We start from the raw sequence: 142,832 nt of genomic DNA, 5'->3' as shown, positions 1-142,832 counted from the left end.
ATGTTTTTGCCAAGATTTTAAAAGACATTAGCCCTTAATTGGGCAGTAGGTTAGAGCCTGGCATCAAGATGGTTAGGCGGGACTTAGGCGGATGAGACGGATTTATATAAATTTATTATACATCATATAAATAAGTGTATGTTTATACTTAAAATACATAATTTTATTAGAATACATAAACTAGAAAATAAAATATAAAATGACATATAGATTATAAAATCCTAAAACTTTAACCAAAAGTATGAGGTGATCCTTGCTATATGCAATTCTATATATTACCGTAGGTGATAGGGTTCTTTCATTCTTAAGCAGCACCATCATTTGTCTGACCAAAAAAAGCAGCACCATCATTTACCGAAAAAGAAAGAAAATTTAAGCAGTACTATCACATGCTTTACACTTCACGACAAAGGGAAATAAAGAATTTGAGAATATAAACTTATACTAAATTTCTCTTTTTCTCAAAGACTTCATACTAAAATTTCTGAAGCAAAGAAATACGAAAATGCAAACACACAAGGAAAATGGAAAAGATAAAATTTCGACTAGAGATTTTCTCCTTTTAACATCAAAACACTTATACTAATTTTTTTTTAATACAGACTATATTATCTACACTTTTATTATTTATGTGTTAAAACTTAAAAGAAAAAGATATGAAAATATTTCATTCTATGGATCATTAATCAAATGTTAACCACATAGTAAAACATTAAAGCATTAATGAAAGAAACATTTACAGCAAGAAGATTGCATGCATGCTGTAAGTTTGTCTTCTTTATATTAGCTTCAACTGGACCTGTCGCGTACCTAAAGGCGAGTCTCAATCAATGGACTTGCAACTTTTTATTTTTAACCTTATCCCGTGTTACTGTGAGTATGAGATGTACCAAATTCTTCAACCTTCTTTGGTTACTCTAGGGCAAGATTTATTCTCATGAGCTTCGAATTAATTGTTTCAGATAATCTGTTATTGTTGATTGCAAATGAGGAAGGTATGCAACTGGTGCGAAAAAATTGTAATCTAGTTATTGTGGTAGCATTGGTTGATAAGTTCTCACCAATTCGGGATGTCACCTTATTTACAACATTAAAAGTTATTATTATCCAAGACGAATTTTTATATTTTGAAAATGTTGCGTTATTATTTGGGCCTAGAATATGGGATTTGGGCCGAGAGGAAATAAACCAAGAAGTGAATCTCGGCTCAATCTCGGCCCAATAATAAATATTTAGTCCTTGTGACTTTCTCAGCTCGGAAATGGAATGCTAACGATTTGACTGAATCCAAGTGGAATGGGATTGTTAAAGGGTCAGATTGTGATAATGGTTTGGACGAGTCCTAATTGAGTTAGAATTGTTAAAGGATTAGAATGGGTTTTGATAAAAATCGAATTTTTCCAAGAATCAAAACCTGTGGTTGATCAAATAAGGAATGAATTAGGCGCCTAAGGGGACTAGGTTCAGAGTCTTAGTCCAAGTCGAAGTGGCTGAAATCTGACGGAGATAGAGTTTCGATAGAAAAGGGGGGTGAGATAATGTTAAAAATATTCAGGTCCAGCAGCCTTTACATCTCATCCAAGGTTTCTATCTTCAATGGTGATTGACACGTGGCCTAGGTTGGTGTTAGGCCTGTTCTTGGAGCCTTGTGTCATAAAATTGTTAGTTTACCCATGTGCTCATGTCGGTCGGAAAGTTCTCTATGTTATTTAGTCAAACTTGACTGGTGAGTGGTCGGCTATAGCGCTTGGAAATGCTCCTTTCTAATTCCATTGGACATTGGACTTCTTTTCCTTTTTTGGGCCTTGATCTTTCTTGGACTTTTCTAAGTCTTTTTCTTGGCCTATACTATTTTGAGGGGTGGAAAAATGTCCCAGCTTTAACAATGACCTCCCTCCAATTAAGAGATTATATACCCTTAAAGCAGTTGTAGCAAGTAAAACTAAAGTCAATGCAACAAGAAAATATACATGATAAACCCTTTCTCCACAATCTTCTTCACGAAAGTAATAATCCCATGTAATTGAGAAAATATTTAATTTAAAAAAAAAATTGAGAAAGATAAAGTTAAACTAACATTCGAACTCAAAATGTGAAACAAATAAACAACTTAGTATTTAACTTATCAAAACATCCATCTAATTCCACAAGTTGCTCATCCATGACATAAATAAATTACTCCACAGGAAAATGATGGTGGTTAGTCTTTGTTGGTACATTACGTCTTGACCTCCCTCCAATTATGTATGTCTCATCCATTTTAGGAACCGCAACAAGTCTCTTTGGATTTCCTTTGACATGTGTAAAGTTTCTGCAACTTATAATCCTACAGTACACGTTTCATTTTCTTATATGTATACGTAAAAAAAAAAAAAAAAAAAAAAAGAGGATAGATGTGATGCACATGATGAAATGTATGGGGGAATTCACTACCAATGTCTTTACTTAAGGCATAGCTTTGAGAGTAGGACACAAGAGAACCAGGGAATGTGTGGATGCAAATTTCCACCTTCTTCTTCTTGGACAAAATTGTACCTACAAAATAATTAGCATCTTTGGTCAAGGGCAAGAGCCTCATGCGCCCACGATGAATTTGGGAGGGGGGGGCTTTGGCTGAAGAACCTCTGATACCAAAGTTAGAATTTGAGGGAAAAGTGTTTAGAGAATTTGGAAAATTTTGCAAGAGTGTTGAACTTAGGTTTTTGGAGAAAGGGGTGGTATTTATAGGGGTGTGGCCGGCCCTTTTGGGAGAGATGGGAACTGACCACTTTAGTGGTTTTTTGGGTGTAATTTACAATTAATTAGCTAATTAATAAATTAATTGAGTGATAAATAAATAAATAAGCTAATTAATATAATTTACAAGAAATAATTTGGGAGTTACCTTGTTAGGGAGATTTGATGAGGATGGATGAAATAGGTTTTGAATAAATACCTATTTTGATCACTTTTGACCTTGATTGTCTGTTGCTTGTGCGTAGAAGCTTCGGTGTGCCTCGAGGGTAATTTTGTTTTTTTGTTTACCCTAGAATCCACGTGTCGCCTCCATATTTTTCTCGATTATTTTTGGCTCCACAATTGCCCCCACACCTGTTGGGCTGCTTGCAGGAAATGGCAGCAGGTGTAGAGATCTTCAACTTTGATGCAGATTTCCACTTGGACTTGGAATTAGATTCTTCTAGGAAAGGGAAATAAATCGCCTCTAAAGCCTATTTAGGCCTACCTTAAGTAGGGGATTAAATCAACTTCAGAGGGCAATTATTTAGGCCTACAAGAAAGAGAGAAAGCTAAAGGATATTTGTTCCTCCTCCCTTAGCACTCTTTTTTGCTTGCTCGTGCAAATAATCGTCTTTCGTTGATTTCTTTGTCTTCTCCGCGCCGCAACGATGTAAGAAAAACTTAATTTTCCTTGTCTTCTTCTTGGGTGGTGCGGCACGTCGGTTGGCAGGGGCCAAGAGTCAGCTTGGCATGGGCCAAAGAGGAGGTGTGGCAGGGGCCATGGTTTGGGCTGCCACGTCTGGGCTGCTTACCAAAAATGAGGAAACTGTTTGAGTTTGATTTCTTAACTGTCGTAGATGGAGCAGTTAAGGATGGAGCTGCCAAGATCGAAGCTGCTGAAGATGAAGTGTTGAATGAGCGAACTGTTGGGTGCAAAGTGGCTGCTGCCCCCTGACCATTTGTTGCTTAGTTAGTTTTCAAGCATTTGATCTTTTTAGCTATGTGGCCTTCTTGCACTGGAGAGCTTACCCAGATGGGTGTCAGGGAATTAGTTTACCCTATCGCACTAGAGATCAATTAGTATAGCCTTTTGCACTGAAGAGCAATTAGTTTACCCTCTTGCACTGAAGAGCTTACCCATATCGGTGTCGAGGAATTGGTTTACCTTCTCGCACTGGAGAGTAATTAGTTTATCCTCTCGCACTGAAGAACATACCCAGATAGGGGTTTGAGCAGTTGTCGTAGACAACAATTGAGCCAGGCTTATGAATAACTTTTTGAATCTCCATTGAGAATAAAGAAATGAATCAACTGTGATGGAAGGTAGAAACTGCATAACAAACTGGATAATCTTCGGCTTGTGAGGCTTTGTTCGTCAAGTTGCTTGAGACTTCAAACTTATTTGGAGAAGCCCTAACGGGGTTCAAGGGTGATGGAGACTTCCCCTACTTGTGCAGGCCATATTGTTGACCTGTCAAGATACTCATCGCATCGGCCCTCATTTGTCAGTTTCTCAAGGTACTGCTTCCTCTTTAGGCAGCCGTTGGTAGTGTGGCTTGGCCCTTAATGGAATGCGTAATACTTTGTATGATCCAGCCTGGTAAGATCGCCTTTCATGGGTGGTGGCAGTTTGAACCAAGGTTTGTTCTTGAGCTTGCGGAGAATTTGGCCGATTGGAACTATGAACTTGGTGAATGTTTTGGGCGCTGAGTATTCTCTGGTTGGGGAACGTTCTATGCGCTTCTTTTCCAACTCGTTTTTGTTAGACTGGTTTGCCTCGTCCCATAATGTGTGCTTTTTTGCCAAAGCATACGAAACTACTAGGGTTTGTTCTTCTCCCATGATTAGTTTTTTGAATAAAGGGTGTTCGGTGGGAAGCCCATTTCTGAATGCTGTCGTTGCAGCCAACAACCTTAGCCTTCTCCGTTTTAAACCTCTTGACATAGTCACGAATTGTCTCCCAATGGTCTTTTACGATGCTAAAGAGATGGTTGGATGTCATTTTGATTGAACGGTTAGACGAATACTTCTTAGTGAAAACTAAGGAAAGTTCGTTGAAATTCTGGATCGATTGTGGCAGTAGGGTGTGAAACGAGTCTTGCGCTTCGCCTTATAGAGTTGTGGCAAAAATTTTGCACATAAGCGCGTCGTCATTCCTGAAGAGGATCATGGTACTGCAATAATGCTTAAAATGTTGAGACGGATCTTCGTCTCCCTTGTACGGAGTGAAGTGAGGCATAGTGAACCCGTAAGGTGGATCTGTTCGCTCGATCGCATCCATGAATGGTGACATGCTTATGTTGGTCATGTATCGTCGAAGTGCATTGTCAGTAGCCTCGTTGTGCTAGAAATTGCGCAATCATTCAGTCAGGAGCCTGTCAACTTCTTCTTGAATTTGCCTCTATTGAGGTAGTGGAACTTTTGGCTGCGCCCGGTCATGACCTAGTCATGACCTATTGGTCTAGGCCGCTCTTCCCTATGCTCTACTTTTCTATGCCATGGTTGTGGTGCATGTGGCACGTTCATGGTAAGCGAGCGGGTTGTTTTACAAGCTGTCGGTTGAACTTAAACGGGATTGAGTGACTGTTTTTCTCTATTCGTTATGCTGCCTACTTCGATGTGAGGTGGAGAATACTCTTTGTGAGCCTAGTTATGAATGAACATTTTGCCTGGAAGGTTGTCCATGTTGATAATCAGAGTATGGCCTTAACCGTGAACGTATGCTCGTCCGTGAGGTTGATTGAGAGTGCACACTCATCCGTGCGTTAAGACGAGGGTATACGCTATCCCGAGGACTTAGGTGGGAGCATAAACTACTAGAACACTTAGATTATGGCTAGTTGAGGGGCTGCTTACTAGGACACTATTGGAGAGGTTCATCATCTGTCTTTGTCATGCTTCGGGACACCTCGTCTAGGGTACATTGCATTTCGGTGCGCTACAAAAGATGATTCACCAAGGTCGTCTGTTGTGCGAGGGCGCTTGTCAATTCTATGATTTGTCGAGACAAGTGTGGTTCTCTATTTGGGTTGGAAGAGCTTAGAAGGAATGTGTCTCCTTAAGCAGTGGAAGTGTGGTAGACTCCGAGCGCGAGATTTGAGTTGGGAAATGTCAAATCCTCAGAGAAATGTTGTGAAAATACACCTGGTTCAATCATAGGTCCAGAAATTTGAAGCCAGGACGGTTGAACTAATCTTAGACCAATTTGGGCAGCTTGGAAGGCCACGGGAGTAAGTTGGGTCGTGGGAGTAGGCTGCTCGGCGTGTGGCGCATGTGGGTGCAAGGCTAAGGCTCAGCTTGGCAACATGTTGGGTTCGTGTCAGGCTTGAGTGGCTTGGGTCGTCTCGCCTTGGGCTTGGGCTCATGTGGGTTTGAATGGCACGACTTAAGCCATGGTTGTGGTGCCGTGAGCCTTGCCGAGGATGGTTGTCGTGGTGGCCATCGTGGTGCCCTGTAGGGGTGGTACCGCTCCACTTATCGTTGTGTTGAACTTTGTAGATCTCCGTGGTCTTAATCCTCGAATGTTGGAATTTATGTTCGTTGAATCTCTTGCCATTGTACTTTTCTTTTACGTTTTATCAAAGAAATTTTAGAAAAAAAATCCAAGAATAAGAAGGTACGAAAAATCTACAAATGAACAAGAAAACGAAAAACCTTGAATGTGAGAGTCTTCTACGAGCATTTGATTAAGACTCTCAATGGAAGCACCAATTTGCGGATGCAAATTTTCACCTTTTTCTTCTTGGACAAATTACACCTACAAAACAATTAACACCTTTGGTCAATGCCAAGAGCCTCATGCACCCACGATGATTGGGGGGGACTTTGGCCGAAGAACCTCCGATGAATTTGAGCGAAAAGTGTTTAGAGAATTTGGAGAATTTTGCAAGAGTGTTGAACTTAGGATTTTGGAGAAAATAGGGTGGTATGGTGTGGCCAACCCTTTTGGGAGAGATGGGAACCGGCCACTTTAGTGGTTTTTTGGGTGTAATTTACAATTAATTAGCTAATTAATAAATTAATTAATTAGCTTATTAATATAATTTAGGAGAAATAATTTGGGAGTTACCTTGTGAGGGAGATTTGATGAGGATGGATGGAATAGGTTTTGAATAAATACCTATTTTGATCACTTTTGACATTGATTATCCACTGCTTGTGTGCAGTGGCGAAGCCAGGAATTGGTTGGGGGAGGGCCGAAGTTAAAAGAATGCAAGGTTCAAAAGAATAGCAACAACAAAATCCTTTTATATAGTAATGTCTTCCATAATTTATCAATACAAACAAATTACAATTGTTGCCGACGAGGTTTCATATCATGAAAACGCTGCATAATAGGCTCATTATCAATATCTCCCAATGTAAACAAGCATGTTATCACTCAACCATTGATCTCCCATTTTGTTACGCAATGGTGTTTTCACAATCTTCATAGCAGAAAAAGCTCTATCCACCAAAGTGGTTGCAACCAATAACACCAAAGCCAATGTAAGAAGCTTATACACTAACATATAGCTTGCACACCTCCCGGTCTTCACCAACTCCTTTGCAAGATCACCAATTCCTCTCATTGATGAAAACTCACTATGCATCTTCATATTGTGAATGCAATTGTCAAGTTGAATTGGAATATTCATGAGGTCCATACAATCAAAATCTTGAGGATAAAGTTAAGCTAGACAAACAATTTTTGTTTTGTCAAAATATGCAAAAAATTTCACCATATTCAAACATGCCATACAAAGAAGCAATTCGGTGTTTACCTTATTGAAGCGATCATTCAATTCCTTTAATTGTGTATCAAGGACTTGAAAATAGAGGTCCACATGATAGTAATGGAAGTTTGTGAGTCTTGGAGCTTTACGCCTTGATTTTCAGGGTACAAAACGCAAATCCTCCATGTTAGGAACGACAATATCATGATCTTGACAAAACTTTTGTACATCATCAAGCAAGTCCGCAAAGTCATTATCTCTCAAGGATTGTAGTCTTTGCTTGCATACTTCCACTAATGTCATCGCATTCACAATATCTTGATCTTTCTTTTGTAATGCTTGTGATAACTCATTTGTAATTCCCAATATGAGTCTCATAAAAAAAAGGTGAAACACAAAATCAAAAGTTTGTATGTCGTGGAATAACTTACTTCACCGAAATTGTCTTGGTTGGTATCATCCTTAATCCATTCAAGCACCTCCACCAAGGCTTCAAACATGACAATAAGACTAACTATAGTACCATAATGTGAGTTCCAATGTGTATCACAAGGACGGATGAGACTAATTAATGTCTTGATTTAACCCTCTACTTGTTTCAAGATCACCAATATCAAGAGCTTTCTTAATTTGTTCTAGTTGTTTCTCTCTAAATGCATCACAACGCTTACACGATGATCCAATAGTATTGACCAAAATACTAGCATTGTTGAAGAAAATGGCGACACTCTCAATTCCCTTTGCAACGACTACAAGAGTTACTTGAAGTTGGTGTGCAAAACAATGAACATAAAATGCTTGAGGATACTTGTTCAAAATCTTTGCTTTAAGGCCATTTAGTTCTCCTTTCATATTACTAGCTCCATTGTAGCCTTGTCCCCATAACTTGGACATACTCAAATTTGTTAAAGCAAATAATCTCTCAATGGCCTTTTCAAGCGAGCTACTAGTTGTAGAGGAGACATGTTGAACACCCAAAAACCTTTCAATTACTTCTCCTTCCTTGTTCACATAATGCAATACCATCACCATTTGCTCTTTAGTTGAAGAATCACATGATCCATCAACCAAAAGAGAAAAAAAATGTATCTTCCATAGCTTTAGTAATTGCACCAATAGTTTCAATGGCACAAGCACGGACAGGATCTTTTTGAATATCGGAAGAAGTATACTTGAGAATCTTGGGAGCATTCTCAAACACAACCTTCCTAATTTTATCATTATGATCGGCAAGAAATTGCATAAGCTCCAAATAATTACCCTTGTTGCTTGATTTGAATGATTCATCATGGCCATGAAAAGGCAAACCTTGTTGCAAGTTGCAACAACCAACTTGTGCAATCAACTGCGCCGCGCAATAAAGTGTGATAATTAATGCGAGCTTCATCGGTTTGCTTAATCATAAATGTTTCAATATGTTGCTTTTGTGTCATCAAATCTATAGCTTGTTGTAAAGCTTTATTATGAAGACTTCCAACACCTCCCTCATGCTCTCAAAAATTTTCAAGTCTTTTCCTCCAATTTGTATACCCAATCTCAATGAAGACATCACTTCTGGCATTTCCCTTTTTATCAAAATCACACTTGAATGGATAGCAATAACGACAAAATGCAGCATCTTTTACTATACTATACTCCAACCACTTAAAATGATCAAATCAACAGGTGACAAAACATCAATTGTTGCTAACTTTTCTGGGCATGATGTGGTCTTTAGGTTGACAAGGATTATTTTGGAGATAGTGTCGACGAATTGCTTCACGATAATTAGGTGGATAATAAGCATTCGACGTCTATGTCCAAGGTCTGTAGGAAGATTAGCCAGTATTTCATCCAACTCAGTGACCTCACTTTGTTGGAAACTACTCGGAATACTCAAAGAATGAATATTTGGAATATTCAAAGGATGACTACTCGGAATATTCGAAGAAGGACTAGCCAGAATATTTGAAGGAGATTTAAGCACTGTTTCTTATAGTATCGTTCGATTATGTAATTGTATATGGAAAAGAAAAAAAAGTCCTAAGACTCTTAATCTTAGAGTAAACTATACTATAGTCAATATGAGTACTAGCTAATTAAACCAACAATTCAATTAATCAATACCAATATTCATATAAATGATTTAATACACAAAAATTCAATTCATAAATTAATATCAATAATCAATAATTCAATTTTTACTCTAGACAATAATTTCATTGATCAATAATCACTCATAGGATTCAATTTTAGTGTATTACTCTATGACTCTATATTAATTAACTAAAATTTAGTATTAATTAATTTGGGTTAGGGATAATATAAATTAGAAAGTTAAAAAAAATACCTAAAATTGAGAGAGAAGTGGAAAACCAACCAACAGTTGGCTGCTACAAGCTGGCTCGGCTTGAAGGATAAATAAGGGACAATGGAACGGGACGGAGTCGGGAGGAGGGCGTTGAAATGTGAAAACTGCTGCTGGGATTTAGGGGGGCACGCATGGGTCTTCTGATTGGTTTTAAAAAAGGGGATTGGTTTCAAAAAGTGAAGGCTCATTTGAATAATGGAAGGTACAGGGATAGTGGTCCCCTTTAATTTTTTTATATTTTTTTAATCAATTAAACGAAACGGCGTCGTCTGATTAAGGAGGTATTTTTTTTTAATACAAAATGAAATGGCATTGTTTCATTTAAGGGATTTGAAAAAAAAAATAACATAAGCTGCTGGTGTGTAGCAACAGAAACTCAAGCAGAAACCCAGAAACTGATCTGCAATGTAGGTGCAACCATTAATTCCGACGAGACAAGAAGGGCGGAGGCACACTCCAGAGCTTAATTTCCAGCCCAGTCCCTCTGTAGCTTTGCCACTGCTTGCGCGTAGAAGCTTTGGTGTGCCTCGAGGGTAATTTTGTTTTTTTATACCATAGAATCCATGTGTCGCCTCCATATTTTTCTCGATTATTTTTTGCTCCACCGAATAAACTGGTGGTTGAATTATTGCCTATTGAGGAACATGTGAACTTTTTTTTTTAAGTTCTTTTATTTTCTTTGAAAAAAATTAATATTTTTGTATCAATGATTCTTGCTCTAGAATACGGTCGAGAGTTCTTCTAAGAAGCTGCTCGTATATATGATCATTTTAGTAGATTATCGTAAACTCACACACAATCATCAATTTAGCAAAACTACTATATATGATATTTTAGTAGATTGTCGTAAATTCATATACAATAATCATTTTAGCAATAAACTACTATATATGAAGTCCTCTTCTATTGAAGCATCTTTGAGGGACACTTTGTGAGGCTCACTCCATAATTTTTTCTTATTGATCCAAATCAATTATATTTTAATTTATCATTCATAGATCATATTTGTAAAACATAGACAAATTCAAAATTATAGACATCAAATTTTGGAAAAGAAAATAGACTAAGGGGTACTTCAAAGAAACACTAAAATGACTATGGTTTCTGATTTAGATGATTTTTTGTAAAAGAAATATTTGAAAGAAAACCTAAAAGATTTAATGTGGAGTTGCCCTGCCATTTATTACTACGGTCTAATGGTATTCTTCTTCACTTCTAAGTGGGAGGTCTAAGGTTCGATTTTCATCAAAGACGAATTCGAATCACATTATTGCTAACCTATTGTAAGACTAAGCTCACCCTCACCTCCCTTCGTATAGATAATATTTTTTGTTATAAAAAAATTAGAGTTGGCCCTATAGTGTGTTTCTCAAATAAATTCCAAATCAAATTGAGACAAAATAATCAAGAAAAAGGGAAATGGGAAGAAACTATAAAAGAGAGGATTCCGAAACCCCTATATATGCTCTTACAAGTTTGAAACACAATTGTAGTCTTTTTCTTCTGCCTTTTTCTATTTACTTAGACGGACAGCAAATTATAAACCACCACAAATGCTTTTGAAATCCTTCACACGTGCCCCCGTGGACGTGACGTCATGGGTTTGAATACGACCCAGGTGCGCAGGGCGAGGTAAATAAATTATTGGGAGATTTTCGATGCGGTCCTTAGTTATGAATTTTCTTTGATTGAAACCTTGTTGATTTTTAATTTTTGATTGAGGTTCCTGAAATAAATGTGATAATTTATTTCTATGTACATTATTATATGACACACCCCGACCGAGATGAGGGTGACGTAGCCATGTGCACAGTGCGGAAGCAATTAAGATAAGAAATATACGAATATTTAAAAAAAAAACGAAACTACTAGAGTGCACTAGAGAACAAGAAGTGTTAGGAGTAACTTACAAAAGTAAATACTCCTAATCAGAGCATAATAAGTCTAGGTGCAGTCCAGTAGGACAAGTATTAGTTATACAGTACCAGGAATGTCCTACTATTATTTAGATATGTCAGAACCGCAGAAATCCTCAAGGCCACCGACAACAAGCTTACCTAAAACCTGGAGGGGCGCAAAACAGGAAACGTGAGTGGGCAAAAACAAATGTTTTACAAAACCCTTTCATTTATCAACATATCTAACCCCTCGTTGTAAAACATGTATAATTTTTCCCAGAATCAAGATATATGCGTATACATAAATATATATGTAATTATATCAATTCAAATCATGCTTCACATAATCATATTCATATGTATGTCATGCCAAGATATAATAGAGTAAGCAGTTCAGGAAAGAATAATTTCATATAAATATAACATGTTAGCCGGAACCCTGTGGTAGTCTGTACGACTGAATTCATAGCTCGAAAGTCAATCTAGCCGGAGTCACTACAATGACCTATACAACATTATACTGCACAAGAGTCGGAACCAAATGAAAAGGTCTGTACGACAATAATGGGTGTAATATAATCATGCTCAATACTACTCACACTTAATAGCTGGGCGATAAATCGCTAGTCACCTACGAGTCCGAACCACCTAAGATAGTCTCTGCGACAAGACTGTGCACCTAAATTGGATCCAATTAGAGCATATGGTGCGGGATGTGACATTATATATAGGCCTGTGCCATATCTCTGGCTAAATCACAATCACCTTAGGTGCAGTTTTATGAGCTCAATGTTATTCAATCACATATCACATCATCGATGATTTAAATAACCAAACATAACTTACCTGAGCGTCCACAGCACCATAATTATATATAATGCATCATATACCAATTCATATACGAAATATAAATTCATATATATGGCATTTAAGGCATCCTTTCATTTAAACACATATTTATGGGGAAATATCAAGTATATAAATATATACTGAAAACCAAAACCCCATTCACTGGTATGTTGAAGGGTCGTAGCCCCCGAGTCGTCCTTGAACATGCTCGTCCTCGGGATAAGTCTCACCTATATGCTAATTAACTATAAAAACATTATTTGAAGCACTTAGGCAAAACTAGCTAATAACTACTCATACAATGCTCAATTTTGGTATTTGAATAAACCACAGTGACCTACAAAACCTCAGGATCATTCCCAAATTTTTAGAATATTTTTCTGACCCCTCGAGTGCCTCCACGCGCCGGCGAGTGCACGGCAAGACGCGGGGCCACACGCAGGGAATCCTGACGGATTCTCTAACTGTCGTTAGGAATATTCCATGGAATATTCCGTTAAAATCCAACGATAACTGTTAAAGATGACTGACGGCGCTAGCATATTCCGTCAACCTTGATGGAAGATACTCCTTTCTTCTTCGGCGAGTCGCTAGTCGCCGACAACATCGCCGGTTTCTGGGTAAAACTTTAAAACGCTTATTCTTCTTCGTTTCTTCACCATTTTCCACAAAATTGGTACCAAAATGAAGCTAATAACATGTAGAATCACGTTATATAAGTTTCAAGGCTTAACTTTTACTATATTTTCCCCAAGAAAGCTCGATGGTTCGGCTTACCTAGATACACGTCGATCTCAGCCCTTCAACATCCATTTCCTTCCAACGAAATACCTCAAGACTCGTGAGGACCTCTTTAAGCTTTCTATAAGCTTCAAATTCCCAGAAAAACAATATTTCTTGTATGCATGAATAGTGACAAAATCGGTGGTTCATGGCTCGACGTGAAATCGGAGGATTCCTTACCTATAAATGGTACCAATCAATTCGTCTGAGCTCTACGAACACAATGACGTGAAATCGGAGGGTTTTGGGTGTCGTCCGTACAAGAGAGAAGAGAGAGAGAGAGTGAGTTTGAGAGAGAGAGAGAGCACGGGAAGAAAGAGAGAGGATGTGTGTTGTGTGTGTGTTCCACGTGGTCACCACCCAACCAAGGAAATAACATCTAAGTCTCCAAAATAAGTAACACACCCTAAAATTTCAACATCTAAAGATAAAACCGTCATTTTACATCACCGATAATAATTATTCGGGACGGGTTATGACAATTTCCCCACCTTATAAAATTTCGTCCTCGAAATTATATACAACCACTACATCCACTAATAATCATAAAACAAGTGTGTGGATACATTTCCCATAATGCGCACCTCAAATGATGCCATACCAATACTTGAATGATAACTATTGTTGTAGGCGAACTCCATCAAATCCAAACAATCATGTCAACTATCTCCAAACTGCAGCACTGAAGATCTCAACATATCTTCTAATGTCTGAATAGTCCTCTCAGATTGTCCATCTGTCTAAGGATGATATGCCGTACTATAAAGTAATCTCGTACCAAGAGCTTCCTGAAATGCTACCTAGCACTTGGAAATAAATCTAAGATCCCGATCTGAGATAATATTAACTGGAACACCATGATACTTCACAATCTGTGATATGAACAACTTAGCTAATCAGCTTAATGAATACTTTTCTCTCAGTGGAACAAAATGTGCTGATTTAGTAAGTCGATCAACTATCACCCAAATGCCGTCAAAACCATTCTGTGTACGAGGAAGCTTGTACACAAAATCCATAGTAATATTTTCCCATTTCCACTGTGGAATGGGAAGTGGCTGCATATACCCAAATGGCTTATTCCTTTCAGCTTTAACCTGTTGGTAAATGGCACACCTACTCACATATTCATCAATTTCTCTTTTCATACCTAGCCAATAATAAAATGGTCTAATGGTATGATACATCTTAGTGCCTCCTGGATGCATCACATATGCCGAAATATATGCTTCATCCAAAATTTCTTTCTTTAACTCTGCATTATTCGGCACATACATTCTGCTTTCCTGCATAAGCATACCATCAATTTCTTGAATCCCAAAATCTTTCTTTTTGCCTTGATTCCTTGCTTGAATTATTTCCTGGGTCTCCTTATGATTCATCTAAGCCTCAAGCACACGATCAATTAAAATTGGCCTAACTTAAAAATTAGCAAGCAAGGCTTCTTCACGATCTTCCACTCCCAACTCCACTCTAGTGGACCTCAAATCCATTAGGTGAGGAACATGGCGATCATAGATGGCATTAAGTCTAGCTGGAGTCTTCCTACTAAATGCATCCGCCATGGCATTTGCACGACCAGGATGGTACTCATTCGTGCAATCATAGTCACTACGTAACTCAATCCACCTCCGTTGCCGAAGATTAAGATATCTCTGAGTAAACAGATATTGAAGGCTCTTAAGATCTGTGAAGATCTTACATTTCTCGCCATAAAGATAATGTCTCCAAATCTTCAAAGCGAAGATGATAGCTACTGACTCCAAATCATGAGTAGGGTAATTCTTTTCATGAGGTTTCAACTGTCTCGAAGCATAAGCAATTACCTTACCATGTTGCATCAATACACAACCTAAACCATTCAAAGAAGCATCACTATAATCTTCAAAATTTCCGCTATCATTTGGGCGTGTTAGAACAGGGGTATAAGTGAGATAATACTTCAATTGCTGAAAACTTTGCTCACAATTATTATCCCACTTAAACTTAACATCCTTTCGAGTTAACCTTGTCAATGGCAAAACAATCTTTGAAAAATCCTTAACGAACCGTCTATAATAGCCAACTAGGACAAGAAAACTCCGTATCTCAGTAACAATTCGAGGTTGCTCCCAATTAACAGCTGCCACTTTATGAGAATCCACTTGAATGCCTTGAGCAGAAATGACATGTCCAAAAAATGCTACTTGATTCAACCATAATTCACATTTACTAAATTTGGCATATAACTGGTGTTCTCTCAAACTGCTTAACACCAATTTTAGATGTCTAGCATGCTCAGCCTTAGACTTAGAGTACACCAGAATATCGTCAATGAAGACAATAACAAACCTATCCAAATATGGCTGGAATACTCGATTCATCAAATCCATAAAAGCTGTTGGTGCATTAGTTAACCCGTATGGCATCACAAGAAACTTGTAATGACCATATCGAGTCCTGAATACGGTTTTAGGGACATCTTCATTTTTAATCTTCAATTGGTAGTAACCCGACCTCAACTCAATCTTAGAAAATACAAAGGCACCTCTGAGTTGATCAAACAAATCATCTATACGAGGTAACGGATAACGGTTCTTAATGGTTACCCGATTCAATTGTCTATAATCAATGCACAACCTCAAAGTTCCGTCTTTCTTCCTCACAAATAAGACTGGAGCTCCCCAAGATGAAGTACTAGGTTGAATAAAACCTTTATCCACTAATTCTTGTAACTGAACTTTCAATTCCCTTAATTCAGCAGGAGCCATTCTATAAGGAGTCAAAGATATAGGATTCGTAACTGGAAGCAAATCAATAACAAACTCCACATCCTTATTTGGCGGCAACCCAGGTAAATCCTCAGGGAATACATCCGGAAAATATTTGACCACACGTACATCCTCCACATTACTAGGAGCATCATTATTCAATACCACATGAGCCAAATATCCCTGACAACCTTTCGACAACAATCTTTTGGCTTTCATGGCAGAAATAACACCATGCATCACCCCACTAGGCTCTCCTACAAATGTAACTTCAGGTAATCTAGGACAATGAAACGTGACTGTCTTTCCATAACAATCTATCTTGGCATGATTATAATGCAACCAATCAGTGCCCAAAATCATATCAAAATCCATAATATCCAATGGCATAAGATTAGCTAGCATAACAACATCCTCTACTATCACTAGACATCTTGGATATACTCGGTCCACAAAACATCTATCCCCTCTAGGCATAGAAAACTTTAAATCATATCCTAGAGGTGTAGGATGGGGTTGTGTTACTTGAGCAAATGTATGAGAAATAACAGAATGTGTAGCACCATAATCAATCAATACTCTAGCAAAATGACCAAGAATATTTAACGTACCCATGATTAAATCAGGATTGTTTTGAGCATCTTGCAGTAACATGTTATGAATACGTCCCTGATTCTGCTGTCGTCCACCACGACCTCTGTTAGCATGAACACCATGTCCCTATCTCGGCTAACCAAATTGCCATGAAGATCATGTAGTGCCAGCAGTAATCTCAACCTGCTGAGACTGTCCCCCTTGGTACCACTGTGATCCACTGGTTTAACGTGGCTGATACGACATAGAACCTTCTTGATACTGTGGATCCTGAGAATACTGATGCTTCTTTGAAGTATATGGAGTGACATTGCCTTGATAATGATAGGCACCTCCACGACCAGTCTGGGCATAACCACTAGATTCTGAAGCTTGCTGGGTTGGTACATGTGGTGGGAAAGAAGACTGCTGGGGTCTCTGCTAATTCTGAAGGCATTAAGTAGCCCTATGACCCATCTGTCCACAAGTGTAGCATCCATCGCTGCCTCTCCTACACTCCCCAAAATGCCTATTATTACACATGCGACATAAAAGAGCACCTGAACCACCAAAGTCTCTCTGTCTCTAAAATCTAGGGCCTCTAGTAAATCTACCACCTCTCATCTGCATATTAGAACTCAATCCTCCGATAAAAGAACTGGAATTGCCATTGTTTCTCTTAAAATTTTGGGTCTTACGAGGTCCCTGAGATGCTTGCCCTTTTCCCTTATCATCTCGCCTCTGATTCCCATTCTTTCCTTCCTCATCCTCACTTTCACTGGGCATGTTCTATGAGTCCTCAATCCGCAGGAAAATCTCATAAAACTTCTGGTAAGTGACACAGGAAGTCGATGTCGTTATAGAACGCCATTTCTTCTTAGTACCCAACCTGAAGCGACAAAACATCTAAACCAGATTAGCATCAACTTACAGAACATAACGCGACAAATCAGTGAACAACCTATAATACTTATTAGCTTGCATCTTTCTTTGCTTCAGATGAGTAAACTCTTGTTTCTTACGATCAATGTACTCAGGAGGAATGAACCTTTTTCGAAATAACTCTTTAAACACTCCCCAGTCCACAATCTCCGCTGGGGTCAATTAGTAAGACTCTTGTCTCCACCAGGATGCAGGCTGCTCTCCCAAAAACTAGGTAGTTGTCTCGACCCACCTATCAGGAGGAAGATTCCCCTGACTCTGCATCACAAGAAAGGTCTTCTCGATATGATGAAGCCATTTTTCCGTTCCCACATGACCTTCATTTCCTATGAAGTGATTCAGCTTCAGATTATACATAGTCTTAAGATATGTCCTTTGAGGACGACGGAATGCAGACTGAATGGCAGTAACTATAGCTTCCCCTAACTGAGCAATATCGGGGAAACTAGGCTCTGCTGAGTGACGGGGCTCTCTACGAGGCAGCATAGTTCTGACAAAAGACATCATAAGGATTATAATATTATAGAACTATACAACAATGCTAAACCTAGGCTCTGGTACCAAACTGACACACCTCAACCAAGATCAAGGCATGCTGGCCGTCACATGAGGGTGACATAGCCATGTGCACAGTGCAGAAGCAATTAAGATAAGAAATATACGAATATTTTAAAAAATGAAACTACTAGAGTGGACTAGAGAACAGGAAGTGTTAGGAGTCAATTACAAAAGTAAATACTCCTAATCAGAGCATAATAACTCTAGGAGCAGTCCAGTAGGACAAGTACTAGTTATACAGTACCAGGAATGTCCTACTATTATTTAGATATGTCAGAACCGCTGAAATCCTCAAGGCCACCAACAACAAGCTTACCTAAAACCCAAAGGGGCCTAAACAGGAAACGTGAGTGGGTAAAAACAAATGTTTTACAAAACCCTTTCATTTATCAACATATCTAATCCCTCATTGTAAAACATGTATAATTTTTCCCAGAATCAAGATATATGTGTATACATAAATATATATGTAATTATATCAATTCAAATCATACTTCACATAATCATATTCATATGTATGCCATGCCAAGATGAAGGAAGATTTGTGAAAAACATGTTCATTTAAGCAACATCTATAAGCATGCAATTAACAATTAAAGGTGGAATCATGCTTGCATGCACTTAAAAACAAAACATTAACCATGAAATTCAAAGCCTAGTAGATTGGTGAACCAAGACTCAACTCAAATCAAAGTGAGTTGAGAAATTATACCTTTGTAGATTTCTCTTTGCATAAGCAAAGGCTAATCACCCAAAGAGAGGGCTTTCATTCCTTACATCTTAGATTTGTGGATTTGGATGGATGAAAAGGTTCTCCAAGTTCCCAAAATTGAGAACCTCTAAGTCTCCACACCAAGGTAAGATTGATGAAGAAATGAGTGACCTTGGAGGAGAAAGATTACTAGCTAATCCCTCCAAGGGGGCCGACCTCTTTAGAGAGAAAGGGAGAGACATGTTCTCTCCAATTTTCTCCAAAAGAAACCCTTTATGAATTTTGGCTATAAAGTTCTTTATATAGTCACTTCTTTAAGTGACCTAAAGAACCAAAAACCCTAATTCATATCAAATGGCCGGCCACAAAAGGGATTTGGGCTTTTGGGCCCTTGTGAATCTTTATTCATTAAATTGTCATACAACTTAAGTCAATGGGCTTGACGTTTGAAGCCCATTGGGCCTTAAGGTCCAAAACTATCCCGAGGTCTTTAACGAACTTGTTCGTTTGATTAATTAACATATTAATTAATCCTTGCCATAAACAATAAAACCATTTAATTATTCTTACTTATCTCCATTGTTTCTTCAATCTCCACCTTACACGGTGTACGATCCATTAGGTTCCTTTCAGCGAGGCAGTGGGCGATTAAAACCATTTCAAATCGATTGTGAATTGAAACTTACTTTCAATTCTCCCTTTAGTGATTATACACGTTTAGGGCTTCCACAAACCATGAGTGACACCTAGCAGCATATCATGGTTACCCAAGCTAATCAGAAGAGGTGGAGAACCTATTCAGTTTAGGATTACAAATGCAATACGGTCTTTCTCTAATACAATACTCTTGACCACATTGTTTGGTTTGATAGTTTATTCATGTCTACTATCTAATGTGATTCGTGTGCTTATATGATTACCTTGAATGTGATTTGGAACGACTTCCTAAATCTCATTCATACTCTGGCCAGAGATTCTTAATCATATCATAGAGTATTCTCCCTCAAACAGTTTGAAGGTTAGAGATCCCTTGTTGCGCATTCACTTGCCTCCATGGCTAAGTGGCTTAACCCCAACTATGCCGTGGACACCCTCCTTTTGGAGTGACTTTTGACATAATCAAAGATCAAGGACTTAACCACAAGACAACTATGATGCCTCAGGTCAAATGACTACTTTGCATTATCCCAACCATGAGTTCTCATGTGACATGAATATGAGAACTCTTCGTTGATCGTGTTCAATGAACTCATTCTCTATTGAGCACCTACGTACTTGTCTTGATGTCACACACACCAATGACTCGAGACTAGTCACTCTCCCTGAGAGAAGACACAGCACGTACTGATCTTAACGGACTGTCAATGCCCAATTGGCAATCGTATGATCAGGAACGTTTAGGATATGTATACGAAAGAATGGTCTCATGAATCTAACTTCTTTAGATTGCATTCTCCCAATCACATATTCCTTGGACTTATCGTTTAAGCATATAACATTTATATGAGATGGCTTAAAACAATAATCTTTGCCCTTTATATTTAAACTACATTAGTTTAACTTGTGAAATGTTCGTAAAGTATCATCATATGATTGGTTTTAGGGCACATTTCCAACACAAGATATAACAGAGCAAGCAGCTCAAGTAAGAATAATTTCATATAAATATACCATGTTAGCTGGAACCCTTGTGGTAGTCTGTACGGCCGAATTCATAGCTCGAAAGTCAATCTAGCCGGAGTCACTACAATGACCTATACGGCATTATACTACACAAGAGTTGGAACCAAATGAAAAGGTCTGTACGACAATAATGGGTGTAATATAATATAAATTGCTAGTCACATACGAGTTAGAACCACCTAAGATGGTCTATACGACTAGACTGTGGACTTAAATTGGATCCAATCTGAGCATATGGTGCGGGAGTTGACATTATATACAGGCCTGTGCCATATCTTTGGCTAAATCACAATCACCCTAGGTGCAGTTTTATGAGCTCAATGTTATTCAATCACATATCACATCATCGATGATTTACATAACCAAACATAACTTACATGAGCTTACCTGAGCGTCCACAGCACTACAATTATATATAATGCATCATATACCAATTCATATACGAAATATAAATTAATATGCATGGCATTTAAGGCATACTTTCATTTAAAAACATATTTCTGGGAAAATATCAAGTATATAAATATATACTGAAAACCAAAAGCCACTCACTGGTATGTTGAAAGGTCGTAGCCCCCGAGTCACCCTTGAACACGCTCGTCCTCGGGATAAGTCTCACCTATATGTGAATTAACTATAAAAATGTTATTTAAAGCACATAGGCAAAACTAGCTAATAACTTTTCATACAATGCTCAATTTTGGTATTTGAATATACCACAGTGACCTACACAACCTTAGGATCATTCCCAAATTTTTAGAATATTTTTCTGACCTCTCACGCGCCGGTGAGTGCACGGCAACACGCGCGACCACGCGCAGGGAATTTTGACGGATTCTCTAACTGCCGTTTGGAATATTCCATGGAATATTTCGTTAAAACCTAATGATAACTGTTAAAGATGACTGACGACGCTAACATATTCCGTCAACCTTGACGGAAGATACTCTTTTCTTTTCCAGCGAGTCGCCGGTTTCTGGGTAAAACTTTAAAACGCTTATTCTCCTTCATTTCTTCACCATTTTCCACAAAATTGGTACCAAAATGAAGCTAATAACATGTAGAATCACGTTATATAAGTTTCAAGGCTTAACTTTTACTAGATTTTCTCCAAGAAAGCTTGATAGTTTGGCTTACCTAGATACACGTTGATCTCAGCCCTCCGACGTCCATTTCCTTCCAATGAAATACCCTGAGACTCATGAGGACCTCCTTAAGCTTCCTATACGCTTCAAATTCCTTGAAAAACAATATTTAATGTATGCATGAACAGTAACAAAATCGTTGGTTCATGGTTCGATGTGAAATCATAAGATTCCTTACTTATAAATGGTACCAATCAATTCGTCTGAGCTTAACGAACACAATGGTCTACTTCAGCCCCTTGATCTGTCATGTTTCAAATGGTTTTGGGTGTTGTCCGTACAAGAGAGAAGAGAGAGAAAGTGAGTTTGAGAGAGAGAGAGAGCACGGGAAGGAAGAAAGAAGATGTGTGTTGTGTGTGCCACCCAACCAAGGAAATAACATCTAAGTCTCCAAAATAAGTCACACACCCTAAAATTTCAACATCAAAAGGTAAAATCGTCATTTTACATCACCGATAATAATAATTCAGGACGGGTTATGACAATCTCCCTACCCTATAAAATTTCATCCTCGAAATTATATACAGCCATTACATCCACTAATAATCATAAAACAAGCGTGGATACATCTCTCTTATCCGATCCTTTGTTTCCTATTTAGCTTCTTCCACTGAATGATTTCTCCGTAACAATTTCACCAAACGCACTGTCTATTCCTTAGCTCCTTATCCTTCCAATCCAGTAGAGTCACTGGTTCCTCATCATAAGTCAAATCCGAATTAATTTCCAAAGGTTGAGGAGGAATCACATGTGAAGGATCTGAAACATAATGTCGAAGCATCGAAACATGAAACGCATCGTGTACCTTGGACAACTTTGAAGGCAACTCAAGCCTGTAAGCAACCTCACCAACGCGTTCGGTGATCATATATGGTCCAATGTACCTAGGACTCAACTTTCCTTTCTTTCCAAATCGTACAACACCTTTCTAAGGTGACAGCTTCAGAAATTCCCAATCACCTACATTATACTTCCAATCAGTGGCATGCTTGTCCGCTAAGTTCTTTTGTCGATCCTGGGCTGCTTTCAGGTTAGACTTAATTACCTGAACATTTTGAGTAGTCTCGTCTACAATCTAAGGGCCCACAAAAACTCTTTCCCCAACCTCTGACCAACATAGAGGCGTACGACAAGATTTCCCATAAAGCGCCTCAAATGGTGCCATACCAATACTTGAATGATAACGATCATGTCAACTATCTCCAAACTGCAGCACTGAAGATCTCAACATATCTTCTAATGTCTGAATAGTCCTCTCAGATTGTCCATCTATCTAAGGATGATATGCTGTACTATAAAGTAATCTCATACCAAGATCTTCCTGAAATGCTACCCAGAACTTGGAAGTAAATCTAGGATCTCGATCCGAGATAATATTAACTGGAACGCCATGATACTTCACAATCTATGATATGAACAACTTAGCTAATCAGCTTAATGAATACTTTTCTTTCACTAGAGTAAAATGTGCTGACTTAATAAGCCGGTCAACTATCACCCAACTACCGTCATAACCATTCTATGTACGAGGAACCTTGTACACAAAATCGATAGTAATATTTTCCCATTTCCACTGTGGAACGGGAAATGGCTGCATCAACCCAAACAGTTTCTTCCTTTCAGCTTTAACCTGTTGGCAAATGGCACACTTACTCACATATTCAGCAATTTCTCTTTTCATACCCGGCCAATAATAAAATGGTCTAATGGTGTGATACATCTTAGTGCCTCTTGGATGTATCGCATATGTCGAAATATGTGTTTCATCCAAAATTTTTTTCTTTAACTCTGCATTATTCAGCACATACATTCTGCTTTCCTGCATAATCATACCATCAATTTCTCAAATCCTGAAATCTTTCTTTTTGCCTTGATTCCTTGCTTTAATTATTTCTAGGGTCTCTTCATCATTCATCTGAGCTTCAAGCACACAATCAATTAAAATTGGCCTAACTTGAAAATTAGCAAGCAAGGATTCTTCTCGATCTTCCACTCCCAACTCCACTCCAGTGGACCTCAAATCCGCTAGGAAAGGAACATGACAATCATAGATGGCATTAAGTCTAGCTGGAGTCTTCCTACTAAGTGCATCCGCGACGACATTTGCATGACCAGGATAATACTCAATCGTGCAATCATAGTCACTAAGTAACTCAATGCACCTCCGCTGCCGAAAATTAAGATATCTCTGAATAAAGAAATACTGAAGACTTTTATGATCTGTGAAGATCTTACATTTCTCGTCATTAAGATAATGTCTCCAAATCTTCAAAATGAAGATGATAGCTGTTAACTCCAAATCATAAGTAGGCTAATTCTTTTCATGACGTTTCAATTGTCTCGATGCATAAGCAATTAGCCAACCATATTGCATCAATACACAACCCAAACCATTCAAAGAAGCATCACTATAATTCCGCTATCATCTGGGAGTGTTAGAACAGGTGCATGAGTGAGATAATACTTCAATTACTGAAAACTTTGCTCACAATTATTATCCCACTCAAACTTAACATTCTTTCGAGTCAACCTTGTCAATTGAAAAGAAATCTCTGAAAAACTCCGTACCTCGGTGACAAGTCGAGGTTTTTCCCAATTCTCCACAGCTGCCACTTTCTGAGAATCCACTTGAATGCCTTGAGCAAAAATAACATGTCCTAAAAATACCACTCGATTCAACCAAAATTCACATTTGCTAAATGTGGAATATAACTGGTGTTCCCTCAAACTGCTCAACACCAATTTCATATGTCTAGCATGCTCAGCTTTAAACTTAGAGTATACCAGAATATCGTCAATGAAGACAATAACAAGCCTCTCCAAATATGGCTGGAATACTAGATTCATCAAATCCATAAAAGCTGTTGGTGTATTAGTTAACCCGAATGGCATCACAAGAAACTTGTAATGACCATATCGAGTCCTGAATGCGGTTTTAGGGATATCTTCATTTTTAATCTGCAATTGGTAGTAACCCGACCTCAAGTCAATCTTAGAAAATACACAGGCACCTCTGAGTTGATCAAACAAATCATCTATACGAGGTAACGGATAATGGTTCTTAATGGTAACCCGATTCAATTGCCTGTAATCAACGCACAACCTCAAAGTTCCGTCTTTCTTCCTCACAAATAAGACTGGAGCTCCCCAAGGTGAAGTACTAGGCTGAGTAATCTTTATCCACTAATTCTTGCAACTGAACTTTCAATTCCCTTAATTCAGCAGGAGCCATTATATAAGGAGTAAAAGATATAGGATTCCTACCTAGAAGCAAATAAATAACAAACTCCACATCTCTATTTGGCGACAACCTAGGTAAATCCTCAAGGAATACATCCAGAAAATATCTGACCACACGTACATCCTCCACACTGCTAGGAGCATCATCATTCAACACCACATGAGCCAAATATCCCAGAAAACCTTTCGACAACAATCTTTTGGCTCTTATGGCTGAAATAACACCATGCCTCACTCCACTAGGCTCTCCTACAAATGTAACTTCAGGTAATCCAGGATAAGGAAACATGACTGTCTTTCTATAATAATCTATCTTGGCATGATTATAGTGCAACCAATCAGTGCCCAAAATCACTTAAAAATCCATAATATCCAAGGGCATAAGATTAGCTGGCATAACAACATCCTCTACTATCACTGGACATCATGGATATACTCGGTCCATAAAACATCTATCCCCTCTCGGCATAGAAAACTCTAAATCATATCCTAGAGGTGTAGGATGAGGTTGTGTTACTTGAGCAAATGTATGAGAAACAACAAAATGCGTAACACCATAATCAATCAATACTCTAGCAAAAGGACCAAGAATATTTAACGTACCCATGATTAAATCAGGATTGTTCTGAGCATCTTGCAGTGACATATTATGAATACGTCCCTGATTCTGCTGTCGTCCACCACGACCTCTGTTAGCATGAACACCACATCACTGTCTCGGCTGACCAGACTACCTCGTTAATCCTGTATTGCCAGCAGTAATCTCAACCTGCTGAGACTGTCCCCCCTTAGTACCACTGTGATCCACTGGCTGAACGTGGCTGATACGACATGGAACCTTCTTGATACTGAAAGTCCTGAGAGTACATATGCTGCCCTGAAGTATATGGAGTGGCATCACCCTGATAATAATAGGCACATCCATGACCATTCTGGGCATAACCACTACATCCTGAAACTTGCTGGGTCAGTACAAGTGGTGGGAAAGAAGACTGCCGGGGTCTCTGCTGATTCTGAGGGCATTAAGCAGCCTATGACCTATCTGTCCACAAGTGTAGCATCCACCGCTGCCTCTCCTACACTCCCCAAAATGCCTATTATTACACCTACGGGATAAATGAGCACCTGAACCACCAAATTCCCTCTGTCTCTAAAATCTAGGGCCTCCAGTAAATCTACCAACTCTCATCCGCATATTAGAACTCAATCCTTCGCTAGAAGAACTGGAACTGCCACCGCTTCTCTTAATATTTTGGGTCTTACGAGGTCCTTGAGATGCTTGCCCTTTTCCCTTATCATCTCGCCTCTGATTCTCATTCTTTTCTTCCTCATCCTCACATTCACTAGGCATGTTCTCTGAGTCCTCAATCCGTAGTAAAATCTCATAAAACTCTTGGTAAGTGACACAGGAAGTCGATGCCACTATACAACACCATTTCTTTTTAGTACCCAACTTGAAGCGACGAAGTATCTCAACCGGATTAGCAGCAACTTCCGGATCATAACTCGACAAATTAGTGAACATCCTATAATACTCATTAGCTGACATTTTGCCTAGCTTTAGATGAGTAAACTCTTGTTTCTTACGATCAATGCATTCAGGATGAATGAACCTTTTTCGAAACAACTCTTTAAACACTCCCCAGTCTGCAATCTCCGCTGGGGTCAACTGGTAAGACTCCTGTCTCCACTAGGATGTAGGCTGCTCTCCCAAAAACCAGGTAGTCATCTCGACCCACCTATTAGGAGGAAGATTCCCTTGACTCTGCATCACAAGAAAGGTTTTCTCGATATGATTAAGCCATTTTTCCGCTCCCTCATAACCTTCATTTCCTATGACGTGATTTAGCTTCAGATTATACACATTCTTAAGAGGTATCCTTTGAGGAAGACGAAATGCAGACTTAATGGCAGTAACTATAGCTTCCCCTAACAGAGAAATATCGGGGAAACTAGGCTCTGCTGAGTGACGGGGCTTTCTACGAGGCAACATAGTTCTGACAAAAGACATCACAAGAATTATAATATTCTAGAACTATACAAGATTGCTAAACCTAGGCTCTAATACTAAACTGACACACCCCGAGCAAGATCAAGGCATGATGGCCGTCACATAAGGGTGACGTAGCCATATGCACAGTGCAAAAACAATTAAGATAAGAAATATACGAATATTAAAAAAAATGAAACTACTAGAGTGCACTAGAGAACAAGAAGTGTTAGGAGTCAATTACAAAAGTAAATACTCCTAATCAGAGCATAATAAGTCTAGGTGCAGTCCAGTAGGATAAGTACTAGTTATACAGTACCAGGAATGGCCTACTATTATTTAGATATGTCAAAACCGTCGAAATCCTCAAGGCCACCGATAACAAACTTACCTAAAACTTGGAGGGGCGTAAAACATGAAACGTGAGTGGACAAAAACAAATGTTTTACGAAACCCTTTCATTTATCAACATATCTAACCCTTCGCTGTAAAACATGTATAATTTTTCCCAGAATCAAGATATATGCGTATTCATAAATATATATGTAATTATATCAATTCAAATTATGCTTCACATAATCATATTCATATGTATGCCATGCCAAGATATAACAGAGTAAGCAGTTCAGGAAAGAATAATTTCATATAAATATAACATGTTAGCTGGAACCCCTGTGGTAGTTTGTACGACTGAATTCATAGCTCGAAAGTCAATCTAGCTGGAGTCACTACAATGACCTATACGACATTATACTGCATAAGAGTCAGAACCAAATGAAAAGGTCTGTACACCAATAATGGGTGTAATATAATCATGCTCAATACTATTCACACATAATAGCTGGACTATAAATCGCTAGTCACCTATGAGTCGGAACCACCTAAAATGGTCTATGCGACAAGACTGTGCACCTAAATTGGATCCAATCTGAGCATATGGTGCGGGAGGTGACATTATATACTGGCATGTGCCATATCTTTGGCTAAATCACAATCACCCTAGGTGCAGTTTTATGAGCTCAACGTTATTCAATCACATATCACATCATCGATGATTTACATAACCAAACATAACTTACCTGAGCTTACCTGAGCATCCACAGCACCACAATTATATATAATGCATCATATACCAATTCATATACGAAATATAAATTAATATGCATGGCATTTAAGGCATACTTTCATTTAAACACATATTTCTGGGAAAATATCAAGTATATAAATATATACTGAAAACCAAAAGCCTACTCACTGGTATGTCGAAGGGTCATAGCCCCCGAGTCACCCTTGAACACGCTCATCCTCGAGATAAGTCTCACCTATATGCCAATTAACTATAAAATCGTTATTTAAAGCACATAGGCAAAACTAGCTAATAACTTCTTATACAATGCTCAATTTTGGTATTTGAATATACCACAGTGACCTACACAACCTCAGGATCATTCCTAAATTTTTAGGATATTTTATGACCCCTCACGCGCCGGCGAGTGCACGGCAACACATGCGGCCACGCGCAGGGAATCCTGACGGATTCTCTAACTGCCGTTAGGAATATTCCATGGAATATTCCATTAAAATCCAACAGAAACTATTAAAGATGACTCACGGCGCTAGCATATTTCGTCAACCTTGACGGAAGATACTCCTTTCTTCTCCGGCGACTTTGCCGGTTTGTGGGTAAAACTTTAAAACGCTTATTCTCCTTCGTTTCTTCACCATTTTCCACAAAATTGGTACCAAAATGAAGCTAATAACATGTAGAATCACGTTATATAAGTTTCAAGGCTTAACTTTTACTAAATTTTCCTTGAGAAAGCTCGATAGTTCGACTTACCTAGATACACGTCGATCTCAGCCCTCTGACGTCCATTTCCTGCCAACGAAATACCCCGAGCCTCGTGAGGACCTCCTTAAGCTTCCTATAAGCTTCAAATTCCATGAAAAACAATATTTCACGTATGCATGAACAATGACAAAATCAGTGGTTCATGGTTCGACTTGAAATCGGAGGATTCCTTACTTATAAATGGTACCAATCGATTTGTCTGAGCTTCAGAACACAATGGTGTGCTTCAGTCCTTCGATCTGTCACGTTTCAAAGGGTTTTGGGTGTCGTCCGTACAAGAAAGAAGAGAGAGAGAGCACGGGAAGGAAGAGAGAGGATGTGTGTTGTATGTGTGCTCCATGTGGTCACCACCCAACCAAGGAAATACCATCTAAGTCTCTAAAATAAGTCACACACACTAAAATTTCAACATCCAAGGATAAAACCGTCATTTTACATCACCGATAATAATAATTCGGGACGGACTGTGACACTATATTTTTTAAATTAAAAATTAGAAATTTTAGTTGTTTATATAAATGACATTTTAAATAAAAAACTATGATTTGTGGGATTAAAAATATTAAAATATAAATATACTATAGTGTGTGTGTGTGTGTGTGTATATAAACATGGGTACATTCATCAAAATTAACCAAAAAAATTATCGTATCAAAACATGGGTACTTTTTTCAAAATCAATAAAAAGAAAGATATTAGGCTTAATAACATTAGAAAATTTCTTCAATTAAACTTGACATGGATACATTTTAAAATCAAAGAAAAAAGAATGTATCCATATAAGTTTAAAAATGGATTAGAATAAAATTGAATAGAATTTATATAAAAAAGTGGTACATTTTACATATAACAAATTGGTATATTTAAGAATGAGTACATTTTAAGATTAAAAAGTTTTACATGAATGGGTACATACAATTAGCATGGGTACATTTAACAAAACAAAAAGTACAAATAAAAAAACATGTATGGGTACAAATACAAATAAACTTTAAAAAATATGGGCACAAAAATAAATTAATATACGGGTACAAATTAAAACTAAAAAGAAAATTGGTACAAATTAAAAAAGAACTACATTTAAAAACTAAAATTAAAAATATATGATAAAGAATTTAGTCATAAATATAAATATACTAATTGTAACATTTTTAATATTAAATGAATATATTTAGAAATAAAAAATATTTTATTATTGGAATAATTTATGATGTTATTAATATCCAATGACCTTGATAAAAAATTGAAAATGAATAAAATTTTAATAAATGAAGTAACAAAAGAAAGGATTAGAACCTAATTTCGCCTAAATCATTTAGCAATCTATTGTTCTATGATTGATCCTCTCTCTTGCTGCTGCTGCTGAACGGGTGGTCGTTTTGGCAGAAGTGCTGCAGCTTTGCCCTCTCACATGTTACGGGCAGATCGGGCAGGGAGAAGAGAGAGAGAGAAGAGTAGTGAAGTGATGACAACCTTACCTCCTTGTTGCCCTGATCATTCATGGCCGTCCCATCGTTGTCTGCCTGGCTTTCGAGGCGGGGGCCTGCTCTTACTAATAAGAGGAAATAAATCTCTCTTGCCTCAACTCTCAACCAAAACCGTTTTTTTTTTATAAAACTCAACCAAAGCTATTTTTAATACCAATATGTGAAAGATTTTGTACAAGTTGGTTGCATTAGTAGGTAACCAACTCATACACAAAAAGAATCACCAAAACCTTCAATCTAAACTTTTAAGTTTTAGAAACTCTACGGAAAGTTTTGTAGTTTAGTTGATTAAGACAATTCATCGCTAATATACGAGGTTTCACATTCAATTCTTTTACTCTTTGTCTTCACTTATATCAAAAAACCAAAAATTGTCTACGTTACTTGGACACTCTGGTTTAGGTCATTCTCAAGATGAGATAAACTATTATTATCATTATATTAAACTTTTTTCTTTAGCAAATATCACTAAGCCTTCATTAGATAGGGAAACTAAACTTGAAATTGAGACGAATTTTATAAATTGACATGCAGAAATTTGTTTAGATTCAAAATAGTTGTCATTTAAGAATTCTTATGAGTGTGAATTAAAAAAAAAAAAGCCAACCATTTCTAAATTCCACCACTATTAATGCTACCATTGTTGCTGCAATCATCACTACCACTCTCACAAGTCACGACCTTCACTGTTGCAATCACCACTACCACTCTCACGAAGAATTATGAAAAAATGTTTGAAGTTCCGGAAAAAGAAGAATTAAAACTGGAAAATATTGGGTTCAATCAATATAGTGACAAAAAAGACACCAAGAAATATTCTGGTGTCAGAATTAAGCTTCCAAAACTATATTTTAAATTTTGTAATAAAATCAAACTTTTCGTTTGTCATCCGATTAATGTCATTTATTTCCCTAAAGTGACACACCCCAACCGGAGTCGAGGCATGTTGGCCGTCACCCAAAGGTGATGTAACCAAAGTGTGAATGATGTAAAAAATGTGGATACATTAAAACCGAAACTAGAACTTATTTAAACTACTAAAGTGAGTGCACAATAGTGGGTAGAACCCATAGAATACAAATGTCCAAAGAATAACAAATAGTGCAGTCGAAACTAGAAAAGTACTTAGTACACAATTGGAAACAGTTCCTACATTAAATACAGATATGTCAAAATCGTCAGGTGATCCTCGTGTACCACAGAGTAGGTCAGCTATCTAGCACCTGGAGGGGCGAAAAACAGAAGGGTGAGTGGGCACAAAAATAAAAAATTATAAAATCCTTTTATTTTCTGAACATACTAATCCCTTGCTGTAAAACATGTATAGTTTCCAAAAAACATACTATGTATAGGTATGAAATCAAATGGGAAATCAACAGTAAATCAGGTAGTATGCTACACCACAATATCTCAACAGTAATATAAATAAAATCAGGTGTTTAATTAATCTATACTAGCACGCAAGTCGGAGTCACCTAATGCAACCTGTACGACTGGCCTGCTCATCAATCTATGCTAGCACATGAGTCGGAGTCACCTAATGCGACTTGTATGATAAGACTTGGTGTAATAATATACGCTTTAGTGGTACGATCACGTGAAGACTGGCGATAATCACGGTCACCTACGAGTCGGAGTTGCGTAATACGATCTATACGACAGGACTGACACCTACTTGGATGCAAGGCAAATTTGCGATGCGAGAGGTGAACATACACGTGAAGGACTGGCCTTGGCCCGGGGCGAGCACTAACACTGGGGAGCAGCAATGATGAGCAGACTAAATGAATATATGCATGCCATAGTGATTCAATAATTCCAATCACCAATATAAACTTACCTGAACTTACCGGCTCATTCTGTAGGATTATTTAGCATTTAACCATAGTACAACATTAATGAGCAGGTAATATGTATATGCCATGACAATAGATAATTCACAACCACACACACATATATATATATATAGACACACACACTAAAACAAAATGGCCACTCACGGATATGTCGATTGATCATAGCCTCATAGCCTCGCTTGTCCACATATATATATATACTAAAACAAAATGGCCACTCACTGATATGTCGATGGATCATAGCCTCATAGCCTCGCTTGTCCTCATACATCCTCAGATAAGTCTTCCCTATATGTGAAACAACTAATAATAATTACTTAATTAACACATATACGAAAAAGCTAAGAAAAACTCCCCATAGCTTGCTTAAACAGAAGGTTTGAATATACGAAAATGTTCAACTCAAAGTCACGGATCCGCACATGTCAACCACTCGCCGGCCAAAGGCCGGACGTGCCCTCACACGCCACCCAACCCACAGTCACACATGTGGCCAAGCGTCTGGCAAAGACTGACAAAAGACAAGGAATACTTTATCAAAGTTGACGGAATATTCTGTTAAATAGTAACAGAACCTAACGTCGTTACCTAACACCATTAGAATATTTCGTCAACTTTGATGAAATATTCTTCTTTTTCTCTGGTGATCCTCGCCGTCCGCCGCCACTATCTATTTTCGCCGGATTCTAGAAAAAGTGGCCGGTTTCTGGAAAATTTTCAAACTCACATAACTTCTTCATTTCTTAACCATTTTTTACCAACTTTATATGGAAATGAAGCTTTTAAGGCGAAGAACAAGATAATACCTTTCAAAGGACCAAAAATGGACGGAAAATGGCCTAACAAAGCCTCACAAGTCTAAGCCTAAAACTCGACTCCTTGAAATCGTGCTTCTCGACGTTGTCTTTACTCTAAACTTAGCCTAGGGATTCCAGGGAGTTGTGTGGATGCTCCCACAACCTTCAAAACATTGTAACTCGACCGAGTCGGAGCTTCCGAGTTGGCGAGTCAAAACTCAGCTACTTCAAGATCGGTTTGTACGATTGGGTTCGTGAGGATGAGATGATCATGATGGTGATATTTTTAAGTTTGATCTGTGAGTGTTTGATGAAGGTCCTTATAGTTGCAAAGAAGAGGGAGGTACAGGTGAGGGAGAGAAGAAGAAGATGAGAGAGAGAGAATGACAACTTTTCTGATTGGTGGAAAAGTGAGGGAAGTTGTTTGGTTGGGTGAGAGAATTGAGGAGTGAAAATTGATTGGTGAGGGAGATGGGTACACTGGACCAATTTTAAAAAGGAAAAGTGATAAGGTTTTTCAAATTTTGGCACAGTAAATTGTACAAAAAAACACTGATAAATTCAACACACGTGTGCACCACTCCATCCGTTGTTAATGTACTTTAACGTAGCGTAACTTTTTTGTTACTGACTCGGGTGGAGATAATTTAAAGTTGCATAATCACGTCCACGTCACTTTGCCAACAAGGGCATAGATATCAATTTACACACTCGGGGAGAAATTACATAGAAAATTAAGGTCTGGTTGTCACAACCTACCCCCTTAAGAAAATTTCATCCTCGAAATTTCAATACTACTAGAAATCAATCAACGAACAAACATGTGTACAATTCTCGTATGCGCTGCTCTGTCTCCTAAGTAGCTTCCTCAACTGAGTGGTTCCTCCACATGACTTTCACCATACGAATGATCTTATTTCTGAGAACTTTGTCTTTCCAGTCAAGAATCATCACTAAAACCTCGTCATACGTCAAATCTGAATTAATCTCTAACGGCTGAGGAGGAATCACATGTGATGGATCATAGACGTATCTCTGTAGCATCGACATGTGGAAAACATTATGCACCCTTGATAACTCTAAAGGTAGATCAAGTGGGTAAGTAACTTCACCAACTCGCTCGATTATATAGTGTAGCCCGATGTAACGAGGGCTTAGCTTCCCTTTCTTCCTGAATCGTACAACGTCTTTGCACGGTGATAGCTTTAAGAATACCCAGTCTCCAAACTTGTATACCTTATAGGTCGAATGTCCGTCGGCTATACTCTTTTGTCGATCTTGTGCTGCTTTTAGGTTAGCCTTTATCACCTGAACATTCTATGTCGTCTCATCCATGATCTCAAGGCCCACCAAAACTCTTTTGTCAACTTCGGACCAACACAGTGGAGTACGACATGGTTTCCCATACAACGCCTTAAAAGGCGACATACCAATGCTGGAATAGAAGCTGTTATTGTAGGCTAATTCTATCAATGGCAAGCGTTTGTGCCATGCGTCTCCAAATTGCAGGACTGAAGATCTTAGCATATCCTTCAGTGTCTGGATCTGCCTATCGGTTTGAGAGTGATAGGCGATGCTGTAGAGTAATCTTGATCCTAGAGCTTCTTGGAAAGCCACCCATAATTTCGAAGTAAATCTAGGGTCTAGATCATAAATGATACTAACTGGAACACCATGATACTTGACGATTTTAGAGATGAAAAGTTATGTGAACCGAATCAACGAGTAGTTCTCCCGAACAGGTAAGAAGTGTGCTAACTTGGTAAGCCGATCTACAATCACCTAGATACCGTCATAGCCATTTCACGTGCGAGGCAGCTTGTACTTCTCCATTGTGATATCTTCCCATTTCCACTAAGGTACCGGAAGTGGCTATAGTAACCCAAATGGTTTCTTTCTGTCAACATTAACCTACTGACAAACTAAACAATGACTCACATACTCTACAATTTCTCTTTTCATTCCAGGCCAATAGTAGAAAGGTCGGATGGCATGATACATCTTGGTATTCCCGGGATGCATTGCATAAGCTGAAATATGCGCTTCATCGAGAATTTCTTTCTTCAGTTCTTCTACATTCGGCACATACATCTGATCACCTTGCATCAACATTTTAATTTGTGAACTCAAATCGGCTTTCCTTTTTTTCTTTTTATTTCTATCATGTTTTTGTTGGATTTAAATAAAATACAAAATCAACTCCAAAAATCCGAAAAGTTTGTGTGAGTGTGCCTCTATGTGTCTAGTATCTGCATATAAAATTTTGTTGAATTTAGATATGTGTAAGTCAGCCTAATAATTAGTTTTCGGTGGCTGGTCCGTATGAACAACAGCCCAGTTTTTGTGATATTTTAAGTAGTTAGGTTTCAATCTTCTGCCAGACAGACCCTTATTTTCATATACTACAATTGACAAATCTTAGGGTTAATAAGGAAAATCAACAGGACATTTATGTGCTACTTTGTCGTGCTTTTAATCCTATCATACTTCAATTGTGCTTAACTATGAAAAAGTTGGGCCTCACACTGCGAAGACTTAAACTTCTAAAAAAAATGGCAAATTGTAAAATTTATCACTATACTAGAGCAGAAGATCCTGACTTCAAATTCATGCAACCATAACGTCACAAATTTATGTAGTCTCTCGTGTTGATCCATGTCCCAAATGACTTGTGAATTTTGTTTTTTGTTACAATGACTTAAGCTTTTGTTTTCAGTTTCATTGGCTTTGTTTTCTCTCTTTCTGGTTATATTGAATTATGCTATTGAGAACAATGGTAAACAATGTCTATCAACTTATTACCAATTTTAATCAATGTACATAGGTTTGTAATGATACTAGTAAACAACAAAACACCAATTGCATTAAGCATGATAGACACTGGTAGTGAATGAGTTTCTTGTCTCAAAGCAAAGCAATTAAACAAAGGATCAAAGACAAGTTATCTTCAGTTTGGGATACCTAGATAGTGAAACTTTCACAAAGATGGCACCAATTATTATCCCTTCCTGCAGCTCCATGTTGTCCTCATAATGTTGCAACTACTACCCGAACATGGCCGTAAGTGTGGATGCAAATTTTCGCCATCTTCTTCTTTGACGAAAATGCACCTTGCAAAATAATAACACCTAAGATTAAGGCCAAAAGCCTCATGTGCCCACAATGAATGGGGGGGGTCTTTGGCCAAAGAATCCCTGATGCCAAAGTTAGAATTCTAAAAGAATGTGTTTAAGAGTTTGTGGGTAGCAAATGACTTAACATTTTAGTGGGATAATAGAGCTATTTATAGGGGAGTGGCCAGCCATATATGGTGTAATTGGAGAATAATTGCAAGATGTTATGTAAAATAATATCTTGCAATTAACATGGTAATTAATCCCAAATTAAATAGGATTTTAGGAGTTACCTTTTGAATAAGGAGTTGATGAGGAGTGATGAGAGGGATTTGAATAAATACCATTTTGATTATCTTTGACTCTTCCTTGATCGAGTCGTTATCGTCCGTTGTATGCGCATAGGAATCCCGGTATGTCTGGAGGGTAACTTTGTCCTTTTTACCCAAAATTCCACGTGTCACCTCCATAATTTTCTTGATAATATTTCACTCCACAAATGCCCCACATCTGCTGGGTTACTCGCAAGAAAGGGCACCAAGTGTAGAGATCTTCAACTTTGATGCAGATTCCCACTTAGACTTAGAATTAGATTCTTCTAGGAAAGGGAAATAAATCACCTCCAAAACCTATTTAAGTCTACCTTAAGTAGGGGAGGGAAATTATTTATCCCTACAAGAAAGAGAGAAAACTAGAGGATATTTGTTCCCTCTCCCTTGGCATTCTTTTTCGCTTGCCAGTGCAAAAAATCGTCTTTCGTTGATTTCTTTGTCTTCTCCACACCATACCAAGGTAAGAAAAACTTAATTTTCTTTGTCTTATTCTTGGGTGGTGTTGCCGCGGGGTAATCGTCGAGGTAGTGTGGCATGTCGGCTGGCATAGGCCAAAAGTCAGCTTAGCATGGGCCGAGGAGTTGGTGTGGATGGGGCCATGGCTTGGGTTACTTAGCTTGGCTGGACCCAAAGGTTGGCTCAGTATGGGACGAGGAAGTGGCGTAGCATTTTGCCACGGTTTGGGCTGCCACATCTGTGCTGCTTGCCAAGAAAGAGAAAACTGCTTGAGTTTAATTTCTCAGCTACTGTTGGTCTAGGCTGCTCATCTTTATGATCGGTTCATCTATGTTGCGGCTACGGTGCATATGGTACGTTATTAGCAGGCGAGTGGGTTACTAGTAAGCTGTCGATTAAACTTGAGCCGGATTGAGTGACTGCTTCTCTCCATCTATTATGCTACATACTCTGATGTAAGGTGAATGATGCTCATTGCGGGTCTAGCCGCAATTGAAAACTTCATCTGGAAAGTTGTCCATGTTGATATTGGAGTGTGGTCCTAACCGTGAATGTATGCTCGTCCATGGGCTTACCTGGGAGTACACGTTCTTTCGCGCACTAAGATGAGAGTACACGTTATCTCGGGGGCCCAGACAGGAGTGTATATTGCCAGAACGCTCGATTCGTGGTTGGTCAAGAGGTTGCTTGCTGGGATGTTGCTGGAGAGGTTCATCGTCTACCCTTATCCTGCTTTAGGACACCTTGTTTAGGGCATCCTGCATCTCAGTGCACTGCAAAAGTTGATTCACCAAGGTCATTTGCTACGTAAGGGCGCTTGTTAACTTTATGACTTGTCGAGACAAGTGATGTTCGTAAGTTGGGATGGAAGAGCTTTGACGATATGTGTCTCCTTGAGTAATGGAAGTGCAATGGACTCCAAGTGAGTGATTTAAGTTAAGATGTGTCAAATCTGTAGAAATTATGGGTGAAAATACCTTAAATTCAATCATTGATCCAGAAATATGAAGGTGGGATTGTTGAACTACCCTTGGACTGGTTGGGATCATTAGGTGGATTGCAATAGTAGGTTGGGCCACGAAAGTAAACCGAGCCATATACAGGGTGCGCGGGCACAGTGCGATCTAGCCTGCTTAGCATTAGGACGAGGGTGTATTGGGTTTGCGTTGGCCTTGGGCCATGAATGTTAGGTAACTCCATTTGCCACAGTTGTAGCTGCTTAAGCCATGCTTTAGGCCTCAACTGCTATGGCAGCGCCGTGGGTCTACTGGTTATAAGCTACCTCATGCTGTGTTGGTTGCCTTGTGGCAAGGGTCTGGGCTCGTTTTTGCAAAGTGGCAGCTGTTGTTGCTTCGTGGCCTTGCTGCCATTGAGCTATCCTACTCCCCACTGTTATGGTGATTGCGTGGCTATCGTGGTGGTGGTACTCCATAGTGGCAAAGTCACTCATTTTGCAGTCGTGTTAAGCCTCATGGATCGTCGTGGTAAGGCTACATCACAATCTCCATCAAATTCGAGGAATAAGAACATGTGAAAATTGACAAATGAACGAGAAATGAGAAACTTTGAATGCGAGAGTCTTCTTTACGCATGTGAATCAATCTCTCAATGAAAGCACTAATTTATGGATGTAAATTTCCGCCATCTTCTTTTTTGACGAAAATGCACCTACAAAATAATAACACTTAAGATTAAGGCCAAAAGTTAGAATTTTGAAAAGAATGTGCTTAGGAGTTTGTGGGTAGCAAATGACTTAGCTTTTTAGTGGGATAATAAGGCTATTTATAGGGGAGTGGCCGGCCATAAATGGTGTGTTGATGCACAAAACTATAGGGGTCTTGGAACAACGTAAATCTGACCGTAAATCTGCAAGAAATGTAAATAACACAAGATGTATTGTGGTTCACCCCAATGTTTGGGCTACGTCCACACTGTTGTTGTATTTCTCTAAGATGTTGAAGAGGGAGAGAAAAAGCTTATAAGGGTAAGAGAGCTCTTCTCAATCTGAAAGGCTTGATGGGGTAAGGAGGCTCTAGAATTGTGAGGGTGATGAGGCATTTTTATAGACTAAGGGCTCCTCCCCTTTTTACATATTTGCCCCTTCTTTTATTACATAATTGCATTTAAGTCCCCTAAGTATTTATACGAGATCTAAATACGAAGGCCTTAAGTATGGTACAAATAATAGTCTTCCAAGTCTTCAGTCAAGATAGTCTTTTGGCTGGAAACTTGAAATTTAGTCCATGTGTTGGCCGAAGTAACTAGATATCGTTTTGAACTAATTCTCAATATGAGGCAGTGCTTAATCTGAAATGATGCTCAACTAGAAGTAGCACATATTGCGAGGCTACTCGGCTTGTGGCTTATGTTGCCTTGGTTGGCTCGACTTGTGGTGTTGAAGGTAAGGGAATCCCTTTTATAGAATAAGGGTTCGCTCCTCAATACATGAATGATGGGCTAGAGTTGATGCTCTTTAATGATTATGAGGGAGTCCCTTTTATAGAATAAGGGCTCGCTCCTCAATACATAAGTGATGGGTTAGGAGTGATGCTCGCGGCGAGGCGGTTGCTCAGCTGGCAGCGATGCTCTTTAATGAAAGTGAGGGAGTCCCTTTTATAAAATAAGAGCTCTCTCCTTAGTACATGAATGATGGGTGCTCTTTAATGATAGTAAGGGAGTCCCTTTTATAAAATAAGGGTTCGCTCCTCAATACATAAATAATGGGCTAAGTCCCCTAAGTATTTTTTATGAGGCTCAATATATGGTACATAGTGTAGTCCCCCAAGTCTTCAATCAATAGGGTATGTTGGCTGGAGACTTAAAATTGAATCCATGTATGGGCCGAAATGGCGGTTGTTTGGAGGCGGTATTTGTATACCTTGCACTAAAGCTTTGTAGGTGAAGCTTTGCAAGTGAAGCTTTGAAGCTAGAGCTCTGTAAATGAAGCTTTTGAAGCTAGAGCATTTGTAAATGAAGCTTTTGAAGCTAGAGCTCTGTAAATGAGCTTTCGAAGCTAGAACTCCGTAAATGAAGCTTTCGAAGCTAAAGCTCTGTAAATGAAGCTTTTGAAGCTAGATTGACATGAGTGATGCTCATGAATGTTGACATGAATGATGATCATGAATGTTTATGTATGATTGCCATGAGTGATGCTCATGAATGTTTATGTATGATTGACATGAGTGATGCTCATGAATAATTTTGGAGTACTAGACGTACTTTTGATCACCTGGTTGGTGATAATAGCGGCAGGCTGCCGAATAATTTTAGAGTACTGGGTGTACTTTTGATCACCTAGTTGGTGATAATAGCGGCAGGCTGCCGAATAATTTTGGAGTACTGGGCGTACTTTTGATCACCTGGTTGGTGGTAATAGCGGCAGGTTGCCGAATAATTTTTTGTAGTACTGGACGTACTTTTGATTACCTGGTTGGTGATAATAGAGGGCCTGGCTCTTTTGGGCATATGGGCCTTCGCCCTCCACATAACATTCCAGCCCATTATTTTGGGCTTGCCTTTTTTTTTTTATTATTATTACCCTCTGATGGGGTTTATACAGATGTCTCCGAAAGATAAGAAAAATAAATCACATCATTCAAAAACAAGAAAAGTAAATCACATCATTCTGGTGGGGTGTTTATTCCTTGCTTTTGCAGTGTGGGTGTTTATTCTTGCTTTTGCTTTTCTCTTTTCCACCGCGCCTTTCTTTTGCTTTTGTGTTTTCTCTGCAACTTTGAAGCGCACTTTTCTTTTGCTTTTGTTTTTTCTGCAACTTTGAAGCTTGCCTCGCTTAAATTGACATATATGACTCATTGGTGACAACTTGCACCTCCCTCTTTTGCTTTCTACTTTTATTGTTCTGTTGCTGCTCCTTTCTACTCATTTCTTCCCTTTTTCTTTTTGAAAAGTGGCGGTGGAGAAGGTGGGGGTGCCGTCCACAAAGCTCAAGTTGCCGAAAACCACCATTCTTCGTCTTCCTATCTCCGAACCGTCCGTGTGTGACTGACCAAGACAAAAATAACCCTGACGTGAAAATCGTCGACGACTAAAAATACACATCCCCGAGATCTCGCTTCATCGTCAATTTTAACGGTCGCATTTCCAAGGTCTAAAGGATGCCGTACTACACGCACGCCGGGAATGAAGCCACTGACTTTGATGAGTATGATCCGACACCTTATGGCAGGGGATACGACATTTACCTGACCTTCGGCCGATCTCTCGACCCGTCCAACAAGACTTGCTACCTTAACTCATCGCCGTCTGATGATTTCGATTACAAACGCCCCCAGGTCTCGTCATACTCTGAGCCCTCCGCCTACGTCGACGAGGCTTTTGAAGACGAGTACACACACTACACCCGACCAGCACACCGACCCAGACCAGCTGTCGGGTTCAATCCTGGTCGGGGACATCCAGAGGGAGAGTACAAAGGCAGACCTCAGACGGCCTATGGGTTCTAGCCTGGTGGGGAGGAGAGACTCGAGTTCGGATCCGAGAGGCCTGAATCGGGTTATGGTCGGAAGCCCGAATATAGACACTCCGGTTTGGAATATGGGTCTGGGTATCAACGAAGGCCCGAAGCTGATGAGCCTAACTCCGAATATATTGGGTACGGTTGGAAGCCAGAGCACGAGGCGTCCGAATCGGAGTATGGATCCCATCTCCGAATAATCACCGCCAACAGAACCACTGTGGAGACTAAGAGGATGATGAGACGCTTCTCGGTCTTGCGTTTAAAGGCCTGCTCTTCGAGCTCGTCGACTTTGCTGTAGCCCTTGAAGGACTTGACGGAGTCCCTTTTTGATGCTCCTTTTTTCTTCTTCTCTGCTTTTCTGCTTTTGGTTTGCTGGGTTTGTATAATTTGCTTTGCTGGGTTTCGTTTCTAGGTTTTGGGTGTGAAATGTGAAGGGAGTGTGTGTGTGTGCGTGTGTGTGTGTGTGTGTTTTGCAGGTTCACGGTGGTCAGGGATGAAGTCTCACGGTGGTGAGATGAAAAAATGAAAGAGAACCGACACAACTTTTCGTATCGCTTCCCACATATGTCACTAAATGTTGATGCACAAAACTGGAAGGGTCTTGGAACAACGTAAATCCGACCGTGAATCTACAAGAAATGTAAATAACACAAGATGTATCGTGGTTCACCCCAATGTTTGGGCTATGTCCACACTGATATTGTATTTCTCTGAGATGTTGAAGAGGGAGAGTGAGAGCTTCTGAGGGTGAGAGAGCTCTTCTCAATCTGAGAGGCTTGAAAGGGTGAGGAGGCTCTAGAATTGTGAGGGTGAGGTGGCCCTTTTATAGACTAAGGGCTCTTCCCCTTTTTACATATTTGCCCCTTCCTTTATTACATAATTCCATTTAAGTCCCCCGAGTATTTATACGAGATCTAAATACGGAAGCCCTAAGTATGGTACAAACATGGTGTAATTGGACAATAATTGCAAGATGTTACGTGAAATAATATCTTGCAATTAACATGGTAATTAATCCCAAATTAAATAGGATTTTGAGAGTTACCTTTTGAATAAGGATTTGATAAAGAGTGATGAGAGGGATTTAAATAAATACAATTTTGATCACCTTTGACTTTTCCTTGATTGAGTCGTTATTGTCTGTTGCATGTGTGTATGTGCCTTAAGAGTAATTTTGTCATTTTTACCCAAAAGTCTACATATCACCTCCATAATTTTCTTGATTATTTTTTGCTCCAGAGTAAGATCACCAACAATGCCCATTAAAAGATTCAATCTTTTCAATCCCCTGCCCCCACCCCATCCCCAAAAGGAAACATAAAAAATCATTGACATATAGTACCTACGTAAACTTTGTAATACATCACTTCTGCTTCTGCTACAGAGTTGGAACCTTTAGCAACCCTGGAATTGATAAAATAATGAATACGGGGTAGCTAATAGCAACTAGATAAAGTTCGAAGGACAATTGTAGGCAAGGGAATTAGTGATTTACAAATAAATGAATGTAACTACGAGCAGATGTGAAAAACACATATTAAAAAGCTTAGAGAATATTAGAAGGGTAAATTACATACTAACTCATCGAGTTTAAGGTCTATTACAACTCCATACATCATATTTAAAACATTTCACTTTCATACCTTATGTACTATTTTATTTCAAAATAATACCTCCGTTACATTTTCCATCCATTAATCCGTTAAGTGCTGATGTGGTTGTCGCATTTGTGCCACATGGCTGCCAAATGTGTGCCACGTGGCAAAAATAATAATTTTTTATGTTTAAAAAAAAAAACCTAAATCTTCTAAATTTATAAATAAAAATAAAATAAAAACTCAAACTTTATCCCTCCTCTTCCTCCTCTCTTCTCCCTGCAACCCCCACCATCTTCATCTTCTTCCCTACAACCTGAGAGAGAGAGAGAGAGAGAGAGAGAGAGAGAGAGAGAGAGAGAGAGAGAGAGAAAAAAAAACTAAAACTTTATCCCTCCTCTTCCTCCCCTCTTATCCCCGCAACCCCCACCATCTTCATCTTCTTCCATGCAAAAAAAAAAAAAATGAAACTTTATCCCTCATCTTCCTCCTCTCTTCTCCCCGCAACCCCCACCATCTTTATCTTCTTCCCTGCAACCCAGGAGAGAGAGAGAGAGAGAGAGAGAGAGAGAGAAAGAAAGAAAATAAATAAACTGAAACTTTATCCCTCCTCTTCCTCCTCTCTTCTCCCCGCAACCCCCACCATCTTCATCTTTTTCCCTGCAACCCAGGAGAGAGAAAAAAAAGCCCTTTAGTTCGTCTTCCCCACCCCTCCTCCTCCTCCTCCTGTCTTCTCCCCCATCTTCAACTTCTTCCCCTTACCTGCAACCTAGGAAAAAAAAAATTCCATACCCCGTCATCATCGGGTTCATGAGATGGGAGGAATATGTGTGGATTTAAGGAGTTGTGGGTGTATAGAGGAGGGAAGAGGGTGGGTGAAGTGGGTCGCCCGCCTAGGTAAGGAAGGTCCCGGGAGGGTTTCCTGGGTGAGGTGAGTCATGGGGGAGAGGGGTTCACGGGGGTGGGGGTTTTGTTCAGCTTTTGGATTTTTTTTTTTTAGTTTAGAAGATTTAGGTTTTTTTTATTAAAAAATTATTATTTTTGCCACGTGACACACATTTGGCAGCCACGGTAGCGCTTAACGGATGAATTGATGGAAAATGTAACAGATGTATTTGTGAACACGAAAATTTCCTAAAAGGAAAGAGACAAGAACAACGTGCACAAAATAATATTTGTATTTGATGATTTTGGGTTACAATCTCTCTCAAATTTGATCCTCTGATTCGATCTCCGTAAGGTGTTGATTTTTGCATGTGCGATTGATCCAAGGGCCGTTGGGGCTTGATCTTGAAAGTGGATTTGAACGGATCTTCAAGGAGCCGTTGGGGCTTGATCTTGAGGATGAGCGTTTCTTCAAGGGCCGTTGAGGCTTGATCTTGAATAATGGTCATGAATGGATATTCAAGGGGCTTTTGAGCTAGATCTTTGAAGAACAGTGATGAACGGATCTTCAAGGGCTTTTGGTGTTTGATCTTGAATTGGTGGAAGTTCTTCAAGGGCCTTTGGGGCTTGATCTTGAATTGGTGAAAGTTCTTCAAAGGGGCCGTCGGGGCTTGATCTTGAAGGTGGATGATTGTTGATCCAAGGGCCGTCGGGGCTTGATCTTGGAAGAACGATGAACGAAGAAGGCTTTCTTGATTCTTTGGGATGAACGGATGATGAACGATGAATACTTTCTTCAAGGGCCGTCGGGGCTTGATCTTGAATTGGTGGATGATTGTTGATCCAAGGGCCGTCGGGGCTTGATCTTGGAAGAACGATGAACGAAGAACGAAGAAGGCTTTCTTAATTCTTTGGGAACTTGGATGCTAGAGAGCTTCGGAGTTTCAGAGCTTCAGAGCGTCAAGGTGTAATATGAATTGGTCATTTGAAATGAATGAAATTGGCTTCTATTTATAGAATTCCAAAACTTGATTTTTGGGATTAAATAGTCAGATGAAATAAATCATTTCTACCGGGCGTTGACACGTGTCCTGTTTGATGACTTTTCCAACTTATTTCGATTTTTTGTTTAGACACACGCTACGTGTAAAATTTATGTAATACATAAGCGTTGAAACTTTGATTTATCGATCAACATTTATTTACCGAAATTTCGATGTCTACAAATGCCCCCACTTCAAGGCGTGTCGTATACATGTGCTTGTCATGTGTAGGAGATGTGTTTTGAAGTCCCTCATTGTAGATGTCGATCCAAGGGCCATCAAGGCTTGATCTTGAATTGGGCAGGAGATTTCTTCAAGGGCCGTTGAGACTTGATCTTGAATTGGGCTTGAGATTTCTTTAAGGGTCGTTGAGGCTTGACCTTGAATTGAGCTGAAAATGTCTTCAAGGGCCGTCGAGGCTTGTGCTTGAACTTTGTTTGAAATTTCTTCAAGGGCCGTCGAGGCTTGATCTTGAAGGTTGAAATTGGACCACAAGGAGCTTCATGTGCTAAATGATCTTTGGCTTTGGTAGTGGATGAATCGACACGTGTTTTGTTGCGCTTGTTTGACTTTCCACAGCTTTGATCTTGAACTGGGTTAGAGGATTTTCTGGATTCCTCCAATTGTTGACTTTCCACAGGCTTATTCTTGAACTAGGTTGGAGGATTTTCTGGTTTCCTCTAATTGTTGACTTTCCACAGCTTATTCTTGAACTGGATTTGATTCAAGGGTGGTAGACACTTGATCTTGAATCGGACTTGTGATTTCCTCAAAGGTCGTCGAAGCTTGATCTTGAATTTGGCTGGAAACTTCTTCAAGGGCCGTTGAGGCTTGATTCTTTGAAGGTTGACTCGAACACATGGCAAGCAGGCATGAGGTGAAGGTGACAACTTGTTGCTTTGTTCAATCTTTCTAATTCACACCTGAGCAGTTTGGTTAACGGTATGATCTTCAAGATTGATGGGCTCTTCTTCCAATTGGTGACTTGATCTTTAAGGATTTGATTCAAGGGTGGTGAATCGGCCCGTACAGCCTACAACGCCTAGCGAGTCGACCTAAGAATTTGAGGGTCAAAACGAGTCCTCCACCCAGAGTGATTGCAACCCTGATGATATGAGATACTTTTGATTTTGAAGAAGTAGCGGATGAATCGGCACGTGCTTTGTTGTGCTTGTCTCCACATGCTTCAATGTATCATTTTCACTTCCCTTATCTATTCCCCAGGCAGATGTAGTGGACGAAGAGGAAGCATAAGATGTTAAAGATGAGTATTCGAGAACCTGGCTAGGTAAGCAATTAGGATGGGGTTCCAGGCAGATGTGGCAACTTCTTGAGTTCCTCAATTCAGACTCCTTCTGCGAGTTGACTGTGCGGGCTGCATTCTTCTCTGCTTGTTTCTTCTGCACGTTGTCACCACATGCTGCAAGGTATCATTTTCACTTGCCTTATCTGTTCTCCAGGCAAATGTGGCATCTTCTTCGGAAGTATATCAGCAGCTGAAGACGAGTACTCAAAAGCAATGCCAGGTAAGCAACCAGGCAAAGGTTCCAAGTAGTCGATTCCTTACCTGAGTTTGAGTGGAGGTTCCGGCATATTGCTTTCTTTATCCTTGTCTTTGCAGGTAAGAACAAGGACAAAGGAAAGGACAAGGAGAAAGCATGATATGAGATACTCTTGCTTTCTACCCTGGTGAGATGAGATACTCTTGCTTTCTACCCTGGTGAGATGAGATACTTTTGCTTTGGTGTCATTTGTTTGTAGAGGTATTCCAGGAGAAGAAGAAAACTGGGTATTTCGAGAGGCTCTGCTGGGTGTGTACTCTCGGAAATGAGGAAAGGTTGGGGCATTTTTGCAGGTATGCTTTGCTATGGACGGTGAAGGTGAACAGTTATAGGAAGTTCTTTAATACTTGTAGAGGTACTATTCTTTCACTCGTGTCGGCAACTATTGAGTGATTGATTAGTATGGCTTCATATGGCTTCACGTGCTCTCTTCTTCATCATAACTTTTCGACAAATTGTCTGTAATTTTCGCCAAGCTGAGTGTGCATGTGATAGGTGTTGACAAGGTTGAAAAAGATTGGCGCCTCTTCGATTTCTGGGATCGGCGCTTCGACAAATTGCCCGTGATTTCTGTAAAGCTGAGTCTGTATGTGACAGATGCTGACACGTCTGAAAAAACAGATGCCTCTCCGATTTTTTAGCTTGCCTCTTCGATTTTGGAATTGGCCTCTTCGATTTTTGAGCTCCGTCAAGTGCAGAGGTTGCATATGACAAGTGCGGACAAGTCTGGAAAGGAAGATTGGCCCGTGGTTTCTGAGTAAGCCTAGCTTTTGAGAAAGCTAGCACCTCTTCGATTTTTGAATTGGCCTCTTTGAATTCTGAGCTCGCCTCTTTGATCTCTGAAATCCCGTTGAGTGCCGATTTTTATAGAGGTACCCAGGACGTTTCAAAGCACACTTGAATTTCTGTCTGTAGAAACTCCCTTCTTGCACTTCTACGATCTTGACTTGTTCGACCTCTTCTTTCTTTCAACACTTTTGAAAATGTTTGGCCCCTCCGACCGTCGTCTTGACTTGAACCTTGGTGAAGAGGCAGTCTCACCTTCTCCAGACAACATATGGCGCCTATCCTTCACATCCCCTACTGGTCCTCTTACCGTTGGGGACTTAGTGATTAAGAATGATATGACTGTTGCGGTGGTGGCCCGGAACCTTGTCACTCCTAAAGATAACAGACTAGTTTCCAAACGGTCTGATGAGTTGGCTGTTAAGGATTCTCTGGCTCTCAGTGTGCAGTATGCAGGTTCTGTGTCTAATATGGCCCAACGTCTATTTGCTCGAACCCGTCAAGTTGAATCATTAGCGGCTGAAGTGATGAGTCTCAAACATGAGATTAGAGGGCTCAAGCATGAGAATAAACGGTTGCACAAGCTCGCACATAACTATGCTACAAACATGAAGAGGAAGATTGACCAGATGCAGGAATCTGATGGTCAGATTTTACTTGATCATAAAAGGTTTGTGGGTTTGTTTCAACAACATTTGTCTTCGTCTTCTGGGGCTGTACCGTGTAATGAAGCTCCAAATGATCAACCTCCGGCTCCTCTTCTTCCCGGAGTTCCGCCGAGTGATGAGGCGCCACCTGATCAATGAAGGCTCCCTTATATTTGCTGCTTGCACATTTGAAATTTTTTTTGTTTGCATGTAGAATGCAATTTTATGTAATTTTTCCAGAGAAATAAATAAAATGGACTTTACTTCTCTCAATGCATTTTTTTTTTTTTTTTTTTTGTTTTTTTGTTTTTTGTTTTTTTTTTCCTCTCAATCATTCTGTCTCCACTACTCTTTTCCTCTTTCTTTCTTGACTTGCCAACAGTAGTATGCACCTTCTTTTTGTGTGTGGTTTTGGCATTGTGAGAGCCGAATGCCCCTCCTTGAGTGCTTCTTCATGCTTTCATTTCCAAAAGCTGTAAAAGTAGTACTAACAATGGGTGACGTCTAAAAAAAACACAAATGCAGCAGCTCTCAAATGAAGTTGTCAGCGTGCGTTTCCCTTTCATCCCTCCAATCTGCTAATTTAAACAATTGGCTGTTGGTGCTGCCTTTGAAAGATGCTTCCCAACATCATCATTGCTGCCTCCTTTTTTTTTTATTATTCTTTACCTTCACATGGTGCCTGAAGCCTTTATAATTGATATATATGTATATTTTTTTTCTTGGTGCCGTCCACCATCATTCTTGAAACCTTTATAATTTTTTTTAATATATATATATTCGGTGCATGCACCACTACTCACAATAGGGCTGGGTTCGGTTCTTATTGGTTAGGTTTTTTGCCAAAACCGAAATCGAACCGAAATTTCGGTTCGGTTCGGTTCAAATTTTTTCGGTTTTTTTTCGGTTCGGTTTCGGGTTTTTTTCGGTTTTTTTTTTTTTCCTCCAAAAAATGCAAAACAACCATAACATAAGATACAAAATATGATATGTTTCCATCTCTCCGGGACGGTTTTTCAATATGAGGGAAGAAGTTACTAATTAATCTAAAAACATAAAGTCTCATAAAACTAAAAGTCAAAAAATGAAAAATTTTGAAATATGAAATTTTAACATTTCCAAGTTCCAACAATCATAATATAAGAATTCCAACTAGAATAGAATCAAAGACAATGAAAATAAACATTTAAAGTCCAACTAGAAATAGAATCATCAATCAAGTTTAAGTCTTCAAAAAGTTCAAATTTGAACATCAAAGTTTAAGTCCTAAAAAAGTTCAAATTTAAACATCAAAGTTTAGGTCTTCAAAAAGTCCAAATATAAACATCACACAAGTCAAATAAACCTTCAAAGTTTCATCACTTCCTGTCTTGCACAAATAAATCTTCCAAGTCTTCAAGCTCAAGCTCAATGCATAGGCGGCCTAGGAGGCAACATAGCATCTTTCTTTGAGCTTCCACTTGCCATTTCTACATACAAATTAAAAAAAAAAGAACATGATGTAAAGCAAGCGTGCAACATAGCATCTAATTAAAATAGTCTAACAAACCAAATGCAATAAGTAAAATTACCTTTCTCAACTTCTTCACAAAACTCAATCTCCTCAATGGTTGGCTCATGATGTAATGCTACATGAATTGACCTAAGCCAATTTTGTGTACATATCAAAGCCGCCACCATTTTTGGACTCAAAGAACTACGATATGAATCAATTATTCGTCCACTTGTGCTAAAGGAGGATTCTGAAGCAATGGTTGATACGGGAATAGCTAAAATTTCTTTTGCAACTTGTGCCACAATAGGATACTTAGAAAGCCCATTCACCCTCCACCAATTCAAGATATCAAAGTTTGCCTCTTCTTCCCCTTCATTAGGATCCAAAAGATACCTATCCAAATCATTATGCACAATACGAGCTCTCTTTGCTTTTCTCATTTCACTTTTCTCTTTCAACTTTCTTTCAATCTCTGTCATGCTTGATAAATGATCTCCACTTGTAGTTGCCGATTGAGAACTACCACAACTACTTGTGCTTTGTTGTGTATCAAAAGATAACTCTTCATGAATCTTGTAAAGATCAAACAACAAATCTTTTTAGTTGCAATTTCAACTTTTTCCTCGTCCTTGCCATATAGTATCTCATAATAATCAACCACCTTCTCCAATTTATGGCGAGGATCAAGCACAAGTGCCACAAAAACATATTGATTCATATCCTCAATTGAACCCCAATATTTGTCATATTTTTCTTGCATCAACATGGAAATCATAGACAAGAATTCATTATCTTTGTTTTCAAGAATGAGACTTTTGATCTTAAACAAATCACCAAAAGTAGTATGAATTGTTGGAGTATTAGAACAACACACTTTTAAAGTGACTTCATAGAAAGGTCTAAAAAAGGATGCAAATATTCCTGCCTCACTCCAATCATAAGTCGAAGGTGGCCCCTCCCTTATATTATCATGATTTTCTTTAGTAAAGTAAGGAAGGTAATGACCATCATCTACTTTCAACCTATCAAAAGCCATCTTGAACTTCAAAGCCGATTCCAACATTAAAAATGTGGAATTCCACCTAGTAGGGACATCTAAAATCACAAGCCCTTTGCTTTCTATTCTCACTTTCTCAACACACCTTTTAAAGCTCTCCAACCTTTGAGGGGAAGATCTTACATACCTAATCGCATTACGAATGCTTTGTATGGCGGTATTCAACATTTTTATCCCATCATTCACCACCAAATTAAGAATATGAGCAACACACCTCATGTGCAAATATTTTCCATCATGCAAAAGTGCATTAGGAATCCCCCACTCACTTATTCGATGCACCAAATCCCTTAAGCTTGAATCATTTGCCGAAGCATTGTCAACCGTAATAGTTAACACCTTCTCTATGCCCCACTCCACCAAACACTCCTCTAAAAGTTGAGCAATGGATTCTCCTTTATGATTTGGAATGACACAAAAGTTCAAAATCTTTTTATGCAACATCCAATCATCATCAATAAAATGAGCAGTGAGAACCATGTAATTTGTTTGTTGAATAAAAGTCCATGTATCCGTTGTTAGACACACCCTAAATGTCTTCAACTGACTTTTCAATTTCTCCTTTTCGGAGTAAAACAAGCCAAGTACATCTTTAGCTATTGTCTTACGACTAGGTACTCTCCATAAAGGACATGCATGCATGCAAAAATGACGAAAACCCTCTCCCTCGACGAAAGAAAAAGGTAACTCGTCTATAATTATCATCTCAACGCAAGCCTTAGTAACTTCCACTTGAGAAAAACCTATAGCTTCCAACTTATCTTTTGTGCCGGCAAAGGTTAAGATCTTTTGCCTATTTGCAGCAAATATTTCCTTATTAGGACCGTAGCTCCTACATCTAGCTAAGTGATTTCTTATACTAGTTGTACCATTTTTATCCGTGTCGGCCATATAAGATTTGTTGCAATACTTGCACACCCCTTTAACTCTACCTCCCTCAATTGTCCTATCAAAGTGCTCCCAAATTGTAGACCTTTCATGACTTTTTAGTGAATCCAAGAGAGTATCTTCTTTACTTACTTGATCACTTGAGCAACCCTCTTTTGGAGTTGCATCGGAGGATTTTTTGGATCCACCATGAGTAAGAGGAGTGTGTTGAGTTGCCACCATGGGGAGTTGAGGTGGAGTTGATTCACCAACAATGTCCTTCAAAAATAATAGAAAGAATCATTACAATTAATTATTAAATAAACTAGAGACATAAGAACCATAGAGAAAGTATAGAGATGACAACTTACTTGTGATGGAGTAGACGTAGATGAGTTTATTTTTTCACAGGAGCTATTTGATGATCTCATTGAGTTTGAGCTTGAGCTCGAGGCCTTTGATGCACTTGACTTCATCTAATTAATAAGCAAAGGTAAGATACGGATTACTTTGGAAAATTTACGGTCCTTACGGATACATCATTGACTAAGAAGCAAAGGTAAGATACAAAACACAAACTATATGCACAAATGTAGTTATCAGCCATCTGGATACATCATTGATTAAGAACAAAACGAAAAGAAAACATATCCTGTATTTATTTGTTGGGAGAAATATCATAGGCTAAGGCTTACTGTGCTATTGAGTAGAATCTGTGCTACACACACAAAGATGAGACAAAACAATTTTGCATTAAAGTAGAACCTATGCACAAATGTAGTTATCATTTGACCTATGCACGAGAACAGTTAATCCAGCAAATGAACATAATTATCCTATTTACAACCTATCAATATGATACAAAACAATTTTGCATTAAAGTGGGAAAACAAGAAAAGTAAGGAAAACAACTTAACTAAATTTTAAGAAACAGTTTATACCTCGCACCTCAACACGCCATATTACTTTTAGAAGGCTTGGTACTCTCAACCTCTCTTGACTCCTAGAAAATCAATAGAACCTAAAATGGATGAAACACTACCATACATAACTGAGAGAAGCTCATTCAAAACTAGAACTAGAAACGCCTTATTTCATTTTGTTTAGCTCGCTGTTTTTCTTGTTCTTTCCCTCTATGCAAAAATGTAGTTATTAGCCATCTAGATTGCTTTGGAAATGGTAAAATAAGTAACCATATTCAGGTTAAAACTTAAAACCAATTGAAGAATCTGTGCTAAACACGTCACAAAGAATCTGTGCTATTGAGTAAAACAAGTAACCATATTTCTGCTGCTCGTTCAGAAGCACATCAAACAACCATGTTTGTTATATATTAACCATGTTTCTGACCCTTTAGTTTGTTTATTCACATCAATTTTCCCACTTAAATTTTCACAAGCTATTTCATTATTTTGTCCATCCCTCACCTCCAAAATCTTCCTCTCCACTTCCACTTTAAATTTACTACCAGATGGATTAAACTAGTTATTCACAATCTCAGACACAACAAACAACAAGTAATCTGCAGCAACTCATAGTCTAAATCTAATAGTCATAAAGCTACACTTGCAGATCCAAATCTAGGCTTCAGCAGCAGCATACCCAAAACAAATTAATCAAACCGTATGTACTCTCACAAATTAATCAAACCTCAACTAATAGTCTAATAGTGTTCATAAATGAAGTTACCTTACCAAATCCAGCATACCCAAAACAAATTGCAAAACCATGAAATGGAAAAGCTACAGATCAAATTCATCAGAACCAACGAAATTGAAAAAAAAAATCTGCAAAACGCATCATGGGGTGAGAGACTAACCTTGCAAATGAGGGAATTTGTGGGTCGACACTTGAGCCTTGAACCGGCGAGAGAAAGTCGTGGGTCGCAGGGGTGACAAATTGAGAGTGAAACGGCGACGGCGAGTGAGAGGGATAAGAGAAAGGTCGCTGAGAGACGGCGACGGCAAGTGAGAGACAGGTCGCTAAGATGGTGAGAGAGTACGTACGACACCGTTCAAGAGAAAGGAAATGGGAATGGGTTCGGTTCTGTTTAGTGTTTAAGGTTTCAGAGTTCTGAGACTGAAGAAGGATTGAAGGAAGGCAGACGCGGCGCGCTACAAATTGGACTGAACGAACGAACGACACCGTTCAAGAGAAAAACGACGTCGTTTTTCCTTACTTTGGTTCGGTTCGGTTCGGTCCGGTTTCTGAACCCCAAAAACCGAACTGAACTGAACCAGTTTCGATTTGGTCCGGTTTTACACTTTCGGTTCGGTTTGATTTTTTTCGATCTCGGTTCGGTATTCGGTTCGGTTTTTTTCGATTTTTGGTTTTTCGAACCCACCCCTAACTCACAAAATGATGGCCATCATCCTTCTTTTATTTATTTTTTTGACACTTACCTTCCGCACCCCACCGTTACTTCCACCGCACCATCAGTGTTTTTTAATATTTTGTTTCTGATTCCCTGTGCTATGCACAGCCCTTCATTCATGTGCCTCTCTGGAGGCCATTATATATATATATATATATATATATATATATATATATATATATGGGATAGCAGCAACTGCAACCTTTGCACAGCCATTGCCTTGCTTGTTGCCCTACTATTGCTGTTTGCTGTGCTTGCTGCACATGGGCTGCCATGAATTTTTATTTTTTAAATGGTTTAATCCACTCGATGAAGTTCGAGACGAGGGGAGAAGCGAACTGTAGTGGGCAGTGTCGAAACAAGAGAAGAGTGGGCAGGTTGCATGGATTTGTTGCTCAGCATGCCTAAACGTGGTGGTGCTTTCTGGGCTGCTATCAGCAGAAGCGCTTAAGGCTACAGGTCAAGTACAGGTTGAATTGTGGTGCACGCATGAGGTCTCGGGACATGTTCCGAATCAGCCTCTACAGCTTCTTGTACATCCCCAGTAGTCATTCGCATACAGCAGAGCATTGACTCATCTTCCCAAACTTCTTCTTTTATGCGAGCTCTACCGCCTTTGCCCGCCATCGAGGTCTAGGAACTTCCATGTCGCCATTCTCCTGCTTGAGATCCCATTGTTGTTGCTTTCGTGCTTTGGCAGTTAAAGATTCTAGAATCATTCGAACTGAGATTTGAGGAATTTGTTCTGCAATTTAAGCTCCACGACTGTCTGGACGAGTTGATTGTGAGTGTCGCCCGAGTTAATCGAATCGTCGCTGCCCTTGATGAAGAGAAAGAGATAGAGATGATGACGATAAGGAATTGATGACGGCACTGGGCTGGGCCGTGGAATGTGGGTTGTGTTCCTCAGCTGCTAATACCTGTGTGTAGATGGGCTCATAGATTAGTGACCGTATGGTGGGCCTACGAATATGCTTGGGTAGATTCGTACCTGGGCTTGCTGGTTTTGGAAAGAAATGAGTTTTGGACCGGCCAGAAATACCCTATTTTAATATATATATTTATATTTTTTTTATTTATTTATTTTTTTGTACAAAGAAATTGTAATAACATCAAACTTTTAGTAAAATCTTTATTCCTTATTTTGATGTGATGCTAGGAATCTTTAATTTTGGAGAAGGCAGAGCATGATGCTAGAACCCTCACAAAGCTTTCAGAGACATGGTATTTGGAGTGAGCAGGACTTGGGCATATCTGTGCTTTCTGCTGCCTAGGGTTTGTGCAAGAGACTGCAACGGGGTTTCACTGTGTAGTGCCTTTTGATCACAATTTTCCCTCGTTGGTGCGCTGCCGTGTAGTGCTGTGCAAGAGACTGCAGTGGGGCTTCGCTGTGTAATGCCTTTTGGTCACAACTTTCCTTTGGTGGTGACATCGCCGTGTGGTGCTGTGCAAGAGACTGCAGTGGGGATTTGCTATGTAGTGCCTTTGATCACAGTTTTCCCTCAGTGGTGCCTTTGCCGTGTGGTGCTGTGATAGAGACTACAGCGGGGATTCGCTGCAGAGATGGCGGAGTCATTGGAGCTTGAGGCAGAATGTAAGACGTCGAGCTTCATGATCAGCTAGTCGTTTAATGGCGATTATTGAAGTTCTTCGTCGATTTTGATCATGGTGGCCAGAATGCACTGCGGTTTGTTGCTTGGAGCTCGTTCCAGTACGTCACTTTTACCTTGTGGGGTTGTGCAAAAATACTGCAGCGGGGATTTGCTGTGTAGTGCCTTTTGTTACAACTTTCCTCAGAGTTGACGTCGCCGTGCACACCGACCATGTCGCCTGCCAACTCATTCCTTTAAAGAAATAAAGTATTCGTATTTTGAATTTGCTCTTTATTCTTCAAATTGTTTTCTTTTATTGATGATGTGACTGTACTTGAAGTTTTGAAGTTTCAAGTTGCCTACGTACCCTCGGTTGAGGAGGGATCAAGTCATGACGTAGTTCAAATGAACGATGGGTTTAACAATGATTTTGATGATGATTTTGCCGTACACAGTTTATGCTCTTGCGGGCCAGGAGCTTTGGTTCATGCAGTTTAGGCTCGTGTGAATAAAGAGCAGGAGCTGTTGCCTTTTTTTTTTAGGGGTAGTAGCGCTTCAAGAATCTGCCATTGATAGGGCCGATCTTCAAGCCGTCTTCCACCATGATTAAGTAGGCGTCATTGGTGTAGACTTCTTGTATTACGTATGGTCCATCCCACTTTGACGTGAACTTGCTCTTTGTCTTGTGAGTTGTGATGATAGGCCTACGCAATGAAAGGACGAGATCTCCCATTTGAAAAGAACGAGGGAGAACTTTCTTGTTGAAGGCCTTGGAGAGTCGTGCTTGATAACACTCCAAGTGTTGCTGGGCTTCGAGTCTTTTCTCATCCAGCGCTTCCAACTCTTGAAGGTGCAACTTTGCATTCTCTTCATCAGTCAAGCCTTCTTGTATAGCCATCCTTAGCGAGGGGATTTGACTTTCGAGCGGTAGAACAGCTTCCACGCCATATACGAGAGAATAAGGTGTAGGTTGGGTAGGCGTTCTATATGTCGTCCTGTATGCCCAAAGTGCTTCGCCTATTCTTTCATGCCAGTCTTTCTTTGTTCTACCGACTACCTTCTTCAGGAGGTTGCACAATGTCTTGTTGAATGCTTATGCGAGACCATTAGCCGGAGCATGATACATGGAGGATTTGTGCTGCTTGAACTTGTATTTCTCGCAGAGCTCGTCCACGAGTCGGTTGGAGAACTGTTTTCCATTGTCAGTGACAATGTAGCGAGGCACACCATATCGGTGGATGATATGTTCCTTGATGAAACGGACGACAGTTTCCTTCTTGACTTCCTTCAGGGGTATGGCTTCAGCCCACTTGGAAAAGTAATATGTTGCAACCAGGATGTAAGCTTCTCCTGCAGATGACTTTCGCGCAATTAGTCCTACGACGTCTAATCCTCATGCATCGAATGGCCATGAAGTAGCTGTGGGTTGTAATGGTTCAGGCGGTTGATGTATGAAGTTGGCGTGAAATTGGCAGGCTTGGCACCTTTTGGCGTGTTCTAGGCAATCCTTTACCATGCTTGGCCAGTAGTAACCCATTCTTTTGAGCTGGAAATGAAGCTTCGGTTCGGACTGATGCGCCCCACATATTCCTAAGTGTGCTTCTTCCATGGCTTGATTGGCTTCTTCCTCGCCTAGGCATCTCAGAAGTACTCCTTCAAAAGATCGCCGGTAGAGTGTCCCTTTGTAATAGAAGAAGCAATGTGCTCGTCGACGTACTTCATAGCGGTGTTTTGGATCATCTGGAAGTATTCCATGCTCTAAGTAGCTGATCAGAGGCTGTCTCCATTCTTCAACGTTGACCGGAAGTATTAAAATAACATTTGTATCGCTTAGTACCATTTCAGTAACAAGCAGGATTACCCATCTTTGGCAGATTGGCACGTTTGCAGCTTCGTCTTCTTCTAATGTCATGCTCGAGGCTAGGTTGGCGAGAGTGTCTGCCATTTGATTCTCTTTTCTTGTCACGTGTTCTAGTGTTACGGCCTCAAACCTTTGTAGCAATTGCGTTGCCAGCTGGAAATATGGGACGAGATCATCTTTCCTCACCTTATATTCAATCAGAAGTTGATTGATTATGAGCTTGGAGTCTCCATATATCTCAAGGGCTGCGATTTCCATGTTGATTGCCATTTGGAGCCCGATGATCAGTGCTTGGTACTCAGCGACGTTGTTGGAGCATAATTCGCTTAGTTGGAATGAATAAGGTAGTATTTGCCTTTGTGGCGACATGAATACTACTCTTGCCCCCGCTCCGTCTGCTCGTGCAGATCCGTCGAAGAACATCGTCCATGTCGAGAATATGTCGATGTAGAACACCTCCTCGTCAAGCAAGTCGTCTGAGATTTTCCAATCGACTGGGATTGGATGGTCGGCAAGGAAGTCTGCTAGCGCTTGTCCCTTGACGGCTTTAGTTAGGACGTAGATGATCTCGTATTGATTGAGAAGCAATGCCCATTTAGCTAGTCGCCCTGTCAAAACTGGCTTAGACATGATGTATTTGACCGGGTCAGCTTTAGCAACCAAGTGGATGGTGTAAGCATGCATGTAATATCTGAGCTTCTGGATGGCAAACATTAAGGCAAGGCACATTTTTTCTATTGGGGAGTAGTTCAACTCAACGCCAGTGAGCGTTCGACTGAGGTAGTAGAGCGCTCTTTCTTTCTGGGATTCGTTTTCCTGTGCCAAGAGTGCTCCAACTAAACTTTCCTGAGCAACAATGTATAATATGAGCAGTTTCCCTGGTACAGGTGCCTCCAGGACAGGTGGACTTGATAAATACTTCTTTATGCTTTCAAAAGCATTGTTACATGCGTTGTCCCATACGAACGGAACATCTTTCTTCATGAGTCAACTGAACGGTTGACAACGCCCTGCAAGGTTGGAGATGAAGCGTCTGATGAAGGCTAGTCATCCTTGTAGACTTTTCAACTCGTGCAGGTTTCTTGGCTCGGGCATGCTTTGAATGGCCTTGATCTTTGATTGATCCACTTCAATGCCACGATGCTTGACAATGAAGCCGAGGAACTTTCCAAATGTGACGCCAAATGCACACTTTAACGGGTTCATCTTGGTGTTGTATTTTCGTAACCTTTCGAACACTACTCGCAAATCCTTCAAGTGATCTGATATTTTCTTTATCTTGACCACCACATCGTCTACATAGCATTCTACGTTCTTGTGTAGCATGTCATTGAAGATCTTCTGCATTGAGCGTTGATATGTAGCTCCAGCATTCTTCAGACCAAATGGCATCACCTTGTAGCAGTAGATACCTTTTGGAGTGCGGAAGGATGTTAGTTCCTCATCTTCAAGAGCCATACGAATTTGATTGTATCCAGAAAAGCCGTCCATGAATGATAGTGCCTCATGGCCAGTGGTCGCGTCCACCATGATTTCAATGGTTGGCAAGGGGAAGTCATCCTTTGGGCAAGCATCATTGAGGTCTTGGAAGTCTACGCAAACACATATTTGTCCAAATTTCTTAAGGACTATGACGATGTTGGAGATCCACTTGGGGTATTGCACCTCTCGAATGAAGCTTGCTTCGATCAACTTGTCAATCTCGGCCTCGATTTGTGGGATGAGCTCGGATCGATAACGTCTTTGAGTTTGCTTTATTGGTCGTGTTCCAGGCTTGATTGCAAGATGATGCACAGCAATGATAGGGTCGAGGCCGGGCATTTCCTTGTAGGTCCAAGCAAAGACGTCCTTGTACTCTAATAGCAGCTGGTAATACTTATCTATCTCGTCTGCACTTAGTAATGCACTCACGAAGATAGGCTTCGGTTCCTCACTTGTGCCTAAGTTGAGTTCTTTGAGATCGTCAACTGTGGCTTGCCCCCCATCTTCGAGTTGTGACGGTGCTACAATGACATCTTCCTCGAGGATTTCATCTTCTTCACCTTCTTGGATTGTGATGTGGAAGACGTCTTGGGCCTCTTCTTCAGTGTTGACCTCTCGAGCTTGTTGGCATGAAGATTGTCCAGTGTGGATGATGGTGTGCCTTTTTACTTTCAGTGATCCAATTGTGTTAACCTCCAAAATTGCTTGGCGCTTCATTCTTGAAGGAATGGAACTTCGAACGTCATCCTTTTCTGCCAGACGATCGATCTTTTCCACTTCTGGTGTCGTCTTTCTCCTTCTGGAAGGCTCTTTGGCTTCTTCAAGTCTTTCCATAACTAATTGTCGTGGAGGAAAGTTAGTCGTATTGCTTTGCTTCTTAGGTTTCGACAACCTTTTGAAAACAGAGTTTCGAGATGCTGACGTGTTAAGCCTTTTAAAGACGGAAGTTCTATTTTGACCGCCAATGAGTTTAAGTGCCGAAACTCTAGGCCTTGAATGATTTATTCTATCGAATACTGACGTCTGAGGGGCAGGTTGAGGCTCATATTTATCTTGTATAATGCTCACGCTGATGTGTTGAGCGCTAGCATTTTTTGCCTTGCTGGAGATCTTCACCGGTGCATTTGGTGTGAAGCCAAGTCCCGCTTTCTTATTGTTAACCCCGTAACCATGCTCCTCTAACTTCTTCTGAGTTTTAGTGAGATCACGTTTGTTGTCTTTGACGGTGTTCAAATCCTTATTTCCCAAATTTGCAGAGGAGGTGAAGTTGTACCCAGCTTTCGACATGAGTTTGTAGGTGTTTGGATCAAAACCTTTTTAGGTCCTCTTGGTTGGGAGAAAGCTTGGTTCTACCCCCCTTTTGGCAGGCCTTTTATGAAGCCTTGTGATGGTCTTGCAACCTTAGTGTCGCCTAGCTGTGTCAGAGGCAAAATTGCATTCGTTTTGAGCAACTTTACATTATCCATGTGCCGCTGTGCATCGGCTTTACTTGCTGCAGTTTCAAACGGGGATTGACCATTCTTTCTTCTCGACATCTGGATGTATCAAAAAACAGGTATGTTTGGTCCATTTGAAGGTATCCTACTCTCTCTGGTTGTTGCAGGTTTAGCAAGCTCATCGTCATTTTTGCTTGAAGATGGCATAGCTTCTTCTTCTTGCTTCTTGGGCACAGCTTGCCACTCCTGCTTTTTAGGTGTTGCTTTGCCCATGGATTTGATCTCTTTTGGAAAAGTTTCGGGCACCATGTCTTCATCCATGTAGAACTTGGCGTCTGCGAAATGTGATTCAGCTTCGGTGAATGGTTTGGTGTCGCCATAGATCACCTTCACTCATTCTCGGTAAAATTTTAAGCATTGGTGAAGGGTGGACGGTACTACTTCATTCGCATGGATCCAAGGCCTTCCTAAGAGCAAACCGTAGGAAGTTCTTGCATCAATCACGTGAAATATTGTGCTTGACTTGAGTTCACCAATGGTCATCTCTACTCGGATCATGCCCATCACTCTTTGTCCTCCTTGGTTAAAACCTTGGATTAGTAGACGACTTAGGGATAGTTCATCCACCTTGATGCCGATTGTGGTCATTGTTGACTTTGGCATGATATTTATGGCTGATCCTTCATCCACAAGCATGCAGTCGACTTTGTGCTCCTTTACTTACCCAGAGACGAAAAGATGACGGTTGTGAGGCTTGGATCCTAGCAGCAAGTCTTCGTCGGTGAAGTGGATTGTGTCCTCGGCAACACAACATGTGGCACACTCGTGTGGCCGAAGCCTCAAGCCTTCGTTCTTACTTTCTTGCACTTCGTGGTCGTTTGGACTTGCTAAAACCGCTGCCAGTGCCCTTCGTATCTTCTTTGGCAATTGTAGCGCTTCCTCGATGCTAAAGTGTCTTGGCAGACCTTCTTCAGGTGTAAAAGTATTTTCTCCCTCAGTGGCGACAACTTTGCCTTTTGAGGGTTCTTCCATTTCTACTTCGACCATATGACATGCAACGATAGTGCAATGTTGGAAGAAGTCCTCCAGGAAGTACTCGTGCAAGGAGACGGAAATGCGTGGCTTTTGCTCCGCAGGTTCCCCAGCATATATTGGCTTAGCAACTCTTATGTTTCTTTTAGGCTTCCTATTGCTGCGGCGGCGGTGCTTTCTCCCTTGTTCCTCCTTTGGCTTTATAGTTTGCGATCTCGGTTTCCTCGTCCTCTTATAGGTCACCAATGTCCATCATTTGTCATCGTCAGTAAATGCATCTTGGTTGCTTGCCCTCAGTGACGGTGGTGCAGAAGGTGCAATGTGGTTTGAGTATTACCGAGCATGGTCAGGCATTTCTTGAAAAGGCACGGGATCAAATGATTCGAACACGACCGTAGTGGTGTGCGTTGCAGCTGTGTCTTCTAAGTCGAGCTCAATCTGCCTTTGTTGTGCCAACTTCATGATGAGTTCTTTTAGGATGAAACACTTGCCCACATGATGACCCACGATGCGATGGTACTTGCAGTACTTGGGATCATTGATACGATTCATCTCTTCAGGGCGTTTGTATTCAGGCAACTCAATCACCTTCTTCTCTAGCAAGTCGTCCAGCATTGCGTCCATGTCGGAGTCCGGAAAAGGGTATACCATCTGCTCCAGTTCCCTTAAAGTGTTTTTGTACCTATCTTGGGTGTGGGAAGGCTCACTTCTTTTTATCTCATTTGCTTTGTTATTGAAGGAGATTTTATCGGGTGCGGACGAGGTCTTGATAGGGGTGGTATTGGTGGTAAAAGCTTCCTTGGCGGGCTTTTTCCCATGATTGTCTGCTCTTGAAGTAAACACCTTATCCCTTTTGAAATCAGTGATTGGCTCCTTCTTTCCATGGTGGGCGATGCTCAGCTCCATGTCGTGGGCATGGGTGGCTAATTCTTCAAAAGTTCATGGTTTGATACCTTGAAGGATGTATTGTAAACCCCATTGCATGCCCTGGATGCACATCTCGATTGAAGAAATCTCGGAGAGTTTGTCCTTACAGTTGAGGCTTAGATTACGCCATCAGTTGATGTAGTCCATGACTGGTTCTTCCTTCCATTGCTTCGTGCTCGTCAGCTCTAGCATGCTCACAGTGCGGCGGGTACTATAGAAGTGGTTGAGGAATTCCCTTTCCAACTGTTCCCAGCTGTTGATAGACTCGGGCTCCAGGTCCGTGTACCACTCAAAGGCGTTTCCTTTTAACGAGCGCACAAACTGCTTGGCGAGGTAATCTCCCTCCGTCCCTGCATTGTTGTAGGTTTCGACGAAATGTGCGACATGTTGCTTCGGGTTTCCCTTTCCGTCAAATTGCATAAACTTCGGCGATGGATAGCCCATCGGCATCCTAAAGACGTCGATCTTCCTGGAGTAAGGCTTCGAATACAACGTGGAAGCATGAGAGCTCCCTTCGTACTGTGCCTTGATGGTGTTGGTGATCATCTCTTGCAGCTGCTGGATAGAAAGAAATCCTATGAGTGCCGCTGCTTGGTCTGGCTCTGGCTTCACATCAATTTTCTTCACCGGAGGCTCCTCTTCTCCGCCAGCTCCTCCCTTTAGTGGATCATCCTCTGGGTCGGGTTTCTCACCGTCCTGCGCCTCCAATCGGTTGACTAGTGCTACAATTTGCAAGTCTTTTTCTTCCACAGTTCGGGTTAGCCTTGCGATTGCTTCATTCATTTGAGCCAACTACTCATCGATTGAAGTTGCTCTAGTGGTCATGACTTGCATGGCTGAATTGCCGCTTGAATCGACATCGGATATCATGGATTCGGAGTATTTCCTTGGGCTTTCCCCCCTTGGTGCCCTTAGTGAGGCTAAGGTGATCATAAGCTCGTGCCTTGGGTACTCTTGTTCCCTTGGCAGAGTTAATGCAGAGGTGAAAGAGGCGGCAGAAGTAGCTCTTGTCTTGCTTTGAGTCGTGATGCCCAAAGTGACGAGGATGCTCTTGTTCTTTACGCCGGTTGCGGGAACAGTTTGAGCCTTCCTTGATGCCATTAATTTTGGAAGTGTGCTTAAATTCTTGAACGGAGAAAGAGATAAGAGGTAAAGATAGTCCCACCGAGCGTGCCAAATTTGTGAACACGAAAATTTCCTAAAAGGAAAGAGACAAGAACAATGTGCACAAAATAATATTTGTATTTGATGATTTTGGGTTACAATCTCTCTCAAATTTGATCATTTGGTTCGATCTCCGTAAGATGTTGATTTTTGGATGTGTGATTGATCCAAGGGTCGTCGGGGCTTAATTTTGGAAGAACGTTCTTCAAGGGCCGTGGGCTTGATCTTGAAAATGGATTTGAGCAGATCTTCAAGGAGCCGTTTGGGCTTGATCTTGAGGATGAGCGTTTCTTCAAGGGTCGTTGAGGCTTGATCTTGAATAACGGTGATGAACGGATCTTCAAAGGGCTTTTGAGCTAGATCTTTGAAGAACAGTGATGAACGGATCTTCAAGGGCTTTTGGGGTTTGATCTTGAATTTGTGGAAGTTCTTCAAGGGCCTTTGGGGCTTGATCTTGAATTGGTGGAAGTTCTTCAAAGGGGCCGTCGGGGCTTGATCTTGAAGGTGGATGATTGTTGATCAAAGGGTCGTTGGGGCTTGATCTTGGAAGAACGATGAACGAAGAACGAAGAAGGCTTTCTTGATTCTTTGGGATAAACGGATGATGAACGATGAATACTTTCTTCAAGGGCCGTCGGGGCTTGATCTTGAATTAGTGGAAGTTCTTCAAGGGCTTTTGGGGCTTGATCTTGAATTGGTGGATGATTATTGATCCAAGGGCCGTCGGGGCTTGATCTTGGAAGAACGATGAACGAAAAACGAAGAAGGCTTTCTTGATTCTTCGGGAACTTGGATGCTTGAGAGCTTCGGAGTTTCAGAGCTTCAAAGCTTCAAGGTGTAAAATGAATTGGTCATTTGAAATGAATGAAATTGGCTTCTATTTATAGAATTCCAAAACTTGATTTTTGGGATTAAATAATCAGATGAAATAAATAATTTCTACCGGACGTTGACACGTGTCCTGTTTGATGACTTTTCCAACTTATTTCGATTTTTTGTTTAGACACATGCTACGTGTAAAATTTATGTAATACATGAGCGTTGAAACTTTGATTTATCGGTCAACATTTATTTACCGAAATTTCGATGTCTACAGTATTATTTTGAAATAAAATATTACGTGAGGCATGAAAGTGAAATGTTTTAAAGATGTTGTAGAGGGTTGTAATAGACCTTAAACCTGAATGACTACTATGTAATTTACCCATATTAGAAACAAGCACCAAAAGAGATTCCTCCATAATTCATTCTTTTGTTTTAACTTATAACAGTCAATTTATGAGTACAGAAAAGAAAACAATCATAAAGCAGAAAAGGATTAATTAATTATTTTCGAGAAAAGGAAAAGGAAATAAATTTGGTCAGCACCAGAGATCGTGTGTGAGGGATGGGAGTAAGGGTGTTGAAGGCTCTCAACCATTAGGGCTACATTGCCCCTCCACAAGAATTTAAAATCTCAGTAACATAAGTTGGTCACGTATTTGTACTATGTTAATGTTTGGTCAGCCATCACCATCATCACTCACAATAGCACTGTTTCACGTTTCCATCTAAGTTAATTTTGTAATGTCCATAATCTAAAACTTCAATGATTCATCTATTGAACACTTCAGAAAGAAAGATGACTATGTTTACACTAACACTGATCGTAGCGAGTTCAAGTTTCAATAATATGCACATCATGAGATTACAGAAGGAAGAAGAAGGCACAGCGAGTAGAGGCTCAATAAACACTCACAAGTTTCCAGCAAAATACTCGCATGATTCAATGGTCTGCTTTGCAAATGATTCCATAAACTCCTTTGTATCTAGTGGTGTATATCTATAACCATATCAACCAAAGATAACAACTGAGTGTAGGAAGACTCGAAAAATCAAAACAATCAAAATTTAAAAGCATTTGAGATATGGGTAGAGTCTTTAACCAAGCAATTGAATCTCAGTTCCCGTTAGAAACAACTATTGTCCATTACTAGCAGCTAGTTAATCGTTATGAACATGCAACTAGAAAATGGTAGTAAAGAAATACTCGAGACCAACTGCAAGTTCTTGAGCTACTTTTTGGTTAATTTCAGTTGAATCCCCAACAATGTAAATTGATGCTTCTTTCAAAAGTTGCACGTATCCCACTGACAGAGACTCCCAAGACTACATAATATCAGGCCATTTCAATTCAGGATCGTGTTTCTTTTCAGTTTATGACTAACAGATCATCATCGATGTACCTGCGAAAGACAAGAATTGTCCACCTAAACATATGACCAATAGACTGCACAGTTTTTTATATAATTTCACATTGCATATAGTTTCACAAACCATATTGTTTAAGAAGGCTTTATTTTACCAAACAGATGATTATTTTCCACAAGTATGATAAGAGACCCATAATGCTCTTCTTTTATTGTCAATGAGGTGCCATCTGCATCCACAAATACATCTCTCGAGCTTTCGAAATTTCGACCTTTGAGTTGTAATCTTAATTCGACCTCAGAAGAAGCATCAACAAACTGCATTGTAATTTTCACAATTCGAAACAAGATCTAACCGATGGAAGAGAAGCAAGGGATAGGAGTGAGTACCTCGTACACTACAAGAAAACATGGATTATGTGACAACAAACATTTGTCACATAAATATGGAAATTCGTCACATTTGACTATATGTGACGCATTTTCAGCGTCACTAGTTGCGTCACCTATACAGCTCACCTATAGTTTATGTGACAAATTTCAAAATCGTCACATTTTTTCAGAAAATGTGACACCACAAACGTCACCTAATAACTATATGTTTGATGAATTAGGCGTCACAAAACACAGAGGTCAATGACCTATAAATTCGTCACATATCAGATGTATAAGTGATGAATTTATCGTCACCCAATATGATCCAGATGCAATGGTTGAGGATAATGGTATTAATATCATCACCCATTCCTTTGATATGTGGCACAACTTATGTCACATGTCAAAACCAAATGCTTATTAGGAACAATATATGGCAAACTAATTATCACATTCCCTATTTCGTACTCTAAAATTACAATTAATTACAAATATAAGGAATACTTCATTAATCAACAATTTAAGTATGTTTGTACCATACTTGACCAATCCCGAAACTACTAAGCACCGGTCAACGTTATACCGTCAAGGACCCAGAAGAGTTTCCCTCCAACCAAGAGGCCAATCACAGCGCGACACGTGTCGACATCAGAAGCCAATCATAGCGCGACAAGTGTCAACATCAGAAGCCAATCACAACACGACACATGTCAATGTCAGAATGAAACTAGAAACTCTCTTCTATAAATAAAGATCATTCTCTCACAATATTTCCTAATGTCATTTGTACTAAATCATTCACTTGTACTCACTAAATGAGAGTTTGAACCTATGTACTTATGTAAACCCTTCACAATTAATGAGAACTCCTCTACTCCGTGGACGTAGCCAATCTGGGTGAACCACGTACATCTTGTGTTTGCTTCCCTGTCTATATCCATTTACATACTTATCCACACTAGTGACCGGAGCAATCTAGCGAAGGTCACAAACTTAACACTTTCTATTGTACCAAAGTTCTCACTGATTTTGTGCATTAACATTTGGCGCCATCTGTGGGAACGACACTTATTCCCATTCTCTTCTGCTTTGTCAAGCTGGTTTCCACCATTCGTACACTCTCTTTTGACCAGGCATCCCTCTCCAACATGGGGAGCGAAGGAAGCCACAACACACAGAATGACACCCTTCTTGCACCTAGTGCGAAGTAACGAAGAAGGAAGGAAAGAGGGTTGCTCTTCAAGCTAAAGTCGATTAGCTAGAAGCTCAAAACAACAAGATAGCAATGAAGAATGAGGTCCTCCAATAGCAGTATGAGATGCTTTTTGAGACGCTCCATAAAACTAGGCGTACTCAAACACACGAGCTTGTTGCCCCTGTGGACATCAACCATCATCTGGGTGCCCCCCAACATGGAGGGTCACCTTCCTTCGACATGGGTATCCCTGATGAGGAGTGAGTTAATCATCAAAACATTAATCAACATGAGACTTCTCTCAACCCAACTGCTTCGACCCGAAGCAGAAGAAGTGGATGAAGATACCTCCTTGCAGAAAGGTTGGAAAGATCGAAAGCCGTTTATCGTGACTGCCGAGACTTCCTAAAGCAACGTCGAGAGAATCCCCTTCACATATGCTCGAAGATCAATGACCCAAAGGTTTCTGAAAGACTCGGTCCCCTCCCACGACCCAGGCCAACTGCCAATCTAGGGAAGGAACGACATGTCTTAGAGGAACATGAAGGTACAAGGGACCCTGAGGTATTCCGACAGACTCGCCCTAGAAGTCAATACGGCGAGTCCAAGGAAAAATCACACACCATTGCTCAAACTTTCCTGCTTCTAAGAGGCGATGGAGACTTACGAAAGAAAATCCCAGTGGTACATGACTCCACTCAAGACCCTCTTGTCCTACAGCTCCTTGAGGAAGTAAACAAGTTGAAGGCCGAACGTCAGGCCGAGATACCTGACTGGAACCAATCCAGGCCTGCCTTGTATTGCTGTCTTCCACCTGAGACAGTAGACTCATTTGAGGAACTGAGGAAACTGTTTGTCTCTCAACACATCTTCCAGACCTATCGCTTGCATTCTACAGATGACTTGTACACTATTCGCCAGAAGCCAGACAAGTCACTACGAGAGTATGCTAGTCGTTTCAACCATGAGTATTCTTGGTGCGCTGAGGCAGATGATAAGACCGCCCTCAAGGCCTTCACGGCAGGCCTACGTGATTGTTTCTTCAAGTACATGATCAATGCCAACACTTGGAAGACTTACTCTGAGGTGATGGCACAGGCTTACAACCATGCCTCCGCCGAGGCAAAGACATATCAAGGGAAACCCCCCACAACCACCCCTTATCAGCAAGTAGGTAATGGAAGCCAGATCCAACCAAATGAGAAGACCTCGACCTTCCAAACGGCAGCGGTGCCTCCCCCTGCCTTACTTAATATTTTGCCAAGTCAACAGACATATCAATCTCAGGGCAAAAGGAAAGATTTCCATCCTCACTAGTCTCATTTTAGTAAAATGAGTAAGGGACACTACCGCAATAACCAAGGGTATCGCCATGATAATCCCCGACCCCAGGTAGTCAACACAGTGGGTCAAGCACGTGTCAGGACAGCCCCTACCCCGAGGTCAGAAGCATACACACCTTTGAACACCACATGCGTGGCCATTTACCCCAGCATAGCACACTTGATACCAAAGCCAAAGTCGAGGCACCCGAATTACAAGCCCACGAAGAACACGGGCACGTTTTGCTGCTACCACGAGCATAACGACCATGACGGCGAAAAGTGTATCACCCTTCGTGATCATATTAAAGCTTTGGCACGTGAAGGAAAAATTGATCAATTCCTCCTTCACCTTCTAAAGGGTAACCGTAACCAATGCCAGGTAAATGTGATATATTCCATAAGTGGTGGCACATCCATATCTAAATCTTCTAACAGGGCCATGAAAAATAGTGAATGAGCTTTAAGGTCTGGCCACCAAGTGTTTCACGTGGAAGACATCAGGGGAGGTAAGTATCAAAAACCTAACTGGGATCCAATATGTTTCTACCCTGAGGAAGAAAGAGGCATCATCTACCCTCACAACGACCCACTGATCGTGGAAGCTCACATAGCCAACTTTGAAGTACGACAAATCCTGGTAGACACGGGGGCTTCAGTTAATATCATGTTTGCTGAAGCTTTCAAGGCACTTAATGTAGCTGAACACTTGCTCGACCGCTCGATTTCCCCTCTGATAAGCTTCTCCGGTGATATCATGCAACCTTTGAGGAACATACACTTACCTTTCACCATTGGTACAGGCCCTTACACAGCTACCATTACCACTAACTTCCTGGTGGTTGATTGCTCAACGGCATACAATGTCATCTTCGGACACACAGGCATCAATGATCTCAAGGCCATGGTATCCACACATATGTTGTTGATGAAATTTCCAACCCCCTATGGCAATGGTTACATCAGAGGAGATCAACTTAGTGCACAATCATGTTACAACACTTCGGTCAAGCAACATCACCCGCATGTGCCCAAGGAAATCCTTTTTATACATGACGAAGTCATAAAGACCAGCCCAGACGAAGCCAACTTGGATCTTCACGGTGGCAACAATCAATCTGACGATCCTCGAGATGACTCTTTCACCCAGCAAGCATAACCCGCTGAAGAGTTGGAGAAGGTCTCTATCTCAAAAGATTATCCAAATCGTATGGTGAAGATTGGTACCACCTTGTCACCACCCATTCGGTTGGCATTGATCTCTTTTTTGCAAGAGAACACTGAGGTCTTTGCCTGGTCATACGAGGACATGCTAGGTATCTCTCCCGATATAATCTGTCATCGCTTAAGTATTGATCCCAAGACCAAGCCAGTGAGACAGAAGCGAAGATCTTATGACGCTGAACGGTATGAGGTAATGAAGGCAGAAGTTGAAAAACTCAAAGGCATAGGCTTCGTCCGCGAAGTCAATTATCCAACGTGTGTAGCAAATGTTGTCCTTGTTAAGAAGAATCCGACCAAGGAAAGTCTCATGCTCCAAAAGGTCTTATGGAGAATATGTGTCGATTACACCGACCTAAACAAAGGATGCCCGAATGATAGCTTTCCTCTTCCTCTCATAGACAGACTTATAGACTCTACGGCAGGGTGTGAACTCCTGAGCTTCATGGATGCTTACTCAGGATACAACCAAATCCTCATGAACCCTCCAGACCAAAAACACACAGCCTTCACTACTGACAGGGGACTATATTGCTATAAAGTCATGGCCTTCGGCCTAAAGAATGCAGGAGCGACTTATCAGAGACTGGTCAATTCAATGTTCGCCGAACAGATTGGGAAGAGCATGGAAGTTTACGTTGATGATATGCTAGTCAAGAGCAAACATGCTGACCAACACATCACCAACCTATCTGAAACTTTCACCATTCTGAAAAGGTATCGAATAAGGTTGAACCCCAACAAATGTGCCTTCGGCGTAGGCTCTGGCAAATTTTTAGGCTTCATGATAAGCCAACGAGGCATTGAGGCTAATCCCAAGAAGATCAAAGCAATCCTCGACATGAAGGAACCGGTAACTTCAAAAGACATACAGAGCCTTACTGGCAAGGTGGCAACCTTAACTAGGTTCATCTCTAAGGACACAGACAGATGTGCTCTTTTCTTCAAAGCACTTAAGGGAAGTAAAAAGTACATTACATGGATTGATGAATGTGCTGAGGCATTCAAGAACCACAAAGACTACATAAGTAAAGCCCATATGCTTTCCAAACCTGAGGTTGGTGACACTCGAAAAGATGGTAATGTCACATGTTTACTATGCTAGCAAGGCCTTACAAGATGCGGAGACACGGTACTCCAGCATTGAGAAATTGGCTCTAGCATTGGTCATGTCTACTCGAAAACTTCGCTCTTACTTCCAAGCACACTCCATCATCGTGCTTACCAATCATCCTCTTCGACAAATACTCCAAAGTTCTGACACTTCCAGGTAAATGATTAAATGGGCGATAGCATTGGGTGAGTTTGACATCTCCTACCAACCAAAGTTAGCTAAGAAGGGCCAAGCAGTGGCAGACTTCATCACCGACTTCACATATCCTGTTGACATTGTTTCTACGCCTAAAGAAGTGGTTTCATTATCCTCGGAAGCTCAGAAAATAGAACCAACAGCCCCAGCATGGAGTCTATATGTTGATGGCTCGTCCAACCAACAGGGTTGTGGAGCAAGACTAGTCCTTACGATCCCTGACAAATTGGCGATGGAGTATGCTCTTCGTTTCAAATTCAAGGTGTCGAACAATGAGGCCGAATATGAAGCCCTCTTAGCAGGCTTACGTTTGGCCAAACACCTTAGGGTTAAACGAATTAATATCTTCAGTGACTCTCAATTGGTGGTTAACCAGGTCACCAACAACTTTGACGCTAAGGATAGTGCCATGGCAGCATATCTGGCACAAACACAATTGTTGCTCAAGCACTTCCACTACTAGATCACCCAAATTCCTCGAGCGGCAAACAGTCATGCAGATGCTTTGGCTCACCTCACCTCAGCAGTGGAAGACAAGATTGGGAGAAAAATTCAAGTCGAATTGTTGGCAGCACCAAGCATCATAGCTGCGGAAGTGTTCAACTTACAACAAGGAGATAGTTGGATTACCCCGATTTATAGATTCCTTACTCATGGCACCCTTCCAAATGACAAAGTCCAAGCTAAGCAGATTCAATACAAGGCTACCCGTTACTTGATCATTAATGACCAACTCTACAAGCGGGGTTTTAACCTACCATACCTAAGATGCCTTATGCCCGCAGAGGCGGAAACTGTCCTTCAGGAAATACATGAAGGAGTCTGCGGAGATCATGCTGGATCTCGATCCCTAGCACACAAGGCTTTTCGCTAAGAATATTACTGGCTAACACTACACCAAGATGCCATCAGAATATCTCGCTCATGTGATAAGTATCAACGCTACGCAACTATTCCTCACTCCCCTCCTGAGCCGCTCACTCCTATGATCAGCCCTTGGCCCTTCGCCTAATGGGGACTTGATTTGATCAGCCCAATGCCTGCAGGGAAGGGCAAGGTTCGCTATGCAATCATTGCAGTTGACTACTTCACAAAGTGGGCTGAAGTAGAACCCTTGGCAACCATTACTGAGGCAAAAATAGAAAACTTCGTATGGAAGAACATCCTTTGCAGATTCGGCATTCCCAATGCGATAGTCACTGACAACAGGTGACAGTTCGACAACAATAAGTTCAGGATGTTCTGCTTTAAGTTCAACATCAACTTATGTTTTGCCTCCCCAACTCATCCCCAGTCTAATGGACAAGTTGAAGCCATCAACAAAATAATCAAGCGAACTTTGAAAACCAGCTTAGACAAGGCTAAAGGTTGTTGGCTAGAATTTGTACCCCAAGTTCTTTGGTCATACCGCACTTCATATCGGACATCAACAGGAGAAACCCCATTCTCACTTGCCTTTGGTACAGAGGCAGTTATCCCAGTTGAGCTTGAGCAAGCAACGTTCCGAGTCCAGAACTACGTGCAAAATGAAAATGACAAACAACTTACCCTCAACTTAGATCTAGTCGAGGAACACAAAAACCAGGCTCACTTGAGGAATTTCGCCTACAAGCAGCGCATCTCCAACTACTATGACTCAAGGGTCAAACCTCGTTCTTTCAAAGTGGGGGACTGGGTATTGAAGAAAAGATTACTCTGCGACAGAGTCCCAAATGAAAGAACACTTAGTCCAAACTGGGATGGACCGTTTGAAGTTGTTGGCATCAGTCGCCCTGTCTTCTACAAGCTTAGAAGCTCCGATGGCAAGACTCTTGGCCATCCATGGAATGTTGATCACTTGAAGTACTATTACAAGTAAACTCACATTGTACAAGTGTTAAGCTTCAACCGTTCGGCATCCTATGTAACAAAGACTATTTGGCATGAATTCAATAAAGAGGTGATTTAGACAATCGATCATAATCCTCTTACATTCCTAACAATGAAACATTCGGGTTCAAAGCTTCAACATGAATGCTTCCAACATGAAACAAAATCTAAGTATATGTCAACAAGACTATACAAATAAACAAACAGCTTCACAGTATATTTGTTCAATCATACATTCCAACACATTCATGCATAAGCCAACTGTGCTTTGAAAGGGTTCAACATATTTTGTGTCATTCGACACTTGCTACAATGTGCCTAGACACCTTACCTTATTCTCACCAACCAGGTGATGAAATGTGAAGAAGGAACTCATCTTCATGCCACCAACCAGGTGATGAAATGTACAACCCGTACTCTCCTTCATGCCACCAACCAGGTGATGAAATGTACAACTCGTACTCTAATATCATTTGGCAACTTGTCACTCATGCCATCAACCAGGTGAAGAAGGAACTCATCTTCATGCCACCAACCAGGTGATGAAATGTACAACCTGTACTCTCCTTCATGCCACCAACCAGGTGATGAAATGTACAACCCGTACTCTAATATCATTTGGCAACTTGCCATTCATGCCACCAACCAGGGGAAGAAGGAACCCACCTTCGTACCACCAACCAAGTGATGAAAGCAACTCACCATTCATTCCACTTACCAGAAGACGAGTGGTACAACGTGTACATGTGAACTCCTAGCATTCATAAATAATCAAAAACCCTCAAGCTTGACAACTCAACTAGAGGAGCACTTATGCCCAACAAAAGTTATAGTCACCAACAAAGTCTTATTGCAAGCCAACAACAACTTTAGTGCATGGCATACGAAGATCAAGCTATTCAGCCCTTTTGTATCTGCTTTAAACATTTCCCCTCTGTAACAATGCAAACACTATAACTCATAGAAAGCTTCACACACTCTTGATCAAGACAGTGTGAAGCTAAACCAATTTATGGTGCCAACAAGAGCTTCATCAAAGGAGTTCAACCACAATTCTCAAAAGCTTCACACACTCTTGATCAAGACAATGTGAAGCAAAACAAATTTATGGTGCCAACAAGAGCTTCATCAAAGGAGTTCAACCACAATTCTCAAAAGCTTCACACACTCTTGATCAAGACAGTGTGAAGCAAAACCAATTTATAGTGCCAACAAGAGCTTCATCAATAGAGAGCAAACACAATTCTCAAAAGCTTCACACACTCTTAATCAAGACAGTGTGAAGCAAAACCAATTTATGGTGCCAACAACAAGAGCTTCATCAATAGAGGGCAACCACAATTCTCAAAAGCTTCACACACTCTTGATCAAGACAGTGTGAAGCAAAACCAATTTATGGTGCCAACAAGAGCTTCATCAAAGGAGTTCAACCACAATTCTCAAAAGTTTCACACACTCTTGATCAAGACAGTGTGAAGCAAAACCAATTTATGGTGCCAACAAGAGCTTCATCAATGGAAGTTAACCATAATTCTCAAAAGCTTCACACACTCTTGATCAAGACAGTGTGGAGCAAAACAAATTTATGGTGCCAACAAAAGCTTCATCAAATGAGTTTAACCACAATTCTCAAAAGCTTCACACACTTTTGATCAAGACAGTGTGAAGCAAAACCAATTTATGGTGTCAACAAAAGCTTCATCAATGGAGGGCAACTACAATTCTCAAACCTTCGAAGCAAATTCAAGACTGTTCGAAGCAAATTCAATTTATATGGTTCATCCAAAACTTCGACTACTACAAGGTGTGGCTTGCATCACAATCTCTTGCTCAACAGTGTGGAAGCAATATTTGTATATGTTGTCTCTCCTACATTTTCAAATTTCTAATTTCCCAAAAAAAAAAGGGGGGGGGGAAATTCAACAAAGCTTCATCAATGGAGGACAACTACAAATTCTCAAAAGCTTCACACTATCTTGATCAAGATAGTGTGAAGCAAAATCAATTCATGGTACCCAAGAAAAGCTTCAACTCCAAAGCTTCACCTACAAAGCTTCAACACAAAAGCTTCACCAACAAAAGCTTCATCAATGGAGGACAACTACAAATTCTCAAAAGCTTCACACTATCTTGATCAAGATAGTGTGAAGCAAAATCAATTCATGGTACCCAACGAAAGCTTCAACTCCAAAGCTTCACCTACAAAGCTTCAACTCCAAAACTTCACCTACAAAAGCTTCAACACAAAAGCTTCACCCACAAAAGCTTCAACACAAAAGTTTCACCAATAAAATCTTCATCAATGGAGGATAACTACAAATTCTCAAAAGCTTCACACTATCTTGATCAAGATAGTGTGAAGCAAAATCAATTCATGGTACCCAACAAAAGCTTCAACTCCAAAGCTTCACTTATAAAGCTTCAACTCCAAAGCTTTACCTACAAAAGCTTCAACACAAAAGCTTCACCCACAAAAGCTTCACCAATAAAATCTTCATCAATGAAGGATAACTACAAATTCTCAAAAGCTTCACACTATCTTGATCAAGATAGTGTGAAGCAAAATCAATTCATAGTACCCAACAAAAGCTTCAATTCCAAAGCTTCACCTACAAAGCTTCAACTCCAAAGCTTCACCTACAAAAGCTTGACCCACAAAAGCTTGACCCACAAAAGCTTGACCCACAAAAGCTTGACCTACAAAAGCTTCACCCACAAAAGATCAATTCATAGTACCCAACAAAAGCTTCAATTCCAAAGCTTCACCTACAAAGCTTCAACTCCAAAGCTTCACCTACAAAGCTTCAACTCCAAAGCTTCACCTACAAAGCTTCAACTCCAAAGCTTCACCTACAAAAGCTTGACCCACAAAAGCTTCACCCACAAAAGCTTGACCTACAAAAGCTTCACCCACAAAAGCTTCACCCACAAAAGCTTCACCCGCAAAAGCTTGACCTACAAAAGCTTCACCCACAAAAGCTTCACCCACAAAAGCTTCACCTACAAAACTTCAACACAAAGGCTTCACCTACAAAAGCTTCACACTATCTTGATCAAGATAGTGTGAAGCAAAATCAATTTATGGTGCCCAACAAAGCTTCAACCTCAAAGCTTCACCTACAAAGCTTCAACACCAAAGCTTCACCTACAAAGCTTTAAAATATATATATATTTATTTTTTTTTTTTTTAGAAATTCAAAAATTCAAAAATTCAAAAAAAAAACAATTCGAAAAAAAAAATTTCGAAAAAAAAATAAAAATTTGCCTAGGCCTCCTCTTCTTTGGGCCTAACAACTTTCATAACAAATATATATGAAGAATGAGTTTTGGGCTACCACTTAGAAAGGAAATGCCTCATTTGTCAACTCCATCGACCAGAGACTTGGAAGACTCCTACCATATGCTACTGCACCTTGATACTCGGAAGTCTCACGACCACTCAGTGACTTGGATTTTTCAAGTCTCCAAACGAAAAGTTTTCCTCACTTGGGAAATTAAGGGAGCACTACCTCAACCTACATGCTTCACTCATAAAACTTCAACATACAAGCTTCAACAAAAGGAAAAATTCAAAGAACTTAGTGAAGAAGGCCTTGGTGTATTTAACACAATACGTTGAAATGAAGCAAAACTTGTTTATTGATATCTCCAATAAGTTACAAATATGTACATATACATGAATCAAAATAAACAAACAAGAGGGAGCCTTCACAAAGGTTGCTCATGAGAAGTCTCAGCAGTCGGCAGAGCCCCAGAAAGAGGAGGCACCAGAGGGTGATTATTCGGAGCCTCAATACTAGGCAGAACCCCAGAAGGAGGAGGCACCGAAGGTTGATCATTTGGAGCTTCATTACGCGGTACAGCCCCAGAAGACGAAGGCAATAAATGCCTTTGGAACAAACCCACAAACCTCTGATGATCAAGTAAAATCTGACCATCAGATTCCTACAGCTGGTCGAGCTTCCTCTTCATGTTTATAGCATAGTCATGTGCGAGCATGTGCAACTGTTTATTCTCATGTTTGAGCCCTCTCATCTCCTGTTTGAGACTTATCACTTCAACCGCCAATGATTCAACTTGGCGGGTTTGAGCAAATAGGCGTTGGGCCATATTAGACACAGAACCTGCACACTGAACACTGAGAGCTAGATAATCCTTAACAGCCAACTCATCAGACAGTTTGGAAAGTAGTCTATTATCTTTGGGAATGAGAAGGTTCTTAGCCACCACAGCAGCGGTCATATCATTCTTAATCACAGAGTCCCTAACGGTAAGAGGACCAGTAGGAGATAAGAAGGATGGGCGCCATATGTTGTCTTGAGAAGGCATTGTTGCCTCTTTGCTAAAGTTCAAGTAAAAACGACGGTCGGATGGGCCAGACATTCTCAGAAATGATGAAGGAGAAATGAGGTGCAATAAATCTCTGAAGTAAGGGGAAAATTCCTACAAGCAATAACTCTCTGAATGTACTTCTTGCACACAATTGGTGCCCTTATAAAAGAAAGGGCAACAGGGCCGTTGGTTCAAAAATCGAAGAGGCACCACTCTCCAGATTTCGAAGAGGCACCACTTTCCACACGCAACATCAGCTCCTCGAGTACCACAGATAACCGTGCCAAAGATCTCTGACAAAGTTTAGACACATAAATTTTGAAGATCCAGCTACCCTACTATTACCCACAAGGGTAAAGGAACATCACCACTGCTTGATAACTAGAAAGTCCCAATGTGTGTCAACCTCCGTGCTCCGTGGCAAGGCAGACTGGTAAAAATGCCTAACCTTTACTCATATTTGAGAAAACATTCCCATCAAGATTGCTTGCTCAAAAATCGAAGAGGCACCACTCTTCGAATCTCGAGAGCCAGACTCCCAACAAGATTACTTTCTCAAAAATCGAAGAGACACTGCTTTCCGAATCTCAAGAGTCAGACTCCCAATAGGATTGCTTTCTCAAAAATCGAAAAGGCACCGTTCTCTGAATCTCGAGAGCCGGATCCCCAACAAGATTACTTTCTCAAAAATCGAAGAGGCACCGCTCTCCGAATCTCAAGAGCCAGACTCCCAACAGGATTGCTTTCTCAAAAATCGAAGAGGCACCATTCTCCGAATCTCGAGAGCCAGATCCTCGACAGGATTGCTTGTTCAAAAATCGAGAAGGTATCGCTCTCCGAACTTCGAGAGCCAGATTTCCTTGGATAAAGCTTGTCTGCAATCTTCAAAGTGCTCTGACAAAGTTAAAACACGTGAAGCTTGCAACTCTCACTACATTGCTACGACCAAGAAGGGTAAAGGAATAACATTACTACTTGTTGTTAGAGAGGCTCTTATATATGTCGACCTCCATCCTCCACAGACAGGCAGACCTGCAAAAATGCTCAACCCTTCCTCATATTTGAGAGGGCACTCCCAACGAAGCCTCTCGAAATACTCAGCTTTCTTCCCCCCCCCCAATAATACCTATGCAAACCAGCCACACCAGAGCAAGAGTATCTCATATCATAAGGGTCAAAAGCAAGAGTATCCCATATCATGCTTTTTCCCTGTCTTTTCCTTTGCCCTGATTCTTACCTGCATGCCAAGGAGAAAGAGAGCAATCAGTCAGCACTTAGAATCAAGCTTCCAGTCAGGAACTGACTGCCTGGAACCCCTTGCCTGATTACTTACCTGGCATTGCTCTCGAGTACTCATCTTCAACTTCTTATGCTTCAAGAAAAGATACCATATCTGCCTGAGGAACAGATAGGGCAAGTGAGAAGGATACAAGGAAGCATGTGGAGACAAACACAATAGAACATGTGCCGATTCATCTATTACTTCGTCAACAGCAAAAGTATCCCATATCATCAAGGTCGAACTCACTTTTGATTTGATGGACTTGTTTTGACCCTCAAATTCTTGAGTTGGCCTTATACTCTGGAGGAAACCAGAAAACCCTCCAGCTCAGTTCAAGAATAAGCCTGTGGAAAGTTACTTCTTCAAAAGCAAAGGTATTTCATATCATCTCTTCTCCATTTGCTTCTCTTTATCCTTGTTGCTGTTTACGACACAAGGAGAATGAGAACAATCAACCGGAAGCCGAAGTCAAACCTCCGATCCAGGTTGCTTGCTTGGAAGTCTGATTGCTTACCTTGTCTGTTACCTCTTTCAGCAAATCTCCTAGCTCGGCGACTTAAGGGACTCCTACTATAGGGTTTTGTATCGCACTTGACCAAGGGTGAAAGTACAAGTAAGCTTCAAGTGAAATTGATACATTACCTTGTGCATCTTCATCAGTTAAAGATACCACCCCTGGATGGAGGAAAAGTAATTCCAAAGAAGATGCCACATCTACATATGAGACAGATAAGGCAAGTGAAAATGATACCACACTTCGGTACTTAGAAGTTTCGTGATTACTTAATGGCTTGGATCTTGCAAGTCCCCAACCAAGGAGCTTCCCTCACTCGGGAACTTAGGGGAGTACTGTTTGTACCATACAAGACCAATCCCGAAACTACTGAGCACCGGTCAACGTTATACCGTCAAGGACCCAGAAGAGTTTCCCTCCAACCAAGAGGCCAATCACAGCGCGACACGTGTTGACATCAGAAGCCAATCACAACACGACACGTGTCAATGTCAAAATGAAACTAGAAACTCTCTTCTATAAATAGAGATCATTCTCTCAAAATATTTCCTAATGTCATTTGTACTAAATCATTCACTTGTACTCACTAAATGAGAACTTGAACCTATGTACTTGTGTAAACCATTCACAATTAATGAGAACTCCTCTACTCCGTGGACGTAGCCAATCTGGGTGAACCACGTACATCTTGTGTTTGCTTCCCTGTCTCTATCCATTTACATACTTATCCACACTAGTGACCGGAGCAATCTAGCGAATGTCACAAACTTAACACTTTCTGTTGTACCAAAGTCCTCACTGATTTTAAGCATCAACAAAGTACATTCCAGCACATACACCAAATGTATGTCCCAAAAGCTAACATAAATATCCCTTGACTTATTGAGGTGGTAACAAAAGAGGTCTACCATGTGCATGTTTGAAACTAACAACAAAAGACATAATATAAATCAATCATACATTCATATTATGGTCTTCCAATTCAACATAAGCATTGTTGTCTTTTGAAAAATCATTATCGGTAGCTCTAAAGTTGCTACTAGTCTGGCCGTGACTTGCAGTCACAAAAACCTTCAAATATGATGCTAGAACTTCATTCTCCTTTGCCAAATCCAATCGCGCTCTCAATTCTTCATTCTCCTTTTGCAATTAGAGAAAACCAATTGACAGAAGCCTGATCTAATCTGTTAACTCCCCATCTTCTTTTTCTTCATCTTATCCTTATATGATAAAATAGAAACACATGAGCACATCACACCAAAACAACTATATTCAATAAAAGAAGTTGCATCATTCATAATTCAATGCCTCCAGCATTGTCAATTAACAAAGTTGCAATGAAACATGCAGTCATTATTGTGTTTTTGTCCTACAATAGCAGGCGCATTGGTGCATTGAGAAAGAATTACCTAGCACTAGACTAGCGAGCTCTAAACTTATAAAAGTTATACTAGATAAACAAATAATTTATTTCAGTTTCTCACAACTAATTAAGTCTATTACTACTCCATAATTCAATTTTTGGGAGATTAATGAGTCTAAAAGAAAAAGATGAAAAGAACACTACTAGTCACTTTCAATCCCTTTCAGCTTCAACCAATACGATCTAAATTGTCTTAAAATAAGTGTTGTAATTTGGAAAGAACATATATGGCAAATTTTCCTTTTTCTACGGGAGGTGGTCTAGCGAACACGGTGAGCTTTTGAACATTTTAGTATTCATGATCCGTTTTTTGAAGAGTAACCTTATACTAAATGAATCATTAATAAACTCATAAACTAGAATTAGAATGGAGTCTCCTCTTAAATCAAATAAAATCACTCATTCTTCAAATCTAGTTCCCCAAAGATATATTCAAAAGAATTGTACTTGATGGGTGGCTTAGCTAGTCGTTTACTGGCAGTGTAGAAAACCTGGAGAGTTGGTTTAGCTAGTCGTTTCATTAAGAAATTAAACTAGTTGTTTATCCGGCGTCTTCTTGCTTATTCTAAGTTCTATTAGAACTTAATTAGAATGATTAACAATAATCAAGAATATATTTAATAATTCGTCTTACTTTACAATGATTAAGAGTAATTAACAATGCCAATCTACTATTGTATGACACAAGTACAGAACAAAATGCCAAAAAAAAAAAAATCTTACATCAAGCAAATTACACTTGAGCCAACAAATTTGTCAAAAGTAGACATATTAATTATAAAAGAACTTATTTTCATGAGCAGCAAGGGAGTTCTTCAGACTTGTAGTCGTATAATAACTCATCAAAAGTGGTCTCTAACTTAAATAAGAAAGAATTGTATAGAATACGTACCAAAAAGGCTTATCTATATACCAAAATAAGGCAATTCTGACTAAGAATTAAGATTCAGGTTTATCCATGACTTCAACACTAGTATTGAGCTGCACACTTTGACATCTATTAAAGAGTTTGATATAACAAACTTTTGAATAAGCCTAAATTGTTCAGATAGATCCATAAATTATTCACATAAAAAAAATCATTAAACTGCAAGCTACACACAGAGATTACGCACACACATATCACACACACACACACACATACTGAGATTATGCACATTACGCACATACACATATTACACACACAGATACAGAGATAGCAGTAAACCCCAATTAATTTACAGTACACCTAAACCCCCAATTTCTAAATGAACAACAATTTCCAGTAAACCCCCAATCCTAATTTGAACATAAAAATTAAAAATCAAGACCTTAATTTTATAAAATGCAAGTAAATTCAAGAGATTGACTTACCATTTATGATTGGAGTGGCAGCGATTGCAACTAAGGGAAGTGTTATGATCCAATTCTGTGATTGTCTTGATTACAAGGAAGAGGACGAAATTGCAACTAGAAAAGTAGTTTTTAAGAATAAACATGTAAATGGGTGGGACTTAGTAGTATTTTAGTAAGTTGAGGGAATATTTTATTACGTTTTTGTCTTATATAGCTGATATGGCACTCATATGTGTGGGGAGCTAGCAAAAGTTGTTATAACCTCTCAATAGTGAAGGCAACGATCAGATTGAAATTTAATACAAAAATCCTTTTTGTTCTTCTTGCTTCTTCTCTCTACCTCCATTACCAAGGGTTAAGGTTGAACCAAGATTTTGGGTGCTAACAATGTTATCACCCAATCTTCCTAGTATCCTTCCTCTGTGTATGCCCTGTCGTCTCGCTTCCGGTTGCGCCATAGACGGCCGTGTATCATCCCTCGAAGCTTCTTTTGCTTCTGTTCACACAACCATTTCTGAGGTCCTTGAAGCCAAACTACTGGTACATTTGGATGCTTGTCTTCCAATGTACACTACTACAAAAGTGGCTTGTTGTGTCATAGAATGGTGGCAGTTTTATACAATGTACTATCGGATAAGACATTTTCGACAGCTTATATAGATGATGTTGGATGAAAAAGAAGTACTGTCACTTATAACCGACAGGACTTGCTTTTTGTTTTTTAAATATTTGCAAACTTGCATCGGATAGCTTAATGTCGGCATTACTATTGCTTATAACCGACAAGACTTGCTTTTAGTTTTTAAATATTTTCAAACTTGGCAGTATTGTCGCTTATAACTGACAAGACTTGCTTTTTGTTTTTTTTAATATTTTCAAACTTGAGTCGGATAGCGTAATGTCGGTTTTATCCGACGGAAATGGCGTGAAATATTTGGGTGGGAATTTTCCCACTAGTTTTGCATGCGGAATTGGGCAGAGTGATGTCAGTGGGCGTAGAGTGGTGTCAATTTTAACCGATGGAATTAATATATGATGTCGGTTTTGTCGAACGCTAGTTTTCTACCTTAAATAAAAGCCTTCTCTTCCACCATTTCCTTCGAGCGCTGCTTCTCCTTCCTTATTTCTTTCTCCTTCACCTACCTTCAAAATAGCACCGTTCTCTCTTCATCTCCCGTCACCCTACCTTCGAAGCATCCCTGTGGCTCTCTTTCCACTAGTCCTCAAAACTTTCAATCTCTTTTTCCTCTATTTATTTGCCAGAAGAACAAAAAACCATCTTTGCAAAAAATGTTTAAATTTTTCTCTGGAATTCTTGCCCATCCCTTAAATTTTCTTTCTGGGTTTGGTCCTCAAGTTGCGAATTTAAAAAGGTTTTGGCTTTCAAACGAGTTGGAGATTGGTTCTACAGCAGCAACAGGTGGCGTCACAGTGGAGCAACTGCTCGACAAGAATCCTTACAACTCTAACATCCTTTCCGATCTCGAAAATTACGTCAACGTGCAGGTATGTATCTCTGTCTCTTTATTGATGGAAATCGATACTTGGGTTTGATTAATTTCGATTGAATGACTGGTAATTTGGTTGTTTTAGGTTTCTTCACAAATCGATACATGGGCTTAATGCCAACCTCTGCTTTCTCTGCCTCTACCAAGTAAATTTGAGAGTTGAGCTTTTGTTTGGAAATTATTATTGGCATTCCAAAAATCTCATTTTGCACTCCAAATTTTCTATAATTAGTAAGAAAATTACACTTGTGAGGAGTGTAGAATAAGATTTTTGGAATGTTAGTAACAGTTCCCTTTTGTTTTTCTTTGTTTTTTTCTTTTAGATTAGATTTTGATTTAGAGTCAATGCATAAATGATTTTTTTTTTCTATTGTGTTTTGTTTTGATTTGAAAATTACTGCAAAAGTGAATTTTTTTTACTTGAAAATCCATAGTTTTCTGCAAATTCGCTTAACTGGTCTTGAATTTTCTTAGTTGGTTTTTATATTAGAATCCATAATTTATTGCGAAGTTGGACTTTGATAGTTGGTTTTCAGTTTATATTCTATGATTTACTAAAATTTTGAAATTTGTTAAATTGGTTTGTGTTTCAAGATTCCATTAATTATTTATTTTATTTAATAAAAAATTGGAATAGGCTTTTTATATTTTTTTATTATTATTAATGATTAATGATGTCGGTTATGAAGGACACAAATTTGCTTTTTTTATTATCAGACGGGTGTTTCAATGTAACGTTTTGTCACGCCCCAACCCGCGAATAAAGACTATTCACAAGCTAGGGTGTGAGCCATATCTTAGCTATAGAAATAAATTCTACAACCAAGATATGGTGGAAAATAAAATAAAATTATAACAATTACACCATACATCAACAAAATCTTACATAAAATTTATTGAATACGCATCGGAATAACTATAGTGAACAAATTAATTCACAACAAAAAGTACCAACAAAATAATAATTGAATTGTAACAATTCTTTCGAATTCATGAAATATATGCAAATGAGATGGATGAATGTACTCACTCCCTTCTAATCCCACTAACACATACCTAAGGCACCCGAACCTGGACGTCCCATACCATGCTTATTCCACTTGGTTCTGAATACCTTAGAATATGAGTTAACTCCCATTCATCCCTTAAACCCAATTTTTGTAATTAAATTCTCATTTTCCACTTTACCATACAAGCACTTCCCCCGACGCCTAATTGTATATTCAAGCCTTTCCCTCGACGCCTGACATATACAAGATTTCATTATTTTATAACCAACCAGTTGTATACTCAACCCTAGCACTCGACTCTTGACGTATACAAGGTTCATTATTTTATATTTAAGGCAAACTTCAGCCCTTGAATATCTTCACCACTTAAACACAACTTAACTCTTTTTCTTACTTTACAAGAATGCTTATGTATATTGTAATATCCCACATCGACCAACGGAGAATGGGTGATGTGCCTTATATGTACATGCCCACCTCCTATAGCACGAGGCCTTTTGGGAACTCACTGGCTTCGGATTCCATCGAAACTCCGAAGTTAAGCGAGTTTGGACGAGAGCATTCCTGGGATGTGTGATCCACTGGGAAGTGCTTGTGAGTTCCCATAAACAAAACCGTGAGGGCGTGGCCCAAAGTGAACAATATCGTGCTACGGCGAAGCCGGTCTGGGATGTGACAGAATGGTATCAGAGCCACTCTGCCATGTGGTGCGAGTGTGCCGACAAGGACGTCAGGCCCCTAAAGAGGGTGGATTGTAACATCCCACATCGACCAACGAAGAGGGGGTGATATGCCTTATATGTACATGCTCACCTCCTATAGCACGAGGCCTTTTAGGAACTCACTGGCTTCGGATTCCATCGAAACTTCAAAGTTAAGCGAGTTTAGGCGAGAACATTCCTGGGATGTGTGACCCACTGGGAAGTGCTCGTGAGTTCCCAGAAACTAAACCATGAGGGCATGGCCCAGAGCGGACAATAATGTGCTACAGCAAAGTCGATCTGGGATATGACATATATGCCATGTAACAAGGATATCAATAATCACATGCTCTAAAACATCTGCAACACTAATCAAACTATTAGTAGCCAAAATTGTATTATATCTGCAACAATGATCAAATTGTTAGTAGCCAAAATCGTATTATATTATCAATAATATATAATGTGGATAACACACAACAATCTAATTGAGAAATATTATTTTACCATTTTACTCCATCTCTCTCTAGGTGATATGCATAAACCCATTTGAGTTGCATAGAGCAATTTTGTTGGGTAAGCTCTCATGCATTTTCTGGGATTTGTTCCCCTTATTTTACAGCATTATCAAGAGAAGTAGATGGAGATTTTCGATGGTTTAATGGGAGTGCTCTCATAACAATGATCTCAAAATGTAAATGCATAAACAACACAAGATTTAAGTGGTTCGTCAAATTGACTACACCATTGGGGTTTGCTTTCATTGTATTTCACTATATATGAGAGACTTACAAACACAATGAAAGATGGCTTAAAGCCCTAAGAACATGTAAAAGAAAAATAAGGAGGTAATATGAAGGGGAGAATGGCTTTCTTCTTGGAGTTATTCTTTTTTTTTTTTTCTTCTTCCTCTCTCTTTTCTCCCTGTCCTCTGTTGGTTCTTGTTCCTTCCTTCATAAAGATTGCATGACATCTTCCTCTAAAAAATCTCCACCAGTGTGCCAATAGAAAGAAACCAAGTGTTGTGCCAATCATTAGATATAAAATGTGTACCAATAACAAAGTAACAATTTTTGTCCTAATAATTAAGAACGATGTGTATTCCAATGGAAAAACAACGAGTGTTAGATTAATCATGAACTAATGAATATCACGCAAGATGTTCCTTGCATCAAAGGCCACGTCCAAACACTAAGGGATATAGAATCCCACCACACCAAATTTGGGGGATGAATCCTCACCAATTATTAACTATGATATGTGGTCCAATGGAAAGAAAATAAATGTTAAGCTAATCAGTAGCCCTATTATGTGTTCTAATAGAAACACACTAAATGTGAAGTTAATCATTGACAATAGGATGTGTTCATATGACAAAACAACATGTTTTAAGTTAGTCATAAACAAAAATTATCATACAAAGTGGACAAATACCCAAAGGCCACATCCATACTCTATAAGATATAGAATCCCACCTCAACCTATCTAGAGTAGTGACTAACCCCTCCTCTTTATTCTCTAATGGTTGGTAAAACACCACTTAGCCTTTGTGAGAAAAATAAAGCCAAACTCATCATAATCCCCTTCTCCAATTCAAACTAAAAATATCTCTAATTACATATGAACATGAAATACTACTAGCTAGTTTTTGAAATAATTTGTAGCAAAAAGGATTTTACATTGAAACTATTTTACATATCGAAAGTAGGTTCTTGCATAAAATAAATCTAATAAAATCATTACGTAAAAATAATTACTCACATACACACACACACACACACACACACACACATATATATAACCTTTTTATTAAAATACGGGGTATTACACTTTTATCCGACACTACTATCCTTTTTTTATTTTTAAACGCTTTCCTTTTTCTTGGCGGATTAAGGGAACTAACCGACAACGAAAGCTTTTTTGTGACGCTAGCAATACTATCGGTTCTTTTATCTGCCATTACATGAGTTTCTGTCAGATTTTTCCTTAATATCCAACAGGAATGGGTTTTTCTTGTCTCTTTTTAAAATGACACTACTGGGTACTTTTGTAGCAGTGGTATTTTGAACAGTTTCGTCGACAAATTGTTGTTCACCGAGAGAGTGAGAGCTCTTCAGCTCCAATGATCCCAGATCATCCACCACTGCGTAAGTTCGACCCGATTCAACTGCTGAGAAGCCCAAATTGGACTTGTGGAGGTCAAACTCCTCGTCAATCCTAGACTCCTCAAGTGGACTTCCTTCATTTTGTTGACAATGAAGATCCATTGGCTTGGACCTACAAGGCAGACCAATTCTTCCAGTTCTACAACACACCCGACGCTTGGCGAGTCCTTACAACCTCCTTCCATCTTGATGGTGAAGCTTTGCAATGGTTTAAATGGATTGACAACGTTAACACCACTCTATACTAAGAGAATTTTACTAGAGCTTTTTGCAGAGAATTCAGCCCATCAAAGTTACAGTGCTGAATCATTATTAAAACTCTGACGAACAAGTACTCTTTTGTGAATAGATAGCTGAATTTTGCTGTTTGGCTAATACAACCACTGATTTGGGTCCGATATTGCTCAAGAGTTGTTTCTTAGGGGGACTTAAGTGTGAGTTAAATTTGATGTGAAATTGCTTAAACCAGCAACTATGCATGATGCCATAGCCATTGATGTGCAATTGGACACTAAGATCACTAAAATGAAATCCAGTTTCCCTAGACCAGCTATGAACACTAAGCCTCAAACTATTGGCGTTAATCCACATACAGTGCCTAGCACAGGTACCTTGCCTATTAAGAAATTGAGTCCAATTGAGATTCAACAGAAAAGGGAGAGAGAAGAATGTTGGTTTTGTTCAGACAAATGGATTAAGGGTCACAAATGTGGTCTTAAGCAGTTACTTATGATTGATGACTTAGATCCAGAGATACTTGAAGAATGTACTGAGGACATTAACCTTGAGTTACAATCTATGGAATTAAGTGAGTGTGCATTTTATGGGACTAATGCCAAGTATACCATTCATATTATGAAGGTTAATGGTTCAGTAAATGGCCTAGCTGTTCGAATCTTACTAGATTCAAGCAGTTCTCACAACTTCATAGATTCCAAGCTCTTGAAACACTGGGGATAACATGCTTAATCTACTCAATCATTCCAAGTTATGATCGCTAATGGAGGCAGGATGACAAGCTCTGGGTGTTACAGGTCTGCCTTTCTTTCCTTGGGGGGTTATAACTGCAAAGTAAACCTCTATTCCCTTCCACTAAGTGGTTGTGATGTTGTGTTGGGAGTTCATTGGTTTTCTATAGTTAGTCTAGTCTTGTAGGACTTCCAATTGTTCACCATGGAGTTTACCAAGAATCAAAAGAAGTATAAATTGAGCCACAACCCTTCTGCAGAACCACTCATACAAGTAGTCTCACTTCACCATATTGACAAGGAACTACTCAACTCTTATTTGGGTTTATTTTTATACTTCATAGCAGACCAGAAAGTGCAACCAAATCCTTTAACATCAGTTCAACTTCAGGATCTGCAACATCTCAGTGAAGCATTTGATGAACTATTTGTGTTATCATCTCAGTTACCCCCTTCAAGGTTGCATGACCATCATATTCCACTAGTACATGGGGCTATACCTCCCATTATTCGACCTCACAACTATGGCCCATTGCAGAATGCTGAAATAGAGAAGGCTATACAAGAGTTGTTTGCTACAAGGTTCATTAAACCAAGTCACAACCTATTTTCCTTTCTTATGCTTCTAGTTAAAAAGAAAGAAGGAACCTAAAGGATGTACATTGACTATAGAGAGCTCAATGCACTGACAATCAAGGATAAATACCTCATTCCTTTGATTGATGACTTGCTAGATGACTTACATAGTGCTCTACCTATTTTTCAAAACTTGATCTGAGGTCTGGTTATCACCAGATTTTAATGCACCCTGAGGCTGTAGCTAAGACAACCTTCAAAACTCATGAAGGCCACTATGAGTTCTAAGTGATGCCTTTTGGTCTCACTAATACCCCAGCAACCTTTCAAAGCAATGAATGATCTTTTTAAGCCTAACCTCAGGAAGTTTGTGTTGGTTTTCTTTGATGATGTGTTAATATATAGTAAAAGCTAGAAGGACCACTTATTGCACCTCAAGACTGCTTTTGAGATTCTGCACCACAACCAACTCTAGCTTAAGAAGTCCAAGTGCTCTCTAGGACAAAAAAGGGTAGAATATCTGGGACACCTAGTCTCTAATGAAGAAGTGAAGACTAATCCATCCAAGTTACAAGTTATAAAGGAGTGGCCTACACCTAAAACAGTCAAGCAATTAAGGGGTTTCTTAAGATTAACTTATTATTACTGGAAATTCATTCCTGGATACAGTGGGATCTATCCACCATTGTATCAGCTCACTAAGAATGATGGTTTTAATTAGAGCAAGGAAGCTACTACAACTTTTAAACAACTCAAAGCTACCATGGCTTCTCCACAGGTGTTAGCCTTACCAGATTTCACTAAAACCTTTGAAATTGAGTATGATGCTTCAGGGTGTGGAATTGGTGCAATGTTACAACAGGGTAAGAGACCTATAACACTCACTAGTCAAATGTTAGGCCCAAGAAACCAAGCTTTGTCAACCTATGAGAGGGAATTAATTGCAATAGTGTATGCAGTTAAAAAGTGGAGAATTATCTGCAAGGTAGGCACTTTGTGATCAAGACTGATCATCATAGTCTTAAATACTTCTTGAATCAAAGGGTTACCACCCCTTTTCAACAGAAGTGGGTCTCTAAACTCTTGGGATTTGACTATGAGATTAACTATAAAGTTGGACAAGATAATGTTGTAATAGATACTTTATCTAGAGTACATAGGGTATCTACCAGTGAGGGTTCTTGTGCTCTTTCTTTGTTGGAGTGCTCTTCCATTTCATACTCCTATGGAGGTTGGTTGGATGAGATCCAGAGATACAGTGAACAGGATACATGGGTTGTTAAGAGAACTGAAAAGGTGTTAAACAATCTGCACTTTGATACTGGCAGTTCTTCACTTGCCAGATTCTTTTTCATGAATGGGTTTTTATGCTATAAAGGTCGAATTGTTTTAAGTCCTACTTCTAAGTGAAGGAATAAACTTATGGAAAAAAATCATTCAACTCTTGTTGGTGGTCATCAAGGGGTTATAAAGAGCTATCACAGATTAAAGAAACTATTATATTGGCAAGGCATGAAGAGAGATGTCAAGCAATTCATTTCTAACTGCCATATTTGTCAAAAATATAAGTATGAAACAACATCCCCTGTAGGATTATTACAGCCACTACCCATTCCAACTAAGGTATGGACTAATATCAGCATGGATTTTATAGTAGGGTTACCTTTATGCAAGGGAAAATCAGTGATAATGGTGGTCATTGATTGATTGTCCAAATATTCCCATTTTGTAACACTCTCACACCCCTACTCTACCGCTAGTGTTGCTCAATTATTTGTTGATAACATCTTCAAACTACATGGCATGCCTCAGTCTATAGTGAGTGACAGGGATCTTTTCTTCATAAGTGCTTTTTGGAAGGAATTTTTCAAGTTGCAGAATTCTAAGCTGTGTATAAGCTCAAGGTATCACCCACAAAGTGATGGTCAAACTGAGGTGTTAAATAGGTGCTTGGAGACATACCTTCGATGCTTTGTAGAGGGCCAACCTAGGAATTAGGTTAAATGACTTGCTTGGGCATAATGGTATTTCAGCACCTCCTATCACATAACTTCGAAAATTACCTCATTTGAACTAGTTTACGAGTATCCTCATCCTCATTTGGCAGCCTATGAACTGGGAACTACTAGAGTGGATGCAATGGAGCAGAGCTTGATTGAAAGGGACAAGATGTTATCTGTGCTAAGAGTCAATCTGGAGTTAGCTCAAAATTGAATGAAGCTACAAGGTGAAAAGAAACGAAGTGAGAGAGTTTGGAGTTGGTGATCTTGTTTACTTAAAAATGGTTCCTTATCAACTATAGTCTTTGGCACCCCCACAGTTATCATAAGCTGCAACCTAGGTACTATGTTCCGTATAAAGTGCTGGATAAAATTTGGGCAATGGCTTACAAGCTCAATCTACTTGAAGGAAGCAAAATTCACCCAGTGTTTCATGTGAATTGCCACAAGAAACAACTAGGTCCTAATGTTGCAATGCAATCCATGCTTCCCCACCCATTGGATGATGGTCTAGCACAACATGTACCTGAAGGGATTTTAGCTCGGAGGATTTACAAGAAAGGGAACTCAGCTGGTGATATGCTTGACCCTGATATTCTCCAAACACTAGGGTAGGCACGTGCTGGCCGACACCCAAATATGACGAAACAATATAAAGATGCAAGAGAACTAGAAACAATTGACCGACAAAACTAAAACTTGTAAATTTAATTATAATGAAGATGCAATTATGGAACGTGTTCAGAGCATACAACTAAAATGAGACACTAAAAAGGAATAATATAAAATTGAATGAACAAAAGGATGGGTCATACACCGAGAGGACTTGAAAATGCCAATACAGGAATGCCTTAATGCCGAGATTGTACGCCTCGATTCTAAGTCCTAAGGGGTCACAAAACAAAACATGAGTGGACCAAGTTGATATATATATATAATACTAAAACAGTTATTCACCAACATACTAACCCCAAATTTTAGGAAAACTAATAGCATAATATGTGATAGGTTTTCCGAAAACCCTAACATGCCATAAAACATATATCGTATATAGTGTGCTAACTAATGGTATCAAATCGCCCGAAGGCTTTCCATCATGCACTCGTAGGCAGGCCATACGCCCGTAGGCAGAACATACGCCCCCGTAGGCAAAACCATCGCCCGTAGGTAGGACATATGCCCGTAGCCAGAACAATCGCCCATAGGTGGGACATACACCCATAGGCAGGACAACGACCACTAAATACGCTCAAAAACATTGAATATAACATTTCCAACATAAGTACATATATCGCAAAACATCTTCATAGTATATAGTCATCCATCGTATATACTACAAAGAACATAAATTCGATAAAGTATGGTATTCCAAAATATTCTTAGTAAAGCATGATAATCATAAAGTGTAAATCTAATTTACTGATAAAACGTAACCATTAAATCATGTTTTTCATGTATGCATTCCTACTATTAAAACATGCATTTTAGAAGGGGTCCACTCACCTTACACCGTTGGCGAAGAGCCATGCAAACAAGGGTGGACGGAAATGTCATAAACAATTGCACTTAAGTACATAAAGGTACCAATTAATAAAACTATACTAAAACGATTGAATTTGAGAAAATGAACGTCTGAAATAGATTCAGGACATCGAAATTAGCTTAGAAGGGATCCTGACCGAAACCAAAAAAGTCAATGAAAAAGTTACTCAGCCCAAGGGTTTAGGCATGTTCATTGGGTTGGCCCAACAACTGGTTGGGTTGTGGGTCGGGTCGACCCGATTTCACTCACGGGTTGCCGAACCTCGCAAAGAAGAACACTGGAAATTCAAGGTTTTCACCGGGAAACTTCCCCAGCTCCGATCTGGGGTCAAAACTTTACCATTTCTGGTGATTTTTTAACCACAATGAAGCTAAATAAGTGGGGAACAAGAAATTACCAATTTGAGGGCTGACTGCAGTTGGAGTTCGTCAAAATTTAGCTCGAAGGTCGTCGTGTTTCGTCTGAAAAACTGGGAATTTGAAAAACACACACAAACATTAAATAGATAGACCAAATCTCAAATCATCTAATAAAGCTTACCTCCTTCCAAATTTACAAAAATTTGAACATGAATCACGCCAGAGCTCGACAAAGAGATTTGGAACTCACGGTTCATTAAGTACAATTTCTTCCCGCCATCTGATCGTCCATACAAGCCCATAAATCGACTTCTATGATCGAGTTGCACTCAACTTTGGTGGGGTTAATCTAAATTTCATCATGAAAGGGTGTTGATGTGGGTGGTTCGTGCTCGAGATATAGAGAGAGCGAGAGAGATGAAGTGAAAGGGGGCTCGGGAAGAAGAAGAGAAAGAAATGAGGTGAGGGAAAGCTGCCACGTGGCAGCCAAAGAAGAAAGAGGCATGGGGACAAAATAATAGGATGAACCCCACATGGCTCACCAATTAAGACCCAAAAAGTAAAACCAACAATAAAATATCCCACCCAAAGTGAAATTATGAAGTTAACCTTTTTCGATTCGTCAAAATTGGGACGAGTTGTTACAGCTGGAGTTCAAGTGCTAGTGCAATGGCTTGACAAGGAAACAACTGAAGCTATTTGGGAGGATTTCAATGATTTCCAGTCAAGGTTTCCAGATTTTAACCTTTAAACATTGTGGACAAGGTTCTTGAAGGGGAAGGCATTATTATGATCCAATTATGTTGATTGTCTTGATCACACGGAAGAGGAAAAAATTGCAACTAAATGTAATTAGGTGGGACTCAGTAGTATTTTAGTAAGTTGAGGGAATATTTTATTATGTTTTTGTCTTATATAGTTGATATGGCACTCACATGTGTGGGGAGCTAGCAAAAGTTGTTATAACCTCTCAATAGTGGAGGCAACGGTTAGATTGAAATTTAATACAAAAATCCTTTTGTTCTTCTTGCTTTTTCTCTTTACCTCCATTACCAAGGGTTAAGGTTGAACCTAGATTCTGGGTGCTAACAGGAAGGAGATAACGTGACTGGTTTTTTCTAGGGTTTCAAACTTTCGATCGAATTCAGCTTTGAGACTGAGAAGTGAGAAAACTGGATAAAATAGCTTGGGAGAGAGCGATGGTTGGTAAGAGAGATTTGAGAGGATACGGACGGCGGCTGGGAGATTGGAAAGGGAGAGGAACTTCATTGTCTGAGTGAGAAGTGAGAAGGAGTGTGTTTAAGAGAAAGATTGATGAAAGGTTAGCAAATGGCTTATATGATTTGGGGGTTTTTGATAAATACCATTTTTTTTCTTGCCTTTAGTACAACAGGTGACGCTTATGATATTCGTCACTTAATTCTAGAATATGTGACGTATTTATCATCACATAAGTGTTCTTAAATTTCGTGCTTAACTAACAAACTAGTCATGCATGACACCTTTAAATATTCGTCACATATAGAAAAAAGTATGTGGTGAATTTTTGGACGCCACATAAAATTTGGTCACCTATTCCATGTTTTCATGTAGTGGTAGTTCTCAACGGTGGTGGGGATGGAGGAGGAGGAGGCCGAAGTGGATGTGTATAAAGGGTGCCCAGTTTTGTTAGGAGTTAGGAAGGAAAGGTTGGGGAGTGTGAGTGAAACAGGCCTCCTCCATTTTGGTTTGTAGAGCTTCTGGAAGTTGTAGGCAGGGTTTTGTGAGAAACTAAAAGCCAAGGTGGAATTCATGGTCAAAATGGCCGTCACCACCATTTGAGTTTTAGTTAAGGAAAATGGAAAGCCTTCAGCCTTGGATAAGAAGGGTTGGTCTAAACTGACAACATCAACAAATAATTGGGAAAATAAGAAACTAATGGTTTATACAAAAACAAAAAAAAATTAATATCAAAATGGTTTCTGTTTTTTACTTTATCGGCTAATTTAGTCACTGTGTTTTCAATTTCACCAAATTGCCATGTGTTTACATCAGTTAGCCAATTCAAGACAATCAGTTAAAAGATCATTAAAATTGGCATGTGAGGAAAAAAATGTATTTTTTTTATACACCCACTAAACCTATGCAATATACGATACCTATCTTTAGAAATTGGCTATTTGTTTCCTTTCACTTGAATACTAAGCAATTTAGGTTTCAACATTCATTTGGTCAGAATTCCATAAATTATGTGTTTGCCGACTTAGCTTTTGGTGGCTATAGAGATTGGTAGATAAAGAGGGATCCAAACATGTGGGCTAGACATAGGTTCAATTCGAGGATCAAGTGTGACATGTTGCTAAACTCAGCAAACAACCCCACAATCTCTGTCTTTCTAACCAATGGATGTGGAAACCTTAAACAACTTAGTATTCAAGTGAATTGACACGAATACTCAATTTTCAAAGATAAGCATTGTATATTGAGTAGGTTTAGTGGGTGTACAATAAAATTATGTTTTTGTCCTTTCACGTGGCCTATGTTCTGGGGCCTGAATAGGGAAGGCAACGGCGCTGATCGGGTTTAGGTCAGTTGCTAAATATCTTGTTTGTTGAAATACTTTCTAAAAAGGGTTTTTCGATTTCGGATGTGCCATTTCCATACCCGAACCCATTTATTTTCCCCGAATATGAAACTGTAGAATTCCCGAACAAATGTTTCCATAACCAAACCCGTCAGGCAACAAATTTCTCATTGGTAATGGTTTTCCCTATTATGATATTTATATAATTTATATTTGTTTATATTATTAATTAAAGAGTGGATTTTAAATGAAATTGAGATTAAATTTATTGCTAATACAATGCATATAATAAATAATATTAAATAGTGCATAAGTAATACAACTGATACAATGCATATAATAAATAATATTAGATACTTATATTATTAAGAAAATACTTATACTATTGATAATTGTTAAGCATATAATTTATACTATTAATGACATAATGCATATATAATTACTAGCATGGACTTCTGTATTTAATAATGCATGATTATTGATAACTCATTTCTCTATATAATATATATATATATATATATATATATATATATATATTTATACTTTTTATTAGAAATGAAAACGGTTCAGTTTTGGGTGGGTTGGGGTCGGATACCTAATGACCATAACCGAACTCGAAACCGAAAAATTTACGCGCTGGTTACCCGTAACCGTAAAATACCATAAATTTAGTCTCAAAAACCAAACCGTTCGGATCGATTACTTGCGGAAATAGGGTTTAACAGTTTTAATTGCCATCCTTAGGCCTGAAGTGTTGTTTGTAGCCTTTTTTTACCGTTTCCTTGCAGCGCTTTGCCTTTTTTATGAAAGTTTCTCCTTCGACCAAAAAAAGTATTCCTCTTCACTTGTTAGTTAGAGGTCTTAGATTTGATTTTGGCCAAAGGAGAATTTGAACTACACTATTGCTAGCTCATTGTAGGCTTGGCCCCTCTACTTTTTAGTGTAGATAATATCGTTTATTCCAAAAATAGAATTAAATTTAGAGTCATTTATGACTTGATTCCATTGACCAACTCGGTTGGCCTCATTTGGTAGGAGTAGGCGTGGGCGTGGGCGTGGGTTGGTTTAGGTCGATTTTGGGCCAAAACCAAAATCAAACCGACCTAGTCGATTGGGCCAAAATTGCAAATTGAAACCGACAAAGTTGGGTCTAAAACCGATCAGGTCAGTTAACCGACAGTGCCGGGTTGGTTTGGATTGATTTTCGATTTTATGTGAAGATGAAAATACATAACAAATTTCTCTCACAAAAGCTACAGTATTGTTGACCATAAAAACTACTTAGTTTACGTGGCATGCAAGCCGAATAGCTAATAAGCTAACTACGTCATTCGATTGAATGCGGGGCGTGCCAACTCATCGGTTGAGCTCGGCCGGGGAATGAATGAATGTTGATGCAGGGTTGGGTGCGCTGATGACTTCTTGATCTTGCAATTGTAGCCGATGAAGGAACATGTATCAGCCTTCGGGTTCTAGAGCCTGAAGACAAGGCTGCTAATTCTGCGAAGTTCAATATCGAATTTAGTTTTCATTGTGCCGAATATTAAGTAACCTGGTAACATTTGACTTCGCCCAGAAGGCTGATGAGATGACATCTTTCAATGAGAAGGCTAAAGAGTCCTCATCGACAAAGACTTGAATAGATAACCAATCGATCTCGAAGCAGTGTTGTTTATCCAAACTGAAGGTGCTCCTCGATCGGCTGATTCTACAGCTCCAATACTGTTTATCCAAACTAAAGATGTTGCCAGTTGCCAACACAGTGTTGTTTATCCAAACTGAAGGTATGTTGGCAGGAAAAAGGAAAATAAAAATTTCAAGATGTTTGAGAGGTTTCACATAGAGCAAAATTTGCGCAGGGCAGTTTTGTATGTTGATTTGGAGGGGCTTAAATGTTTACACACCCCTCTCAATTTATAGTAGTAATTCCCTCATGGCCGAAGTGGAGTTTCACTCAGACTAGAATTCCTTAACCCAATCTGAATAGGTTTCGGCCAATTCTAACTTTTGTAGGACTCTGAATCAAGCTCTTTTATCACCAAAATTTAACCCTTGAGTATTGGCACCTTTTCTGATTCAAAGCATAACTAGCCCCTAAGGATTCCTTATTGTACTAGGATTCAGCCACTCACCTTTATCCAAATGAAACCATTTCCTGATAGGATTTGGCCGAATTCCACTAGGCCAGGCTCATGGTGGGAATATTCCTAACACCTCTTATTGGACCGAGAACAATCATGGGCTCAGCCCAAAAACATCATTTAGGGTCCAAACAAGTATGTAGCACCAAAACGATTGATTGTTCAAAGAAAAACACAAATGAAGCAGCCAAAGGAAAGCACCAAAGCAGTAGCAGCTGCCTTCTCCAAGTGGTCCCCCCGTTCTTCTCCAAAGAGACTTAAACTAATCAGGTTTTGTTTTCATGTGATGAAAACACTGTAACTCATAAATAACTAACCATTTATATTACTACACGTATTAATTATGATTAAAAAAATAAAATTAAATATATGCGGGTCAGTTCGGTTAATCGCATCGTAAGAATTTTGGGAACTTATTGTCAAATCGAATAAGATCACTGCCATTCAATTTAACCATCGAAAATTAAAAAAACCAAAAACAAAACAAAACTAACCAAGCTGCTGGTGCGGTTCGAACAGTTCGAGCGGTTCAATCGGTTTTTTGTTTTTCAAAATGCCCAGCCCTAGTTGGGAGCCGTCCAGATCAAATCAAACGGCTAAAAAAACGCAGCACCGTTGGTCCGCGGTCCGCACAAGAGAATTTGTGAAGAATATAAAGGTAAAAAACCGGGCCTTAGCGTTGTCGAGTTTGGCACACTGACAGTCAGCCGAGAAGGAAGAATACTGAGAATATAGAGAGGGAATTAGGGTTTCCGAGAAAGAGCCGTAGACGCTTCTCAGCACCTGATCGATCAATTGCGCTTCTTCCATTGCTAAGGTAATTCCCCCTTTTCCAGATCGATTTATCGAAACCCAAATTTTGTTCTGGATTTTCTCTTCCAAACCCTAAAAATATTGACAGTTTCTGCAAAATCCCGAAAACTGTTTCTGGTCAATTGTTTTTTTAAATTTATTTTTTGGGTTCGAATGCTCTAGCAGTACCCTGTTCTTAATTTGCCAATTTTTTTCTAATGTCTGATGATGGATGGTTACATGTGTTGATATGCAGGATTAATACTTTATTTCGTCGAAAAATCGGTAATTTGATTAAAGAATCGCCAAATTAGATGGAGGACTGGGGTAATAGTGCTTGGTTTAATTCTATTTTAATTATGCCCGTGAAATTTTGTGCAAATTTTGCTTGCTAATGGTAGTTTAAGATTTAGGATGGAGATAATTACTGTTTTATTGTTGAGGAGCGGTGATATGCTTGCAATTTTTGTAATATTTTTCAAAGTTCTGAAAGACGCAAGTCGGGCGGTGGGCTGGGGACTAGTGCCCAGGCAGATAGGCGGGCCTATGCGGACTAGGCAGAATTGTATAAATAAGTGTCTGGTTATAATTAAAAAGTATATAATTTAATTGGGATACATAAACTGCAAAATAGATTATAAGAGGTGTTAATCTAAGTATTCAACAAGTTTCTTACAATTTATTAAAAATAATAAAATGCAAAATGAAAGTTACCTATCTTCTGTCTAAATAAGAGTTGCGACCTAGGCGGGTGCCCAGGCAGCCTAGGAGGGTGCCTAAGCAGGTATAGGCGTCATTTCTTAATTTTCAAATGCCTAGGGATTAATGGCACTAGGCGGGGATTTGTAGAACAGTGATCTTTTAATATTCTTTTACTAATTATTATGTTTCATATTTGCCACCTAAAGCTTGCTTGCTTGCTTAAACCTTTGAATAACAATTTGTTTTCTTTGTAAGTGGAGTTTTTTTGTTTACAAAGCTAGCATTCTTTTTTGATGCTTCAGAAGATGAGAAAGCCCCAACTCTCCTTTCTAAGGACCAACCAGTACATAAATGGGATGATGAAGATGTGGATGAAAATGATATTACCGAGTCATGGGAGGATTTAGATGAACCTGCTCCTTTGGTAAGATCAGTAACGCAGTTGTGATCTTATTATTTTGTTGAGTTTCGGAAAGCAATTTTTTTCCTGTGCGTCATTTAGAATCCCTGTCACGGTTTGATGGATAACGTTTCTTACTAGCTAATTTGGCCAGGGATTGTTTCATGCTTATTTATCTTTAAAATGACCATGGCCAACATTAATTTTTCTTTTGGTGTGAAAACCCAACTTTGTATCTTATGGCAATATATATGCATATAAATGGTGAATTTTATGCATTGACACCATGGGATGACTTTTTAATATTATATGGGTATTATGGGATGTCTTTGACTGGTACACCATATAATGTCACTTTGTACTGCACTTGTGTTTTGTCTATGTATAATAGTCATATTAATTGAAAATAGACATTAAAAATAGTTCATTGCGCGCTAGTTCCTTCCTTGCTCTTAATTGAAAATAGAGATGACTAGTTTTGAGACAAAGGGTTCCACATTATTGTGAAGTCTGGCCTCATTTTTGCAACAATGTTGGTTCCTTTCAGTGATTGGATTCATTCTCCTTTACTATTGAAAGTGAGATTTACTAACTTAGGACATATCAAATGGTTTGATATGACAATATTATACCAAGTGATAGTCTTTTTGATGAATAGGTTCTGGATCATCATGTTAGATGGTCAGGTTTAAATCTCTGGTTGGTATTCCAATGAATTATATACAAATGGCAAAAGAAATTTATGACTGGTCAAGATGATACAAAGGGTTTTCGTTTATGCGTGTCCCCTTTTGGGTTTTTTTTTGGGAGAGCCTGGGGGGGGGGGGGGTGAAGCTGAACCGGTTGGTTCAGAAACAACTGCTGTAACAGAATCAAACCGCACTGGATCCATTACAATTGGTTTGGTTTGGTTTCCATCGGGTTGGCCTTGGTTGTTGTTGTGTGCATATATTCAATTTGTCCACAAACCACAGCAAGCCGTTTTGCAGTCATTAACCTTAGAGGCTTTGTCCACAAACCGCATGCATCATATAGATGGCTGTTTTGTTTTTACACTTATTCTACTGAAAAAAATCTGTATTTATTTTATGATTATGATTAGTCTTTATAATAAGTTATTTTTTATGGTGGGCAGGAACCTGTAACAAAGCCTGTTTCTGAGAAGGCACCTAAGAAACCTGCAACAAAACCTGCTGAAAAAGCTACAGAAAAGAAAGGGAAAACCGTTCAAGTAGAAAAGGAAGAGCCACTGGATCCTGTGTCTGAGAAACTTCGCCAACAAAGGTGAGAGTTTAACATTTAGGCCTTGTTTAGTATGTGGTACTGACTAATTTAGGTTGGATATTACTAATCTGTGTCTTACAGTACTGACTATTATACAGAATTTAGTCAGGCGTTTGGTGCTGCCTCCTATTAAGAAGCCGGACCAAATTTTATGTCAACAAAACAAACGTGTTACTGTTACTTAAAATTCATATTTAAAAAGGATCACTCTTTTTAATAACAAAAAATTTACAGAAATTTGTAAAATTATTAAAGATAAGTCAAAATGAATCATCAATAGAAAGATCCAATTCGAACTCAACTAGGTTGTGAATATTTCATCTTCACTATATAGTTCATTGTGTCAGTTAATCGACACCCTTGTTCTAGGTTTTTTTTAGTACTATTTTTCCTAAATTGTACTTGTTGGGACCGCTTGGTGGAGGTAGTGGCTATGTAATATGTAATCACTCAATGCTTCGAGTTTTTCACTGAGATTTGGAAGTAAAATTAAATAGTCATGGGTTGATAAATATTTCTCAAACAGAATGTATTCGACTTTGGTTTATAGCAAACAGTTCGTGTTTTGTTGTAAGTGTTTGATGAATGGCCCTCATTAGCCCACTCAACACAACTTTAGGGTTTTTTTTATATTGTTTTATTGGTGCTACCAATGGTTGAAATGTGGTGAGTTGTCATGCATTCTAATGTAATTAAGCCCCGCAATTCTGTTTCTTTGGTTTTTGTTTTGAATTCTTTTAATATCTTGATATGAATAGCGCCTATGTGAGTAAAACCATTGTTTTGAGTACTTCTGATGTTTATAATGTTGTTTATCATTGTGTCTGCCATGCACTATATTATCTGTTAATGGTGCACCTGGGCTGCACTTGATGTCTGTGTTCGATGAAGTTTTAGAATTGTGATATGCGGGGACTGGCCTTCATTAGGTTTTTTTTCTTCATTTTTGTCTATGCCTATCCTCTGGATGATAGACCCAGTTGATTCAGAGTTAATTATTTCTCCATGAGAACATGGTTTGTTACATTTGACTAACAATTACATATTGACTGCACTAAACTGTAAGTATATTACAAAAAAGATATATAGTACGAAACATTTGGTTAGCTTTTGGTCATTAGTGGTTCTTACTGAAGCTTTTCTCTACGCCACAGGCTGGTGGAAGAAGCAGATTATAAGTCCACTAAAGAATTGTTTTCCAGCGGAGGCAATTATAAAACCCTAGACAATTTCATTCCTAAATCTGAAAGTGACTTCCTGGAATATGCAGAACTAATTTCACATAAACTTCGTCCATTTGAGGTGTGTTAATTTGTCATATCCGTTTAACAAAGCTTCGAGAATTTCAGATACATAATTTTTTGAAATTTAATTGCAGAAAAGTTTCCATTATATTGGTCTAATCAAGGCAGTAATGAGACTGTCAATGACTTCATTGAAAGGAGCAGATGCAAAAGAAGTTTCATCTTCCATTACAGCAATTGCAAATGAGAAAATAAAAGCAGAGAAGGAAGCAAATGCTGGTAAAAAGAAAACAGGTGCGTCTCTTAAGCCCATTTCATTCTTTGATAAGAATAGAATGCCTCATGCTTCATTTTGAGTTTTATTTATGATTTCTCATTCTCTTGAAAACCAAAATAGTGTCCTATATGTGAAGAAAGGCAAAGAAAAAAGAATTATATTGATATTTGTTTTGAGAAGTGTCAGCCAGAAGCTCTTAGTATTGTGGAACTCGGAAACTTAAGTGTTAAAAAATGCATTGCACGTTTGATTCAGAAAACTTGTTTATGGTATTGGTCAAAGCTGCCCCTGTGGTTTCCGGTTTAGGTGTAGGTGTCACAGATAACTGAAACTAATGTGTTAAAAATGCCTTGCATGTCTGATTCAGTAAACTTGTTTAGGGTATTGGTCAAAACAGCCTGTGTTTTCTGGTTTAGGTGTAGGTGTCACCAATAAGTGAAACTAACGTGTTAAAAAATGCCTTGCACATTTGATTCAGTAAACTCGTTTAGAGTGTTGGTCAAAGCAGCCACTGTGCTTTCCTTTTTAGGTGCAGGTGTCACCGATAATTAAAATAGCTGAGGTTTTATGTAATCAGAGTTGAAGGTATGGCAATGCCATCCACTTTAGATTTTAGAGTCTGATACCAACCAATTCCTATCGTTTCCCATTCAAAGGTATCCTTTAATAAAAAATCAATCCAACTGAAAAAAGAAAAGAAAAGAATTGAGGAATATTGTTAGTGCTATTTCGATAGTTATGTGGAGCAATCTAATTATGCCCCTTATCTTTACCTAGTGGTAATCCATCCTTTTATGTGTGAAAATTGTCCCACATCAGAGGGTTCAGATAGAGAGGTGTATGAACGTATGTTGATGGTGTAGCTTTCCTTGGTGTTTGTTAATTGCTTTCCTTGTTTTCAGGCTCCAAGAAAAAGCAGCTACTTGTTGATAAGCCGAATGATGATATAGCTGTTGATGGCTATGGTCCGCTTGATGACTATGATTTTATGTGAGTGTTTCGATGTAGCAAGTTTTCATCAGAATGCAGTAAAGAACCATGTATTTTCAACATTGAAGTAGGGAGAGATTCCTCCGGCGGCGCTCTGAAGAGAGTGATTGATACAAAGTGTGATGTATTTTGTCAAATAAGAGATTTTCGGATTGCCCTTTTTAATTTTATATGATGGTCAATTTTGCCGGTTACAGATGCTACATGCTCATGGGAGTCATTGGCTTGTCAAATATATGGCTACACTTACAATGACATTTTTTTTAAGTGTAATTGTAATCCAAATCTTGTAAGTCGTATAGGGGGATACGCGCAAACGAATGATAAAACATGAATGTCTAGATGAAAGTTTTGAAGCTTTGTCTCCACTATGTTAATCATGTTAGGTCCATCACAAGCAATATCCATGTACACGTGTAAGGCCATGCAGTACCCATTTACACGCAATAATCACCTACAAAATTGGAGCTATATCAAGTTTACTCTTGTTTTGTTTTTGTTTGGTCATTCCATCATATAGCAAGGAGGGAGATGGATATCTATAAATTTGCTAGAGCTAGGAAAAGGAAGATAGAGAGACTTGAACCAAGTAAGGTGCATCAAGCATGAGAATGGAAATGTTATAGATATGGAGAACGCGACGAGCTTATTTTCATAATATTTTCAATGAAGGACACGAAAGAATACTTCTTTGGGTGAGTTGAGTAACTTGAAAGAGTGTAAAAAGAGTAATACTAGGTTGACTAAATTTGCAAATAATTGATGTGTCACTAATAAGGCAAAAACACATTAACCAAAACTTAAACAATATCTAATTATCAACTTCCATTTAGTTTACAAAATTTAGTCTTCCTAGCATTACCCGTGTAGAAATTACTCCTACCGCCAAATTAGGAAAGAGGAAGTGGTTGTAGCTTTAAAAAAGATGAAGCAAAGAAAAGCAGTAGGTCCCGACAATATATGGATCGAAGTGTGGAAGGGCTTGGGAAAGACTGCTTAACTTGGCTCACAAACCTTTTCAATAAGATTTTGAAAACTAAGAAGATGCCAAATGAGTGGCAAAATAGCACTTTGGTGCCTATCTACAAGAATAAGGGCGATATACAAAATTCCAAGAACTATATGGGTATTAAGTTAATGAGTCAATACAATGAACCTTTGAGAGAGAGTAACTAAGCATAAACTAAGGCAAGAGATAAGGGTCTCAGACAATCAATTCGAATTCTGCTATGGCGCTCAACTATCAAGGCAATCTATCTCTTATTGAGATCAAGGGAGCGATATAGAGACATGCCAAAGGATTTGCATATGATCTTTAAGGATTTCAAAAAAATGTATGATGGGGTTCTAAGAGAAATTCTTCAGAAGATTTTAGAGAAGAAATGAGTACAAGCAACATATATCCAAACAATAAAGGACATGTATGATGGAACAAGGACTGCAGTAAGAACTCATTAAGGATAAATTGAAAGCTTTCCATCACCATATGGTTACACCAAGACTTAGTTTTAAGGCATTCCCTTCTCTCATTGGTAATGGATGAGTTATTGGCTTATATTCAAGATGATATCCGTGTATACTTTTCGCAGATGATATAATGTTAAGAGATGAAACACAAGAGGAGTAAATGCATTTAACCTTTGGCAGGATGTACTGGAATCTAAAGGTCTTCACTTAAATAGGTCAAAGATAAAGTATATTGAGTGCAATTCAAAGGGAGATCCAAATGAGATAGGTGTGAGGATTGGAGAACAGGAAGTACCAAAGAGTGAGCTCTTTCATTATCTTGGATTTATATTGCAAAAGAACGGAGAATTAGATGGAGATCTCAACCATAGGATACAAGCTAGATGGATGAAGTGGAAGAGTGCATAAGATGTGCTATGCAATCGACGTATGTCACAAAAGCTTAAGAGAAAATTTTATAAGACAACAACAAGACCATTAATGCTTTATGGCACATAATATTGGACGGTGAAGCATAAAAAACACATGCAAAAAATGATTGTAGTGAAGATGAGAATGCTTCGTTGGACGTGTGGGAACACGAGAAAGGACATGATTAAGAACGAGGATATTCAAGGTAAAGTACGAGTGGTTGCAATTGAAAGGAACAAAAATAACAACACAGCATTATCCCACCAAATGGGGTCGACTATATGAATCTTATAAGGCCATTGCGCTCAGTTTTGTGTTATGTCTTTTGTTAGATCCAAGCAGTCCAAGTGTTTTCTTAGAGTCTCTTTCCAAGTCTTCCCATACCCTTTTGGCCCTGAGCCTTTGTCTCATAATCAAATCTTCTAGCCAGAGCATCTGTAGGTCTTTGTTTCACATAGCCAAACCACCTTAACTGATTCTCTCTCATCTTATATTCAATTTCGACTACTCCTAACTTACCTCGGATATCCTCATTCTGAATTGACACGCCCCGATCCCGATATTCCCCGAATACCAAGAAAGACACGTGCTGGCCGACACCCGAGGGTGACGAAAGCCATTTATTGATGCAATTGCTGAAAACAAGGAATATATAAGGTTTATAAATATAAAAGAATAAAGAATATGCATTTAAGGAACGTGTTTAGAGCATACAACTAACTAGAATACTAAAAGAAATAATATAAAATGGAATGAATAAAAGAATGAGTCCCACACCAAGAGGACTCGAAGACGCCGATGCGGAAGTGCCTGGATGCCGGGATTGTATGCCTCGATTCTAAGCCCTGAAGGGGGCGCAAAACAAACATGAGTGGACCAAGTTGATATATATATAATAAAACAGTTATCAACGTACTAACCCCCAGGTTTATGAAAACACATATATAATGATAAACATAGGTTTTCCGAAACCTAGAATGATGTGCAGTATCTCAAATCATAACTCATATATAATAATCACTAGTGAATTGTCCGATAACCCCCAGGCCCCATGCCAGCTCCCCGTCTCTGAGCAGACAGTCAGAGGAAAATACACTTCAGGCCCCATGCCGGATCCCCGTCCCTTGTCTTAAATGCCAGAGGAAACACCCTCCAGGCCCTATGCCAACACCAAATCGTCGCCCGGGACGGACCGGAATCTATCCCTACGTCCCGTAGCGGAAAGAACCACTAGGTAAATACAAAACCATTGAACATATATATATTGAAAAACAACTTCATAGTATAAAGTCATCCATCATCTATACTATAAAGAGGTGTTCGAAACATGTTCTAAATATCATATCGTCATCCATCAGATATTCTATAAGAACACGGGTTATAGGAAAAATAGTAATAATTCAAACTAGCCTCAGTAAGCATGTTATGTCACAAAACGTTTCATAAAACGTAATCATCAAATCATGCTTTTCATGTATGCATTTCTACTATAAAACATGCATTTTAGAAGGGGTCCACTCACAGTACTTAGCCGCCGAAGAGCCACGCAACCTATCGAAGAAGGAACGCCCAGTCATCCATCATCTATACTATAAAGAGGTGTTCGAAACATGTTCTAAATATCATATCGTCATCCATCAGATATTCTATAAGAACACGGGTTATAGGAAAAATAGTAATAATTCAAACTAGCCTCAGTAAGCATGTTATGTCACAAAACGTTTCATAAAACGTAATCATCAAATCATGCTTTTCATGTATGCATTTCTACTCTAAAACATGCATTTTAGAAGGGGTCCACTCACAGTACTTAGCCGCCGAAGAGCCACGCAACCTATCGAAGAAGGAACGCCACAGATAATCGCCCCTAAGCACATAAATGGTCCAATTAATAAAACTATATAATAGAAATTGAATTTGGGAAAACGGACGTCAGAAACGGATTCAGAACGTCAAATTACCCTAAAAAGGGTCCCGGACGAAAACCCGAAAAGTCAACCCTAAAGTCAACGTTGACCGGGGATCAACGGTCAAATTAGGTCAAACGGGTTTTAGGCTTGAAACCCGGATTAGGGTATAGGTTAAATAGGGTTAGGACCTATTGGGTTTTGAACTAAATAAAATAAGGGAATTGGGTTGGATGGGTTAGGCCCTAATAGATTTTAGGAACCTAGGGTTTTTGGGTTAAAAGGGTTTAGGATGGAAAAATTGGGGTTTGGGCTTTAGCCCAAACACACACACACACATGCATGGCATGCATGTGCATGCATAAACACACACACACACATGCACGGGTAAACACACATGCACGGGTAAACACACACACACACATGCATGGCATGCATGTGCATGCATAAACACACACACACACATGCACGGGTAAACACACACACACACATGCATGGCATGCATGTGCATGCATAAACACACACATGCACGGGTAAACACACACACACACAAGGCACAAGGCCTTAAGGCCTCACTAGGGCAGGGCTTTAAGCCCCTTTAAATCAAAACCGGCCCAAGGCCATTTAATAAGGCCCGAGGCCTTTGGGGTTTTAAAACAAAAAGAATAAAAATAAAAACTGAAAGGGAAAGGGTTTTGGGCTAAAACAAACGGGCTTAAGGCCCAAGGGAAAGGGAAAGGGAAGGCCGGATGGCCTTGGTTTGTCGAGAGGGAAGGCCGGAAATTCGGCCGGAAAACTACCCCACTTTAAACGGCCATAACTTTGTCACTATTCAACGAAATCAAGCGAGACAAAAATGAAAGTTGTAGCCCTGGAAGAGACGAAGAGAATGATACCTCACACGACGTCTAACTCGCCGTGGTTTGGCCGGAAATTGCCTCGAAAGCCTCGGAGGTCGCCGGAAACTGGGTAAGATTTCAAATGAGTATAACTTCTTCAATACTCAATGAAATTGAGTGAAACAAAAAGGAAAGTTATAGTACTCTACGAGACGAAGAGATTGATACCTTACACGCCGGCCAACTCGCCGTGGTTTGGCCGGAAATTCTCTCGAAAGTCGCCGGAGATGGGTGTGCCTACACCCATGGTGGTTTCGTCCTAAAAACCTCCAAAATCAAGAAATAATCTAATTTAAAAGTCATTCCAGCAAGATTCAAGGACAAAATAGAGATAATTAGGGGCTTACCTAATCGAAGATTGAAAAATCTCGCCGGAGTCCCTTTTCCGGTTTTCTGGGGTCGCGGGAACGAGAGGGAGAGAGAGAGAGAGAGAGAGAGAGCAGGACGAGATGGTGAAGGGTGATGGTTCTTCCTCGCACACTCGTGTGCCTGTGCGTGTGTGCTTGCGGTGCAGAGAAGGGAGAGAAGTGAGAGCCGACAAGGAGAGACAGGAAGACAAAAAACGAAAAAGAAGGAAGAAAGGAGAGGTTCACAGAGGGGGACAGAGAGAGAAGATGGAGAATTTGCTTGGGGTGCTGCCACGTGGTAGGTTTAGAAAAAAAGGGATCCAATGCTTTGGATCCTGATTTGGTAGACAAAAAGGATGAAATTGATATATTTAAAACATTTAGGGGTAATTACAAACATAAATCTTTATAATTAGGGGGCGGGTGTTACAATCTTCCCTCCTTATAAAAATTTCGTCGCCGAAATTTAAAATCATTTACTAAACTAAAGTATTCAAAAATAGTAAGAAGAATATATGTATAAAGAGAAATCAAGTCAGAGTGGGTGCATCAAAGAGAATATGCCACACCGTCGCGAGCGGGTTGCAAAATCCTCTTATCATGCCTCCAAGCTCTTACTTTCTTCCCCATCAGTGTAAAAGTAGAAAACATACTTTAATAAGATATAAAGTCGAAAACATATAATAGCTTAAGGTCAAAAGTAAGTACATAAAATGCGATAACATTAAAATAGATATGTACTAACATATAGGTCAAAATTTTGAGCTGAACTTAAAATTGAAAATGGAAAACACTTTCCTCAAAACATTTATAACGACCAAAAACAATTAACTAAATTAAAGGAAGTTAAAATACTTATACTAAAAACCAAAACTGAAAATGGAAGTGGGTCTCGCCCAAAAATTGGTAACTTCACGTACTCCGAGAAAAGATGAGTCTTTGGGTCGAGTCCCAAGAATATCAATTCCGAATCTGCATCAGCTGCTGTAGACGAATCTTCTTTTCCACTTGCTTAACGAACCCAACAGATAAGTTATTGATACCACAGTCGGCCGCCCGTGATATCAATCACACATTTGTTGTCTCGATAAGCAAGCAGTAATTTCCTGAGAGTGCTCAATTTCACACGTCGTAAAATTTGATCCTCCGAATACAAGCTCGCACAACTCCTCTGCCAACCAGTGTTACCTGTAGAAAATTTTCGTACCAAGTCGCAAAGAGTGCCATACCCCAAACCGAACAAAACATAAACTGTTGTTGTAAAACTCTATCCAACACCAAGCATCTTATCCTCCTCAGTTTTTCCAAATGTGACCAACTACTCCAAAGTTTCACCAGTAAAGAACCCATTTGAAAACTGTACCTTGAGATTCAAGAAAAGCGGCTACCATGCTAGTAGTAGACCCAAAAGCTCGAACCAAGCAAGCAGAAAACAAGAAGTCATCTTCCTCAACACGCAGTATCTCTTGGGAACTGTTGTAGTGCTCAATCCACCTCTCCATTTTTGCTTAGTTGCATATTTCTAGTCAACCAAGGTCAAAGTTGGTGGAAAGAAGAACGACTCGCAAATGGTCAACCTAAAAACAAAAGAGAGTACACACCTTTCGAGAGAAGTGCAAAGATTATCCGATTCTTGCCTCGACCGTTCTGTAGTGCCTTTCTAGAATGCACCAAACAGATCCGCTAGAAGTGTTTTAACAACCACGTACTCACCACAATAAGGTTCAGAAGTGAAGCAGTCGAAATATGCGTTGAGACGAACACATATTGTTGGAAAATAACCGATGTGATGCCTATGAATTCTAGTAAGATGGTGATACAATATGCTGACCTTCTGTACTAAAACCTTCAACCAACTCTTACTAAAAGACCGCTCAAACCTCACGCCCATGTGCTCTCGAACCGAAGGATCCTGGTGAGAGGTAGTGGAAAGCTGCGTTGAGGCGAACACATCACATCATCAAAAAGGTCTACTAGAGTAAGATATGATGATTATGAATTGTAGCAAGATAATGAATGGTGACCATTCAATTAGCGTGAAGATAGTGATGCAATATGCTACTCATCTGCACCACAATCTTTCACCGGTCTCTTACCAAAAGACGACTCAAACTTCACACCCACGAGGAACTCTTTCTGGTAAGTCTGGTAAGCTTGTCAAAATATTATACTCCCACCATTCCTGTCCAAAACGATAAGAATTGGGTGCACACTTCCGCCGAATCGATCGATCGTGAATTCCTCACTGATTGAGCAAGAAACCATGTCGAGAAGGCTAAAAGAACAATCAAGAATTTGAAAGTCAAAACAGTCCATTAAAACTGGAGTACAAGATATCGAGATTTAAACCAGAAACCATGCTGAGAACAAACCTTTTTTTTTTTTTTTTTTTTTTTTTTGTTCCGGCATGATTCCGTTTACATTGAGAAACAAACAAGCGAAGGAAAATGAAGATGCAGAAATAGAAGTCACTGTTTATGATTATTTGGCTAATCATCACCATAAGGTTGACGGGTTTCTTAGCCAAAAGGGAAACAGGTCTAAGCTCAAAGAATAGTTAACAACTGCTTATAAGATTTGACGAGGCCAAAGACATTTCGAAATTCACAATACTTTGTGAGAGCTGTTTCAAAGTTTAAAAATTAAACATAGAACCTCTGAATCAACAGAATGACGATGAAGAAAGATACGAAGCAATCCGCGTATGCATGCAGTGACACGATTGGCTACCTTAAAGTGATGCCTCTAAGCAAACCAAAGCTCAATGAGTCCAGAGAAGTTTAGAGTAAAGCTCGATCTTCGTACAATGATGAATATGGTAGAGTCTCAAGCCATTACATTGAAAAGTACAAGGCTAAACAGTTAACGGATAAGAGCACTGGTCAGTTGGGCTACAAGCAAGAGGTTAAGTTTACCTCTACCGAAAAGTAAAAGGACAAGGGGCATTTTACCACAGAGTACCAGACCCAGGTGAAATTCAAGGAATTTGTTTATCCAAACAAAACTAGATCTTCATCATCCAAGTCCAACTACCACAATAACGAGAATCGTAACTCCATTTTGGGAAATTGATGGGAACAGCATCTGCTACCGAGGAGTTTCCCAAGAAAAGTGTAATCTCTAGACAAAGTCAACTCCCGAAGGATTTGATGTGAAGTCGACGATCAAAGGTTCGTGAACTTGTCTTCGTCATTAAGTAAACAAGAAGGTAATCGATAGAACAATCGCCGAGATTGTTATAAAGATTCACCCAAATTTCTTCGGTGGTAATGAGTCCAAGAACATTGATTTGCTCCCACCAACTACCACCTACTAACCGTCGTCACCACTAGCACTTACTCGCTTCTTTAGCATGCACTTCGAATATTTCAAGCAATTTCCAAAAGATATGACTCTGCCCGCCATTCCTAGGGAACGCATGTTGCAGAGTGATATCATCGCTTCAGATCTCCAATTGGTCTTAACCAATTCGTACCACCAAGATTTTTCCGTTTCCCAAGATTTCAATGCAAAGCCGACTCTGCTCGCAATTCCTAGGGAACGCATGTTGCAGAGTGGCATCGTCATTTCGGATTTACAGCTGGTCTTGACCAGACTTCCACAAACTGAGATTTCTAAAACACGCCGCTTCCAGGTAACATCGACTTTGCCTGTCATTCCCAGAGAATGCACGTCGCAGAGCATCGATCCGAAGTTGAAAGTCGTCTAACAATTCAAACACGTCACCAATGAGGTACAATCCCGACACGAATTCTTGTATATCAACCCGAATGTGACAATTCAAACAGAGGAAGATTCGCACGACTGCGCCGAATGGCACCAAATCTAGAAGCCCTGACATCCAAATGATGTCAAAACCAACACTGTACGATAATAGAAGAGGATCCTAAGTATGCTCTGAATAAACCACGCTCTGATACCAATCTGACACGCCCCGATCCCGATATTCCCCGAATACCAAGAAAGACACGTGCTGGCCGACACCCGAGGGTGACGAAAGCCATTTATTGATGCAATTGCTGAAAACAAAGAATATATAAGGTTTATAAATATAAAAGAATAAAGAATATGCATTTAAGGAACGTGTTTAGAGCATACGACTAACTAGAATACTAAAAGAAATAATATAAAATGGAATGAATAAAAGAATGAGTCCCACACCAAGAGGACTCGAAGACGCCGATGCGGAAGTGCCTGGATGCCAGGATTGTATGCCTCGATTCTAAGCCCTGAAGGGGGCGCAAAACAAACATGAGTGGACCAAGTTGATATATATATAATAAAACAGTTATCAACGTACTAACCCCCAGGTTTATGAAAACACATATATAATGATAAACATAGGTTTTCCGAAACCTAGAATGATGTGCAGTATCTCAAATCATAACTCATATATAATAATCACTAGTGAATTGTCCGATAACCCCCAGGCCTCATGCCAGCTCCCCATCTCTGAGCAGACAGTCAGAGGAAAATACACTTCAGGCCCCATGCCGGCTCCCCGTCCCTGGTCTTAAATGTCAGAGGAAACACCCTCCAAGCCCTATGCCAACACCAAATCGTCGCTCGGGACGGACCGGAATCTATCCCTACGTCCCGTAGCGAAAAGAACCACTAGGTAAATACAAAACCATTGAACATATATATATTGAAAAACAACTTCATAGTATAAAGTCATCCATCATCTATACTATAAAGAGGTGTTCGAAACATGTTCTAAATATCATATCGTCATCCATCAGATATTCTATAAGAACACGGGTTATAGGAAAAATAGTAATAATTCAAACTAGCATCAGTAAGCATTTTATGTCACAAAACGTTTCATAAAACGTAATCATCAAATCATGTTTTTCATGTATGCATTTCTACTATAAAACATGCATTTTAGAAGGGGTCCACTCACAGTACTTAGCCGCCGAAGAGCCACGCAACCTATCGAAGAAGGAACGCCACAGATAATCGCCCATAAGCACATAAATGGTCCAATTAATAAAACTATATAATAGAAATTGAATTTGGGAAAACGGACGTCAGAAACGGATTCAGAACGTCGAATTACCCTAAAAAGGGTCCCGGACGAAAACCCGAAAAGTCAACCCTAAAGTCAACGTTGACCGGGGATCAACGGTCAAATTAGGTCAAACGGGTTTTAGACTTGAAACCCGGATTAGGGTATAGGTTAAATAGGGTTAGGACCTATTGGGTTTTGAACTAAATAAAATAAGGGAATTGGGTTGGATGGGTTAGGCCTTAATAGATTTTAGGAACCTAGGGTTTTTGGATTAAAAGGGTTTAGGATGGAAAAATTGGGGTTTGGGCTTTAGCCCAAACACACACACACACATGCATGGCATGCATGTGCATGCATAAACACACACACACACATGCACGGGTAAACACACATGCACGGGTAAACACACACGCACACAAGGCACAAGGCCTTAAGGCCTCACTAGGGCAGGGCTTTAAGCCCCTTTAAATCAAAACCGGCCCAAGGCCATTTAATAAGGCCCGAGGCCTTTGGGGTTTTAAAACAAAAAGAATAAAAATAAAAACTGAAAGGGAAAGGGTTTTGGGCTAAAACAAACGGGCTTAAGGCCCAAGGGAAAGGGAAAGGGAAGGCCGGATGGCCTTGGTTTGTCGAGAGGGAAGGCCGGAAATTCGGCCGGAAAACTACCCCACTTTAAACGGCCATAACTTTGTCACTATTCAACGAAATCAAGCGAGACAAAAATGAAAGTTGTAGCCCTGGAAGAGACGAAGAGAATGATACCTCACACGACGTCTAACTCGCCGTGGTTTGGCCGGAAATTGCCTCGAAAGCCTCGGAGGTCGCCGGAAACTGGGTAAGATTTCAAATGAGTATAACTTCTTCAATACTCAATGAAATTGAGTGAAACAAAAAGGAAAGTTATAGTACTCTACGAGACGAAGAGATTGATACCTTGCACGCCGGCCAACTCGCCGTGGTTTGGCCGGAAATTCTCTCGAAAGTCGCCGGAGATGGGTGTGCCTACACCCATGGTGGTTTCGTCCTAAAAACCTCCAAAATCAAGAAATAATCTAATTTAAAAGTCATTCCAGCAAGATTCAAGGACAAAATAGAGATAATTAGGGGCTTACCTAATCGAAGATTGAAAAATCTCGCCGGAGTCCCTTTTCCGGTTTTCTGGGGTCGCGGGAACGAGAGGGAGAGAGAGAGAGAGAGAGAGAGAGAGAGCAGGACGAGATGGTGAAGGGTGATGGTTCTTCCTCGCACACTCGTGTGCCTGTGCGTGTGTGCTTGCGGTGCAGAGAAGGGAGAGAAGTGAGAGCCGACAAGGAGAGACAGGAAGACAGAAAACGAAAAAGAAGGAAGAAAGGAGAGGTTCACAGAGGGGGACAGAGAGAGAAGAAGGAGAATTTGCTTGGGGTGCTGCCACGTGGCAGGTTTAGAAAGAAAGGGATCCAATGCTTTGGATCCTGATTTGGTAGACAAAAAGGATGAAATTGATATATTTAAACATTTAGGGTAATTACAAACATAAATCTTTATAATTAGGGGGCGGGTGTTACATGAATCTTGTCCTTTCTCGTGTACCCACACATCTAACGAAGCATTCTCATCTCTGCTACACTCATTTTGTGTACGTGTTAATGCTTCATAGCCCAACATTCCATGCCATAAAGCATTGCTAGCCTTATTGTCATCCTATAAAAAATTTCCTTGAGCTTTGGCATACGACAGTCGCACAACACACCTGATGCACTCTTTCACTTCATCCATCCAACTTGTATTATATGACTGAGGTCTCCATCCAATTCCCCATTCTTTTGCAATATAGATCCAAGATAGCAAAAACGTTCGCTCTTTGGTACTTCTTGATCTCCAATCATCACCCTATCTCATTTATACTATGTTCCCACTGAACTTGCACTCCATCTACTCTATCTTTGACCTACTTAGGCGAAGTCCTTTAGATTCCAACACGTCCCCCAAAGGTTAAGCTTCGCATTTACTCCCTCTTGAGAAGATGTGATTATGAAACAGACTCAAGGCAAAAGGGGTAGAGAAAGACCTAGGAAGACTTGAAAAGTAGGGGTCGGCACTTGGAACCGAAAATCGAAACCAAAACACGAACCAAATCGGACCGCACTGAACGGTTTAGTTTTGCAGTTTTGAAACCAAACCGCATTGTAGGGAACGGTTTGGTTTCGATTTTGGCTTTTGAAAAACCCACCGAAACCGAACCACACAACAAATACTAATAAACATTTAGTATCTACTCAACCACTCTAGAATATCATCATTCATCATTTGCTACATGTTTGCTTGTTGCATATGTAGTTGCTGCAGGTTTGTTTGTGCATATATTGTCCTAATTTTAGACGAAAATAGATTATCAAAACATCCTCACTCAATGTACTCATTGTTAACATGCGTTCATTAATTAATGTATTGTGTAGAAAATAAGACTGTTTTATGCATAGATAGATGTATATTTTAAAATGTACATTCCTTTCTTAAAAATTGAACCGAAACCATACCAAACCGAACCGAATGGTTTGATTTCATTTCGGTTTTGGCTTCAAAACCACACTGAACCAAACCGCAAAAAATTTTGGTTTCGGTTTCACTCCAAAGAGCACCGAACCAAACCGTGCCCACCCCTATTGGAAAGAGCCTCTAGACATAAAATACTTGAATCTAATGAAAGACTTAACAAAAAGCGAGCAAAATGGTATTTTAGGATTCATACTTTGGCTGCTAGGAGAGGAGCAACCCTAGTTGCCATAAAACAAAACCTGATGATTCAATGGTTGAGGGCTCACTCAGGAATCTAGGATGCTGTTACAAAGTTTCATGCGTCGAGGATTTCCTTATGAAAAAATTGATTGTTTCATTCTGCGGTAGGAACCCAGATTGCTTCTATGGTAGTCATCTCGGCTACATAGGTTTCTCTAGTAAAATTTAAGACTTCTCAGGTGTTAGAGAAAAGAAATTGATTTTAACATCTATTACTAGAAACGAATTGAGATTCGATTTACATGGCTAGTCAACAACTGGCTTCATCTGTACAGTATACACCTAAAACTGAACCCTTGCGAGACAGCTTCGTTTCCAGAAGAATTCAGCTCTTGCCGAAAAACCATATGCACAAAAAGAATCCATCAATTCCAGATGGTGGTGAGCTTACATTGATCATCAGCTTCAATTAGATCTTCTTGGCACAGTGCATACTTGTGTTGAAGTTCCAGTCAACTTTCGGTCAGGAGTTGCAAAATTAAGGTAAAGTCCTAACCTGCGCGATTCAATCAAATCTAGTTACCTAAAGAGAACGATCATCAATGTGCATAGGAATATATTCAATAGCCAGTGCCAAGAGCGCAAATATCATTTTCAGACGGTAACAAAAACACTTCTATCGTTTTCTAGATTCTTTATTCGGATGTTCACGCACAAGATGAACCCTGTAAAACACGTCTGCCAGTCAACCTTTCTTTTCATTTAAAAACCAGCCACAATGTTATTTCACTGTATTAAATTAATCTACACATTTAAGAATGAAAAGCTTTTTAGACGCGTTTAAGTAGTCACACAACTGGTAACTACAGAAAATCATAATAGATACCTGATTATGAAAGCAAAGTAGGAAGGCAATCTGCTTAAAGACGGACTAACTCCATGGTTGTGACAAAGAAACATTTGGAGTGGATGCGTTTAGTCCTTGTTCATAATGTACAGCAGATTTGAGCACATTGTACTGTTCAGTAACAATATCATACAGAGCTTGTGCATATACCTCCCTAGCCTGCACCATACAACAGCCAGAATACTTAGAAACAATCTATGAGAAAAATGGTGAAGTTAAAAGAACATTTAGAGTAGATATCAAATCTGCACCCAGAACTTTGACTACTGTGGCACTTGGGCCCTGAACTTCAAAACGTCTGGTCCTCATAGTAACCGTGTCAGTTAGCCAGTTATAAAAACGTTTTGAACTCCAGGAACTATAGTCACCTAAACCCCAAAATTCAGGGAACAAAGGTGTTTTACTCCAACAATTAGAAATCAATGAAAATGACTTTCAAGGTCCTTGAACATTAGCTTTCAAGAGTTTGTCATATGGATGAACATTATACATATATATTATAGCATACCCCTACAGGTCGCACTTGGTGCGATGGCAAGTGCCTTTGCCCATGAGCGGTAGGTCTCGGGTTCGAGACTTGGGAGCAGCCTCTCCATAAATGGGGGTAAGGCTAGCCGACATTTACCACTCCCAGACCCTGCGTAAAGCGGGAGCCTTGTGCACTGGGTACGACTTTTTTTTTTATTATAGCATACCCCTACATTAAACTACTTTTGGATACGGTTCACCAATCTATTCCAGATGTGCACTAGTCGTTACATCATTGTTGACTAAGGAAAATACAGTATTAGTTAAATGCTAATGTTCATCACCAAACTAGATAGGCGGAACAAGTTTTTCCACACTACTCAGCAGTTGGTACCATGACATGATTTAAAATGCAGTAGCAATCCTCAGATCCAGAACATAATTACACACAAGCTTTCATTGCAGAATAATGTTAAAGATCACGAAGAATATAACAGGAACCATCCAAATCAACCAGGAAGTTGAAAGACATTGTATATGGCACCAACCTCTTCAGAATTTTGACAGGAAGCAGTAATATCAGAGAAGGTGATTTCTGGTGCAACAGATAATCCAGTACCATGGAAGGAGATCATTCTCTTTTCTCCAATCTCTTTTTCTACCTGAAAAAGAATTGTCACTAAGGCGGAAAAGTAGCACTACAGGAACCACCAAAACAGAGACGACGAACCTGGGCTGGAGGAGGCATGATGTTGTGACACAATAATGCTAAGGGATATATATGCCCTGGAGCAGCAGAATGTTCACCAAGCCTTCTCAGATTGTCCAGTGAAGCAGCATCAAAAGGTGCCTGACCAACTTATGTCAGTATGAAGACAAAACTTGTACTTATCTCTATCAAAAGGTGCCTGACCAACTTATATCAGTATGAAGTTAATTGCATCATGAAGACAACACTTGTACTTATCTCTACGTGTTTGCATGTATGTTATGTCTATGTGTTAGACTTGTTAGTTGTCGGTATGAAGTCATTGCACCACCAACTCAAAATCCTTATCAAGATAAATGGGTGTGTATCTATGGGGGGTGTATTCAATTGGGAATTTGAGAGATTTTAATGGATTTATAAATCCATGGAATTTTTATGGAGTTTAATTGTTTTGTAGAGATTCCATGTAAAATTTTGATTTAATTCCCTCGAAATCTCATGGGGAGAGGTGAGATTTGTGGATGCTTAAAATACACTAGAAAATCTCTCCAATTCCCTCTAATTCCTCAATTTTTCCAAATTCTTTAAATTTAAATTCTAATTGAATACACCTGAAATGTTATAAACTTCTTTAAAATTCTAATTGAACACACCCAGATTTCTAAAGATTTTAATAAACTATCTTAAAATCCTAATTGAATACACATTGAATTTGAATACACATTGAATTTCATAGAATCACTTAAAATCCTGATTGAATACGCCTAGATTCATTAAAAGAATTAAAATCCCTCAAAATCCCAATTGAATACACCTCCCTATATTGGTCAATTCTTGGTTATAGGAACAGTATGTCAACGTGATCTCAAATTGTAGACTATCTTCGTTTTTAGGGAAGCCCAACTGCTCAATTAAATACAACTAAGTTTATGTCAAATTTAGTAAATTATTAGAACAGTAATTTATTTCAAAAGACAGAAAATGCTGGATTATATTTCAAAATCATCCTCAATCTATTTATGCTTTCCTCTAGAACTCTCGAGTCCCTATTCTATCCATGATGAACCAAATAACTCCTTTGATTTTACATCTATGCTGTCAGGTTTGCTTAACCTAAATTCACAATACAACTGAAACATATAGATGCAACTTTAAAACCTTATGTGGCAACACTATAGGGACAATTGCAAAAAAAAAAAAAAAAAATCATCACCTGAACATTGACTGTCCTATCCGGATCAAAACATTTTACAAAAAGAAAGCTAAAAAAAATAAAAAATAGTAAACACTGATCATGAAATCCATGATTTCCTTTTCAATCATCTCATACATGATGAAGTTGAAAGAGCTTACTGGGTACCACTCTCCTGTTGCAGGATCTGGCCGGTCCCTTCCACCACTAGGTGCAATCCATACAATTTGTGATCCGCCCCTATAAAACTTGTTCAATTAGAAGCCTGTATTAAGAAACATATATAAACAAATTCATCACATTAAAAGAGTATTATTTAGAAAAGAAAATTGTTAAATTTTAATCCCTTACTTGATCTTGCTTTTCGATGGACTATAATGTTATGCAAACAGCTTGGATGATGATATGTGAGTATGAGAAAACAATAAACTAAACATTGCCTCACACAATCACAAGAAAATTATTATCGAGATGGCTAACTTTTCCTACGTCCCCGTGTGATCTCTCTTTAGAGAATCACTAGCACTATCAAGAAGAACAATTGATTACAAGAACTTTCTGAAATCCCTATGCTAATCCCCAAACCCTAGCTTTTGATCTCTCTATCACTCTCTATCACTCTCTTTAGTTCTCTACCCCTTGTGTGCTTGCTACAGTTTAAGAACTCTTATCAAGACTATTTACAGAGAATAGGTTGTGGGCTAGAAACCTATTGAAATCACTTGGGATTATACAGAAGAAAAACTGCTTTCCTACTTCTAGTACGAATCTAGCACGCACTGATTTTCTCTTTGAATCCTATGCCGACCTCTTTGGTATTTTGATTAGCAAAAACACAAGAAACATGCATGATGTGTCCTAGAAAAAAAATAATACCAAAAACACAACAAACATGCATGATGTGTCCTAGAAAAAAAAATAATACAAGAACAAACAGAGACATAAGAGATTCAACTTGACCCTTTTTTTTTTCCTTAAAGAGAAACAAATTTGATTGCAGAAAATAATAAAATTACAGAAACAGTGGAAAGTCCACTAATATTGTGATTAAGTGCAGATTATTCCTTTACCAGCAACTGAAATTAGAGAAACCATCCCCCCCCTGAATAGTAAATATACCACCAGCGGAGACCTGAAGGTAGGCATTTGTTACAATGTTGAACCTTCACTCCTAATTTTGTCTCTAGGACTGGACTGGATTGGCTAACTCACTAGATTCATGAATGTTGAATGAAGAAATAGATGCCGACTTACATATTTTGTTCAAGTTCAAAGGTACAAGATGGATTAGTAAAGAAGGAAACGTATCCCTTCAAATCCCCACATAAAGGGTACAATTGGAAATAACAAGTTTCCTTCATGACAATGCATCTTCTACCTTCAACTTCGACAAGCTTTAGAAGTTGGCATCCATTTCCTCCTTTAACATACATGGAATCTAGTGAAATTTCCAATCCTAGGCACCAACAAGCCATTCTCTCTTGGTCTAGCACCTAAAATGAATTGTTTCTCGCTTTTAGTAGTATCCTCGACCTAAAGTATGATAACTACTCCATTTTGAGTTGACATACTAGTATAAAATTCCGAGTTAGGTGTTGATTAAGTACTAGAGGGATGAATGAAAGGAGAAAAGGAGGAGCACTTCTTTGAATTGCTATGCATTTTTGTATGTAACAAGTAAAATCAATTTACATGTCCATTAGCACAAGAATGATGAATGGAGAAAAAAGGGTGAGTGCTTCCTTGAGGTTAACTTGCTATGCATTTTTGTATTTTAACAAGTAAAATCAGCATAGCTCCTCAATCCCCAGTTTGTTACTAGCTACATTTCACAAAAACAAAATTCACTTTAAACAAATTGGTTAGTTCTGAGATGTGTAGTGCTTAATAGGGTTCAATGAGACAAGAAAAGAACAAGAGGTAAGAGCAAATAAAACAGAAAAAAGATATGAAAGAGGAAGAGATCCGGGTTTTCCAAGAACAGAAAAACAATGCAGAAAGAAAAAGGAGGGGAAAAAAGCTTTCTGCACAGGACCTGACATGGTAGTAACACTCTCAGACCTTGATGAGCAGAAATAAGAAGAGCTGCTATTAATAACAAACCAACTTTGACCATGCATAGACAAATAAAATAATTGTGGTACCTCAATAGCAATGCCATTTCCTTCAAACTCCGGGTGTTTGCTTTTCTTTTCATATCAGCAAGCTCAGGATCATCATTCATGTGCTTTTTGGAGTACACACATATCAGATTCCTGTGAGAATATTAAAAGAAAAAATGGTGAGGATTTCATCATTTAAGCATAGAGGTGCATACTAATTGCATAACATTATTCAAGAATTCACAAGTACCTCCCCATGCTGAAAGGCTTACAAAGAGGATCTGTCACAACCCTATCTCCTGCTATGTAGGTCTGTAGTACCAAGTCTAAAAACTGGTTATGCAAACAGTTACAAGTGCACAAAATAATGTATGCATCCAATGTATGGTTAGAATGAAGACAGAACATTGCAATTCACCATTTTCTCAGCAAGATGTGGGTTTGTTGATTCAAGCAACAAGGCAATGACAGCTGGATCTGCTTCAGTTTGGTGGTTTGATATCAAAAAAATGTTGTGACCCTGCATGCATAATCCAAAAGCATTACATTACAAGTCATCTCCAAGTGTAAACTAATCAAGATGATATAGCATCTGTATAGTACTACCACAGTACCACCAAAATCATATACGAAAAAGCTTGAGACAACTTCTGGTTGACTGAAATTGTGATATACAGCACCAAGACAAAGTTATAGCATTTGTATTGCATTCTACTAAAAAATAGTCATTATTTTGATAGTCCATGCAACTGGCTTGTAGGAACCCTTCAGACCATCAGTTCTTATCAGTTATCATGTCCTCTCTGACATAGTTTTCTAAAATACTTCAACATACATATGTACAAACCTAAACTTGGACTGCCAAACATGCATTTACATGAATGCATATCTTAGGCCACTATATAACTTTGTAAGTTGTAACAACGAAACAGGGAGGAAGTTCAGTGTACTTTGCTTCTAGAAAGAAAGTGTTCCACAATTCAGCAATGTATAGTTGTTAACCCCACAAAGAAAATAAGCTGAATACTGAGAAAAGGCACCTGCTGAAGCTTCTCTTCAATTTCATAGAAAATGGAAAGATTGCCAACATATGAGTTTCTGCACAAATAATCATCAGAATTTAGGATAAAGAAATAGCACAGAAGAAAGAAAATACGGGTCGCCAGCAATTTTTTTCTTTCTTCATGTGAGTATTCTCTGTTAACAAGTTTTTGAAAAATCTTTTTCTAATAAATGGACACCCGTATTGGTTTAATGGTAACAATGCATTTCTCTAGTCCATTATAATACTTGGTGTAAATTTATTTCAAAACTCAACAAAGAATTCAGCATAAAAAAATACAAAATGAAAAGTTATAAATTCCATTTATTTACTTCATTAAACAAGCCAGAAAAGGGAAGATATAAAAACAGCAGCGGATTAGAAGTCAACTGTCAAAAAAGAGAGAAAAAAAAATATCACTCTCCAGAGCTATAAAATCAGAGTTCACCATACTACACGTTTCCCTTACCCAATCATAATGCAAGCAATAATCACCCAACTATGGATCCCCATTCTCCATGATGAAGGGAAAAAAATTATCTCTGTATTTACCAATGCCCACAGAGAAGTCAAAAGCTGCCCTCTCTCCTAAACTCCTAACACCTCGTCCTCCATTTTAACATAAAGAATTCTACAAAACTTTTTCCTTAAACCCACTAAGGGTGCAATGCTTCTCAACATGTACAGAAGAAGCCAGAATAGTCAGCTCAATCTTGTTCCTCAAAGAGTGTATGCTGGATCTATTTACAATGGGGCAACATAGGAATAGATAATCAATATCCTTGCAAGCTTTTACAAATAATACGCTTAGCGGAAAACACTCAACCCCATATACAGAGCATTATAACTAGTACTCACCCACCCTTGAGCAATTACCCAAATTGGCACACATGTACCTTACATGGTACCTTATCCTTCCAAATCAATTACAATGGATTGAAAGTAAGGACAGTTCATTGATCAACCACACTGGATTTCTGAAAAACTAAGTATCCAAACTGAATACATAAACATGCTACATGCTCACATTTCTAAAGATTCTTCAGCCACAACTACAAGGTGTTAGAAACAATGATCCCAACTTTTGCATTCTCTATTTGTTCAAATGTAATTTATACAGGCAACTGAATCTAACACACCCGTTTCTGAAAATGATGGACACACAGGTTCTTATTCCTTTATGCATTTTTATATTGTTAGCAACCAGTTGATCCAATGCTCTAATCATACGCCCAGTTGATCCAATGCTCTAATTACAATATAAATATTATAATGTTCCACAAATAACATTTTTTTACTTTCTCAAATACTTTCATGTTTATTTGCAATCCATCCAACTGCTAGTTGGACTCGAGGACTGATGAACCATTCACATTTCCAGAGTGTTCAATACAAAAAGGTTTAAAGATGCATCAGTTAAAAAGATCTTTACATTTTTGTATCAACAATTAAAAATCAGAATATTTAAAATTGCCAATACAATACAACTAATATATAAAGGATTCTCTCATAAATCAAAATAAATGATTTTAATCTCATGCTAAATGATCCGATGATAGCACGTCGGATGGACAAATAACCCATGACCCTGTCAGTTTTAAGGTTCCAATGAACTTCATGAAATAATACATGGTATGTCCATTCAAATTTAGCAAAAATAGAAAACAAGAATAAATGCATCTGCTGTCACTTTATTTACATCAAAGTAGCGGATGATGGTAATAGGATAGAAGTTGTCAAGTTACCTGAAATCAACTAAAGGACGAATATAGTTTTGACCAAACATGTAGTAATCAAAAGGCACTCGCATTGCTTTGTGATATGGTGAGAAGACAAATGGGTCCTGAAAAATTATTGGTCTATCATATAGGCAAAATAAAATAAAATAAAACAAATATACAAGAAAACAAACGGATAGTTTGGTTTCCTATCTGTGTAAAACCCACATCAGCAACTAAGGCAGCAGTGTGATAATGCATATAAAACCCAATATTACCTCTATATCCAAGAATACACGATCCAATACAGCAGTCATATTTGACAACACAGTCTCATCTGCCTTGGGATTTCTGCTTTGAAGAATCTGAATAATGATAGCATAGGATTAAGAAAAAAGAAAAGGAGTTTCTTATCACAGAATAAATGACTTCCAGGGCATCTAATGCATACAAGCCATTCATTTACGATCTAATAATTGAACAAGAAGTCCTCAGACCTTTATACGCAAATAAAATCCAGATATACAAAAACACTAGAAAATCAAAGCAGATTGGCATGTGCTTGAATAATTAAAGCTGATTGCGATGTCGCTCTCCTGAAGCTACCCATATAATTACAGCTACACGTTACCGACAGACAATTGACATTTTAATGAACACATAATTTCATGTCCGCTAATTAAGGAAAAATACGGCACCTCTCCAAAATTGGCATCCATATATAGAGACCCCCCCCCCTTCTCCCGCACACACACACACACACAAGTGTGTGTGTGTATATATATAATCCACTTTAGTCAAAGAGGATCAATACCCTTTAGATGAGTTTTAACCAGTGAAGCATAATAAATATAAGTTTCAAACTTAAGTTTACAATGGTTATTATGGAAGCTTGTAATAAACTAACCATGACACAAGTTCTAGATCCATACACAATGGTCACACTGTGGCTTATTTGTTCGTGTAAGCACAACATGTAAATGGTTCAGATTTCCGATAAAAAATAAGTCACGTTTTCTTTTTGCCCTTAAACAACTAAGGCACATTTATCTTGTGCTAGCTAGTGATTGACTCTTTGTTATTCTCTTAGTTACTCACTATCTGTAAGTACCATGGTCACGTTAAGTTGTAGTAAGTAAAGATTGGGTCCCACTCAATTAGTACGAACATTTCCAGTAAAAATGTAGGCCTTGAACCACAAAATGTCTATCTCACAGATTTTTAATTCCTACTCATTAGCAAAGCCAAGATTAGGATACATGTAAATAACAATATATTAGCAAGTTGAAAGATACTCCTAGTTCATAAGGAACAGGAAGTTCAAGGTTGTACGAATTTATGAAATTTTATTACCAGTTTTGTCGTCTCTAAATAATATGGCTACAGCCATATATACTAAAAAAAAAAATTCTATTTTGAGAAGAAAATACTAAATCTTCTTCCTTTAGCAATTTTGAATGCTAAAACCATTAAAAAAATTAAATTTACAGATGCACACACTTTTTACACAAATTACTTTCAGATGAGATTTGAGCCAAAACGTTTACGGATATCAAGTAAATTCAAAATAGAAATATAAGAAGTAGATCTAACTATGTATAGTAGAACACGAGATTAGGAATAAAAGTTTACAGCATTTTTATAATTCTGATATAATTCTTCCATTCCTGATGCAATAGTTGAGGGAAGCCTGCCAGCTTCTGTTTCCTTCCTTATTACAGACAACAGCTCTACAGATGAACATTTCAAACAAGTCAAGAAAACTAGCTTCAATAAACAGAACATTAGTAATGTAAAGAAAAGCTGCGTAAAAAATAGTGTGTTTTTTCATTATGAAAGCTGCAGTTAATGACAAACTAGCTCTAGGTCTAGTGGCAATTTCCTTCCCAATGTTGACAAAGATTTTTAAGTTTTGTTCAACGGAACAGGAAAACAATATAGATGAATTATTCAACTACAATACAAGGATACAAGCAAGAAAAACAAAAAATATAATCTTCAAGGAACTTGAATAAGAAGACACAGAACATTTGAAGTACATATGCATGCAATCAATGACATCAGAGGTTATGTTTATAAAGCAGTTAGTAAAAATAACGAGGGCAGTGGAAAAACATAAAAAAAAAAAAAAAAAAACAGTCAATTGGGACCATAGTCCCAGTGATATTGCACTGTAAATTTGAGGACAATCTTAGGCTATTAGGAGTTGGAACTGTATCCTGATGGTCCCACTAATAGGAAGGACTCAAACACTATCCAACCACAGGGTTCAGAGGTCCATACCTACAAAGATTAGCAATCCAATCAAATAGCTATTATAATATAAAGGTTATTATGAGCAACAGTCCCTGAACTTGTCCATGAGTTACAATTTAGTCCTCCAACCCTTTTTTAGTTCATGTGGTCCTTCAACTTGACCACCTCTTGCACCATTGGTCCTATCCGCCACTATGTACCATATTCTGTCTATTTATCTATGCTTTGTCTAATAGTAATCTGTCTTGTCTTTCATTTTTTGTTTCTCTTTTGGTTTCCATGGTGGGGAATAAATATAGGAATTTTACAATGGGGGTGAACAACAATAAAGGTAGGGCAACTAGACAGGTCTTATAAACCAAGCAAAAAGTGCTCTTAAACTATCAAAAGTTAATAATGCATACCCCACAAGAATTGTACCTGCATGAAACGCAATCCCATGATGAGAAAGCCAACCATTTGATGCATCCAAGTTCAGTTTTAAGTCCTTCTTGCATGATTCTTTGAATTATTACAAATTTATATAGGTACAGAACCCATTTTGTTTATTGCATGCATTGACGGGTGCCTACCTACCATGGACTTGGAACGGATGAAGTTGTTGAGTAAGTGGATCCTATCATAATAACTAGTCCAAAAAAAAATCTGGCTTCCACAGGCAGACACTTGAAACAATGGGTATGAGGTGTACAAACTATAAAAAAAAAAAAAAAAAAAAAACAACACTGAAAACAGTGTTTAACACAAAAACAAGGAGCAATAACCATTGAACAACTTCGACGTGATGTTGACAACTCATACCTAATGAAAACCCATACCTTTTAATAAATTTGTATAAAGAAATAAGGTATTCAAAGTATGGTGTACTTTTAGGTTCATAATCAGATTCCATAGACTTGTCATAACTTTCATTGTTCTTCATTTGTTCTCTGTTTTTGTTTGTTGTTTGAATGCACTAGGTAGGTTTCTTTTCGAAAATGGACAATTTTGTTAATATTTTTTTACTCATTTCAAGATAAAACAGTTTTCCTTAAAACATGATATTTTAAAGAGAAGGCTTAAAACAAAATTTCAAAAAATGAACACTGTACATCCTTGTGAAAAAATACATGCCTGACAACAATCGGCTCTCTTAACATAAATAGGAATACTTCAACATGAACTTTTTTCTCAACATTTCCTACAAATTGAAAACAAGCTATCAAGAATTCCACTCATCTAAGGCTAGAGTTGGCTAGAAAGAAATCAACGGATTTTTGAAGATGCTGGGGGGGGGGTCGGAAGTGGAGAAGGTGCAGGATAAGGTCAAGTATTGGGCAGCGATATGGACTTCTGTATCGACCATTTTACTAGATTGGAAGGCTGCAGTATGAATCAAATTTGAAACTTTCATCACTTCCAAGTTGAGAGAAGAAAATTCTTTTGACTAAGAAGGAAAGCGTTCATACTATTCTTTTCTGGGAAACAAAAGGAAATGAAATGAATGACTGGAAAAAAGAGACCAACTTCCCACCCGACCCTTTGTAATAAAAAGGGGAGTCCTTTCAGGATTCCATTTTGAGAAAAAGGAAATGCAACGTGAAGATCAAGATTCGCATAAACTACCATGCAAAACTGACTCATGAACATCAACTTTCAAACAAAAAATGGAACATTTCAATTAAAGTCATAATTCATGTAAATATCAAAACTAAAATTAAAATCAGCCAAAAAACAAATTGAGAACCAATTTCATTTTAACAGTCAAGAAAGGCAACATTTCAATTCAAGAAAAAAATATGAGCATTCACTTTCTTGCATTTTCTGAGGAACCAAACGGAGAAAATGCAGAAGAGTTCTCACCCTAGAAATTTAAGTCAGCCATGAAAACAAAAATGAGAACCAATTTCAATTCAAGAAGGGCAACATTTCAATTCAAGAAAAAAGTATTCACTTTCTTGCATTTTCTGAGAAACAAACAAAGAAAAGGCGAAGAGCTGTCACCTTGTTCAGTGGTCGCACTGAGAAAGGTGCGAGAATGATCAGTCTCCGTCCTCTCTGCACTCTGAATGGGCGACAAAGACAACGACTCCGTGTCCTTCACCAGCTCCGCCATGGCACTGACCTTCAAGGAGGAAAACAAGCAAGGACAGGCAGAACTCCGCCGTCTCACAGAGACCAAGCACAGTCGAGAAGACGACGACAGTGACGAACAAGAAGCAGCGGAGGGGGAGGAGGAGGAAAGAGACGACGGCGAAACCCTAGGCGTGAGGAATGTGGTGGATGGCGTCGCGGAGAGGGTAAACATAGCAAGAGAGAGAGAGAGAGAGAGACGGAGGATATGATCGATCTGTGAGTTTTGGTTTTCTGCAGAGTGAGGGAGTGGACGGGGGTGGGCAAAAGCTATGATCACGTGCTTTCCAACAACGCCAATAGAAGGAGAATGGTGGAGGAGGCTTTGGATTGGGGGAAGAGTGACACCAGGGGAAGCTATCCCGACACGTGGCTGATTCAAAAGGGTGGATTGAGGAGGAATTTGTTACAGAAAATTTTATTTGGACCAGTTGTCTTATCTCTGCACCCAACTAAAACTTTTTCTCTATTAAACTTTCAAGTTTACCCTTAAATAAATAACAATAAGAAAATAATCATTGGTGTTTTTATCTTTGCACCCAATAACTCAAAACCTAGCACACCACTGCACTCCTCCATTATTTCCGACGAAACCCACCCAAGTGACAACAAAAAATTCTATCAAGATCACAAATGACCATGGGCTCCAAAATTTTCAATAGGGATTATTTATTGGAAATTTTAGGGGTAAATTATCAAGACCATATCCAGTAATATAATCGAAATCCAAGTCGTGTAAAAGTGGTTTCATCGACGGCACAATTTAGGGAATCCAAAAAATAATAATAATTAGCAGAAGCCACAAATCAAAACCACTTTTGTGAAGGAGAAGTTACGAGAAGCCATACATGCCCCACTGAAGGACCTTCCGTGGAGAAAAGCAGCACATGCAGCACTGGAGCAACTGCTTTGCTTGGTAAAAAAGCTTTCATATGATATGTTACTTTGGGCACCCTCAGCTTCTTATCAAACATCATATTTTCCATCTCCAGAAACTATAAATTGGTGATACCATTTGGTATGTTTGTTGGGTGCTTCTTGATTGATGTTTTGAAGGAGACATTGCAGGAAGTGCTTTTCAGGTTGGAGGAGAATGCCAATGGGATAGCAGTTTGTTTTGCCGAAAATAATGGAGAGATGGAGTGATGCGCTAGATTTTGGATCATTGGGTGTAGAGATAGAAACATCTTTTTTTATTTTCTTATTTATTTATTTATTTGAGGTTAAATGTGATAGCTCGTCCTAGAAATTATTTATCGGATGTGTGAAAAGTCAAAATTACCCCTGGATGTTGAGTTGTATTATTGGTTTAATTGTGTTTTTGGACCAATATTCTTAAATCCTAATTGTTTGGAACCAATTAGGATTAGAGTTTGGTGTATTGTGGGTTGTTGACTATTTTGGACCACACATCACTCCTCCATTCTCTCTCTCTCACTCCCGTGCACACTCTCTCTCTCGGTTTTGCTCTCTCTCCTTCGAACTCGTATGGACAAACACCCAAAACCCTTGAAACTTCACGGATCGTGGTCAAAGTTGGCACCATTATGTTCGTGAAGCTCAGACGAGTAGATTGGTACCCATTTCAGGTAAAGATACCTTCGAAAACCCTAGTTTTTCATAACCCCCGATTTGTGCACTGTTCATGCACACATAATTATGGATGTTTTTGGAAATTTGAAGCTTGTAGGAAGCTTAGTGAGGTCCCAAGGAAGCTCGGAGTGCTTCATTTGAAGGTTTTGGACGTCAGGATCATGTGGACGAAGTTTGGCCAGTTTTTCTTGGAATTCTCTGATGAGATCCCGTGACTTTTAAAGCTTTAAATTAGTATGATTGTGTTCTACAAGTTAAGAGCTTCATTTTGGTATGAATTTCATGAAAAATGGTGAAGAAACAAGTGAGAAATCAAAGTTCTAAAAATCCCCAGTTTTCCGACGATGGCAATGGTCGCCGGAGTCCTAAGGTTGAAGGCGACGGAATATTCCAACGCTGTTAGTTAGATTTAACAGTAACAGTTAGAAGTTGACAGAATATTCCTGACAGCGTTAACTGACGCCGTCAACGTGCCTGGCATGTGTCTGCGCGTGGGCAACGCGTATTGCCGTGCCTTGGCCGGCACGTGGATGGTCGGAAAAATATTCTTAAAGTATGGGGATGATCCTGAAGTTGTGTAGGTCATTGTGGTATATTCATATACCCAATTTGAGCTATGTATGAGAAGTTATTACATAGTTTGGTATATGTGCATTAAAGTGACGTTTATATAGTTGTTTCGCTTATAGGTGAGGCCTATTCTTAGGACGAGCGTAATCAATCGAGGCTCGGGGGCTACGACCGATTGATATATCTGTGAGTGGGCAATTATTTTCAGTATATATATACACTTGACGTTTTTCCCATAAAACGTATTTAAAGGAAATGCGATTTAAATGCCATGCCATAAATGCCATGCATATGAATTTATATTTCATACATGAATTGGTATGTGAATTTAAATGTGGTGCTGAGGACGCTCAGGTAAGCTCAGGTAAGCTCAGGTAAGTTGTGTTGGGTTATGTGAATCATCGATGATGTGATATGTGATTGAATAATGTTTAGCTCATAAAACTGCACTTAGGGTGATTATGATTTAGCCAAAGATATGAAGTACATGCATGTTTATTATGTCACCCCCGCACTATATGCTCATATTGGATTCAATTTAAATGCACAATCTTGTCGTATAGACCTTATTTATGGTTCCGACTCGTAGGTGACTAGCGATTTATCGCTCGGCTATTATGAGAGAGTAAAATTGAGCATAATTATATTACATCCAATCTTGTCGTACAGACCCTTTTTATTAGTGGTTTCGACTTATGTGAAATATATTGTTGTATAGGTCATTGTAGTGACTCCGGCTTGATTGACTTTTGAGCTATGAATTCAGCCGTACAGACTACCATAGGGGTTCCGGCTAATATGTTATATTTCTATGAATTTATTCTTACCTGAATTGCTTACATTGTTATCTTGGCATGGCATACATATGATTATGAATATGTAAAGCATGATTTGAAATGATATATTTATATACATATTTATGTATTCTATTTTCTGAGAAAATAACCATATACTTGTTTTACGGCGAGGGGTTAGTATATTTAAAAGAAAATAAGGTTTTTGTGTAAATGTGTTTTACTGACCCACTCAACTTTGTTTTTCGCCCCTCCAGGTCTTAGATAGCAGATTTTGGTGGCCACGAGGACTCCAACGGTGTTTCGACAGAATCTGAAAAAGTAGGATTCACCTTCGGGTGTTATATTTTAGTGATTGTTCTACTTGACTACAACTAGACTCTCTTATTGCTCTGAAAGTGTATTTATACACTTAAACTCTCACTAGCATTCTTTCTTAATTGGGATTGTTAGTTGCTTGGTTTTAAGTTGTTAGTATTCCCTTACTCTTATAGCTTCCGCTTTGTGCACATGGCTACGTCATTCTCACATGACGGCCAGCATGTCTCAACTTCGGTCGGGGTGTGTTAGTTTGGTATCAGAGCTTAGGTTGCAGTCCTGTATATCTTGAGGATTTTCTTAGTGTCTTCTGTCATAACTATACCGCCTCGTAGAGAGCCACGTCGTTCAGATGAGTCTAGTTTCCCTGATATAGCCCAGTTAGGGGAAACTATTGCTAATGTGATTCAGTTTGTTATCTGTCCTTCCCAAATGACTCATCTTGAGAATGGTTATAAGTTAAAATTGAATCACTTTATGGAAAATTAAGGACCTGAGGGAGCAGAGCGATAACTCAATCATTTGGAAAAGACGTTCTGCGTTATGCAAAGTCAAGGGAATCTTCTTTTGGGAAAGGTGGATCAAGACAACTATTTGGGTTCTGAGTGTTGAATCTGCATCCTGATGGAGACAGGAGGCTTAGCAATTGACGCCAGAGGAAATTGCTGATTTAGAGTTGTTTAAGGAATTGTTTAAGAAAAGATTTATTCCTCCGACATATATGAATGATAAGAAGCAAGAGTTTACAAATTTGAGATAAGGAAAGATGACGACGAATAAGCACTATAGAAGGTTTATTGATTTGTCTCGTCGCCATTCGGATGTTGCTGCTAATCCGGTTGAGATGTTATGTCATTTTAAGCTGAGTTATAAGAAGATGTAATGTTCTTTGGCGACCACTACCCATTGTGTTTCTTACCCGGAGTTTTATGAGATTTTGTTGAAGACTCTTAATATATGTTCAACAATAGTGATGAAGAAGAGAAAAATGATGGAAATCAGAGGAAAGATGACCAAGGTAAAGGTCAGTCATCTCAATGACTTCGAAAAACTCAGAACTTCAAAAGAAGTGAGGTTAGTTCTGGTTGTCCAGCGGAGGAATTAGTACCACTAGTCAGATGAGAGGTGGTAGAATTACTGTTGGTCCTAGATTCCAGAGGCAGGGAGATATTGGTAAAGGAAATGTACTTTGTACCGTAGGTACAATAATAGACACTTTGGACAGGGTAGGCAAGAAAGCGGTGGTTGCTTTACATGTGGAAAAATGGGACATATAGCTGCAAATTGTCCCCAAAATTAGTAGATGCCCAGAAGTCTTCTTTGCCACCACCAGTGCCGATCCAGCAAGTTCCTGGATCCATTAGTTATGGTCAGATAGGGCGTGGTGTGCAGGGGCGAGGTATTCAAGCTAATAGAGGTCGTGGGGGACGACAACAAGCCCAAGGACTTGTTAATCACATATCGCTACAAGATGCTCAGAATCATTTGGATTTTATCAGGGGCATGTTAAACATTTTGGTCACTTTGACAAAGTTCATTGGTCGTGATGTAGAAATTTTATGTTTTGGAAGATGTTGTCAAAGAAAGTAGTTAATGAGCACGATCGAAGCGTGCATATGTATTTCCCAATGAATGACAAGATGGTAATATTGCACCCTCGAGAATTATTACTTACTTATCAAGACAACAGTGGGTTATCAGTATTGCGGGCTGCAGACTGTAATATTAATAACTTATTTGTTGGATTTGTTAAGTAAGTAAACAGGTAGTTCATTATATATTATAGTATTGTGTTTTCAGGGTGTCCGGTGATGGTGGAAGATATAGTTATGCCAGTGAATCCTATCCCTTTAGATATGATGGATTTCGATGTTATTCTAGGCACAAATTGGTTGCATTATGATCGTGCCAATATAGAGTGCTATGGGAAATCAGTTACTTTCCATCGTCCTGGATCACCAGAGATTACTTTTGTGGGTGAGCAAAGTGGAAGGAGGTATGCCATTATTCTGTTGTAAGAGCAAAGAGAGTGTTATTGAAAAGCTACCAAGGATACTTAGCTCTTATGGTGCTAAATGATGTTACTCTGAGTAGTGTGGAAGATGTAAAGGTGGTTAGACATTTTCCTGTAATATTTCCGGATGAGTTACTTGGGTTACCGCCAGGCAGAGATGTGGAGTTCACCATTGATTGGTTTCTAGGTACAAATCTTATATTAAAGAATGGCTCCTGCTAAGTTAAGGGAATTAAAAATTCAGTTGCAGGAATTGGTTGATAAAGGTTCCATTTGACCTAGTACGACACCTTGGGGAGCCCCAGTTGTTCTGTGAAAAAGAAAGACGGGACATTAAGGTAATGCATTGATTATGGGCTATTAAATCGGGTAACGATTGAGAACTATTATCCGTTACCTCACATGGATGGTTTGTTTAATCAACTTCGAGGTGCCTATGTATTTTCAAAGATTGATTGAAGTCTGGATATTATTAGTTGAAATTTAGCAGTGAGGATGTTCCTAAGATTGATTTCAAGACTCGTCGTGGTCTATATGAGTTTTTGGTGACGCCATTCGGGATTACGAATGTGCCTATTGCTTTTATGGGTTTGATGGATCAAGTACTCCAGCAATATCTAAACAGGTTGTTATTGTTTTCATTGGCGATATTCGAGTATATTCTAAGTCGAAAGCGGACCATGTTCAACATTTTAACTTGGTATTAAGGAAATTGAGAGAACATCAGTCGTAGGCCAAGTTTAGCAAATACCAATGTTGGATGAATCAAGTGGCATTTCTGAGACATGAGATATCTGCTTAAAATATTCAAGTGGATACGTAAAAGGTAGCAGCAGTGGAGAATTTGGAATGACCGCGAATTCTGACTGAGGTACAGAGCTTTCTTGGCTTAGCAGGCTACTATAGACGATTGTTAAGAAATTTTCAGTCATTGCTTTGCTATTTACGAATTGACGAAGAAAAGGTTAAGTTTGAATGGGATGAAAATTATGAGCAAAGTTGTCAGCAACTGAAGTATTATCTTACTCATACGTCTGTTTAAGCACCCTCATATGATAATGATGATTTTGTGGTCTGCAGTGACGCCTCGTTGAATGGTCTTGGATGTGTGTTGATGCAACATGGTAGGGTGATTGCCTATGCTTCACGGCAATTGAAACCTTATGAAAGTATTTACTCTACTCATGACTTGGAATTAACAACAATCATCTTTGCTTTGAAGTTATGGAGACACTATATTTATGGTGAGAAATGCAAGATTTTTACGGATCACAAGAGTCTCCAATATATTATTCAGAAAGATCTTAATCCTCGGCAACAAAGATGGATAGAGATGCTTAGTGATTATGATTGCACGACCAGGGTGATCGTGCAAAGGTTGTTGCTGATGCACTTAGTATGAAGACTGCAGTGAGAATTAATGCTTGATATGCTTGCCATGTTTCCCTTCTTACGGATTTGAGATCTACTGGAGTGAAGCTTAAAGTGAAAGAATGAGAAGAAGCTCTAGTGACTAATTTATAGGTCAGGCCAATTTTAGTGGATTGTATACTCGATACCCAGAAGATTGATGAAGAAATTCAAGAATTAATCGAGGCAAGAAGCGATGGGGAAAAAGAAAGACCTTAGAGTTAGAGGATCAGATGACATGTTTATGCAAAAGAACAGGATGTATGTGCCTAATGATGTGGAATTAAGAAAGCAATTTTGGATGAAGCACATAATTCAGCTTATGCGATACATCCTAGAGGTACTAAAATGTATTATACCATTCGTCCATTTTATTATTGGCCGGGTATGAAAAGAGAAATTGCTGATTATGTTAGTAAGTGTACCAATTGTAAACAAGTTAAAGCTAAAAGGAAGAAATTTTTAGATTAATGTAGCCACTTTTCGTTCCACGGTGGAATTGAGAAAATATTACGATGAATTTCGTGTACAAGCGTCCTCGTACACAAAATGGTTACGATGGAAAATTTAGGTGATAGTTGATTGGCTTACTAAGTCAGCGCATTATTCTTCAATGAGGGAGCAGTAACCTTTCCAGAAGTGCAACAATTATTTATCTGTTTTATGGAAACCAGATTTGGGCTTACGGATCTGTTGAACTTCTTGGGCATGTTGGTCACATCAGATTCTCGAAAGTAACACCATAAGGCCCAGGAAAGTTGTGTCATGTGTTTCGAAATTTTTGGACTTGTGGACGGATGGTATTTTAGGGAGCAAAGGTTCAATCACGAACGGTTTGAAAATGTAAGACCCCGAGTTAGTGAAGGAGACTACTCAGAATATTCAAGTACTTAAGTCTAACCTAAAAGTGGCCCAGAATCGACAGATGAGCTTAGCAGACAAACATGCCACTGACCGGGCGTGTAATGTAGGTGATTGGATGTTTTTGAAATTATCACCTTGGAAAGGTGTGGTTCAGTTCGAAATGGAAGACAAGTTAAGTCCTAGGTACATCAGGCCGTCTTTGATCATTAAAAGAATCGGTGAAATGCTTACAAGCTTAAGTTGCCTCCAGAGTTGTCGGAAGTGCATGATGTATTTCATGTTTCGATATTTCGTTACTATGCAGCAGATTTGTCGCATGTGATTTCAGTTCAGCCTTTGGAGATTAATCCGGACTTGACTTAAGATGAGGAACCAGTGACTATTTTGGTTTGGAAAGAGAAAGTTCTGAGACATAAGGTAATAAGTTTGGTAAAAGTTTTATGGAGAAATCATTCAGTAGAAGAAGCAGCGTGGGAGACAGAGGATCGGATGAGAGAGATGTATCCAAGGTTATTTTATGATTACTAGTGAATTGGATTGATTATGTAAATTTCGAGGACGAAATTTCTATAAGGAGGGTAGGTTGTGAGCCCGTCCCAGAAATTATTTATCGGAGGTGTGAAAAGTCAGAATTACCCATGGACGTTGAGTTGTATTATTGGTTTAATTGTGTTTTTGGACCAATATTCTTAAATCCTAATTGTTTGGAACCAATTAGGATTAGAGTTTGGTGTATTGTGGGTTGTTGACTATTTTGGACCACACATCACTCCTTCATTTTCTCTCTCTCACTCCTGTGCACACTCTTTCTCTCTCGGTTTCGCTCTCTCTCCTTCGAACTCGTACAGACAAACACCCAAAACCCTTGAAACTTCACGGATCGTGGTCAAAGTTGGCACCATTGTGTTCGTGAAGCTCAGATGAGTCGATTGGTACCCATTTCAGGTAAAGATACCTTCGAAAACCCTAGTTTTTCATAACCCCCGATTTGTGCACTGTTCATGCACACATAATTATGGATGTTTTTGGAAATTTGAAGCTTGTAGGAAGCTTAGTGAGGTCCCAAGGAAGCTCGGAGTGCTTCGTTTAAAGGTTTTGGACGTTGGGATAGTGTGGACGAAGTTTGGTCGGTTTTTCTTGGAATTCTCTAGTGAGATCTCGTGACTTTTAGAGCTTTAAATTAGTATGATTGTGTTCTACAAGTTAAGAGCTTCATTTTGGTATGAATTTCGTGAAAAATGGTGAAGAAACGAGTGAGAAATCAAAGTTCTAAAAATCCCCAGTTTTTCGATGACGGCGACGGTTGCTGGAGTCCCAAGGTTGAAGGCGATGGAATATTCCGTCAAGTCTGACGGAATATTCCAATGTCGTTAGTTAGATTTAACAGTAACAGTTAAAAGTTGAAGAAATATTCCTGGAATATTCCTGACGGCGTTAACTGACGCCGTCAACGTGCCTAGCATGTGCCCGCGCGGTGGGCAACGCATATTGCCCTGCCTTGGCTGGCGCGTGGCAGTGTGTGGATGGTCGAAAAAATATTCTAGAAATATAGGGATGATCCTGAGGTTGTGTAGGTCACTGTGGTATATTGATATACCCAATTTGAGCTATGTATGAGAAGTTATTACATAGTTTTGTATATGTGCATTAAAGTGACGTTTATATAGTTGTTTCGCTTATAGGTGAGGCCTATTCTTAGGATAAGCGTAATCAATCGAGGCTCGGGGGCTACGACACATCGATATATCTGTGAGTGGGCAGTTATTTTCAGTATATATATATATACTTGACTTTTTTCCCATAAAACGTATTTAAAGGAAATGCGATTTAAATGCCATGCCATAAATGCCATGCATTTGAATTTATATTTCGTACATGAATCGGTAAGTGAAGCTTTATATATTTAAATGTGGTGCTGAGGACACTCAGGTAAGTTGTGTTGGGTTATGTGAATCATCAATGATGTGATATGTGATTGAATAATGTTGAGCTGTTGAGCTCATAAAACTGCACCTAGGGTGATTGTGATTTAGCCAGAGATATGATGTACATGCCTGTTTATTATGTCACCCCCGCACTATATGCTCATATTGGATTTAATTTAAGTGCACAGTCTTGTCGTACAGACCTTATTTATGGTTCCGACTTGTAGGTGACTAGCGATTTATCGCCCGGCTATTATGAGAGAGTAGAATTGAGCATAATTATATTACACCCAATCTTGTCGTATAGACCCTTTTTATTAGTGGTTCCGACTTATGTGCAGTTTATTGCCGTATAGGTCATTGTAGTGACTCCGGCTAGATTGACTTTTGAGCTATGAATTTAGCCGTACAGACTACCACAGGGGTTCCGGCTAATATGTTATATTTCTATGAATTTATTCTTACCTGAATTGCTTACCTTGTTATATCTTGGCATGACATACATATGATTATGAATATGTAAAGCATGATTTGAAATGATATATTTATATACATATTTATGTATTCTATTTTCTGGGAAAATAACCATATACTTGTTTTACGGCGATGGGTTAGTATATTCAAAAGAAAATAAGGTTTTCGTGTAAATGTGTTTTACTGACCCACTCAACTTTGTTTTTCGCCCCTCCAGATCTTAGATAGCAGAGTTTGGTGGCCACGAGGACTCCAACGGTGTTCTGACAGAATCCGAAAAAGTAAGATTCACCTTCGGGTGTTGTATTTTAGTGATTGTTCTACTTGACTGCAACTAGACTCTCTTATTGCTCTAAAAGTGTATTTATACACTTAAACTCTCACTAGCATTCTTTCTTAATTGGGATTGTTAGTTGCTTGGTTTTAAGTTGTTAGTATTCCCTTACACTTATCGCTTCCGCTTTGTGCACATGGCTACGTCACTCTCACGTGACGGCCAGCACGTCTCGACTTCGATCAAGGTGTGTTGTTAAACTTGAAAGTTTAGTGGATAAAACTTTTTAGTTGGGTGTAAAGATAAGATAACTGGATCCAAATAAAATTTCCTATTTTTTATTGTGATAGGAACACGGATGGTACATCACTTGTACAATGACACGTGGTGTATTTAGACCTGTAAACGGGTCGGGTTTATTGGGTTTGGGTTGGGTTTAATTCGACCCGTTAATTTAATGGATCATCCGAACCCAACCCGTTTCACCCATTTCACCTGTTAACAATTTTTTTTTACCAGGTTAACAAACAAACAAATTAAAAAAAAGGAAAACTAATGAAAAGGGCTTGAAAACTTTAAGTTTTAATGATAAGGACAAAATAAAGGATAAAGTGAATAGTACCAAGATTGACTTTTTAGTGTAAAAATGTGGTTTTTCGTTAAAGTGAACAGTACCGGGTGCTTTTCGTTAAAGTTCCCTTAAAAAAATGCAATTAAGCTCAAACAAAAACAAAACTTTGATTCAGGAACAAAATCAACATACAACAATTAATTTGGATAAGCTTGGACGAATGTAAAATGAGCTAGAACACGTAAAAAATCTAGGATTTTTGGAAAGCTCACCGACAAATCCTTCGGATCCCATTTTTTTGGGGTTGAATTTTGCATGGTCCAAATTCAGGTTAGATGGGGGGGGGGAGGGAGAGAGAGTAGCATAGAGGTTTTGATGGTGGATCGAAGAATGTAGGAAGTCCAACTACAGTTCGCCGAGGGCAAAGTTGCGCATGGAAGAAAAAAAAGGGATAAAAAGCAGGAAGAAAAAGAGAGGAAGAGGATGATCCGAGTCGAGTATTCCTTGAATTGAGGGTGTATTGTTATTCTTCTGCACTTGCGCATCTCACTGAAGTTAGATTTCGGCTAACGGTTTTCTATTAGAACTATTGAAATTACACAAAAGTCCTCAATAACGGTTGTTAGCGAGTGATTAACGGGTTTTACGAGTTCACCCAAAATGACCCTTTATTTAACGGGTGATTAACGGGTTGACCCATTAACCACCCGACCCGTTTATCACTCATCCGAATACTAATTTTAACAGGTCGGGTCAGATCGGGTTAACGGCTCGGGTTGAAAAAAGCCAGGTCTAGGTGTACCACCCCGTGCTCCCGTGTTTTAGTCACACTGAAAAATCTCTCATGTGTTGAGGTAGCTCGACAGTGTGGGTGGTGTCATTTGCTTTGGGTTTGGAAATACGAAATGACATTTTTTTCTTGGGTCGATCATATTTAAAAAAATAATTATCTCTTTTTGCAATTCTATATTTACTAGGAATGTGATTGTATAAATTATAGTTGATTATGTGTAGATAACTACGATATCTGATAGTTTTCCACTTGTAATTATAATTTATATTATTAGTATAAAATAAAGATACAAGGCGCTAGAGGTGCAACTTGGGTTGGGCCAATCCGAACCCGTCCATGTCCAACCCATCTTTGAACCCAAACAAGCGGGTTTTGTTTTAGTTATAACCTGCTCGAACCCAACCCAATTTCAACCCGTTCATTGATTGGGTTGAGTTTGGTTGTTCATTTGCCCGTCTATCCCCAACCCAACCTCACCAGATTAACCAAACCCAATCTAACCAGATTGTAACCCATACCAATTAATGCTCATACTACACCCAAGTGTGCCAAGTCCAAAAACCAATGCCCTTTCTAATATTTTTTTTAATAAATTACCCTTTATAATTACTTAAGCTTTTAAGGAATGAGAGGCTTTGATTAGCCAACCCATATTCGTAGTCTTTAAATCCTAAAGCTTTATTGCAGATTGATTTATGAAATTAGAGTAAGCTAGCCTTGATGCTACTTGGCTTAATTTTTTTAGGAATTCTTAGAAACTAAGTTGTTACAAGATTAAACTTGAAAAAGTTAGGCAACCTAACCCAACCCAAGTACACCCTAACCCAATTAAACCCGAGCCCAAATGAACCCGAATGAAACACAACCCAAACCTGAGCCTGAATTGTAAAAGTTGGGTTAAGATTGGGTTGACTTTCCAACCCGCCCGAGTTGCACCCCTACAAGGCGCATAAAATTCTTCAAACACCTTCTATCCATTATCTTCTCTCTGTCTACCACTGGTTTTCTTCCTCTTTTTTCCCTTTGTAAAATAGGCCTACAACATGTTATCGGTAAACTCATCTACTTACTATTTTTTTCTACAAACGGTATTATATACACTAAGGGGGTAGAGGTGTGGGCTAAGCTGCAAGAATCGAAATTAAAACCTCTCACTTACCAGTAAAAAGGAATACCATTAGACCATAGTACTAAGTAACAGTGAACTACTTACTATTAATCCAATTTCTTTTTGTTTCAATATCTATGTTGGACGTGATACAATGCATTAGTGATGAAAATCCAGATTTTAAAGAATGATCTTTTACAACCAACATTTAAAGGCTTTCTTTGTTTCCATCCAATCCAAGTTCTTCTAAAACACATAATTGATACTTTATAAGCATGATTGTATGAAAAAATCACCATGATGCATGAACCTCAAATTTATTGTTGCTTTATATGTGGCCCATGCTACATAAATTGCTCAATTTTATTTATAAATATATATGTATTGTTCATTCATACGCAATATTTATTTTGTTGATTTTGCTATGCAATATTACGTTTAATTATCCGATATTATTATGAATTGTGTGAGTACAAAGAAAAACAAGAAAATAGAAGTAAAATTTGTTTGTACCATACTTGACCAATCCCGAAACTATTGAGTACCGGTCAACGTTATACTGTCAAGGACCCAAAAGAGTTTCCCTCCAACCAGGAGGCCAATCATAGCGCGACACGTGTCGACATCAGAAGCCAATCATAGCGCAACACGTGTCGACATCAGAAGCCAATCACAACACGGCACGTGTCAATGTCAGAATGAAAGTAGAAACTCCCTTCTATAAATAGAGATCATTCTCTCACAAGATTTCCTAATGTCATTTGTACTATATCATTCACTAGTACTCACTAAAGGAGAGTTTGAACCTATGTACTTGTGTAAACCCTTCACAATTAATGAGAACTCTTCTACTCCGTGGACATAGCCAATCTGGGTGAACCACGTACATCTGGTATTTGCTTCCCTGTCCCTATCCATTTACATATGTATTCACACTAGTGACCGGAGCAATCTAGCGAAGGTCACAAACTTAACACTTTCTGTTGTACCAAAGTCCTCGCTGATTTTGGGCATCAACAAAATTCAATTTTTTTCTTCAGAAAATTAGGAAAAAAAACCCTAGCTTGAGTTGAGCCACACACAAAGTTGAGCCTCATCTATCCCAAAACCAACAAACATCGTCGTTTTACGTTATCCCTATCACTAGCCTCTGGGCTTGCTTGAAGTCGAACCCACCACCGTTGATTTGTCATTTTTTGGGGAATCAAACCATCCACGATGATTGGAAGTCATTCCTAATATCTAGAATTCGAGATTCCAGTCAAAATCTCGATGATTTCCTTGAGATTCTCTTGAATCTCAATAGTTTTGGACCCTGTCACCACCATGACCTAGACTTCGAGCATGTTCTCAAGCCACCTACGCTTTTTGTTGTGCCCACTACCCACTCAACCCCACCCCAACTATTGTTGGGGTGCTTCTCTTCATAACCCAAACCCAATTTCGGCTTTCTCTTTGCTTCGGCCCACAACCTAGCTTACGTTGTGGTTGCCACACTTGACACAAGCCCTCTTTTGGGCCTACTCTTTGATTACCCTACAACCAACATTAACCCATGTAAACCACTATATTTTTTTTACATTTAGTGTCAACCATTGTTTGGGGTCGGGCCTGTCGAACTAATTTAGTGACCAATAATCCATAATTTCAACAAACAAAAAAACATATTTTTGGCCCGCAATCCACTTTTTAAAATTATGGTTGATGAGTAGATTTTATATTTTATATTTTACCCTAATCTTAGTATATTTTGGAAGAATTTTGATACTTTGAATTGTATTTTCAATATAGGACTTTCGACTTCCTCTAGAGAAAAACAGGACCAACGGACGAATTTTGGATTAATTCTAATTGGAGGACGTTTGTGAGTCACTTAGCTTGATCGTATCAAAATTTGGGATTTTTTGACCAAGCGGTTATTTTCTGGCGATGGAATAAAGAAGCAGTGTGCAGTGCTGGAAAATGACGTTTTTGGGCTTAAATTGCGTTTTTGGAGCCCAAGATGACCTCGGATGGGTTCATGGCCTTTTGGAGAAGTGTTCAGAATATTCCAAACGTTAAATCCAGCTATATTGGGCCAGTTTTGGAGCAGCTTATGGGTCCAAAACATGGCTTTTCAGATTTTAGGCGAATTTTACCATTTAATTTAGGGTTATGTTTCCATTTTTATTGGTTTTTTATTAATTTT

The 142,832-nt window shown here is 39.1% G+C and overlaps 3 protein-coding genes, 1 long non-coding RNA gene and 1 pseudogene across 5 annotated transcripts; 1 reads left to right on the top strand and 4 right to left on the bottom strand.

Moving 5' to 3' along the window:
- Positions 1–33,753: 33,753 nt before the first annotated feature.
- LOC126609334 (uncharacterized) lies at positions 33,754–35,010 on the bottom strand. The gene is made up of 4 exons (XM_050277273.1): positions 34,898–35,010; positions 34,689–34,809; positions 34,329–34,578; positions 33,754–34,181 (listed from the first exon to the last, which is right to left on the bottom strand). The coding sequence occupies exons 1-4, from the start codon at positions 35,008–35,010 to the stop codon at positions 33,754–33,756; spliced, it is 912 nt and encodes a 303-aa protein (XP_050133230.1).
- A 792-nt stretch (positions 35,011–35,802) lies between these two features.
- LOC126609333 (probable inactive shikimate kinase like 2, chloroplastic) lies at positions 35,803–94,094 on the bottom strand (annotated as a pseudogene).
- LOC126606644 (uncharacterized) lies at positions 49,135–53,103 on the bottom strand. The gene is made up of 3 exons (XR_007617278.1): positions 53,033–53,103; positions 49,366–49,523; positions 49,135–49,263 (listed from the first exon to the last, which is right to left on the bottom strand). It is a non-coding gene; the product is annotated as an uncharacterized LOC126606644 (long non-coding RNA).
- Positions 94,095–97,640: 3,546 nt separating the features above from the next.
- On the top strand, positions 97,641–102,864 carry LOC126606642 (uncharacterized). Its single transcript, XM_050274024.1, has 7 exons — positions 97,641–97,798; positions 98,030–98,100; positions 98,778–98,899; positions 100,011–100,159; positions 101,314–101,461; positions 101,538–101,697; positions 102,583–102,864. The coding sequence occupies exons 2-7, from the start codon at positions 98,088–98,090 to the stop codon at positions 102,672–102,674; spliced, it is 684 nt and encodes a 227-aa protein (XP_050129981.1). The 5' UTR covers positions 97,641–97,798; positions 98,030–98,087; the 3' UTR covers positions 102,675–102,864.
- Positions 102,865–115,672: 12,808 nt separating this feature from the next.
- On the bottom strand, positions 115,673–128,245 carry LOC126606640 (glycerol-3-phosphate acyltransferase, chloroplastic-like). Of its 2 annotated transcripts, none has more exons than XM_050274020.1 (13): positions 127,808–128,245; positions 125,201–125,298; positions 123,847–123,933; positions 123,596–123,693; positions 121,849–121,906; positions 121,227–121,328; positions 121,059–121,141; positions 120,851–120,961; positions 118,868–118,946; positions 117,536–117,655; positions 117,354–117,467; positions 116,317–116,496; positions 115,673–115,986 (listed from the first exon to the last, which is right to left on the bottom strand). In XM_050274020.1, exons 1-12 carry the CDS (start codon positions 128,109–128,111, stop codon positions 116,362–116,364), a joined length of 1,389 nt encoding a protein of 462 aa, XP_050129977.1. In that variant the 5' UTR covers positions 128,112–128,245; the 3' UTR covers positions 115,673–115,986; positions 116,317–116,361. The 2 variants fall into 2 exon arrangements, with proteins under 2 accessions (XP_050129977.1, XP_050129978.1); XM_050274021.1 differs by having other exon boundaries at positions 121,059–121,120; positions 127,808–128,244.
- Positions 128,246–142,832: the final 14,587 nt, after the last annotated feature.

This window comes from Malus sylvestris, chromosome 16 (assembly GCF_916048215.2).
Source record: "Malus sylvestris chromosome 16, drMalSylv7.2, whole genome shotgun sequence".
NCBI lineage: Eukaryota > Viridiplantae > Streptophyta > Magnoliopsida > Rosales > Rosaceae > Malus > Malus sylvestris.
This window is presented reverse-complemented; position numbering and strand designations above follow the sequence as displayed.

Bases quoted from the DNA above. Each gene is read 5' to 3' on its own strand.
- LOC126606640 (XM_050274020.1), bottom strand. From the start codon at position 128,111: ATGTTTACCCTCTCCGCGACGCCATCCACCACATTCCTCACGCCTAGG. The intron at 125,299-127,807 runs GTGACAGCTCTT...GTTCATCTGTAG, and splicing joins CAGTGCGACCACTGAACAAG to AGCTGTTGTCTGTAATAAGG. The intron at 117,656-118,867 runs GTAAGCTCTTTC...TAAGTTGGTCAG, and splicing joins CAACAGGAGAGTGGTACCCA to GCACCTTTTGATGCTGCTTC.
- LOC126609334 (XM_050277273.1), bottom strand. From the start codon at position 35,010: ATGTTGATGCAAGGTGATCAGATGTATGTGCCGAATGTAGAAGAACTG. The intron at 34,579-34,688 runs GTATCTAGGTGA...AAAATCGTCAAG, and splicing joins CACGTGAAATGGCTATGACG to TATCATGGTGTTCCAGTTAG. The intron at 34,182-34,328 runs GTATGTCGCCTT...ACCTAAAAGCAG, and splicing joins CAGCTTCTATTCCAGCATTG to CACAAGATCGACAAAAGAGT.
- LOC126606642 (XM_050274024.1), top strand. The intron at 98,900-100,010 runs GTAAGATCAGTA...TATGGTGGGCAG, and splicing joins TAGATGAACCTGCTCCTTTG to GAACCTGTAACAAAGCCTGT. The intron at 101,462-101,537 runs GTGTGTTAATTT...ATTTAATTGCAG, and splicing joins ATAAACTTCGTCCATTTGAG to AAAAGTTTCCATTATATTGG.